Source organism: Sphaerodactylus townsendi, linkage group LG03, assembly GCF_021028975.2.
Source record: "Sphaerodactylus townsendi isolate TG3544 linkage group LG03, MPM_Stown_v2.3, whole genome shotgun sequence".
NCBI lineage: Eukaryota > Metazoa > Chordata > Lepidosauria > Squamata > Sphaerodactylidae > Sphaerodactylus > Sphaerodactylus townsendi.
Window position 1 is genome coordinate 80,592,197 of NC_059427.1, and position 144,179 is coordinate 80,736,375.

At 43.2% G+C, this 144,179-nt stretch overlaps 3 protein-coding genes across 10 annotated transcripts in view; 2 read left to right on the forward strand and 1 right to left on the reverse strand.

The window, feature by feature from the left end:
* Positions 1-15,482, forward strand: part of ANXA6 (annexin A6) — a 58,867-nt gene extending 43,385 nt beyond the window's left edge. The window contains exons 13-20 of the mRNA XM_048487367.1: positions 1,144-1,223; positions 2,951-3,004; positions 8,391-8,408; positions 9,890-9,983; positions 10,441-10,536; positions 13,828-13,886; positions 14,605-14,727; positions 15,100-15,482. Coding sequence (XP_048343324.1) covers positions 1,144-1,223; positions 2,951-3,004; positions 8,391-8,408; positions 9,890-9,983; positions 10,441-10,536; positions 13,828-13,886; positions 14,605-14,727; positions 15,100-15,159 — 584 coding nt within the window. The 3' untranslated portion in view covers positions 15,160-15,482. The remainder of the gene's footprint in view (positions 1-1,143; positions 1,224-2,950; positions 3,005-8,390; positions 8,409-9,889; positions 9,984-10,440; positions 10,537-13,827; positions 13,887-14,604; positions 14,728-15,099) is intronic.
* Positions 15,483-36,580: 21,098 nt separating this feature from the next.
* Positions 36,581-104,711, forward strand: TNIP1 (TNFAIP3 interacting protein 1). Of its 8 annotated transcripts, none has more exons than XM_048487817.1 (19): positions 47,906-47,950; positions 57,800-57,902; positions 69,591-69,758; positions 70,864-70,986; positions 76,641-76,729; positions 79,461-79,532; positions 85,803-86,009; positions 87,468-87,562; positions 92,384-92,474; positions 93,163-93,252; positions 93,722-93,787; positions 94,045-94,176; positions 94,805-94,930; positions 95,164-95,286; positions 97,822-97,947; positions 98,595-98,675; positions 100,336-100,533; positions 100,755-100,845; positions 102,216-104,711. In XM_048487817.1, the coding sequence occupies exons 3-19, from the start codon at positions 69,620-69,622 to the stop codon at positions 102,251-102,253; spliced, it is 1,887 nt and encodes a 628-aa protein (XP_048343774.1). In that variant the 5' UTR covers positions 47,906-47,950; positions 57,800-57,902; positions 69,591-69,619; the 3' UTR covers positions 102,254-104,711. The 8 variants fall into 8 exon arrangements, with proteins under 8 accessions (XP_048343778.1, XP_048343776.1, XP_048343775.1 ...); XM_048487823.1 differs by having other exon boundaries at positions 47,907-47,950; positions 85,803-85,994; XM_048487822.1 differs by having other exon boundaries at positions 47,907-47,950; positions 69,591-69,752.
* Positions 104,712-105,176: 465 nt separating this feature from the next.
* On the reverse strand, positions 105,177-117,539 carry GPX3 (glutathione peroxidase 3). Its single transcript, XM_048487825.1, has 5 exons — positions 117,338-117,539; positions 109,364-109,517; positions 108,504-108,621; positions 107,837-107,936; positions 105,177-106,403 (listed from the first exon to the last, which is right to left on the reverse strand). The coding sequence occupies exons 1-5, from the start codon at positions 117,425-117,427 to the stop codon at positions 106,188-106,190; spliced, it is 678 nt and encodes a 225-aa protein (XP_048343782.1). The 5' UTR covers positions 117,428-117,539; the 3' UTR covers positions 105,177-106,187.
* Positions 117,540-144,179: the final 26,640 nt, after the last annotated feature.

Consider the following 144,179-nt stretch of genomic DNA (forward strand, 5'->3'; position numbering starts at 1 on the left):
TTATATTTTTATCTCACCTTTGTTTTTCATCAGAATAATGGAAAGTGATTATACTTTGTTCCACTGAAAGATAAAAGTGTGGTTAATTCCAATTCAATTCAATTCCAAAACCTTTATTACGCATAAAATGGTTAATTATAGTGTGGCAGTAGAGAAAATAGTATGCTTCCACATTAGAAAATAGCCCTGAATACATGTAACAATTCTGATTCATTTTTAAGTGCTGCCTTTGTTAGAACCATTATTTTGTGCATTATTAAACATGGTACTTTGATACAAGAGCATTTACAGTGCATTAAACCACTATCACCAATAATTGCCTTCTGCAAAATGCGTCATACCTTTCCTTGACAAACTGACTGATGGAGCGGCAAAGACCACCAGGAGGACCTGGGAGGATGAGGACAGGAGGGAGGCAAAGAAGGTGAAGGCGCAGGCAGTGGGAGGCAAGGCAGGGAGGTAAAGGAGGAGGCGCAGGCAGTGGAGGAGACGTGGAAAATGAAGTAGAGTTTCAGGGTAGCCTGTCCTCTCCAGCTGCCTCCTGCTCGCCTGTGCGCTGGGTGCCACTGCCATGGGCCTCAAGTTCTTTTCATTGGGCTCCAAATTGATGGGGGAGCTTTTTTGCCTTGGCACCGCTGCTGACGCTTTCTACTATGGACTGCTTCTGGCCACTGGCCTCTCGCTGTTTGATTCTGTGCTCTTTTACTGCCAGACAAAATGGTGGCTAATGAAGATCACCAATGCAACACAGTCTCACTGGTGTAGAAGAAGTACTCTGAGGGCAGGCCAGAGCCGCCAGGTACCTTCATTCGAATGGAGTGGGAGAGCAGAACTAGGCAGGCACCATGACCCAAACGGAGCATTCTGCAACAAAAAAGGTCCAGCATGTGAAAGATGAGTAAACAACTCTACTGTTATCTTTCAGTGGAACAGAGTATAACAAAAGTTATATGTGATGCAAATTGGTCAAGCAGACCTCTGGAAAGGGCCATGCTGTCTCCTTTCCTTCCTTCACAATGTCTGACTACTGATTTTGTTGTAGGTTGGAAGCACTAAGAGTCATTTGGGCCATGTGGGTGAAAATAAGGACCTGTACTGAGATGTATATTTCTGGTGTTTCATTTATATCTCTTTTCATCTTAGCTTACCATAAGTCTTTGGAAGATGCACTGAGTTCTGATACTTCAGGACATTTCAAAAGGATCCTGATCTCTCTGGCTCTGGTAAGGACTCATTATCTGGTGTCCTTCTCCTCACCTAAAGACGAATGCAGATATTATAGTCACCTTGTTAAGATAGTACTACCTTCTTTCCTTCTGCAAAGTATTTGACAGTGGCATGTCAGGCAAAAATTTAGCAGCTGAACTGTTGAAAGACACAAAATTTGCCTAGCCTTAAAGAAGCAGCATTTGCCTAGCCTTACAGACACAAGGGATCTGATAGGAGAGAAAAAATCTGGCAGCCGTGCAGGGATTCTTAGGGCTGCTTTAAATTGCATTACCTCTGCCTGCATCACCACCTTTTGGAGGACTGTGTGAAATAGAGAAAATAACCCAGTCATTGTATCACATCCAAACTGCTTGCAACATGGTAGCAGTCATCATGGGGTTGGAATGGATACACCAGTCATTCGGTGGCCATAGTGTCTGCATCACTCCCCATAAAGAGAATCATATTGAAGAGGTAGGTGGAAAAAAGTAGTTGCTCCAGTAGAAAAATAGTAACATAATATGTCCTAATATTCCATTACATTAAAAGCCAGTGACCCAATTTCAGGATTGTAATCCTGAAGTCTTGCAGTGATAAGGCCTAATTACTGTATTTTTCCTGAGGATGTCCTCTGGTTGGCTAGAGATCTGTTCTGAAGCTCTTTGCTGCCCAAGGTGCATGCAGGCCCAATTTGGATCACAACTGTAGTGCATGAAGAGACTAGGATTAGACTTTCCCCTGCACTCTTTTTCAGATCCGAAATAGACTGGGGAGTGAGGGTTGCTGTTAGCTTAATTGGTGGTTGCACATGAGCTGCATATTATGTTTTCATGATGAGGCAAATAACATCCTTTTGGGGCTGTTTCAGGGCAGCAAAACAGCTTGGGTGTAGAAGTCTAAGCATCCTCTCTCCATGCATTGCAATTCTGTACAGAATCAGGCCTGCTTACATCTGGGAAGTATGAAACTTACAAACAAAAACATCCACCTGACCAGGGGCGTCCCTGGAGAAAATAGAACATTAGAATTCCCCTCAGTTCTTCTCTCTTTTTACTGCTTCCTTATTTGCTCTGATGTCCATCACATTTAATCTTCCTGTATTTGTGAAGACTCGTTTCTTTTCTCTCCTGCCTTTTGCTGGACTAGTCAGTTACCTTTGTGGGATTGAGCTTTTAGCATCTGGGCCCTTTTCGAATTGTGTTTATCTGCAGTATCTCCCCTAGCATTGTATTAGTAACATTTATAAACATACATATGGCAGACTCCCTAGTTGCTCCCTAGCTATTTTTGGAACAGTTGGGTGGTCAGTACACTTTTACAAAGCAGTATGGGGGGGGGGGGGGAATTGCTTGACACTTTATGATCACCGAGGCTAAAAATTCGCTGTGGAGAAACTGATTTCTGCAGATCGATGTGATGGCAGAGGAGGTGTGGACAGTCATCTCTTATGGACTGGTTAGAGTAATTAAAATTATTCCCCAGACAATGAGTACTGTTTACCTGTGGTGGATTTGAAGAAGTCTGTTCCCCACTTCTGTCTGCCTCAGCAGCCTAATGGAATAGCAACTGTTTGAGACTTGGTAAGGGAAGAGAGAAGTAATAGACTTGGGACATTATCCAGAAGCTATTCACATTACTGTCTGCCCTCTTAATTCCATGTGTTTTTGACCTTTGTACATATAGATCTGATGCTGATCTGTTTTGTATTTTTATTAACTGCTTTCAACCTTAAACCTTAAAGGGCAACCGTGATGAGGGAGGAGTGGACCTTGCAAAAGCTCATGAGGATGCCAAGGTGAGAAGGGAGTATTTACATGTGCCCTGAACATCCACAATAAAGCAAGGATCATGATCTCTTACTGCTTTTGCTTCAGTGGCTGAGAATGGAAAACTTGCCTGTCTTAAAACTTGATTTCCCACACTCCATTAAAAACTAACTTGCATGAATGTGAGTCACACATTTTATCATATTTATAATAAAACAAATAGGTTTCAGTGCCATATTTTCAGGGTAAATATTTGGTTTACAAAAGTTAATCACAATATTTCAAGCACTTGAATGAAGAGTTGTCAACCCTGAAACTTCTGAAAGAGTCCACTTTTCCGCATAGGCCCAAATATTCCCAGTTGCAGCAGTTTGGTGCTGCTGTCACTGTTATAGCACAGTGGCAGCTGTGTTGCTCGTGTCTACTCTGCTTAGCTGTCTGGATTATTAGCACTCTGAAAATGGATTTCAAGCAATCCCTTTGATCATCTGAAAATAGGGCCTTCACTTAGCAGGAATTTATGCAACCAAGATTATCTGTCATTCACTATTTCTCTTAGAGCCAAACTAGATGTCACATTTTTTAAAAAAATTGAGTCCCATTTCCCTGGACTCAGCAATCTCTACTGACACCTGCAGAACAACTGCACAGATTGTCTGTTTAAAAATAATGCTGAGCCCGAGTGATCTGGGAACTATATGGTGGAAGAAGGAGGCATTCTTGTCCTCCCCTCTGTGTCTTTTCCTGATCAAAAACAGCACTGGGAGAGTTATTTTTTTCTCTTTTAGGCTGCCCCAGAAGAGGGAAATAATGCTCTCGCTGGCCCTCTGTGGCTGCAGAATTAGAGACTGAAGTCCAGGAAACCTTTTAAAGAAGAAATGGAGCATCTAGTTTGGCTCTTAGGTGCTTTCCAAACAGGGAGGGCTTGTGTGGTTTCCCCATTGCTTGCATAGGTGCTGATAAAGTGCAGCAGTAACAGGGCTTTCCCATGGCAGGTTTTCTCTCAGTTTCTCTGCCCCAGTACCCCAGCAGCAGCCAACCCCTCTCCTGAGTCACCAAGGCTTTTGCACTTTTAAAAAATCAGCACTAGAATAATATACCAGCCTGTGTACCAGGTTCTCTGAATACCAAACTTTTTTAAAGCAAGATTCCCACTGTAGGAATATGCCTTTCTGCTTATATTTCTGAAATTGAAGAAGCTAGAGCCTTTCCTTTCTAATGAAAGCTAGGAATTCAGAGAAACTGATAGATGCAATATTGCATTGATATAATGACATTGTAGTGCTGGTTTTAACAAAATGACCCATTCCTGAGGCAGAGGGAGGACACTGCAGGGACAGGATTAGGAAAATGGCTGCCATAACAGCAAAGCAGGGAAATCCAAATTTTTCCTACACACAATAGCCATGTAGGCATTTTTTGGATCTTTCCCAAAACTGTGGAGCAAACAAGTTTGAGAATGATTGGAGAAAAAAGCTGGGGAAAACCCAGAAGGTGCATAAATGTACCCTGGTGCTGTGGAGAAGCGGGGGGTGGGGGGTGGGTGTCTGCTTCCCCAAAAGCATTGAATACAGGACAGATAACCAGTGTGGAAAGGATCTTAGAGTAGCCTAGAAAAAGATGGAGGAAATTACCTCAGGTTCATCTGTTCTGGTACATTTTACACCTGGTTATATTGAATACTTGGCCTTAGTTATAAGATAGGAATTGTTTTTGATGAGTACATTTTGCATATGTACCCACAGTGTTCTGAGTCAAGGGCCAAAGCAGTTTATGATCAAGTACTCTCTTAACAAGCAAGCAAATCTGTGTTTGCTTAACTGGGCTTTTGGCCAGTTAAGCAGAAGGAAATGGCAAGACTTTTCCCAACCTGCCCCACACCCAGCTAAAAGTGGGAGGTTGCATATTTGAGTGTTAGCCACTTAGCTGTTTCATGATCAGTTTCATCCCACCCTTTCTCTAAGGAGGTTAGGGCAGCATAGGTGGTTCTTCCCCAGCATTTAATCCTTATAACAATCTTGTGAGGTAGGATTGACTGAAGTCACTTAATGAGCTTCTGCACTCATAAGGATTTTGTACTTGGGACTTCCTGGTCACAGACCAACATGGTAACTTTATACCCCACTAGCTGTCAGTGCTTTGTCATTTCCTGCACAGAGATGAAAAATTTGTCAAAGAAAAGGATAGACTGAACATTTTCCTTAAATATCATTTATCTACTTGCAGGGATTCCCCCCCCCCCCCAAACAGACAAGGAAAGTTTTGAAACAGCAACATGAAAGCTTTGTAAACTGATTCTTTTGAATCTGTAAAGACACATGATGGACAAATATGTCCAAAAGAGCCCTGATAGCACTTTATAAAAATTAGGGCAGACTATGGAAGAAGGAATTTGATTGATGCTCAGTTGTCCCCATTATTTTCCGGCGTCATACACAAATATATCTATGAAGCTCTAGAAGGGAAGGCTAAAGTTCTTCTGAGGCAAATAGTGAAAAGAATGCACGTCTCCCTTTGCCACTTTTCTTCCCTAAATCCTTTATTTAGCCTAAATGCTGTTAACCACCAACATGGGAGAAGTGATGGCTGGTGATCCAATTTTGCCTCCTGCTTGGCTAAGTCTGAGAGCAGAAAGTTGCTGGGAGATCCTTTAACAGATTTTTGAAGCTCAATTATGGCTGTTAGAGCAGGATGTGATGGGGAAGTAAAGGGGATCTCACTTCTGCACAGTTCTGCAGATCAAAACCTGGCTCCCTGTGCTATGACAAGCCTTCAAGGAGAATGGGTGACAAAAGAGAACTGCATTTATTTATTTATTTCTCTCTCTCTCTTTCTCTCTCTCTCTCTCTTTCTTTCTTTCTTTCTTTCTCTCTCTCTCTCTCTCTCTCTCTTTCTTTCTTTCTCTCTCTCTTTCTTTCTTTCTAGGACTAGCAGCACAGGGGCCCTGGTTTAAACCACACAAGTGTAGAAAGATTACATTCCTGCTGCCCTCCACATGCAGCCTTGACTTCTGCTACAGGCTGATCATGGCTGTAATTTTTATTTGAAGGCCAACAGAGACCTTCTGTATTCATTGTGTCAAGGACTAAGTCAGATGAAATGATGTGATTCTTATTTGTGGAGCCCTCAGCATATTTTTTTCCTTTTAAATACCCAGTGTTCATGACCAGAACCCTGATCAGAGCCATGGTTTGTAAGGAGGCTGGATTAAGTTCCATCCTTTCCGCTGCGCTGTTTTTCTAACTTGAAGTTACACAGTAGGATTTTAGTTTGCCTCATTGGACAAATATGTGTCTTGACAAACAATATGCCCTATTTGGGCAGCTCGCTTCCCCCAAAATTCACTTCAGGTCAGGAAAATGGGGTAGGAGGAAAAGGGTTAAAATTCTCTTCCACTGTCCCAGTCCAAATTGGGTCTGACATGCCACCTATTTACAAGGTAAAAATTCTGGCAGCTCCCTGGGCAAAACTTCCAAGGTTTTGTGCAAGGGGAAGGGAAAACTTGTGGAATGGAAAGTGGGCTTGGTCAGTACCGATTGAAGGGAGGCTGCTCAGTATTCTGTTGCAATTGACTTGCCCTCAGTATTCTACAGGTACGAAAAGCCGTGGTGTTCTGTGACAGATTCCCCCCTAGTTTAGAACAGCTTTCCACAGTAGAGAATACTTGGTGGTTGGTATGACTGGACTACATGGCACCCTTTCTTATTTCACTTCAATGAAAATCGGTTGAAATCAGTTTTGCCCCAGCTGCTGTAAGGCTTGGATTCAGAAAGAACCTTTTTTCTCAGTTGTAACTTTCTTTCCATATCAATCTGGAAACTCAATATAGGGATTTAAACAAAATTGCATTAACCCCAACTGCATGATGCGTATTAAAGGTGTCTTAATGTGAACTAAATATACATTCTCAGAGAGTTACAGCCTTTGGCATAACTGAGAGAAAGTATTTTTGAAATCCAATAGAAGGAACGCTTTAAGAATACATGCAGGCTAAGTGATATGGTCTCGTGAGGAAAAACATAAATTTGTGTATAAATGTCCAGGTAAGATAACTCTGTCTGGAGATACAGTTAACATTATGTTGATATGGTGGGGGAAGTCAGAGTGCTTGTGCATGGTTATGCATGTGTTGAACAGGTTGTGCTTCATTGCTGCTTCATCTGCCTGGAGGCAGGGGGAGAGAGAGTGAGAGAAACAGAGTCTGGTGGCTCCCCTGCTGTATTGTAGACAGATGACTGTAGAACCCACATCTCCAGTTGTGGTAGTCAACAGAGAATTGCTCACCCTAGCTTCTTTTGCTAGCACAAAGGGAAGGGGTGATTTGGCTCAATCCCTTTTCTTCATTGCCACTTCTCAGTGGCGTACATTTTGTCTATGAAGGTCTCAGTGTATACATTTAGTCTATGAAGCTCAGCATCAGTTGGCTTTTGGGAGCTAGTTGCAGACAGTGGAGAAGATTCACCTCCACAGGTGCCTTATGCTCACATTTTATGTTATTCTGCATTCCCAGCTTCTCCACATATGGGCCAGTTATCAGAAGAATAATGCTTGGTTTTGTTTTGTCATGGTCACTTGAAGCTTGGAAATGATCCTGGACAAGAGGTCTTTCCATTCCCCCTCTGACTAACTAAATAGCTTCAGCAAATGTTTGCAGGCGCATCCCTTCCTGGAAGAGGGAGTGGCAATAATTCATTCTCCTTTAAGCCTCATCTGTTCAGGTGAGGTTAAAAGGAATGGGAAAGAGTTGCACTTTTTCTCCTAGCAGGAAATGGAGAAGATCTAAGTCCCTTGGGAGGATCTTAATTTCCTAGTGGAAGGAGAGAGATCAAAAGTATCTGGCCAGCAGCTGGTTCCCCATTGGGCTGTAAGCTGATGCCCCACTATGGTGACCTGTCACATTAGCTTAATTTCCTGCTTTAGTACTGAATGATATCTAAACTAAAAATTAAGGGTCTTTGTCTAAACAGTTTAATTAGATATATTTAAATATCCACTGAAAGACCATACAAAATTTTGGGACTTTGAATAAAAAATATGAGAGACACCCACTTCCCCCGCCACTGTTCAGTATCCTGTGCGAAGGTCAGTATCTAATTGGGATATCTCTTTGACCCAATTTGATTTACAACAGTTGTTCTCAACCTTCCTAATGCCGCGACCCTTTAATACAGTTCCTCGTGTTGTGGTGACCCCCAACCCTAATATTTATCCATTTTACAGATGGAGAACACTGATGCAGAGAGTCTTAGGCGACCCCTGTGAATGGGTCGTTCGACCCCCAAAGGGGTCCCGACCCCCAGGTTGAGAACTACTGATTTACAAAATGCCAGGACAGTTTTTGTGGCACCATCTCTGACCCTGTTGCCTTCCTCTCCCTCTCCCCCTCTCTCTCTCTCTCTTTCTCTCTGCTGTCAGGTTGTTGCTGAAACCCTGGTGAGTGCCTGTCATTTTTTTCTTTTGTACTTCTTCGTATATTTCAAAACAGATTTTTCAATGCAAAATAGAACCAAGCTATCTTATAGTTTTTTTTAAATACTTAAGATGTGGTTTCACCTCCACGTCGCACTTGATTACTTTGTACGGTCTTGTATATGGGTGTAGACATCAAGTCATTCCTATATAAGCCCTTTCCCCAGTTAAGAACAAGATGCCTGGAGGTGCTTGGATTAAACTCATGAAACTGTTTTAACCTAGTATGACCACTGGGTATTTCATCCCAGAGTGGAGGAACCTGAGATTGAACTAGATTAAGATCCTTCAGCACATCATTACCTGTTTTTTAGTGTACTTTAATAGTGCTCACTGCTAGTTAACTGACCAACCTACAATGGCTAACCCTCTTCTCTTGGTTCCTCTGCTGGTGGTATAAGAGGATGCCACCCTCCTCCAGTCCAGCCTGTTCTCTGCAACTAAGTTCTCCAGGTTTTCCCTTGTGTGGCTGCCATGGAGATGGCAGCGAATGTGTTGAAGGAGAAGATGACATCTTGGGGATACAGCCAGTATCCATTTCTGGGAGTTTGTAATTTGATGTGGGTGGATTGTGCTGAGGACATTTGGCATATTGTCTTGGTGTTAGCCAAGATACCAGATATTTCACTAGATCAGTATCTTCTGGTTTTAGAGGGTGATTTGGACTTGGGAAGGAGGCAAAGAGAGCTCTGCTGTGCTCTATCACCAGACTTCTTTCATGGTATAGTAATTGGAGTGTCTGGCTAGGACATGAGAGACCCGGGTTCACGTTACTTTTCAGCCATGAAGCTCACTGAGTGACCTTAGGTCATTCACTCTTGCTCAGACTAACCTACTTCAAATTATTGTTGTGAGGGCAAAAAAGGTCCTTGGGTGAAAGGTGGGATGAAACTGTGACATAAATGAAAAGCTCGGAGTGAACTTTTCACTATCTTAAATGCCATATAGGAAAAAAGAATGCACTTTTCAAACGTGGTGGATGTGGATAGGTCTACCTTAGCTTCTTAAACATATGAATAAATACAAGCGGTTTTCTGTCCATGGCTTCTCAAAGGATTGTACTTAATCCAGCAAGAAGCCACATTCTTAATCCTACAAGAAGCTGTATCAGCTAGCATGGTGTAGTGGTTAAGAGTGATGGACTCTAATCTGGAGAACCAGGTTTGATTTCCCATTCCTTCACATGAGTGGTGGACTCTTATCTAGTGAACTGGATTTGTTTCCCTGCTCCTAAACATGAAGCCTGCTGGGTGACCTTCTTGGGCTAATCATGGTTCTCTCAGAACTCTCTGCCCCACCGGCCTCACAAGGTGTCTTTTGTGGAGAGAAGAAGAGAAGGAGTTTGCAAGCTACTTTGAAACTCCTTAAGGTAGAGAAAAGCAAAGTATAAATCCAAACTCTTCTTCTTCTTCCATATCCACATAATTTTTTTTTTGGTTTTGTAGAAATTAGCTGATGTTTCCAGTGACGACTCAACATCCTTGGAGACACGCTTCCTGAGCATTTTGTGCACACAGAGCTACCCACAGCTCAGGAAGGGTAAGGAGAAGCGTGTTTATCAGTGGTGACAGAACCTTTGGCTGCTGACGAATTCATTGGCTAGATGTCTTGGCATCATCCCCCACGGGCCTTGAATAGAAGGAGCTACTGATGTAGCCTCCTTGCTACAAGAAAATGGAAACTCTCCTGTAGTTCACGATGTCCAGCTCACCCTATTGGAATTCAGGGTCAGGAAGTTCATTTTGTCAGCTGCACCTGACCTTGGAAATGTTAATGACCTATTTCTGTGGCATGTTCTGATCTCTGATGCTTCCCTTTGGTGTTTCTCGTTTCTTCCTTGAACATACTTCTCAGACAAGTTGGTTCATGGGTATTAATGCCAATTCTGAGGTTCAGTGGAAGCTACTATCATCCCAGGCTTACTGTTTAGGTTTAATTTTCCATGATGCATAGCTAGAAATTCTGATTTCTTATCCTGTGCTTTTGAACCCTCTAGTCTTCCAAGAGTTCATTAAGATGACCAATCACGACGTAGCGCATGCCATCAACAAGCGGATGTCTGGAGATGTGAGGGATGCCTTTTTAGCCATTGGTGAGCTGACAAGAAGCTTGTGGTTCCCTTATATATGGATTTCAGTACACTTTGTCACACTGAACTTGTTTCAGTAGTAAGGTTAGCAGTCAAACCAAATCAAATTTGTGGAAGCAGAATTATCTATATAAGTTTTATATCAGATTTGTGGTAGCAGAATTATAGTGGACCTAATTTCATTTCTTTTACAAAAGATATGGACTATTGTATGAAAGCTTTCACAGCCGGAATCAGTAGGATGTTGTGGGTGCAGTTTTCCCTTGTTCCACCCCTAGTTTCCAGGACTTGTTTTCAAAGTGTTCCATGTAAAAATTTGCTCTTACAGGGCTAAGGGGGCTGCCCATGGCTATCCCATCTCTCTGTTCATAGAACTCATTATCCCATTGGAAGTAGCTTGTAGTAAGGCAATGTTGAAACAGGGCTGTGATGTCCTTAGAGAAAATCTGGTTGATGAATGGGATGGTGTTTTGCTATGGGGACCTTGGTGAATAGAGAGACCACATCAAAGCTGATCTTAACACTGAAACACGGCCTTACAAATCAGAAAACCCACAACATCCTGGATATGGACTATTATTTTCACAGAATTTCACCATTTTGTGGCATGGAAATAACATGAGAGAGAATAGAGGAATACAAATAAACATGTCTTGAGCAAAGTCAGACCATTGGCTTATTGAGTTCAATTCTGTGTACTCTGGTTGGCAGTGGTTGTCTGGGCTTAAGGCAGAGGGAGGTCTTTCTAATGGCTCCCACCTCAGATCTTTTACTGGAAATACCAGGGATTGAATCTGGACTTTTTGTACGCAGACTGCCACAGAGTAGTGGTCCCTTCTCTGAATGCACAAGCTACAATGTCTTCTGCAGGTCCCAACATGCAAATGGGTAAAAGCAGGAAGGTTCCCTCTCTCCTGGCTTTCTGCGAACTGTACAAAAATGGAATTATTCAAGAGGACTTTTCTGCGCAAGCAATAGAATTACACTGTACTGAATGATTCACAGAGTTACCAGTACTTAGATTCACCATTCGGGACTGTGGTCTATACCATTGTGTGTTTAGCTTACTGAAACTTGGAACCTAGTATGTAATTTTTGCATCATTTAATATGTCATTTATTGTTTGTACTTTTATTCAGTTCTGTTTTTAGACTTCTGATTGGTCCTGCAACTTTAATTCTATTGTATTGTTCACTGAATACTCCATCGTGTTGATTAAATTGACTCACTTTGTATAATCCTCCTTGAGTGCAAGTTAGAAAGGCAGGCTATAAATAATGAAAATAAATAATAAATATGTACATGTTACTATGGGAAATAGTGGGAAATAAAGGGTGGTCTACAGGGTACAGGCAGTCCTGTTCATTTCTGCACAACCAAGAGAGCTAGCAAGTTACTCATTTTTAATGAAACTTGCAATATCCTCTTCATGCTGCCAGTTGCTTTGCTTGGTATCTGGGTTCCACGTTGCATAGCAGCTTGCCAGTCATATAGTTGGTAAATCTCTATTAAAGCTAAGGCAGAGTAAGTTGCTGGAGAGGATCTGAGTATCAGTGAGTTAGCTAAGATTTAGTTCACTTTGTAATGGACGTTTAGCCCTCGAATTCACCACTGACCTTTGTTCTTATTGGCTGGAGTGAGGGTGTTGCCTCTCTACAAGCTTCCCTGCCTGCCCTTTATCTTCACAATGCATTTTACAAAGGGAATTTCTCTAAGGCCAGCAGGAGGCAGCGGCAGCAGCCTCAACCCATTAGCGTTGCCCATTCCAGATTTGGATGTGGCTTCTTTATTTACTGCTTTTTAGTTATTCGCTGCAGTGAGCTCGTCTGTCTATTTTCCCAAAGCACCACAAATGTCCCAACCCAGAGCTGGCAGCCCTAGTGAGAGAAGTTGCACCTTCAAGACGTAGCTGTCTCAACCACCCCTATATTGTTCTGTTTTTCTATAGTCATTGTCGGAATTGTGCAGTTATTTGATAGTTTTTTTCCTTAGAGGAGGTGAAGCAATCAGACAATGCACAAGTAGCTTTCTTTTCTTGCATCTGGTCTGTGATTGCTTTTGTTCCTTAGAGAGTGGGTTAAAGTATAAATATATCAGCCTCATTCCATCCTGTTGTCTTCAAAGTTCTGAAGTTTGTAAGCAGTTTTCCTCCAGGGGTTTGTTTTATTAATTAATATTGCTTAGAATTTAGTGTTGTCTAATGGTGATTCTCACTCATACACAGAAACCATTTTGTTTCCATAAGTTTTCCATCCCTTTCTGCTATTCTTTGGAGGGAAATGGCCATTCTTCCCCATGCATCAACCTACCACTGATCAGAAAATCGTCTTGTGAGAACCCTTCAGCCAGCTGGGCGTGAACTCAACTATTCGTTACAAACACTTCCCTTTCCAATTGCTTTTCAGAGAGGCTGGAGTGATTAAATTATCCTTTGGATTTGCCTAACTTTGAACATTGGAGAAAAATCTTTTCTAAGATGCTAAGAAGCTCCATTTCTGAGTACAACTTCTAAAACTGGAGATTCTTTGGTCTCAAAGTGGCTATCAGAAGAAGTCAACAAAGCCAAGAATTGTCCTGCCAGGGAACTATTTTTTAAAAAATCAAGCCAATCCTATATCCCTGCACCATACATTCAGACTCAAAAGGGTGGGAGGACTTCTGTCCAATCAGCTTAATGTTAACATAGGCGTCAAACTCGCAGCTCTCCAGATGTTATGGACTACAGTTCCCATAATCCCCTGCCAGCATAATGCTGGCAGGGGATGATGGGAATTGTAGTCCATAACATCTGGAGGGGCGCGAGTTTGACACCTGTGAGCTAATACAAAGGGGGAAGAGGGCAGGTCTTGTAGCATCAGTCACTATATTGCTATAGCAAATGTGCAAAAAACTTTAAAGGGAGGGGAGGGTTTGTGCTGTGATGCCACCGAAGACAATAGCACTCTCACTGTGTATTTCTGATTATTTTGGAAAGTGTAGAACGAAGGAACGGACACCAGGACTGAAATAATTCTGAGGGTGGGCAGACATGTGCAATGACTTTACCCAACATGATTCCGAAGGGAATTAACTGCTAAGAAACCCCATGATAAGTTGAGCACATGGAAAAGCCCTTTGTCTTTCCCTTCTTACTTCCCTTCCTTTACTTCCTTGCACACGCTAACACGACCTGATATAATTTTGTTCTTTAAAAATGTTGTTAAGGGGGAGACTTGACCAGTCCAGCTTCCGCTCTTGACCTGCTCCTACTAACATTTGCATGTTGTGTTCTTTTGTCTCCCTCTCTATTGCCAGTGCGCAGTGTCAAGAACAAGCAGGCTTTCTTTGCGGACAAGCTGTATAAGTCCATGAAGGTAACCAGTGTTCTTTTTTTGCAGTTAGCACCCCAGGGAGGGAGGAAAAGTAGGCAGATTGTAGACTGAATTGATTGCTTTTCAGAGAGGTTGTAGTAGTAAATTTATCCTTTGGATTTACCTAAGAATGGGAAAGCATATACCTGCCAGCTAGCTCCAGTGAGATGCTATTTAAAAGGAATGATTTTGGTGAACTTGTCAAAAAGACAGGTATAGCAAGACTTATTTTATTTATACCTACCTTTCTGCCCAATGGAGATCCAAAGCAACTGATATAATTCTTTTCTCCATTTTATCTTCACAATGTCCCTATGAGGTAGGCTAGACTGAGCCTAAGCCCAAGGTCACCAAGCAAGCTTCCATGGCAGAGTTGGAATTTGAACCTGGGTCCCCAGATCTTATACCACGCCGAGTCTCTTGCATCTTTCTGCTGTCCCAGACAGAAAAGCTGACAGGGGGAGCAGCAGTGAACTGAAACATGTCTCTAGCACATCACTGGCAGGTCTCCAGCACTGACTCAGAAGGAAGATCTCTTTATAAAAATTGGCAGAGCTATTCCCATCCAGTCATCTCCCCAATGTCTCTGTGTAAAAAAAAGAACCCTAGTCTTGAGTGTCAGTGCTTGTCTCCAGCTCTTCAAAATATTTTGCTAATGGCAAGGCAAGGGGAAATCCCACCGTTTCCTGCTTTGTTTTAACTGTTTTCTTAACCACACAAGGGTGCTGGCACAGACGACAGAACCCTCATCAGGATCATTGTCTCGAGAAGCGAAATCGATCTTTTGAACATCCGACGTGAATTTTGGGACCTATTTGACAAATCCCTCTACCACATGATGGAGGTAATGAGGGTGGCAGCCTGCAAAAACACAAATAGCCTGTTTCTGCCTCCAAAACTAGGTTAACTTCTTGGTTTGGCTGAGGGTGTGCATGTTAGTGCATGGTGTGTTTGTGGCAGCCCATTCGCACAGGTTCTTCACCTAGCAGATGTTCAAATCCAGGCATGTCACACAATTTCTGTTTGCAAGGGTTCAGAAAGAGGTACAATGTGCAGTCGTGGTAGGGCTCAGATTCATCTGCCTGTTAAGATGAATGGGAAATACATCATATTTTGCTACGAACGCACTCCTTAAAGACTCTGCACTTTATCCTAAGGGCCGATCTCTGGCAGGAAACTCCTTTTTTCATATTGGCTGTTTGTTTTCCTCTTTCAGAAAGACACTTCAGGAGATTACCGCAAAGCTTTGCTGGCCATCTGTGGGGGAGAAGATTAAGCAGTCAGAGACTGCTATAGAAGCCTGTCCTTGTGTCTGAGCCATTGTCACTTTCACAGTCTAGATGTCACTGCGGGTTTTAGGAGCTTTAATGGATGTTTTAGAGCCACTGAGAAGATTCATTTTGTGCTAGAAAACAATGCGTCACAGAAGAGATTTACAGTGCAAGCAGTTAAGACCACAAGGGTTGGTTGCTCAGTCCTATGGATGGGGAAATATTGTCTGAACTGGTGCAAAACTGAGTAGTGTGCACATGTCCTACCAAGTTACACTGATATTGGGTACTTTAAACCAAAGAAATAAAATATCAATATTGCTGGCCATTTTGTAGTCTGTTTCTTTTCAGTGGGAACCCATGGAAATGCTTAAGTCTGATTGAAATGGTATGTTGGACATTAGCCATTCCAGTGTTATCTTAAGAATCTAGCAATATGGCTACTCATGTCAATCATCTGGCTGCTTGGCCCAGCAAAAAGCAGGAGATAAGCATGGGCTTATTTCTGACCTTGCACTGGGCTTTATTGGAACCAGGGGTGGAGCGAGGGGAAACTGCGCCTGGAGCACGCACGCCTCCTGCGTCCCTGCTGTGCCACCGCCCCACCTCCACCACTGCTCTGCCAGCGCGCCCCACTGCCCCACCCTATTGGCACTATGCCACTGATCGAAACTCAGAAAGTGTCATGGGTTCTGAATGCTTTTTCAGCTGAGCGTGACATCTTCTTTGTGAGGGAGGAGCAAGATTGGCAGTAATGTAAATAACAGTTTTTCAGCTTTGCATTGGCCCATACATGAGTAGGATTTGCCTACCAGTGGGCCTTTCCTTTGATCCCTCAGCACGAGCATGTAAATACTACAAGCGTGTATACAAATTGAGGCATTAGTTGAGAACCCTTTAAATGTGATGCCAGACCATGTGAAATATGACACAAGGAAGTACATTATGTGCACCTAGTATCTCATTTAAATTAAGCTTTTACTTGCAATTGTCTGCTCTTTCCAATTTTCCTTTGTATCATATTTACCTCACAGGAAGATGCCTCTGAATGTGAGATGATACCTCCCCCCCAAAAAAAAATCTGTGGTAGCAAGAGAGAAGAGATTGTGTCTGCCTTATAATTACTGGGGGATTCAGCCTTCAATCCCATCATTGTATTTTTCAGAGCCAAAATTACATCTTGAAACTTTCCACTTGTGATCCATTACTAAATCCTCTGTTTGACTGCTTTGTGTAGAGCCTCTTAAAAATTATGATCCATGCTGCCCCTTATGTGCTACTATGGCCCACTTGGATAATGCATTTAATTTGGACCTTAGATCGGAGTATTTCCCCATGGTATTTTACTGAGGTGATCTTGGGAAAGTCACTGCCTGTGTTTCCCTATGATTAAAATAAGAATAATAGTGACAGAACTCTTACTCACCACCCTAGGCCTGTTGCCATAAGGACTATATAGTTGTGAAAGACCTCTCTCTAAAATCCGGGAGAGCTGCAACCTGTCTGAGTAAACAGTACTGACCTTGAGATATTGATTCAGTATAAGGCAGCTTCATATGTTCAAAGTTGCTTGGGCATATTTGTGTGGAGGCTTCTGTGGCAGCATTATAAAATATACTGATAGGCATCTGCTTGCATAAGTGTAGCTCCCTCAAGCAAGTCACTGTTGAGGAATTAACTCCAACTGTGGCCACACCTCTGCACAGTTGTAGGATAATCATGATTTTCAGGTTACTTAATCAAAAGTAAATACATGGGAATTTCTGAAGCTAGGTGGAGCCAAGGCAAAGAGTTGTGAGCTATTTGCTGTGTGTTTATTTTGGCCATAAGCCAGTTAGGGAATCCCTCATATTGTCACCTTCCAGGAACTATAGGATATCACTGTCTTCATTCACTCACTCAAAATTTTCCCCTGAGAAAATCCTGGTTTGTTTCTGGTTTTATTGTTTGTCTTTTAATTTAGGCTTGGGTGTCAAGATATTTCAGACATGTTGCTAATGAAAATGCAAAGATACAAGGGGAAAGATTCTAATATTTGCAAAAGGTCTTTGGTGTGGGAAAAACCTTATAGTTCAATTAATTCCAGAATTATTCCGGTTTGAGCACAGTGAAGTCCAGGAACTGAGAGTCAAGTAACTCTACAAAGGACTTCACTGTAGATTTATTAGAGAGCCAGTGTGGTGTAATGGTTAGGGCAGGGGTAGGGAACCTGCGGCTCTCCAGATGTTCAGGAACTACAATTCCCATCAGCCTCTGTCAGCATGGCCAATTGGCTTGGGAAAACACAGATGCAAATCCCACACTGGTGCCATGGAAGCTTGCTGGGTGACTTTGTGCCAGTCACACACACTCAGCCCTGACCCTGGCTAGTCTTTAGATGGGAGACTTCCAAGGAAAATCAGGGTTGTGACACTGAGGCAGCCAATGGCATGGAGGCAGTGGGTACCTCTAAATGTCTCTTGCCTTAAAAACCTTACAGGGTTACCATAAGCCAGCTGTGTCATGACAAAAAACAAACCCTACACACACTTTGCCGTAAATTCCAAAGGTTTATAATAAAGCATTGTATGCTGTAGCGTTACTGGACAACCAGATGGAATCCCACCTTTTCACCTACTGAACAGTAGAAAATATTTATGCCCAGTAGGCAAGAGGGGAGAGGAAGTCATAGCAACTGTTGGAGTTACGGAGACATTACAGACAAGGTGTAGAAGTCATTTGAGCCCTGTGGGATTTAAATGTTAATAAATAAGGATGAAGGTTCTGAATTGTGATCTACAACCCTCACAGGAAAGGCTACACTGCAGAAAGCCAAATGTAAATTTGTGATTTCTAATCTGAAATTTTCATTGTGTTCTCTTACCCACTAGAAAAATAGCAGTATAGGTGGTAATTGGAAAGGGAACACTTGAACATCCCATTGCCCCTCAAGAACACATTCTTACTTAACTCAACCCTTAGCAACAGCAGGATTACCCCCACCACCACTACCACCACAACCATACTTGCAACATGGAAGAAGCCTTGAGCCCGTGAGAGGAAGGGCGGCATACAAATTAAATTATTATTAATAATTTGGTGATTCAGGTATGAATGTAGGGTTTTATATTTGGCATTCTTAACATTTGAATTTTAAGGGCACTGCAAGGTATTGGCATCTGATTGTCATGATTTCTGACAGGTGTTAAGCCTGAAATCTCACTTGCTGCCAGATGTTGGAGAGTAAATATAATTTCATGACAGCTGTCAAATACAGTCAAAACAGTATCAAAAGCCCCAAAAAGTGGACAAATAATTAAATATGCAAATAATATCTAGTGAATTTTTAAAATCAAAATTGGTGAACAATTGCGAATGAGCTTAGATCAATATTTGAACTGTAGAGTTAAACTTCCTCTTAACAATTCTGGTGAATAATGAACAACAAGGAACTTGGGGTGTATGAAAAGCATGAACTAGCTTTGATTTCTCTGAAATACTTCCAGGGAAAATGGTTCTGTAATTTCCCCAAGCAACTTCTTGTATTGCCCAACTATTATCACAATTAGTCTTTCAAACTCTTCCCTAATAAGCAATTGCTGTTTCTTGTTGTCCTGGTTGCAGTAACTTTGATTTAAGCATGTCCCCTTTCATATTCATTTCTAAGGTGAGGGCTGTCTTTTGTATACTATACAACATGATACATTCATACCCTGAGGCAGTTCTGGGTTTGAAAGGTGCTATTTAAAATTGACAAATGATGCTACATTTTGGGGGAAAAATAAACAGCTCTATTCTAACCATCTTCTCCCAGCCCAACCACTTGGTCTCACTTGAGGCATTACCAGGAATTGCCAGGAGAAATGCACTTGGGGATTTTAGGGAAATAAGATGGGGCACCTCTTGCTGTTGAAATCAGAAATGGCTTCCTTCCCATCCTGTTTTCTATGTGTTTGAGGCAGATCCATGCTTAAAGGTATGAATCTTCTGCCATTTTGTCTGCTGTGGCACTAAAAAAAAGTTCCACTAGAATTACAGTAATCTATTCCAAGACATTGATGAATCAGAGAGCAGCAACACCTGACTTTCATGCTCCAGGGCCAGGCAGCGCAGCAATAAGTTCTTCACGGTTATAGAGTGTGGATGCTCAAACATAATGTGTCACATCCAAAATACTTATGACTTAATCTGTCTGCCCAGAACAAAAGGTTTTGCTATGGTGATGTGTAATTTCTCTTTTGCTGCATGCCTTTCCTTAGTCCTTCCCCTCCTTCCTATTTCTGCGGGGGCGGGGGCAGGGGGAACCAAAGAATGGCAACAGGAAACAACTTTTTAAGGACAGCAGAAAAATTGAATGAAGGAAAAGTGCTGGGAAAATAATACCCTGAATGGTTTGTACAGGAAAGCCGCTCCATTCAAGCCTGGATGTTCATATCGGCCACACAACAACGATGTTGCATGACCCTTTCGTCAAGTGGGCAGCTTTAAGAAGTTTCCAGGAAAAGCAACATTGTGTTTCTCAAGTTGCAACATTTGGAAAAAGCAAGCAGCCCCAAACATGTTGCATCCAGATGGCTGAAGTATTACCTCCTGAGTCAGCTACTGCCAGTCTTGCTCATCTTTTTGGCGCTAGCAGCTTCTAGATGTCATGTTGTGCATCAGCTTTGGAGTCTTGGGCTTTGCTCGGAAAGTTTAGCTTGGCTTCTAGCATTCATCCCTCAAAAGCAATTTGTTTAAGGATGAAAGAAAAAGATTCTAAACGCTCAATATGGAGCACTTATTACAGCAAGGCGGGAGGAGAGGATCATCGTAAGATGAGGAAAGGCTATCTTACACCTACTCCTTCTTCCATCCAAGGAAACTTTCACCAAGACTTTTTCCACACATAGCACTTTCGGTTTTTCCCACAATGAAATCAAAAGCCACAGCTCCAACTTTGCTGCCCTCAATTAATGCAGAAGCCCTTTGCCCCGGAGAGCAACACGTATTGGGAATCAATGGCACCCGCTTATTGCATCGGCCACCCCAACAAATAAATTGATTTTTCCTTGGAAAGCAGGTTCACATCATCAATGGCTATTCTCTAGAGTGTGTCTCAGTCTGTTCTGACATCATAGCCCCTCCAGTGAATTGTGCTCTTTTTGCAGTTTCTCAGAGAAACCTTAAAACCACCCTACCCACCACAGGCCAGACAACAAATTTAAGAGCAATTTTATAACCTACATGCGGATTAAAAAAGGGAGATCTGTAGTGCTGGATACTGCTTGCTCTTGAAAGACAGGGATATGTTAAAGCACTGCCCCATTGGAAACAATGGAAGAGGATTGAAGGCCCATTGAAGGTAATGAGAGCTTGGAATGCCAAATTACTTCCATGGGCTCCACTGAAATACATTGCAGCATATGCACACACACAAGTTGCAATGAAAATGTAGAACCATGAGGTCTCAGCAAGATAGTTTGACCAGGCCTGCTACTTAAAAACATAGCAATCAAAATCCATAAACAAGGCAAAAATTTAAAAAAAAACCTCAGCACTACTATAAAAATCCCCATATGATCATTATGAAAAGGGTCTTTCTAGCTAAAACCCTTTCATAGCTCTTTCTGAAATCGGCCAGAGATGGGTGCATTCTGAACTTGAAATGGCAGTCTGATCCATAAAGTTAGAGTAGGCACAGAACAGGCTAGAAAACACAGAACAGACAACAAAATCAGGGGCTAAATGTTGTATACTTAGATGGATGTGTATTTGAAGACAGTCCTTCCCTCGCAAGGTTTTCCAGGCCTGAAGGGCTTTACAGGTGAAAATGAACTTTTTAAATTGAGCCCCGAAACAAACCCAGGCAGCCAGTACTGTGGAAATAGGTTGTCACATTTTGAACTGATGACTCTGAGCAGCTTTGAAGGGCAGCACATATACAGCAAGTTGCACTGCAGCTACAATCTTGAGGTTACAGAAGCAGCAGTAGCAGACCGAGAGGCACCTCTTTCAGCAACCCCAGAAACAATGTCATGCTCTCTAGGAATTGTCAGAAACCCTAAGGGTAAATCCATAGAATTTCCAGCAATTCCTAAAGGGGCATGATGTCAGTTTCAGGCTTTTCTTAAAAATGGCATCATGCTATAGGCCCAGTGACCTTCATTTATCTCTTGCTGCCATAGGAGACTGGGGTTGGAAGATCCATCTCTATCATGTAGAACCGTGAGGTCTCAGCCAGATAGTTTGACCAGGCCTGCTACTGGAAATACATAGGGGTTCCAGGCCTTGTGAGTGCAAGGGCTTCTTTCACTGGGCTCTAATCCCATGATCTCCTGGTGCTGATACAAATAGTTAGGCCAATGCAAATATTAACAGTTAACTCTTAGCTCTAAGTCAGGCAGACAGCAACCCTAATACAATTTGACACCATCTATAGTCAGTTCTAGTTTATTAATTTTCTTTAGATAGCATCAGTAAGGTTGATTCTACCAAAAAAACTAAATGGGGTGCCACAAACCCATGAGGGTACTGTCACATTCACCTTTCTCCCCTTTGGCAATGATGTGGGAAGAAGAAGAAGAGTTTGGATTTATATCCCCCCTTTCTCTCCTGCAGGTGACTCAAAGGGGCTTACAATCTCCTTGCCCTTCCCCCCTCACAACAAACACCCTGTGAGGTAGGTGGGGCTGAGAGAGCTCCGAGAAGCTGTGACTAGCCCAAGGTCACCCAGCTGGCGTGTGTGGGAGTGCACAGGCTAATCTGAATTCCCCAGATAAGCCTCCACAGCTCAGGCGGCAGAGCTGGGAATCAAACCCGGGAGGAGACAAAGGGCATGTTGTGTGCCCATCCACGCCTCCAGGCCTGAGTTTTCCAGTTCAAAGGGTGATAGCAGTGCCTCGCCCTACCTGTATGCCATGGGAGAGGGTGGGGTCTTGAGGTTTTTTTAAAAAACAGCCACTGGCATAGTGATATTGTGATTTATCTGTACGTATGACATAGGAAAAGCTGCAGCAACACTAGGGCGGCTTCCAAAGGGAAGTTTTACTTGTTTAAAAAAAGCATTTTCCCAAAGATTGGGGCATGTTTTAACAGTCTTGATTCATAATCCTTAATTCATAATCTCCCATTTCTCCTTTCCTATCTTGAACCTCTAGTCTTCTCTTTTCATATACCTCCCCCCTTCTTCTTGTTCCTGAGTCACTTTCTGTCCCCTGTTCCCCCAGTGTCTTCTGCTATTCTCAGGGTCTCTTCAGATGCACCAGGTTAATGTGAGTGCACAATTTGCATACACATCAGGGATCACAATGTTCTGGAAATCCCCTGCTCTGACCAAAACTTCCTCCCTGGGCTCAGAAGGCGTCATCATTTTGCTTCATTGGCTTTCTTTCACACCAGAACAACCAAACCGAGTCAGTCAAGGGATAAGAAAACAATAACAACACCCCACTTTTGATGTCAACAGTAGCTACACAAAGCCTTCGGCATTGTCTTTGCACCCACTTGTTTACACAGGTTTCTTTCTGATGCTTGGGTCATCCCCTCAAAAGCCTCTCATGCCATATAGAAGAAATCTCATTTTTTAAAATGAATTTTATAAAGAATAGTGGAGAGGGAGTCCTCTAGGAGCAGACCTGGAAATTTAAATGGCTCAGGAACAAGCCAACTGGAGTAACCTCTGCAGAGTTGTGTGTTATCTCTGCAGGGGTCATTCAGCTCAAACTAGGGTGGCCAGGTTACTTACCCCCAACCTCTGGGCTCCTGCTCAATGGAATAGTGGAAGTAAAATGGTGGTGATGGGGGGAACCTCAGCACCATGCAGTGCCATGACTTACTTCCGGCTTCATATCCGGAATTGATGTCATGTCAGAGAATATACTAAGAATTTCCCAAATTGATGGTAAAATCCATAGAGTTTGGGGAACTGCTAGAACACATATTCTCGAACTTTTTGAGTCACAGACCACTTTTCAGGGGAGAAATTCATTACGGAACACTATCTTTGTCTTTATGCCAAAGACATGTATGTGCATTCTTGGCTGTTTTTATCTAACTGTATTTTTCAAGTTGTTAGTTCTTTTTATCATATATATAGCAAAATCATGAATTATGTCTCAAATTCTAAATAGCTTAAATTTTGATCTAAACTTAATTTTTCCAATTGAAAGTCATTAAAAATTGGACCTTTAAATAACATTTTCTCAAAACAATCTGTCACATTTATTCCAGTTTCTTTGCGGAGCGCTTGGAGATGCTTCGCAGAGCACCAAGATCTCTGCCAAGCACTGTTTGAAAACAGCTGTGCTAGAATATTGAGAATGCCAATTTATGCGGTCCTCACCTCCCAATGATCCCCAGGGATGGCTAGGGATGGCAACCCTAACTCAGACCCAGTCAACAGTAGTGATAATGGGCATCAGTTCTCCCTTGATGAGCTGACAAGAATTACAGTTGCTTCTTCTGGAGGGCCTCAGCTCCTGCAGTGCTGGTGGAGCTCCTTTGCTTTGCTTCTGCCTGCCCCACTGCAACCCTCCACTGAGAACTTTCCAGTAATTCAATGGCCAGTCTCCTCTGGATGTCACTTATTCCATGGGGAGGGATGCTGGTGGTAGTAATTAATACCTAATTGGTGTGATCTTCTTTTGTGTGAAAGAACGTCAGTGTATTTTATACGTTAGAAAGGTGAGTAATAGGGCCAGTCAGGCTGTGGTTCAGATCACCTGCACAAACAATATTTCAAGATGAACTGAGAGAACTAGTACATTCTGGTTTCTATTAAATGAAGTGTACCAGTTTGAAGAAAAGCACATTCTGTTCACAAAGAGGGCGAGGTTGGACAACCGTTTGAATTGGAGACTCTCCATTGTGTCAAGATCCTGTTAAGATTTGAGTTCTTTCCTGGCTCTGGCTGTGGGGTCAGCTTGGAGAAGGTAGCAATGTGGGAGTTTGTAGCTTGTTGTGCTGGTAACCCTATGCTTGTATAGATATATTTTTAGGCATATAGTAACTTTTCTCACCCTTCAAGATCGCCAGCACCCGGGTCTTATCTTTGTTTTGGCCCTGGAGACTTTGTACAGCCTGGGAATGTTCCTAGCATTTCTCCCCTGGGATGCTGAGGGAGGGGGTAGCGTGGGATTGAAGAAGGGAATTCAGTTCCAGCAAATGCTTGCTAGTATCCCATTCACGGTATTCCTGTCAATAAAAAAAGTCTGAATCCAAGAGTCCAGTCATTGTGGGGAGGTCAACAGAGCTTGACACACTGCTGGTCAACTTGCCATATTCAACCTTGTTCTACCACTGGTGAGGAAAGTGAAATTGCCTGTTTTCTCCTTTATATTTGGCATAGTCCTGGCAGCTGCACTTTTGGCAGGATATTGAGAATGTAACAGAGGGACCTTGGGCTCATTCTCACATTTTACATGGGACTAGAATGTGAGTTGTGCTATGTATGGATAGCCTCAGTTATGGCACTGGCTTAAGGGTCTTCCCTCCTTCATTTAAACTCACAATAACAATCTCAAAATAGAGGTTTATACTGAGAAGGAGAATAGCTGGCCTAAGATTACCCTGTGAGCTTAATGACAAGTGAACGTGAATATCCCGAGGCACAGGCAAACACTCTAGCCAATGTACTGTCGAAGGCTTTCATGGCCGGAATCACTGGGGTGCTGTGTGGTTTCCAGGCTGTATGGCCGTGTTCTAGCAGCATTCTCTCCTGATGTTTTGCTTGCATCTGGGGCTGGCATCTTTGGAGGATCTTCAGAAGACTCTAGCTAATCTCTGAAGACACAACAGATTCGTATGCAATTTAACTATGAGAAAAATACGCAATGCCATTAGACAAGGAAGAAGTCTGAAACAAGACAGGGAATGTTTAGTGGAATGTATCTTCTGGTAGGTGTGAAATACTTTGGGGGTGGATCTTGGAAGACAATACCACATGAGAAGACGCAATTAAACAGGGAGCAAAAGAAGAAAGGTACTTGGGGCCGTTATGCATGGAACACTGACCTGAAACCTGTTTGCGCAATGGACTCTTAGGGGGCTCTTCGTGCATTTCTCTGTTTACATGCGAGGCGGCAGTCCACTGCCTTGCAGCTGCTTGCAAGTTTCAAAGGGGCCTCTGTTCTCTCCAGGTTCTCTTAATTCCGCCCATCAACAACCTTAAAGGCACAGAGCTGATTTTCTCTTCCCCTCCCTTCCCCTCTATACACACATGCAAACACATTCTCTCTCTATGTATCTCTGCCACCATTGCAAGAGGAGAGAAGAGAAGAGAGACGCTTGTTTTAAAACAGTTTTGCCAGAAATAAAGTTTTAAAAGCCCTCTCAGCCATCAGGGAGGGCAGAAGCAGAGTGGAGGTGGTGGGGCAGAGCCAAAAAGATGCTTGCTTGTACTGTTCCTTGCAAAAATCCCTCTTTGATGCTACTTTATATCAAAAGATCGATCTCTGGATCTCAATATGTGCATTTTAGAGAAGCAGGAAGGAGCCAGCAGCATGGAGAGGGGGGCGAGGAGGAAGGCTCCAGGGCACCTGGAAACTGAAAACTGAGCTGCGCTGAAGCTGTGCTGGTGGAGGAGAGACTGAACACAGACATTAGACAGAGATGAGGGAGAGTTCTCCCATCCCCCACCCCTACTATACATATGAGAGTTCGATCTCTCCATCTCTTGATCAGTGCACTTAGAGAAGCAGGAAGGAGTTGAAAGCATTGCGGGGGGGGGGGGTGGTTGAGGGGAAAGGCATGCAAAGTGGTGCGAGGAAGTGGGAAGGCTGGCCAGGGGTGGAGAGATGATGTCCAGGGCACAGCTGTGCTCACTGGCAAATCCCCCTGCTCTGGCAGCGAAGCAAAAATTAAAATCGTTCTAGAAGTGAACACAGCGCTAAAGGAAATACATCTATACAAGAAATCTTGCTGTGACCGACATTCACCCCTATCGTGCACCAAACACATGGTACATAAGTGGCATTGTTGTACTTTTGAGTGCCAAACACTGGGCAGATAAATACAAAGGAAGGACCTCCCTGATAACTTGACAGAAATGAGCTGTAAGGAGCACAGCAACCCCTGGGTGTGTTGTGTTTGTATATCTTATTGTTTTATTGAATTGCTTAAATATTTTATACATACCTTATTTTAAAAGCAGATTTAATTTTTTCAATGTTTTGACGTTTGCCACCAGGGGGACTCTATTTGGGAGGAAACACTGCGTAAATTAAAAAAAATTAATAAATAGAATAAACCCAAGCATGCATATATGCCATATTATTTAATACAGATGAACTACTCCTGCTTTAACTTGTATTAACCGCAATGAAGTAAGAGTTTAAAGGGGAATGCAAAGGTTTATTACCTTTGCTTGTACTAAAATAAACAAAGCTGACAAGAGGGTTCGAATTCATTTTGACTTATTTGGCACTACAGGTGGTGGTGGTTCTGATTTATATCACAAAATACAATGCTATAATCTTCTATGCAGTGCAGTGGAGGATGGCAGACACCTGGCAGAAGTTAACTTGAAGTGCACAAGTCACCACCCATTCTTCCTGACTGTAGCTCTGAGTATTTTTCCAGACACTTACCAGTACTTAAAAATAGTCCATAGGTCTATTTTTGAGTAAACATACAGAGAATTGGGTTGTACCTGTCTGAGACAGGGAAAGAAAATGAGCATACAGGAACTTCAAACAAAATAACCATTATTTATTAATTAAAATTCTTATGCTCTGTGTAACGGACTTGCCCCACCCTGAAGGGCTGGTGTGAAGCAGGCAGCAGGCCCTAATTTAAATAAAAACCAGGTGATTGGTCGATGGAAGGCACTGTTGCCCCTGGCAAAGGAAAGGGGGTGCTAAAATGCTGATAGATAAACAGAAAGGCAGAGAGAGCCTGTCAGTCAGTTCTTTGTTGGGAGTTCTGAAGAGAACAGCTGGTGTTCAGTTGAGAGCAGAGTCTGTGGAGTGAAGTCTCTCCGCTCTGTCTCTTGGTGTAAAGGAATTCTGGTCCAGCTCAGATAGCTGGCAGGATTCTAGTGACTCTCCTCAAGAGAAGGAAGCTTGTGAGAGGAAGGAAGGCACTGGCTTTTTGGTGCAGAGTGAAGCGCCAGCCAGAGGCTTGTCAGTAGACACTGACCAGACCTAGGAGTCTGTCCAGCCCCTGTACCATACCAGTTTGGGAAGCCCCCAAACCTCTAGGTAGAGAGGGTTTGGTGTGTGTGAGTGAGGGAGACTGTGTAATGCCTGAAACTCACAGGGCCAGGACTGAGGGTGTGTGAAACAGTAGGTAGTGGAAGAAATAAAGTCAAGGGTGTGTCTGTGAGGAAAAGTAAAGTATATTAAAGCCAAGTCATTTCTGAGAGACACTTGCATGTGTCTGAGTGTGTGTTAGGTCTGAGAAACCTAAGTTATATCTGAAGCTCTGTAACTTTTAAGTGAAAAGAACCTCTCTGAAACCATCAAGCATTAGTACCTCTCTGAGCCATTTAAGAAGCCTTTCTTTTGTTTTTAAAATAAATTTAATTCGTTGTGTTCAAGTTACTTTCGTGCCAGCCTGCGTTTGTGTGTGAGAGGTTGAGAAGTGCCTGTCTGTGAGACTAGAATCCCAACCAGGTTGAGTTCCCTCCATTTTTGTATATGGGACTCTGAAGGACATTCCCCTCAGACCAAGAGTGAATGTGAGGTGGGATCCTTTATTATATTTGGCAGCCAGAGGCCAGTTTTGAGACTCCTAGTTCCTACTCTTTTATGGTGGCAGCAGAGTAAAAAGAACATAAGAACATAAGAACATAAGAACATAAGAACATAAGAACAAGCCAGCTGGATCAGACCAAAGTCCATCTAGTCCAGCTCTCTGCTACTCGCAGTGGCCCACCAGGTGCCTTTGGGAGCTCACATGTAGGATGTGAACGCAATGGCCTTCTGCGGCTGTTGCTCCCGATCACCTGGTCTGTTAAGGCATTTGCAATCTCAGATCAAAGAGGATCAAGATTGGTAGCCATAAATCGACTTCTCCTCCATAAATCTGTCCAAGCCCCTTTTAAAGCTATCCAGGTTAGTGGCCATCACCACCTCCTGTGGCAGCATATTCCAAACACCAATCACACGTTGCGTGAAGAAGTGTTTCCTTTTATTAGTCCTAATTCTTCCCCCCAGCATTTTCAATGAATGCCCCCTGGTTCTAGTATTGTGAGAAAGAGAGAAAAATTTCTCTCTGTCAACATTTTCTACCCCATGCATAATTTTGTAGACTTCAATCATATCCCCCCTCAGCCGCCTCCTCTCCAAGATCCCTGAACACTAGCCTGGGATATTTTGGGTGGCAAAGGAAACCCCACTGGTCACTTTAGTGGGAACCTTGATTGCAGGCCACCCGTCCTGTTACAATTGATGGCTAGTGGTGGGATCATATCTCTCCCTCGCCCTTGAATATAAGTGTCCCCTTCTGACCAATCTGTAATCTGAGGCCCCTTCTGTACATGCAGAATAATGCACTTTCAATCCATTTTCTCAATTCTTTGCAAGTGGATTTTGCTATTCCGCACAGTAAAATCCAGCTGCAAAGTGCATTGAAAGTGCATTATTCTGCATGTGCAGAAGGGGCCTGGGAGTTCTCTATACTGTTTAGATTTCAGCAAGCACCTGTATGGACTGGCCAGGTCAAGAGGTGCAATTGAAGCATACACTGCCCTGCACTTCCCCTTACTCCCGTACACAGCCATTTTAATTCACCTCCGGTCAGCTCTTCAGAACAGCCAGAGGCGTACCTAGGCCAACTGGAGCCCTGGGCAAAAACCTGAGTTTGATGCCTTCCCATGGGTGGCCACCCTCCCCCACCAAGACCAAACAAGATTTTTTCCACCAGGGCATTTCAAAGTCACCATCACATTATAGAACATCCCCCAACTCACAAATCTGAACACAGCAATGGGCCATGCCACACAGCAGAAATAATTTTTGGAAAATATTTTCAAAATGCTTTCAAAATGTTTTATTATTGCTATGAAAACATTTTATGGTGTTGTATCCAGTCCCCTTAATTGGGGGAAAGTTCATATCACTTTTCAATGTTATTTAAACTGGGGACCCCAGACTCTCCCTTTAAGGTGGATTTAAAAGGAGAATCTGGGGTCCCTAGTTTAAACAAGTGATGCTGGAATCCACCCCCAAACAGCATCATTTTCAATGGTGTTTAAACTAGGGAACCCAGTTTAAACTAGGGAACCCCAGTTTAAACAACATTGAAAGTGATGCTATTTTGGGGTGGATTCTCCCCTACCCTGAAACAGCATCCCTTTCAATGTTAAAACTGGGGACCTCAGATTCTCCCTTTAAATCCATGCCGAAGGGGGTGGATTTAATGATGATGATGATGATGATGATGATGATGATGATGATGATGATGATGATGATGATGATGATGATGATGATGATGATGATGATGATGATGATGATGATGATGATGATGATGATGATGATGATGATGATAGAGAAAGTAATGGAAAATGAGAAGGTCAAGATCCTGTGGGACTTTTGAATCCAAACGGACAAAGTGTTGAAACACAATACACCAGACATCACCATGATCGAGGACAAGAAAGTGACCATCATCGACATAGCAGTCCCTGGTGACAGCAGGGTCATTGAAAAAGAGCACGAGAAGGTCACTAGATACCGCGATTTGAAAATCAAGCTTCAGCGTCTATGGCACAAACCAGCTGGGGTTGTCCCAGTGGTAATCGGCAACCAGCTAAGGATCTGGCAGCTGTGAAATCTACAACAACCAGAGGTGGGATCCAGCACGTTCTCACAGGTTCCCGAGAGTAGGCGCTACTTTCACTATTTGTGTGTGCTGAGAGGGGTTTACTAACTATGATTTTGCCATGTGATTTCGGCCTTTAGCTACGCCCCTCCTCCTCATCAGTAGCTGCAGAACTTGAAGCAGTCTAGGCAGGAGGTGCAACGGCGCGCTATGCAGGCCTGCACCCTGCGCAGGTATCTGCTTCCCTCCCAAGGACTAGCGCATGGCCAAGGCCCTTGCCACAGCCCTGCACCTACATCGCCCTAACTCCAGAATGTGCCTGGCTATGCTCCTCTCGACCGGCCTCTGCCTAGGCTCCTAATTGGTGCTACGGCCATAGCTTTGAATCCTACCCACCAATGGAACCTATTACACTAAAAATTCCTTTTGGATCCCACCACTGACGCATGATTTACTTAATTTACAACAACAACAATAACAATAAATAAATAAGCCTTTATTAGGCATTGAGAGAATAAAAGAAAGCAAAAAAACATGCTAATAAGTATGGAAGGGAGTGGATTTAAAAAGAGAATCTGGGGAAATTTAGGGGGTGCCTGTTGTCAGGGGTGCAATTATTAAGCTAGCAGCACCAAAATTTCAGAGTATCTTTGTGAGACCCTACTGAAGATACCACCCAGGTTTGGTGAAGTTTGGTTCAGGGGATCCAAAATTATGGACCCTCAAAGGTGTAGCCCCCATCTCCTATTAGCTCCCATTGGAAACAATGGGGGGTGGGGGCACTCCCTTTGAGAGTCCATAACTTTGGACTCCCTAAACCAAACCTCACCAAACCCAGGTCATATCATCAGGAGAGTCTCCCAAAAAAATCCCTGAAACGAACATGCAATTTTGTCACCCACCACAAGGTGGCGCCCTGGGCAGCTGCCCACTTTGCCTGATGGGAGGAACGCCTCTGAGAACAGCAATATAGCTTGGTGAAACAAGTGTGCTTTAACTGGCTTTGTAAAAGCTGCTCCAAAAAGAAGCTTAAAAAATTCCCAGGGGAGACTATACCTGCCACAGCCACTTAGAAGGCCCTGCAATGTGTTGCTATGTGACTAAAAGGTAATACACGAAACAGAGGTTCTTGTTAACTGATCTCATGGCCTCAATAGTTTCAACATCCAATAAAGCCCAATCCCTGATGGCCTCCTCTTTTTTATTTAAATCCTGAAGTAAGCAAATGTGGAGATAAGGCTGGCCAGGAAAAGAAGCTATCCAGCCGACCAAACATTCTGACTCATTTGCAATTTCCATTGGTGGTAGAAAGTTCCGTCAAGTCGCAACTGACTTAAGGTGACCCCACTGGGCTTTCAGGGCAAGAGACATTCAAAGATGCATAAGAACCTGTGCATAAGAACCCTGAACTTTCTTGGTGGTTGCCCATCTTGAGCACAAACCAGGGCCAATTCTGCAGCTGCCAAACTTCCAAGATCTGACAAGATTGTGCTAGCCTGAGACTTCCAGATCAAGATGCAATTTCCATTACAAAGCACCTAAAACAAGAACTGCTTAAAGCCTAAGGTTTGGTAAAGTGTTTTACTTTTCAGACAGCATGTGTAGCTGATACTGGGTACCCTATGCATAACGTAACAAGTAATTCTCTTCAGTCACTGCCAGAGACAGAACCAGAATGCTAAACAGTGCATAGAATCTTTGGGCTTTCAGCAGAGGGAGGCAAGGGTTCGAATTTCCAATTGGCTGAAGACATCTTTCATGGAACCGTTTCCTATCTTTTAAAATATAAATAATGGAAGGACTGTTAAGAGGAAAATGCATTTTATCAAAGCATATTAAAAGTGTTTTATAATTTAAAAACAAATGGCAAAGTAAACTGAAGACAATCTTAGACTTGAGTTTGCTAGTGCAGTTTCTAAAAGTGGAACAGCTCTTTGTGAACTCAGTAACTACACTACCCAACTCCGTGCTCTGAGTAACAGCCTTATCCAAAGGTCTCGGGTGGCTGGAGACAGTGGCACTGTTGTGTTGTTGGGCTGCTGATGTGCTGCCTCCTGAAGACTTCCAGGCACTGTGGTGAGGCAGAGAGGCTCCAGAAAACCTAGCCACCTCAAAAGCCCCTATAGTTAAAAGTGAAATTGTACTACTCTTTCATGTGCTGTACCCTTTCAGGTGGCATAACTTTGAAGGTCATTGTAGGTCATTGGTAGGTCATTGTTCCCAACTCAAAAGGCTGGGTGAAAGCCAATTATGGTTGGTTCTACCCCAGGAATGCCCCAGGAATGCCCCCAGTCCTGCCGATATCCTCCTGGATGCCAATGCAGCTCTAAAGGTCAGCCTGTCTTCCGAGTTGGGTACCACCGAGGTTTGCAGTGCCTTCCCAGTGGTAATCAGCTCCCAGTTTGCCCACCCCACTGGAATGTATTTTAAATGTATTGATGGGGTGGGCAAACGTGCTAAAGCAATGTACTGTTGAAGGCTTTCACAGCCGGATTCAACTGATTGTTGTAGGTTTTCCGGGCTGTGTGGCCGTGGTCTGGTGGATCTTGTTCCTAACATTTTGCCTGCATCTGTGGCTGGCATCTTCAGAATGTATCACGGAGGGAAGTCTGTTATACACTGTGTCCAGTCATGTCCAGTCTGGAGTGTCCTGTGTCCAGTCTGGAGTTATGGCAAGGAAGAACTGCTGAATTTTCTGGACCACTTTAACGGCATCCACCCAAACATCCAATTTACCGCAGAAGCTGAAAAACAAGGAAAACTGCCTTTTTTAGATGTCTTGGTCTTTCACAAACCCAACCATCAAGTGGGCCACACAGTATACAGAAAACCTACACACACAGACTGGTATCTACATAAAAACTCCAACCACCACCCACAACAAAAAAGGGGTATAATCAAAACTTTGACAGATAGTGCAAAATGAATTTGTGAACCTCACCTCCTCCCTGATGAAATCAATCATCTAGACTGGGCTCTGCAGGCTAATGGCTACTCCACAACAGAAATCAGAAGAGCTCTAAGACCAAGAGAAACCCAGAGGACTGAGAAGAAACAGCCCACCACAGGAAAAATATTTCTACCAAACCTCAAGGGAATCACAGATCAAATAGGGAAACTGATGAAAAAAAAACATAACCTACAAACAATCTTCAAACTTACCAGAAAAATAGAGCAGATGCTGCGCTCAGCAAAGGACAAGAGAGACCCCCTCACTTTCAGTTTAAAAAGAAAATGTCAGATGACAATCAATCGTCATGCAACATGTAGCTTGAACCGAAAAGGTTTGCACAAGTATGGAAAAAACTCACTAGTATACACAAAGAAGGGCTATAAATCAACAAATTTCTCCTGCTGATAACAAATGCCTCTCTAGAGCATAATATAAAGCACTACTACTGTGTTGTTCAGTAGGCTTTCTGTTGGTGAATTAATGGAATGTGAACAATTCTAGTTTGGCCAAATTGGTCCCCTCCCCCCCCCCCCCCGCCCGTCCCTGTTTTTATGCTATGTAATGTAACCTGACGTTAGCCATTAAAACGGCGTTCATTCCATACCCAGGAAAGCATCACTTGCTGATTTTTGCTGATTAACAGCCCCGGGGGGGCGGGGGTTGAGGGAGCAGCATAGCCTTGCACCTGCACGTTTGCCCTCCCCGGAAGCAGATGCACCAGCAGCTACCTGCCCCCCAGGCCTACGGCTTAAAAAGTTGAAAGTCTGGGCCATGGCAGTACTGGGCTGGCATCCTGATCGGAAACCAGAGTGGGGGGAGGGTGCAGCCAGGGCATACCTGGGGGCGGAGCCGATGTTAGTCGGTTCCCACCTTGGGTTTTGGACTGGGAGCATGGTGCCCCAGCCCTTGAACCTAGGCCACCCAAAGGAAGGGGTTTTCCACTCTGCTACTGGAAAGCCCTCTTGGAGGTGGCAGGGTGGTGCCACTGTGGTGCCTTGTCCTGCCGCCAAGGACTTTAGATAGGACTACCCACTGGTAAAAGCACAGGAGCAGTACTCTCTCTCTCTCTCACACACGCCTGCAGGCAGCCACATTGATCACATGGGTTGTTACTGGTAGGGGAACAAAATCTGCTCCCATAGCTTATCTGCAGACTGTATGATCATAGTTATGATACAGCAGCATGATGGGTAAGTTGAGGGAAAGTCCTGAAAGAAAAATAACAGAACCAAAACTGAAACTGAGGAATGATGATGAGACAATCACTTCTTATGTGAACACACACACAGCCTGTTATAAGGAAAAGGCTTGGGGACAAGTTCATTACTGGCTGTTGTGGTTTTTCTGGGCTGTGTGCAGAGGTGGGATCCAACCAGTTCTCACCACTTCTCTAGAAGTGGTTACTAATTTTTTCTGAGTGCCGAGAAGGGGTTACTAAAGCAACCTCCCTGCCCAATAGGGACTGGAGGTGCGTGTGTGCGGCGGCGCCACTGTTTGAATCCCACCACCATCGGAACCTGTTATTAAAATTTTTGGATCCCACCACTGGTTGTGTGGCCATGTTTTTGCTCCTAATGTTTTGCCTCCATCTATGGCTGGCATGTTCGGAGACAGATGTGTTTCACTGTGCCTCCTGAAGGCTTCCAGCATGATGTAGTCGATAACAGCGGCAGACTCTAGTCTGAAGACAGTGGCATACCTACATAAAATGGTACCTGGGGCGCCACTGAAATTGTATCCCCCCAACTCGTGGCAGGGGGCAGGAGCAAGAAGGAGGTGCAGAAGCAATTGCAGCAACAGACAGGCGAGCAGTGGGCCCTGCTTACTCCAGGCAAAAGCAATTGTGGCAAGCGGGGGGAGGGGGGCCAATGCACCTACATGTGACCCTTGAAAGTTGTCCCTGGGTGGGCCAAACTTCCTGTCCCCCCTAGATATGCCATTGTCCAGGTTCGATTTCCCAGTCCTCTCCATGAAGCCTGCTGGATGACCTTGGGCTTGTCACAGTTCTCTCAGAACTCTCTCAACCCACATGGAGGTAGGCAATGGCAAAGTACTGCCAAATGCCTCTTGCCTTGAAAGTCCTGTTTCCACCACCATCCAAATAAAATATCTCCCTATATCTCTGCATATAATGCCTTAGAATTCACTACCTGCTAGGTACGTACATTTTTAAATTGATGAGATAATATAAAAAGAAAACAAAATAGTCTTAGACTTTAAACTGAGGAATGTTCTAAGAACTATAGCCTATTTCACATAAAGAACTAAATAAAATAAAGAACTAAATAAAATTGTTCTACAAAAACAAAGTAAAAGTTTTTCCACATAGGCCCCTTCCGCACATGCAAGATAACATGTTTTCAAACCACCTTCACAACTGTTTGCAAGTGGATTTTGCTATTCCGCACAGCTTCAAAGAGCACTGAATGCAGTTTGAAAGTGCATTATTCTGTGTGTGCGGAATGAGCCATAGAGAACTAAGTAAAATTTAGTCCAGATCAGGCTGCAACAAGTGGGGGACATGGAGCACGGGGGCGGGGGGGGGGGAGGAGGAAATGAGGGATGAGGTTACAGTTTTACTATGTGTAACAAGGTATAGTGAGGTAACACCAGAAACAGATTTTATCAGATAAAAGAAATGTTGGTACAAATATGTATGTGTATACAAATATAAAATTACAAAGTGAGATACATGGATTGGGTCAGGGTAATTTGGGGTGGGACGTGAAATCTTTCTGTGGGGGACCCATGGGGATCCTGGCAATCCCAGAGGCACCTGTCAATATTAGAACTGTACTGGTACAACAGCTCTGAAACTCCAGCAAGAGTAGAAAAAAAACAGATATCTGAGGACTAAGGACTAAAACATGAATTGCCTACAGGGGGGCATAAGGTTGCTGAAATTAGAAAACTTGCTTCCAGCCTGCAGTTTTACCTACTTCCCCTCTGACCATCACCTGTCTTTTACCACCTGTTTAGCCAGTAGCTGCCTCAAGTCCTGAGTCTTCCTCAGATTTGAACCCCAAATTTCCTTGATTCAAATCAATTGGACCACAGTGGCACTTTTTCTAGGCAGCAGGGATTATTACCCCATATTCCTTTTAAAATATGAAGCTGCTTTAGGATCCTTCTCTATTTCCCTCTTTTTCTCTCCTTCCATCTTCTCTTCTCCCAGACTTCCTGACAGGAGACAAATCAGCACAATGAGAGTACTGTACCAAGGAACAATAGTATGCAATTATTCATAAACAGTTGGGAGAAGGGGTGTGTGAGGTGACAAAAAATCCTCAAGACATCCGGTCCAAGATGTCTGGCAAACGGGAGGTCTCAGTCTGTCATATGTCAGCCAACTGGCAACTGTAGGACCTCATTCTATTTGCAGTGCAATGGAAATGATTAAACTCATTTATTCCATAGAACATGTTTGGATTTGACTACATATGATAATAACCTTTCTATCCTCTAAAGGGATAATACAGAGCCTCATTATGATGCATGTTTTTCTTAGGAAAAAAACTCTTAGCCATTTAAGGAGTGGGGCAAGAATAACAGACCTTCCTTGGCATTAACTGTTCATGTCTTTCTGAGATTCCACAATTGAATCACCCTTTCCTCTAATGCATTGTTCACTAAACAGTGACGTACTTCAGCATACCCCTCTGGGCTAGAGGAGAGCCCTTTAAATTATTTTTGGATAGTCTTCAAAACACAGGCACACAAGCACACACACCAAAGGGCTGTCTAGGGCCTCCATTATGGGGAATTCCCCGTCTCCTGTCTAAAAGTAAGCTTGGGTGTGCCTTCCTCTCTTCAGTCGATTAAAACTCTCTGGAAGGCTCCTCTGGACTTTCTCTCTTACATTTCTGAGTGAGTAATAAAAGAGGGTATTTGCCCCTAATTTGGACATTGGTGGGTAGTCAGGTAGCAAACGCTGCTGCTTTTCTTCATCTGCTGACCCAAATTAGAACTGAATACTTTTGTTTCTTGAGCTATGCGATAATGTATATTTTCTGTCATTTTATACTCAGTTTGACCTCCAGGCTTACTGCTCCCTGCAGAACATTTGAACTAAACGTATTTATTTGAACAGCTTTGTAGATGATCTGAATATTTTGTTCATTCAGCCAATCAGAAATGTTCTTTATATAAGTTTATTATGACACATCAAGGAAATAAACAGAAAATTTGATAACAGTGGATTCTGGTGTTTATGAGTATTCTACTCCAGGTCTGGACAATAGCATGTTCCTAGAAGTGTGGAGAAAATGGAATGGAAATTTCAAGACAAAAGACTTCATAAATATCCTACTGTAGTATACTGTACTGCTGGCTATCAACTGTATTCAGCAGTACATCTTAGAAATATCAGTGTTCAGTTAACAAAATCGTTTCATTCACAAAAAGCTGAGGAAGAAACCCCAGAAATCTGAAGTCTCATTGAGTGTCGCAGCTGCAGAAGACGAGGAACTGTAGATGTTTTAAAGTAGCATTCCTCTTATTCTAGTGGCAAGTACCACGAATGAGCATAGTTTTACTAACCGCCACTCATTTTAAGAGATCACTGGCTCCTTTATTTTCAAGCATTTCCCCCTCTTTTTGTTTGCGAAATTTGTTCTTGAAGTGCTGATCTGTAAAGAAATACGCAATGTTTCTCTTCAGTTTTTGATGTTGTGGCCCTGTGGGCAATGGCTGCTTTTAGTTATGCTGGTCTCTCCCTTTTTTCTTTCCTGCCCTTCCTCCAGGGAGCTGAAGGCAGTGTACATGGTTGCCTCTCCCTTCCATTTTATTTTCACTGCTGTGATTGAAGTCAGGTTGCAGGAGTGTGACTGGCCCAAGGTCCTCCTGAGTCACAACTGAGTGCGGATCTGAATTTGGATCACCCAAGCCCCAATTCATCACATTAAACCAAGAACTGAGAACTCATGAAATGGATTTTCAAATGTCAACTCTGCTGCTTGCTTGGTGGTTGGCTGGAGTATATCTAAACACATTTTATTTTTGTGTCTGAAAGTGTTAATCAGTGCTATAAATAGATTAACCATTTGATCAGTTATAAAAGCTACATTTAAATAGCAGTGACTGTGGTGAAGGGTACTGTGGTTGGCATTATTGTAATTATAGTCCTTGAATAAAATTATGCTATTATTTACACTGATCATTCTACTATGACCTGCAAATAGACATTTAAAATAAGACACCATTACGAGTATCAGTGTATTTATAATTTGTATGAATTGTTCTTAATTAGAACATTTATTGTGGATGGATATCATCTACATATTGTCAAATTCTCATTACAAATATCCAAGGACACCTAGTTTTCATATAGATTGTAGCAAATGTGTTTGCCTTTTTAATTGAACTCTGTAATATAGTGATACAGGACAGTTTTAATCATCCCCATGTCATGGATACCTTATTGCCAGACCAGTAAATTTCCCTCTGCTTGAGAAACTCTCCACACAAATTTGTGTAAAGAGGGGAAAGGGACTTTTTCCTGAAACTTTTTCTGATTGTCAAATTATTCACTAGGTGTTGGTGGCAGACTTTCTGTTTCCCATTATGGTGTGGTAGTTAAGAGTGGTGGACTCTAATGTGGAGAACCAGGTTTGATTCCCCACTCCTTCACTTTAGCATGGACTCTTATCTGGTGAATTGGATTTGTTTCCCTGTTCCTACCCGTGAAGCCTACTGGGTGATGTTGGGCTAGTCACAGTTCTTTGCCTTACAAGGTGTCTGTTGTGGGACTGGGGAGAGGAAGGGAAAGAGTTTGTCAGCCACTTTGAGACTCCTTACAGGAGAGAAAGGTGGGGTACAAATCCAAAATGTTGTTGTTGTTGTTGAATAATTGTACTAATTTTCATCATGGGGTTAATTAAACATGACTGTATTTTGATTGCACTGAGCTTGATATCTCATCATTTTTTACTCACTTTGTACTCACGATGACTGGACTTTCCATAATTTTGGTGTTTAAAAATCACAACCTTCAGTACATGCACTAATAATCAATTATGTTGATCAGTTCAGTGGGGCTTATACCCCAGTTCTATTTTATGTCATATCAACATGCTTAATAAGATCGAGTTTATTAACTTAAGCATGTAGGTGTTCACATAACAAGTTTTAAGATCAGATTGTCAGTCTTTTTAAACCCTCTTGCTCTGTCTTTACATGTCTGTGGATAGTATTGCTCAGAATTTGTAATTTGTCACACTGCTTCTTTAGTTATATTTATAGCATTTGACAAGAACAAATGATCAAAGCAAGAAGTCTGGGATTCTTTTAAAGATAAAATATTGGCTGGAAATGCTAGGAAATAGAATCCTACAAGCAATAAAAAAGGGGGCTCTATTTCCATGCTAGAATGGAAATCCCCTCTCCAGGCATTCACATCCTTTGTTTTTCCATCCCGGGGCATGTTTATACAAAACACTGTTTACAGGTATATTTACAAGGGGCTTGTCTCATTCTACATGGCCTCAGACCAGGGTTGTGCTCCCATGTTCCTCCTTAGCCACAACTATGTATTGTTTTTCTTTTTACATAGTTTAGCCCCATTAGTCTCCACAATCGAGCCCTTAGGCTTCTGTGGTCCTACTTCCTTATCTTAATAATGTCCTCTCTTGGCAATAGGGCTCCCTTGAAGCCAGCCTGGCCCTTCCCATCTGATGAGTCCTTCGCCAGAATTTGGATTTATACCTCACTTTTCTCAACCATAAGGAGTCTCAAAGCTGCTTACAAACTCCTTTCCCTTCTTCTCCCCAAAGCAGACACCTTGTGGGGCAGGTTGGGTTGAGAGAGTTCTGAATAAACTGTGACTAACCAAGGTCACCCAGCAGACTTCATGTGGAGGAGTGGGGAATCAGAATCAGATCTGGTTCTCCAGATCAGAGTCCACCCGCTGTTAACCATACAGCATGCTGGCTCTCAAATCCCCTCTTGTTTCCACGCCCCCCCCCCCCCCCGCTTTCCCCATTGTCTGCTCCCAATGCCTCTAGACTCACTGGTTCTGAGCCCATGTAAACAGCTACTGCTGCCTCTGCCATCTTTGTGCCTCAGCTTTCCTTGCCTACCTCCTGTTTCACTGCCACTTCCTCCTCCCCCAAGCCTTCCCATTCCTCCTTTGTCCCTGCCCTTTTGCCAGCATGTCATTTTGTTCAATTCCAGTCCAGTCATGTTTACTTCCATATGGACTGCAAGAGGCTACTGCACACCAGGCAGACCTTACAGAGCTGAGCCGCTGGCTACAACCCCTCCTGATAAATCTAGTTTTGTCCACCCCTCCGGAATGTGGGGAGGAGCATTGTGAAAAAAAAGTGTGCAGTTAACTTAAGTCCCTTCCTGTGCATGTTTCACCTCAAATAAGTGTGGTCAGAGGACTGTATCTGCTTGTTGTGCTGTCCCCTTTCTCTCATCCAAAAGGAGGGCCACATGATGTTATTAGAACAAAAGGAGTGCACAATAGGTAATAACTCTGTGCTTCTTTTTTTAAAGCTGAATACCGGTAGGTTCATTTGCAAGTAAACTCCTTCTGGCTCAGGAATGTGATTGGGTGCTCCAAACTGCCCTGCTCCTGAGCCAACACAGCTGCAAGCCATACCCCTGAGGCTTTGGTGTACAGCTGAAAAGGCTTGGAAAACCAGTCCCCGCAGAACTGTTGATCTAGACAGGAATTGTGCTGGCCCTCTAACAGCCTCTTGACACTCATGTCCCCACAGCAATGGTTCTTTCTTCAGTAAATCCAATAAAGGAGCCATTTGAGTAGGGAAATGAGGTTAAATGCAATTGTAGTATCCTGCTAGCTCCAACAATTGTCTGATCTGTGTTTTAGTCCTGGGTACCAGCAATTGGACTGCCAGTGCAGTATAGTGGTTAAAGTGTTTGTCAGGGATCTGGGAAACCGAGGTTTAAATCCCCCCTCTGCCATAGAAACTTTCTGGGTGACCTTGGGCCAGTCACACAGTGTCAGCCTCAATCCTGGCAAGGATTTGAATGGTAGACTATGAAGAATCAAGTTTTCCCCACTCATCCACATAAGCGGCAGACTCTAATCTGGTGAATCAGGTTTGTTTCCCTGCTCCTACAACTGAAGCCTGCTGGGTGATCTTGGTCTAGTCACAGTTCTTGCAGAAATCTCTCAGCCCCACCTACCTCACAAGCTGTCTGTTGTGGGGAGAGGGAAGGAAAAGGAACTCCTTATGGTTTTGAAAAGCAATGTATAAATCCAAATTCTTCATCTTCTCTTCACCTCCGAACATCTCTTGCCTTGGAAACCTTATGAGGTCACTATAAGTCAGCCTCAGCTTGAAAGCAAACAGTCAAAAATGACAATTGCTGCAATGCTTCTGCTTTTGCCCACACATGTCACGCTTTTCCTCCTCCCACTACATGGCCTAGGTACTAAATTTAAGACCTGGCCAGTACACACTTGCTGGCATTTAGGTGGAGGCCAGCATCCCCTATTATTCTGAAGACCATTTTCAAGTACCCTAGTAAATATGTTCTGCCCACAATTAGCTGTAAACGACCACATCAGCAATGTATGCACAAGCATACCCTGGAAAGGGTTCTAATAAGCAATCCCCAGTTGCTGAAATGTTGCAGCAGTTCAGAAGAGGCCAAAGGACATGTTGACGAACTAGTATAGTTCCAAAGGGGTTGTTATCTTCTCCTGGTCCTGCTTCCTAAGGTATACTTGCCAATGCTCCTTAGTCATATCTAGAACAGTCATGTATTGATTTAATTACTCCAGTATCTGAGCTACTTTGAACATGGGATACATGTATATTTAGAGAGAGACTACTTTAAAATCCAAATACCCATATGGTTTGGTACTAAGGCCAGGCTCAATAGCGTCTAGGAATTCAGAGGACTCTTCTGAGGAGCAGCCATATGGTAGCACAGTATTCTACCCCCTGTCAGAAGCAGTGGAGCTGCAGGAGGAGGCGGCCCCTGGGGGAGGTCAGACCTAGGGTCACAGCTGGAAACCAACACAGAGGCTGTGGGAGAGGATCCTGCGCCATAGTCACTGCCAGTTCAGAAACTTCTCAGCTTCCTGGCACCAAGTTGGCAGCAGGGAGCCTTGCTTGCTCTGCTCCTGCTTCCCTTGAGCCCAGTGAGTGTCACAGGAGAAGGCTGTGTGGTGACCTATAGAACAGGAGGTATAGCTTGTGCTTGACAGCCCTGCACCACTCCAGCCTCAATAGCTAAGAGAAGTGTTTGCAGGTGCAAGACTGATGTGATGGCTGTATGCAGGCTATCTCCAGCTGCTTGGACAGCGCTCTGTTAAAAGGGGCTGGGAAACAGGAGGATATATGGAAGCAACAAGTCTGTCTGCCACTGCCCTGCCTGGGTTTGTGTATATTTCTACTTTGTTCTAATCTTGGCCTGGACTCCTGAATTTGTGTCAGGAGTCCCTGTTTGAAATTGATGCTCATGAGTATGGACTATCTGTGCTAACCTTGGACTGGACTTTGACTACTGAGTAGTGTCTCTGTGTGTGCACAACAGCCAAGGATTAGTGGAAGGTTCTGTTATCCCAGCTTTCAGCATGGCATCTACTACTGTTTGTACTGGCTCCCAGGCCTTTCTAGGCAAAAGGCACAGAGTTTTCTGGACTTCCTTTTCGGGCAATTTCCATATTCCCAGACTACCTTTCCAGGCAATTGCATATTCCAATATGCAATGGCCCCAGCAGAGAATAAAACACTTTCTGATATTGCTCCAGTACTTCCATCAGATCTTCTTTCTGTTGTAAAGATAAGGAGGCTGTTGGAATTTCCTGCAAATCTTCATTGCTTTGATTCCATTGAGGAATAGCTTGCTCTTCTGAGACATCGTCCACTACAGCAAACAAGGCTCCTTGGTCCTCCTGTTCCTTTAATAAGCTTATATGGAGCAACTTTATTTATATGGAGCAAAATTTATATGCCCGGCCTGGCCCTATTCACATTTGTGCCCTTGAGACCCACAACAAGGAAAAGGCCAACCCAAAGGCCTTTTCCCTTCTGCCCCAATACATGGACTCATTCCCCATCTGGGAATTTCTGGATTCTAGTCCTTTTATCTTACCAGGCCTTTTTTGCTTGTTGAGCTTCCAGCAGATGTTGCTGAGCCAGCATGGATGTCTTTTGCGACATATATTGAGTCTGATTTTCCTCATCAGCCAAGATTCCTGTCATTGAGCATGTGTCCCAGCATATGCTGCCACAGGAGGTGGTGATGACCACTAACCTGAATAGCTTTAAAAGGGGCTTGGACAGATTTATGGAGGAGAAGTCATCTATGGCTACCAATCTTGATCCTCCTTGATCTGAGATTGCAAATGCCTTAACAGACCAGGTGCTCGGGAGCAGCAGCAGCAGCAGGCCATTGCTCTCACATCCTGCATGTGAGCTCCCAAAGGCACCTGGTGGGCCACTGCGAGTAGCAGAGAGCTGGACTGGATGGACTCTGGTCTGATCCAGCAGGCTTGTTCTTATGTTCTTATGTCTCCTACTTTTCCCTCTTATGGAGAACATTTTTTCTATTGAATGTGATGTTAAGTGACGTAGGATTGTTAGTAATCTCATATTCCTTACCTGTTGAATTTTGCGAAATACTTATTACCTACTGCTGAAATGTACTGGGCTGTTGTTGTTTTTAAATAATTCTCACAGGTACAGAAAGATCCTAAGGCAAAGTTCAGTCACCTCTCTTGGAATTGTACTTATCTAATTATAGGCCTGCCAAGCAACCAAAACATGTGCCTACAATAAACCAAGCTCTAATTAGTCTTTATCAGCCACATGGACTTGTGGGAAAGGGTAGTACTTTCCCGTATGATACAATACTCATGTGTCCCCATTGAACATGGGAAAGGATAACCATACAGATTTATTGCACAGGTGTGAGGAGCAGAATCTTTTCTGTTGTGGCTCTATAAAAGTGAAATTTGCTCTCCTGGGAAACTATAAAAGTGGAATTTGATCTCCTGGGAAACCCACAAGATCCAGTGTCAATCATATGCTTAAGGATCAAATTACATGTTACATAAGAGATCTTTGACTGGATCTCTTCCCTGTGCCCCTTTTGTTACTTCAATGCAACTGCGGGTAGGGGTACATGTAGGGCCCTGAATTTAATAGGAGCTTGGGCTGAGGGAAAAGGTGTTTCATAATTTATCCCCTTCCCCTTTCAGAAAGTTTTACTTAAACTCATATGAGAGAAAAAGAATACAAATACTTACCTTTTTAACTATAAGGCAGTTGAAACTGGAACAAGTATATGTTTGTATAGATTTGTTAGCTGTGCATTTTGATACAGTTTCATTAATGTTGGTTAAGGGTTTCTTTTTATTTCTTTGTTTCCCAATGCTGCTGTTGTCCTAATTGTTTGTACTATTCTACACTTTGTGAATTATTTGTAAAAACTGTTTTACAACTTTTTTAAAAAATCATCTGTATCAGAGAGTTTATAGCACGCTTGAATTTTGGAGTGATGGGAGCAAAGTTCTCAAAAGGATGTGAATTAAACATGATCTGCAGCCAGGAACAGAATTAAAAATTCTAGATTCACTTTTTTTTTACTAGTTATTCTGAAAGACACCAGTTATTCTGGTGACATGGGGCCAAGTCTGACGGGGTGAGGGCTGATTTTCCACCCTTACCGGCACGCACACCCTGCCCCTTATAGCTACGTCTCTGCGTCCTGGGACATTCTTTCCTTGATCTTTGCTTTATGGCTTCACATGTTGAGTAGATAACTAGTCTTTCTCCTGACACTTTGGTCTCATGGGAAACAGGATTGTTTCCGTTATCCTGTGAGGGCAGGATGCCAGGTAGCTCTATCTCTTATCAACAACCTTGGAGCACCTTAGCTCCAAGCGAACTCTTTCTCACATTCTTTGGGAAAATGGGAGGGAGGATTAACATCAGAATAAAGGGGGTAGCAAAAGCCAGGTTCACCAGAACTGGCTTTGACAAGCTGGGTACTTCAATGCCTATCAATAAAGGCTGCTGGTCAACAATACAAAGTCCGTTTATTGTTTCAAGGTTCGAGACCTAACAGTCATCTATTATTGTTAGCTATATTTGCACACTTGTGTTTTGCCAATTCAATGCTTATAAAGGTAGTTGAGGCTAATGTCTCTTTAGTCCCACTCCATGTAAATTGCACTTCTTTCGTCATGTATTGCTTCAATTCAAAGCATAATATTTTGTTTCTGGGAAAATTAAGTAACTCACAATGACATTGTAACTGGGCTTGTTGCGTGGATTGTGGTAGAACAAGAATGAGGAAAACAGACTGATGTTTCTTGCATTGCAAGACAGCTCTCCTACTATTTTATGTATTTATTTAATAAAATTTATGTCCTCATAAGGGTCACCAAATTTTAAAAAATGCATCTTAAAAAGCACTAAAACCAACAAAAACTCATCTTTAAAACAATTAACACCATGGATTAAATACAAATAAAAGCATAAAACAACAAATAAATATTTGTCAGGATGGAGGGATCACTTGGAGGAATGCCAAACAAAATAAAACCTTCACCCACTAGCAGGAGGTAGCAACAAAAGGGAACAGAAGAGTTTCCTTCAGAACAGAGTTCCAAAGTTTTGGTGCCAGTGCAGAGAAAGCTCTCAATTGGCTTGCTGCCTGCATAATTTCAGGAAGTGGGGGCTACTAAAGCCTTGGAGGATAAACACAGTGGTCAAGTAGGTTCATAAGAGAGTAGGAAATCCTTCAGGTATGGTGGCCCCAAACCACATAGGACTTTAAAGCTTGGATTGTGCCTGGAAACAGACTGGGAGATTGTGTAGATGAGCCAGTACCACAGTGATATTGTCCCTATGTTCCTCTCAAGTTAATACCCTGGCTGCAGCATTTTGAGCCAACAGAAGTTTGTGAACACTTTTCAAATGTCAGTCCCACGTACAGTGCATTTTTTTCTAACTTCAAGTCACAGCTGACTTATGGCGACCTCGTGATGTTTTCAAGGCAAAATACTTCAGATGTGGCTTACCTTTGCCTGCCTCTGTGTAGTGAACCTGGTATTTCTTGAGGGATTCCCACCAGATACTGACCAAGCCTGACCTTGCTTAGTTTCCAAGATCTGATGAGACTGGGTTAGCCTGGGCTACCCAACTCAGGACACCATAATAGTGTAATCAATGTATGCACCACAGTGGCCAGCCTATTTCTACCCAGGAAAGGCTGAAGCTGGCTAATCAGTCAAAGCTGGCAAAAGGCACTCTTGGCCATAGCTGTCACCTAGCAGTAGGCCTGGTCTAAGAGCACCCCGGACTATGGGCTTGTTCTTTCAAGGGGAGCGCAACCCCATTAAAATGAGTGACATCTTAAATCCTGGGTCAGGCCTTCCACTCACCAGTAACACTTCTGTTAAGCTTCAGTTATTAGTCCTTCTCATCTGCTCTAAAACTGTCTCCAGGCTCCTGTTCAGGGTTCTACATTCTCCTTGGGATCAGCCAGATAGAGGCATGAGACAGAGCTGAATGTCATCCACATATTGGTGACCAAATCTCCAGATAACCTCACCCAGCAGTTTCATGGACATTAAACACCACTGGGGACAAAACAAAGCCATGCAGGACCACAGCAGCATCTTTTATGTTGCAAATACATAAAACAATCTTACATGAATTGGTGCTTCTGCAATTATATACATGTGATGCTGAACTTGAGGCTTTAAAGAAAATATTCCTTTAAAAATATTTTTATTACAAAAAAGCCTTTGCTCATCTGTCAACTTCTATTTTTACAAAACTAATTTATAACGAAATGTATACACAGGTTCTTTGATAGAGACTGGTGAGATAAAAGGTACGAAAGGCTGAGAATCAATGAATTGCAGTACCTGAAAGGGATTAACCCAGTTCAGGGAGTTACATTATTAGTCGCAATTGCTATATGGAACCTCCACGTTCAAAGGCAATATGCCTCTCGGGGAGGCGAGGGCGTGGAGATGGAAAAGCAGACCCAATTAGTAACCCCCTCTCGGCACACACAAATAATTAGTAACCCACTCTCAGGAACTGGTGAGAACCTGCTGGATCCCACCTCTGAATTCTTCAGAGGATATGTGCTCTACAGGTATCAAAATGCAGATGAATAGAGGAGAAGGCCTGTAATGTGGAAGAAAAACAACTTTGCCAGATACAACTTTTCTCATCTGTGCAGCAAAATCAGCAACGGTCCAAATTCTGTCTTCTACGCAGTACCCATAAAAAGAAATCCTCTTCTCTGTTGTACAGTCACCCCTGTACATTCCATCCTTCCCTACGCTGATGTGCACTTTAGCCAGATTATTTCAAAGGAAATGAAACAGCTTAGTTATGCAATTCCATATCACTCTTTGAAGATATATGCTTGAATAGGGGTTCTGTGGAATTCACATTTCTGGATACATTTTGAAAGACAGCCAAGTCAAAACTGTTAGCTCCTGTACTTTACCCTATAGAATCTCACTGCGATTTTTCTGCCGTACTATAACTCAAAACACACACCATGTCTTCATCCCCATATAGTCTGTAATACTGCAGCACCACAGCAACCGTTCACAACGGGATCTTCTTGTATGGCCCGGACAATAAATTGCAAATGACTGCTGCAGCACAAATATCCAGTGATGTCAAGATGCAACCTTTTCCAGGCGAAAAAGAAGCACTCTCCAAAGCCCGCCGCCTACTGAGCTTTGCTTACTGACAAGCAAGCCCAGCTGGGTTGATTGGGGCTTCCCCCTTCCGACAGCGAGGTTTGTGCCGCCAGCGGGGAAGGCGAGAGATATACCTCGATCACAACAGCAGAGGTAATCTTGACTTTTTTAATGCCTTAATAATACTGCACGGTTAAGCATTCAACCCCGTGTGGTCTGCGCCGGTGCCAATTATGCCACCCCGCGGGCTTCCCCTAGCCCCGCTCCTTTGTGTTTTGTGTTGTTTGCGCGAAAAGGGCGAATTTGCTGATTAGCTGTTCACCTTGTCAATCATTGGTCCGGGAAATTCCACAGAGTGGGCGGTTCTGACTCACGCTTCCTCCTGTGCAGTCAAAGAGGAAGTAGAAGCGCTGCGCCGATTGTGGAGCAAGGAGCTGAGTGCACCTCCATCCGTGCCCCTCCGCAGGTAGGACCGGATCTCTCCCGGGGAGAAATTAAAGTGGTTTTGCCTGCTGTACCCCGGAAGCAAGGATACAAGTTGAATGTAGAGCAGCCTTTGTTAACTATTAACGCTAGAAGCTAGAGATCAAATTTTGATGCTGTCTGCTAGTAGTGGGGATACTGGCTGGGAAAAGAGGTTCATCCTCAATTGCTCAGTTCTGAAATATGGCGTGATCTTTTATAATGAGAAGCGTCAAACTAAGCCTAGGTCTGCTCCATTGCTCCTTAATGTTGTAAAAAACTGGTATAATGTAGATGGACCAGTTCTCCAGTTTCTGATCACTGAGAAATCACTTATTGGCCCTGCCTTGGACATGTTGTTATGCTTGGCAGGTTATCTGGACCTTGACAGCAGAATATAAACGTGTGACCATGAATAACGAGCCCAGGAGACATGGCTCATACACGCAGTGCATTTCTCCTTGTTTGTGTTGAAAGTAATACGAAAGTATGGGATTGTGAGACAGAAGAGCTCAGTTCTCAGAGAGATTCATTCTTTCACTAAATGATTCTTTAAAAGGCCCTAGCAGTGACACCCATAATGCATGTCTCAAATCCTGTCCTCATTGTGCTGTCATCTCTTGCTGAAAGGAGTTTAGACCAGTGATGGCGAACCTTTTCGAGACCGAGTGCCCAAATTGCAACCGAGAACCCACTTATTTATCGCAAAGTGCCAACACAGCAATTTAACCTGAATACTGAGATTTTAGTTTAGAAAAAACAGTTGGCTCTGAGGCTTGTGTTACTCGGGAGTAAGCTTGGTGAAGCAAATGTGCAACACTTCGAATGGGTGAATAATGACCCTAGGAGGGTTTACTCAGAAGCAAGCCCCATTGCCAGCAACCGAACTTACTCCCAGGTAAAGGATCGTGCCCAGGCCAGCCTAGATGTGTGTGTGTCGGGTGTGTGATCCCCCCCCCCCACACACACACATGATGAACTCTGTGTACGCGTGCCCACAGAAAGGGCTCTGAGTGCCACCTCTGGCACCTGTGCCATAGGTTTGCTACCACTGGTTTAGACTAATGACACAGATGTGTTGAAAAAAGCATGGCTCACATTCTTGTTGCAGTTGATGGCAAGATAGAAAGCTTAATTTAAAGAATGCATTTCCCTAAACAAGTGGCCAGCTTTTCCGTCATCACATGAGTGCAAATATGGAATATTTGCTTCTCCAGGATAGTCCTGCAGAGATGTCTGTCTCCATTGAGAGAGGAGGGAGGGCAACTTCCAGGTTCAGGCAAAGAGAGGATCATCCCATTCAAGAAATGATACTTAAACACTCTAACAGTTGGAGACTTACTTTTAAAAAAAATGAAACTTGAAAATTCAGAGAACCTGCTTGATCTATCATAAAAAAGAAAATGTTTTCTTTGATTTCTTTATCTGCTCCTTCCCCCCGAACTAATTGACCTATCATTACAACAGTATATTGATATATTTATATTTTAGTATCTTAAAAAAATACAGCCATGATATCATTATAACAATCTAAGCATGTGCAAAAAAATTAATGGGTGAGTGTTGTGAATGCCACTGATTATAACAGATCCCTCCCTTTAAAATTGTGGATATTTAAGGCATTTGTGTAAGAAAATAAACTGACAGCACACCTGTGAAAATCCAGAGGGGGGTTAGATGTGTGGAAGAACTGATTCTGATGCTTGTAGATTGACTTCCAAGAAAATCTGGAGTAAGTTGAATGTGCAGGAAAGCCCAAAGTTCTCACACAGCATCTGTACTCTATTTTGCCATGGCTATGGAAAAGCATTACAACAAACTGAATGGATCTTTGGACTAATTTATGGGAATTAGCTGAAGTTACCTTCCAAAAAGGTGAAACATTCATCCAATAAGACAGAAAGTTCATTCTGTGAATGCTTTCATATCCATGTATGGGAAAGGGCTTTATGTGAATAATAGAGGGTCACTTTCTACTGTGCAAAGCTGACACATTATGCCAAAAGCAACAGCTGAGAGCCTAATGAGATGATATGCTGGGATATCTGTTAATGGAACCTTTTTTATTTTTTAAAAAAAGTGAACTGCAACTACAGAGACCCAATTCGAGTTGGCAGCTGCTTGCGGAATAATAGCCATGTCCCTTTCAAAGAAGCTTAACGGGACGCTATTTACCAGATGATATTATGGTACCAAGCCTCTGTTAAAGGGAAAGAACTTTTTTTTCAGGCCTGTTGGGTCAGGGATATAATCCTTTTGTTTGTTTCCTCCCCATACCGAACATTTCCCTTCCCTAACATTTAGCCCCAGAAAAGACAAGCACTCTTTCCTGGGATGATGATGACAGACTGGCAAACAGGGAAGGGAAACTGGTTTCAGTTCTTAAAATGATGTTAGATGGGAAAGGGTTAAACAAAATGGTCCTAACCTGATTTAGCCTCTTCCACCATTGCCCCTACCTGTGCCTGATAACTGCTTGCTTATAAACCAAAAACACTTTTCATCATGGAAGCTCGTCTTGTGAATATGCCTTGTTCTTGAGTGGCCCTGAAATATTCAGCCAGCTACTCCTTGCAGATATTCAGCAACTCAAGGAGTGGAATCTATATCCGTCATCCACCCCCTCTTACCTCTTAGAACCATATGGATGACCAAATTGTGCCAGTTGGAAAGGAAAACTAGTGGTGGAATTTTGATGTGTAAGCAATTCCACAAGTGGTGTTACTAGATTAAATCAGCAGTACTGGTCACATAATGGGGAATACGTCCTGTGGAACTCAGACTAACTTCCAAGTAAAATTAATGTTATTCATTTACTCAGCTACAATATTACCCAGCCCATCAGAACTGTTTGGCATTCTAGCCTATTCCAAGCAACCAAAAGACTGTGTACAGTGGAATTGGAGCAGATGGAACAGTGACTCTTGATGCTTTCCTGTAACCAAGACAGGAATCACTTTTAGTTTCTCCTTCTCAGAATGAAATTATCTCGGGAGGTTTCACATTCAACTGGCTTCTCAGTGGAGTTATCCTGGATTTCCAAGTTGTATGGTATTTCATATATCTGAAACTAGGTACTGATGTGAGTAAAAGACTAGAGGAGCCTTAGATCTTAGACATGGGTCCTTTGCTCTGAGTTTGATTCTGTTGAGGGTTTTTTCCCTCCATCCTACACCACTGCGTTGTATTTGTGCACCTCCTGGGATTTTCCTGGCTTTGCTCCAATGTTTGGGGATTGATCAGAACAAAGTCTGGATGGCTGCTGTATGGGTGGGGAAAGTTCGGATTTTCACCAGTCTATTTCCCCCTCATTTTAAAATCTGTGATTCAATAGTGTTATGTCCATATGTAGTTGTACAAATAAGTATTTCAGGTTCCCTGAATTCTCAGCTTTCATTTGTAAACAAATAAGCCTCAATTCCATTTAATTGTGGAGATATAAGGTTATAAAATGTAACTTCATGAACCACTTACAATGGGAGATCAGAGTTTATATTCCCACTCTGGATGTGAAGGGAAAGGGGCAGGTCAAGCAAATCACTTGAGTACTTATTGCAGCAAAACTGGCATTCTATGGGTGGCTTGGCATAATGGATGCATCATTGAGGCTTGTGTGGGCAAGAGGTATTCATATTCCCTTAAGGAATAGAATTAAGGTTCTTGTTATTCTGACAGATGAGTGAAATCTGTTGTCCAGGTTACCTTTTGTGACCTAGGAACGCTCAAATTAACCTGAGTAACTGGCGGAAAAGCTGCAGAATCTACATTGAAAACATATGTGAGTGGATAGAAGTGCCAAGAGAACGGTGTCTGCATTGTTCACATTGCATTGAGTGGGAGAGGCATCAGGACTATTTGTAAAATGTGACATGTGTGCATGTGCAAAGAGAGACGTTGAACAAACAACGCTGTCTTTCAGTGAAACAGACCAGTGGTCCATTTAGGTCATTTAGGTTATTTACTCTGATTGGCAGAGGCTTTCCGGGGCTTTTCAGAGAAAGCTCTTCCTAATGATTTGCAGTGGTTAAAGCAAATGGATGAAACATTCCTTTGCTAAGTGGACAGGCAGTGTGTATTACCCTCATAGCCATACCCTCATTCTCTGTGAAGACCAAATGACACAATAGGATTTCCAGGAGGCCTCCCACACAGGCTATAAACATTTATTTGTTTATTTATTTAAAACATTTATTAGCTACCTTTCTTCCTTACAGAGCTTAAGGTGACTTACAAACATAGATAAAATACTTTGGATAAAATACGTTAAAATGTAATACCGTTTTCAATATTGGTGAGAAAGCCAAGGCTATAAATAACATAAATAAATACATACTTAAAAAAACACAAAATTTAAAATCACAACTTAGGACTGCTTCTAAATTGAACCACATGCAGCTTTAAATAAAACTGTTGGGCAGCTCAATCTAAAGGGGGGGGCAGCAGAGTGGCAGGTAGGGATGACCCTGCGGCAGCCTCCAAAGGCGTTTCAGGTGGCACAGAAAGATGAAACAACAGAGAAATCCCAGGTCACCCAGAAAAAGCCCTAGGAAAGACCAATTTACGCCACACTTTTTGGTGGTGGAAGTTGGCTGCTGGCATAAAGAGTGTTCCTGGGCGGGCTGAAAGTCCATTGGAAGCCGACTAACATTGACTCCCCTCCAGGAACACCTCCAGAGCGCGCGCGCACACACACACACAATGCCAGCATGGAGCGGCCACCATCTGGGTTTAGGATGCACGGCAGCCCCATATTGAAGCCAGTGGCCGTACACCAGCAACCATACCAGTTTGCATGGTGCTGGTGGCAAAGGGTGCTGGCACAACCCTTCTGCCACTTCCAGTGCAACCTCAGCCCTTCTCTTGTTGGATTGCAAAGTTAAACTTCCTCCCAAAAATAAAAAATGAGGGGGTCAGGGACATGTCCCTGGGGAGGTTGTTTCTTAATTGGGTGCTGGCTCTGAAAAGACCCTCTTTCAGGTAACCACCAAATGAGCTTCTTTGATTGATGGGACATTCAGGAGGACCTCTCCCTGTGATCTTAATTCCCGGACAGAACTGGTAATGTTTTCTTCTTAAACCTGAGGGGTGGTTTGATGTCCCTTCTTCTACCTTGGCCAAGAATCCCTGGGAGAAGATAATCTGGGATAAACCAGTCTCAAGCTTGCAGGGCTTTAAAAGTCAAAACTGCACCTTGAATTGGGCTTGGGAGTGATTTGGTAGCCAGTGTAATTGCTGTAATATTAGGTCACATGTTCTCAATAGCTGGCCTCTCTGAATAGTTTAGTCTCAGCATTCTGTACTAGCTGCAGCTTCCAAACACTCTTCAACAATAGTCCCAAGCAGAGTTCACTGCTGTAGTCCAGCCTACATGTGACTAAGACCTGGTTCACTATGGCTAGGAGTGACTGACCCAGGAATGGACCCAGTTGATACACCAGCCGAAGCTGGGCAAAAATACTCTGAACCGCTGGTATTACCTGGTTTTTGAAAGTGACTTCTGTGTTGAATAGCTCTGTGAACCTGGCTTTTCAAAGGGAATATATCCCATCCAAGAAAGAAGAGCTCTCACGTCCCAGGTCTGTCTTTGTACTATCCCTGAGAACCTGTTTTATGTCAGGGTTCAGCTTGTTCACACTCATCCAACCTGTTACTGACTCCAGGCACTGGTTCAGATAATCAACAGCATCCTTGGAATTAGGTGAAAAAGAAAAGTAGACCTAGATCCAATGAGCTTCAGCATGATTCCTGTACTCTCTCTCTCTCTCTCTCTCTCTCTCTGTGTGTGTGTGTGTGTGTAAAATGCTGTCAAGTCCCAACTGTTTTATGGCAATCTAGTGGGATTTTCAAGGCAAGCGACTAACAGCCTTCCTATGCAGGCTGCTATTCCTTAGAGGTCTCCCCCTTACAAGTAGTCACCAAGGCTAATCTTGCTAAGTTTTTGAGATCTGGGGAGATCAGGCAATTCTGGGCCAGCCAAATCAGGGCCCTGGGTCTTCAAACTGTATAGAATCATAGAGTTGGAAGAGACCACAAGGGCCATAAAGTCCAACCCCCTGCCATGCATGAATATACAAGGAGCACTGACCATCCAGCCTCTGTTAAAAAACCTCCAAAGAAGGAGACTGCACCAATTCCGATTCTGTGTATTCCACTATCAAACTGCCCTTACTGTCAGGAAGTTTTTCCCATTGTTTAGGTGAAAACTCTTTTCCTGTACCTTGAATCCATTATGCCTTGTCCTAGTTTCTAGAGTTGCAGAAAACAAGCTTGCTCCCTCTTCAACGTGACATATCCTGAGTCTGTTCTAGTGTCGTGTCTTGTTTTTGCCATGGCAAAATGTGCTGATCTGATAGAATTCCTTGTACTATTTTGCCATAGCAAAAACAAACAGACTTGGTCCTGAGCAGCTGGCTTTCCAAAATACTAGGGGCATGAAGTTTCCATCCCCCACCCCCTTCAGCTCTGGGTTGCCAGTTTAAACAATATTCAAGGTTATGCAAGAAGGATTGATACAGACAACTTTAATAACAGCGGGTGTCAGTGAAAGCCATGTTGAAGCAGAGATCTAATGTAGGCCTGAGGCATAGAATGTTTGACCATCCAGTTAATAGAAAGAACAAGGATGGGATGCCAGAAAAATTCCAGCAAAGAGTGATAGATCCAAACCATAATTCGTTTTTTTCACTGCTGTAAATAGCAGTGTGTTCTTTTCACTAGGTTTTGTCAGTGTGTGGGCTTTTGGGCGCAAAGGTCAGTGTATCTATTTGCAGGTTGTGCAAGGGAGTACTTGTGGGTGGAAGGAAACATGGTGCCAGCAGCTACAGTTGTGCCTAGATCACCAGGTACTGGAGAGCAGCTTTTGCTGAGAGCAACACTGACTTCCCTTCTGTGGCTCAACCTCCTTTTCAGTGTTCTCCCCGCCTCCTTTTGTTGTTCTTTCTTTTTCAGTATGTTTGTGGATATTCCTTTCTGTGTCTAAGTGTTAGGATAGGAAAGGTGTTTGTCAAAACTGGAAGGCTCTTTAGTATTTGCCGAAATTAGTTTTTCTAGACTTGTTCAATCAGGTCACGTTTGGTACTGTGTTGGTATATGACATGTCATCCTAAACAGTTATACACTGCTGTGCCCATAGAATGGTGTATCTCTGCTGAGGATAGTATGTAGACTCACTTTCCTAGAAATTGTTTTATCAGATCTCTCTCATTAGCTATGTACAGTGTCCAGTCTGTTACTACTGCTACTACAGCTAATTAGTGTCTTTTCGCGATCTACATTTTTATAAATGTACTATCCGTTTTCTAACTATGGATGACAAGTAATTTATCATAATCTGGAATTGGATTGTCTTTAATGTTGTAATCATTTCTCGTTCTCTTGACGAGTGGGGGTGTCACAGTAGATTTATTTTTGTTTTAATCATGTGGCATTCAAATTTTCGGATTTTTTTCTGAAAGTGCTGATCTGATGGAATTCTATCAGTCTTGTAATGAATGTACTGTAGAAAGTTACTGTGTTTCATACTCTTTGGACAAAATACACCAAAAGGACTGCTACGATTACCCTCTATGAAGGCTGAACATTGTTCACAATGTTTTCTTTACCTTATTTTGGGCTTATATCCAGCCCTACACTCGACAGAGGACGGACTCAGAGTGGTTTGCATACAAACAGTATACAATATAGTAAAATTCAACCCAATATCAACTAAAACCCAACTTTTAACATACAGTTTTTAAACCTTTGGTGTCAGTAAGTTTCCAACGGGGGCAGGGGGAGATAGCAAAGAGGACTGCAGTAAGGAACCTAAATTTTTAAAAAAGCTGCGCCTCCCATCACCCAAGACCTGATTTATTCAGGAAAAGATGAAGCGGGAGGAAAGAAAAAAAGGGAAGGAGAAGAGGTGGAAGAACGGGAAGGGGGAGGCCTGTCAAGATGGTAGAGCCATAGCTGTCTCAACCATAGGCCTGGTGGAACATCTCCATCTTCCAGGCCCTGTGGAACTATGCCAGCTTAAGCAGCTGTCCAGAACCTCATCTCCTAGGTGTGAGTGCTCCCATTTGAAAATGCATTCTGCGTTCCAGCTTGCTTCTAAATTAGGTTGTATCTTGAGCTGCTGAATTTCTTTTTGAAAGTGCTTGTGTCAGAAATATGAATAACGAAATACCTGCTTATGCTTAGTGCTTGCTGATTTTTCGAACTTATAGGAAGTTTTTACACAAGAATCATGCATTCCTTTTTAAAATAATTGTCACTATTTACCAAGATTGTCTGTTTATGTACATGAAAAGAAAATGTCAACACCACCACCCAAATGACGAACTTGGTAATGTTTTCTTCTTAAAACCTGAGCGGTGGTTTGATGTCCCTTTTTCTTCACTGGAGAAGCAAGAGCAAAAATTAGCAACAACAAAATCACAAGGCAGGTTTTTTGTAAGGATCAGATAGCCATCGAGCTGGAATCGAGCATTAAAAAAAAAATTAAATGAGCTGATGTGAGACTGTAGAAGCAACTGGCTTATAAGGATATAAAATACTCTCTATACATATGCTGCAGTTGCTGTTGGAATTAGACTCCCACCAACTTGGGAAATAAGTTCCCAGCAGCTGACATGTGACTGTCAGTCTAATTGTACTGTTGGGGTAACACAGACCCAACCCCTGAAAAATTATAAAATCTAGTTTAGCTAGGCTTACCTGGTACTTACCAGAGGCAGGGGATGCTCTGCCTACAACTCCTTTTTCTTGTTGCTCAAATCAGTTGCCAGCAAGGGAAAGACAATGTAAAAAAAAAAGTCAGCAGTAGCGTGACATGGGAAAAACCTGGAAGTAATGTGGGTCATTTCTAGGAATTGTGGAAACTCTCTAGTTTTACTATAGAGTTTCTGATAATTCCTAAGGAGGCATGAAATCACTTCTGGGTATTCTCTGGAAGTGATGTCTCACCTTTGCTCGATGTCCCTGTTCCCTCAGCACTACTTCTGGTCATCAGGCCATGCCTGACAACCCTGTGTTTGGCCATATGTCATAAATACATATGTATTTCTCTTTGTACTCTGTAATAGTGCTGTTCCCATAGTGCTGGTCTTCTCCCTTATTTCCTGGATGTTCTTAAGTCTTCTTACAGCTGTCCCGTTGCGTCTTTCTTCTTGCAGTGAGTGGAGCACTGTTGCATAGGTTGGGTTATCCATCTCAGTAAGCACACTTTGAAGGAAGTAGGCTGTGAACTTTGACTGCGGGCTACCTTGTGGTTTCCTTGGCATTTCACACGTCTTCAGACACCATCTCATGACTGCAGTTTGAGGGGATTTTTTTCTTTCTGAGAGCACCAGAGTGCCTCTCATATAATAAAACTCTCTTCATTTTTTAAAAGCCAAGACTACACACCAGAGTAATCTGGATGATATCAGACACATTCAAATCAAGAGAATTTGAGAGAGGTGTGGGATCAAGGACGTGGGCTAGCTGGTGTTAATCATAACCAGTAATGGAATTCAACTAATTTAACAACCGGTTTCGGTGGCGGGATTCAAATAATTTAACAATTGGTTGTTTACAAGCACCGTTTTAACAAACCTGTTCTGCCGAAGTGGCACGAACCTGCTGAATCCCACCACTGCTTATAACCCTCCTCTCAATTGTATTCATATTTAAATCAACTAAGGGTTCTTTCATTGGGAAACTACTAGATTTTGATCAGGTCATGGGAGAAGCAGCATATATCTTTTATAAATAAGTAATAATTCTGTTTGACTTTTGCCCAGTTTCATCATACCACTCATGTTACACTGTAGTATCTAAGAACCCAGAATGTATCTGATGGCAAACTGCAATATAGGAATTAATCTCATTTTAGGATTGTCAACCTCCAAGTGGGACTGGGAGACCTTTCAGAATGACAGCTGATCCCCAGACTACAGAGATTCCGGTTCTCCTGGAGAAAAGGGCTGCTTCAGAGGGTATTGTTAAGTCACTGTTAAGTTCCTTTCCCAAACCTTGCTCTCTCCAAGCTCCACCCCGAAATCTTTAGGAATTTCCCCATATGGATTTGGCAGCCTTAATCCCTCTAGATTATAGTATTATCTGCTTCCACTCAGGACCAATTCTATTTTGCTGTCATTGCTGCTATGAATGCAGAGCCATTTGCAGTGACAGTGAAATTTCTGCACGTAACCCATGCTTCCCTTTGTGCCCATCATTCCTCACTCTCTCCTCCTTGTCTCTGATGGGCTTTTTCATGAATTTTTTAAAAAAACTGATAAAGGATAATGGGACTATTATACCCACTGCTTATATGACTATGAGTGCTGGGTGGAGGAAATGACAGATGCAAGGGGAAATGGTGCCATATGTAGGTAGGGAGGGTGGAAATCTGCACCTTCCTGCTATTTTTCCCAGGATGGTTGTACCAAAGAAGGTTTGGAGAAATGCACAGTGGAGCCTGGGGGAACTTAGAAAATAGGTGGATGCCTGCTTGGGGTGGGGGAACAAGATCTTCCCTTGAAGTAGTATTTGTTTTGTATAGAGCCCATTAGCAAAACTGGCCCTTCCCCTATCCCCGCTTATTGTTTCATAGGAATATTTACAAGCCCTGAGATTCTGAACATGTTGACTTCTTGATGGAAGATGGGATAAGGATGTTAACATCTGTCTTGCAGTGTGAATAAGCTGTTCTGATCTACAAAAGGCAGAAATTCCAGTCTCCTTGGATATCACCTCACTAACTGTTGACTGGCTCCCGATTATATAAAGGGATCACTTGTGGCTCTGGGAGGAGGCCTAACAAATTTAGCAACAGCAGAATGAAGAACAGATAAAAGAATGTTGGGTGGCAGAAAAAGATCTTGCTCCATAAATCCAGTTCAGGCTGTTGTGAGTGTGATCTGTATAATGTGCTCTGGCTGAGAGCATCTGGTTCTCTAGTATATGACTAATGCAACAAATGTAGTTTCTATGCGTCTGCAAGTTCAAGGTAGTTTTGCCCTCCTCTTCCAGGGTTCTAAAGAGTAATTGACTTCTGAGCTTTGGGTAGCAAAGGAAGAATTAAAATGATGCTGCTGCGCCAATTTGTGAGCCAACGTAGTATAGTGGTTGAAAGCAGGTAGATTGTAATCTGGAGAACTGGGGTTGATTCTCCCACTCCTCCACATGATTGGCGGACTCTTATCTGGTGAACTGGATTTGCTTCCCTATTCCTCCACAAGAAGCCTGCCGGGTAATCTTGGGCTAATCACAGTTCTCTCAGAACTCTCTCAGCCCCCTCTACCTCATGTGGTGTCTGCTATTGAGGAGAAGAAGGGAAGGAGTTTGTAAGCCACGTTGAGACTCCATATAGTTGAGAAAAGCAGGGTATTAACCCAAACTCCTGTTCTTTTTGATGCAGAATTTCAGTCACATGACTGTTTGCAGAGACAGGCTTCAGCAGTCCCCCTGCCCTCCCCCACTTTTCTAAATCTACATATATATAAAGCTAACAGTGTTTTTGTTGATGATAGTATAACTGAGTAACTGCTGGGCCAATTCCTCTGAAAATTCCCAACCACCATAGTCAGCCAGGTGAGAGTGTTTTTAGATGTTCACGTACCTGAAATTTCACACCTGGCCCAGGTAAAACACCTTTTTCCTGGCGCTCCATGGTGAAGGACATGCAGCACCTGTAGTGTAACCTCTGTCACCCTTAGAATGTTCGTGCTGCTTAGAATGTTCGCTCAGATGGCCAGATATGAGCAGTGAAAACAGTACATAGGCAGTAACTCGAGTGGAAGTGAAACACATACACACACATACACACGAGGGAGAGGGAAGGGAGGTAGAGGGAGGGGTGGCCTGCAAGGGAAGAGAGGGAGGGAGAGGAAAGGGACGGGGGGGGGGGCATGCAAGGGAAGAGAGGGTGAGAGAGGGGAGAGAGTGAGGGGTGGCATGCAAGGGAGGGGAGGCAGGGGCCCAGCATCTTGATATGACCCACCCACTCTGGTGGAGGAAAAGGGAAGGAGGGGGAGGGGTGGCATGCAAGGGAAGAGAAGTGAGGGAGGGAAGAGAGTGAGGGGCGACATGCAAGGGACGGGAGGGAGGGGCCAGGCACCCTAGATTCCCTGAATACTGTGGTTACAGTTAAGAAAACCAGGCACGCATTACTCAGGAGTAAGCTCGGTACAGCAGCCGTGACATACTTTGAATGGCTGCATCGTGCCCCTCAGAGGGTTTCCTCAGAAGTGACACCCATTGCCACCAACCAAACTTACTCCCAGGTAAAGGGTCATGACCAGCCAGCCTAGATGTGTGGGAGGGGTGCCTTTCCATTCCCCCCCTAAGGAATGCGGGCACACACATCAATGACATCGCACAGTATCAGGCTGCGTGTTTGCATGAGCATGTACTTCTGGCCTCTGCAGTTGATTTGCTGCTACTGTTCCTTTCCCATTTCACCACAATAAGCCACAGCAACGCTTGGCCGGGCCCTGCTAGTTACTTATGAATTCAGTGACCGAATCTGCTTTTAACCTGCTCATGTGTGGCTATCCTGTTTTGGACTAATTATTTTAACACTCTTCCTACATAAAACTGTAAGGTAGTTTGGCTGATTTAATTTTGCTGGTGTGGATGGAAAGATAGTCTTTGCTGTTAATTCCTTTGGTGGACTTATGTGAAGGCTAAGGTGCTCAAATTAACTGTATTTGAAGAAAGGAAAATTTCTGCAGGAAGATCCAAGGGCAGACAAAGACTACTTCCTATGGAAATTCTGTGTGTTCTGGATTGGGTTTGCAATGTGTTTTAAGATCAGTTCCTTATTTAAGTCAGAATACATTTCCTTTGGGGAAAAACAGTAATTTTAAGCAAATCTTTTGGGACCACAGAACCAGCACATCCACTCATCCCACTTAAGGGAGCTAGATTATATTGATAACCCATGATGATTAATTTGCACCCCCATTTAAATGTAATGGCTGAAGGTATATGCAGCCTGCTACTGCCTAATTAGATATCTGTTGATATTGAGGGTCTTTGCTGTGATACTCCCATGCACACCAAGAAAAATACAGGCCTTTCTTGATCAGTTTCCTGTCAGCTGCCAGCGTCTTCCAAAAAGAGATGCTTTACTCATGTGTCAGCTGGTAAGCTGGGGATTTGGTTTTGCTTCTATGATAAGAGTTCTGTTTCACTGTCACTTGGGTCTGAGTCCACTAGCTCTTTCTTGATCCAGTTTCACAATCAGAGCTGTGGAAAGCACAGTGCTAAAACAAATACCTCATATGCCAGACACAGAATGAGGCAATGAGAGATTGGTCCTGATGTCATTGGACAACATTGTGTCTTAAATCACACAAAGGCTTGTAAGCAAGAATCCCTGATGGAATGGACCAAAGCTTCATCTGGTCCAGTGCCCCCCCACCCCCCCCAGTGACTAGCTAAATGCCTCAAGGAAGCTAATGAGCAGGGCATGAAGATAACTGCCCTTCTCAACAGCTGGTATTTGGAGCTGTTCTGCCTCTTAACATGGAGGAGTCCCTTTACCTACCATGGCTAATTACAAAGGTCTCTAGAGGTGGTTCCAGACTAGCTGTTCATCATACAACATATTGATAATTGGGCAGTGTCATGGTACAGATTGTATCACATTGTGAGGTTGTCACTTCCTGTACTTGTATAGTGACCGACTTCAAATTTACCTCATCAAGAGGAACAGACTTCAGGTTTTAAAATGCTGAATACACTCATTTGTTAGGTGCCTTTCTGATAGCTCAGTGATTTATTTATTTACTTACTTCATTGACACCCTACCTCACTCCCCATGGGGACCCAAAATAACTCCACTTTAGCCTCACAACAATTCTGTGAAGTAGATTCAGCTGAGAAAGTGTGTCTGGTCCAAGGTCACCCAGCAAACTTCCATTGATAGATTAGGAGTTCAGGCCTGGTCTCTCAGATGCCAGTCCAGCATTTTAACCACTATACAATGCTGCCCTCAACTAACTACTTTGCAATCTCCTTTTCAAAGGTTATTTTCTTGCCACACTATAACTCATTCATTAGCCAAAGTGCACTGGTGTGTGTGTGTGTGTATAAAATGCCATCAAGTCGCAGTCGACTTATGGTTTCCCCGTAGGATTTTCAAGACAGGACTAACAGAAGTGTTTTGCCATTGCCTGCCTCTGCATAGCAACCTCAGACATTCTTGTTAGTCTCATCCAAGTACTATCCAGGGCTGACCTTGCGTAGCTTCTAAGATCTTATGAGATCAGGTGCTGGTTCAATTCAGTCAGATGAGAGTAAAATAACCCAACCCTCGTCACATCCATCAGCTTTTAAGTTCATAAATTAAGAACATTTTGCTCTGTAGTAGTAAAGAGCAATTGCCATATTTCTAGAATCATTAAACACTGGATATGGATACTATCAAGCACTTTGTCCCTTGCAAGACTGGCCTGCACAGCTTAAGAGCCGTCAAGTCAAATGCAACTCTCCAGTCACAAAGGGTGGCCTGCTGTGACCAGATAAATCTGCCATTTTGACTTCTCAGCTGGGGTATGAAAATGGAGGTGCTGCATACGAGGCATCTCAGGGTTGCAGTCCTAATCTAAAGAGATCTTTTGCTCTAAATCTGATATGCAGTAAGGATCTCCCTGGCTCATCTTCCTAATTTTGTTCAAAAGATTCCCTTAGAGACTCACCAAAATAGTTTTCCCCAAAGAGAAAACACCCTACATTAAATTATAGCAGCGAAGAAGTTTGAAAACCAGCAACACCAAAGCAGCCTGAATCCATTCATCCTCTCATGAGCTGCTTTAGCTCTGAACTCTTTTGATGAGCTCCTGGCTTTTACATCTATGTTGAATTTGTTTGTTTGTTTTTACTCTTTGGGTGGCAAGAAAAAAGAGAGCCACATACAAAGATCCAGTTCTCTGGTGAGGAGATGACATTTGCTTTAGGCTGTTGTGTACTTAATAAATGAGAGTGCTCCCTTCATGGGCATTTCAAAGCTTGCTTCAAGTCATGTCTTTTGATGGCCGGTGGCTACTAGCTACTGTCCCCCTCCCACTTGTCTAGGAGGTTGAGAGAAGCAGTTTTAACGTTGGAATGTATCCAGCAAAGTGGATTAAAGGGATTTTGCTCCTGGCTAGAAAAAAAGAAGCTGTGGGAAGGGGATGTCCAAGACCATGCTGTTGCATTTGAAGGAACTGAAGCTACTGTAAAAGGCTGTGCTATCCATGTGAGTATCTGCCCGCTCCTTTACATTTAGCTTTAATACCAATGTTAAGGAAACAATGAATTTTCAGTACATGACCCTGTGAAGGCTGAACATTCCTGCCACTTAGGAGAGTGAAGTAACAAAGAGGGGGGAAAGAAGGTAATTGAACAGTGCAAGTAGAGTATTTTAAGCATTACTGATCTCTGAATGGTCACTCCCAGAAGATTGCAACTGCGACTGTTCACTTGCAAGTTTCTTACGGTGCTTTGTTTACACGTGACACTAAAAACTGTTGAGAGGGATGGCACCTAGATTCATGTAACTGTTGTGAGTACGAAGGAAAAGAGCCTTTCCCCTTTCTAGATCACTTTGAATCCCATCAGGAAAAAAAAGACAAGCATGGTGAAGATCTTCTTTTGTCCACTGGGGCTTAAAGCAGTGGGGGCAGGGGAGGTGCATTTATTTTATTATTTATATTATTGGACATTAATATTCAACTTCTATTCCCAGTGGGCACCAAGAGCATTTGATAACATTGTTCTTTCATCCTCCATTTCACTCTTGCAATTACCACTCTGAGGTAGCGTCTTGCCCAGGATCACTTGGGGAGCTTCAATGGAAAGGGGAGCGGGATTTAAACATCCTGTCCAAGGGACATGGAAAGTTTCATGCTAAGAGTTATTAGGAAAGGGAATGAAAATAAAACAGCCAATATTGTAATTCCTTTTTTCATCACGCTATGGTGCAGTCTCATTTCAAATACTGTCAGCAGTTCTGGTCACTGTATCTCAAAAAGGATATTGCAGATCTAGAAAAAGTGCACAGGAGGGCAAACAACATTATTAGGATCATGCCCAGGGATAGTCTCAGCACCCCCATACTTACTAGAGGTGAAGAAGAGTGGGCCAGCTGGAGCAGCCTTCCTGGTGGTGGCCTCCATACAGAAGAATTTGGCCCCACCCCTATCTGGCAATACAGCAGGACAATCTGCTCTCCAGGTGATAGGCCGGTTGAACCCAGGCTTGCTCAGGAGGCCAGTGAAATTCCCAACTAAGCAAGGTCAAGTGTGGGAGGAACAGCTGCCACACAGGGTGGCCCCAGAGGCTTAATTTACCAACCACAGCTGGCTGTGAGGGAGGTGAGGCAGCCATTTTAAGGAAGAGTAGGGTGAAGCTGGAGGTCAGCCTGGCCTACTCACACTTGGCAATAACTTCTGCCAGTCAACCTGGGAGGGGCACCCTTAAGGAGGCAAAGGGTTGGGCATCTCAGGGAGTCTCAGGGGGTCTTTCTCATAAGGGCCCAGATGGGAGGACAGGTTGGTTTTCCTTGTAGCAAACCGGCTACAGGTAAAGGCTGTAGAAAGTGTGGACAATGGCTGCTGTTAACTGCTTCCCCTATCTAGCCTGTGACCTGTCAAGACCTCTGAGAGCAACTGGGGGGGGGGGGTCAGCTAGGCTTCTCAACTGCCCACTAATAGCAGGCAATTGCCCACCAATTTGCAGTGCTGCCACACTGAGATGAATATCACTTGGGGGAGTACTCTCCCAGGTAGTTTCTTTTAAATCTTACCCTGTGAGGTGAAAAAAAAAATCCCCTACTTTCCTAACTACTAGAAATCTAATTACTATTCTGGTTATGGATGGTGCCAGGTTTCAACTGTCATCTGGAAAATCCCCAGCATTCCTGACAGCTGTTGTGTAAATTGGGAAATGCCTTTGAAAAAGAGATCTTGGATGCATTCATAGTGTGACGGAGGTTGTCTACTCAGCCACCTTCCCAAAGCTGGAGCTGTCTGTGGCTTTCACTAGCTTGTTTGCTTGTTTGTGTGAAAATATTTACTGCACTTAGCTTGCCTCAGATATCTCTTAAGGGGCTGGAATCTTGGGGCTAAGAACTGAAAACTTCAGCATCAGACCCCATCAGTCCCCAACACTTCTCCCCAATAATGGCTAGATATTTCTGGAAGACTTACAAGCACAGCACGAAATCAACAAAGGTCACCTGCATTTTCTTTCTATTCCAGCCGCTGATACTTAGGGGCTGGTGATCTTGGGAGTTCCATTGAACTATTATGGCTAGTTAGCTGTCAGGGGCCAGCATCATGTAGTGGTTAAGATCAGTGGGACTCTATTCTGGAGAACTGGGTTTGCTTCCCCACTCTTCCACACGAAGCCTGCTGGATGACCTTGGGCTGGTCTCACTTCTCTTAGAACTGCCTCCATGTGGAGGCAGGCAATGGGAACCACAACTGAAAATCTCTTGCCTTGAAAAACGTATGGGGTTTCATAAGTCATCTGTGACTTGATGGCACTTTCCACCACCACCAAACTACTTGTAATATCTGTGTTCATGGATCTGGCTGCATTACTTATTCAGTATTCTATTTAGACAATATTCTAAATGCAAACCTACCAAGGTATTTATAGGATCATTAGTATGCTGTTTGTTTTTTCTTCAGTCCATTTCCTTACAGTCAGCAGTATAGACTGTGGGCACTTCTGCACATGCAGAATAACGCACTTTCAATCCACTTTCAGTGCACTTTGCAGCTGGATTTTACTGTGCAAAATAGCAAAATCCACTTGCAAATCATTGCTAAAGTGCATTGAAAATGGATTATTCTGCATGTGCAAAAGTGTCCTATGCTTCTCCCTACCCCCACTCCCCTGCCGGTGCACACTGAGCTGATACATGGATCTATCCACCCACATTCCTGGGATATTTCACAGCAAGGTCAAATTTCATTAAAAGTATATATGAAGTTGGGTGAAAAAACGAACACAAAACCAACTTCCATCACTTTATACTGAGACTGAATCTCATTTTCCATTTTATTGACATTCTCCTGATTTGGACAGATCCTTGTGGAACTCTGTGCTTGATGTGTTCTATCATCCTGAATAAGTTGGAGTCTTTTCTATTTTTTGCTGCTTCTGTGTTTACCCCAACTCAAGATCAGTTATGTATTATATAGTGCCTTGGTCCCTTGGTGGATCCCTCCTACGTTCCTTTTATTTATGTGAAATCCATTCATTTATTCCTGGCTTCTGCTTTCCGTTTTTTAATTTGTTAATGGTCCATAAGAGAATCTGGCCTCTTAGGGTGTAACTGCTGCTTACTTAGGAACTTTTTATGAGAAACTTTGGCTGTTGGGTAAATTTGGTAAGAGTTGTGTATTTGCATCACATCCTGATTTTAAATTGCACCTAACCCCCTCCCCACCGCCGCAGCAGGCAGTTTGTCTTATAGGGAAAAGCATCTAGGTATGTGGTATGTATGGAATTTCTGCCCCCAAAGGAGCAGCAGTTCTGGTGAGCACTTGTGACTGGGAAAGCGGCATGGGGGAAAGGTGAAAGAACCGTTGTGGGCCTGATCCACACACATCCCCCCATGCATCTGTGTCGTTGCTTCCATTTTTTAAAAACAGCCTAGGAGATCCTAGTCACAGATCTCCTGAATGTAAGTTGAATTTGGCCTTTAAATAATTTTAAAATATTAGAGAAGCAGAATATATCTTTAAAGACATTATGGTGTTTCTTCCATAATGAGGGTTACTCTTCAGCACGTGTGTGTGTTTCTCCACCAATTTACAGGAAACTAAAATTAGGTGAATAGGCAGTGTTACACTGGCTCAACAGTTCTCTTTCAGCTTCTTGTAATTCCCTTCACTTTGAGATTTCCACATTTGAAATTATATGAGATGCTGTTGGACTTTCGGGTGATCTTTCACATGCAGATATGTTGTATTTGATAGCCTCATAGTTACTAATTTATTATTCCCAAGTGGTTTGAGAATTTATATTCTATACCATGTCCTGAGTTTTACTGAAGCTTAAATTGAGTTCCTCAATTAATTGGAGGCTACTCAGATATAGATAGTCACTTTTGCCTAGAAATATGTTGGGCTGTCCATACCCATTTTCCCTGTCGGTGTTGGTTAAAATTGCCCAATGTTGTACTGTCTTATTTGGCTGTCTCCCTGGTTCTCTTTCTTTATCTCAAGATTACTATTACAGGAGAGGAATAGTATGTTCCAAGTAGTAAATTGCAGCATTGGCTCAATTTTTCTACCACTGTGATTGCGTGAAGAAACCCACAACATCCTTCTCTCCCTTCTCTTGTTCTCGTTGTTCTGCCAGAGTTTACAGTGTAGATAGAAGAGCTAGTTTTGCATGCAGCGGAATCTATTAAAGGCCTGGTTTAGTAAGTAGACTTGCATCTAGGAGAAGCAGCTGAGGGAAGTGGCCAAAATCCCATAAATGTGCATCCTTCTGAGGAAAGGAAAGGGGAGATCAGAGACTAGTAAATTTTTTCTTTGTAGCTAGCAATTTTGGGAGGGGCATTAGGTTGTTTTCTCTATTTGCTGTTCCTGACTTGATTATAATTTTTTACTAGGGACCGAAATTACAGAAAATGGTTTGGTGTTGCAATTTCTTGATGCTCTGCTTGTTTTTACAACTTCTAAGACATCGTATCATCAACAACCTGGCTTTTGCAAATCAATTCCATGGAATTTCCACAGTTCCAGAGTTGGCTTTTAAGTAACAAATCAATTTATGCAGTTGCAAATTCCAAAATGAGGGGGTGGGGGAATGTGGATCTGCTGGGAATGTTTTCTCAAAACTGATTTCTGTAGTTTACGAACAGATGTAGCACGCATTAATCAAATCCCCTTCCAGAGCAGTTCTTTCTCTTATGTGTATGAATAAGTTTTTCTGACTGCTCACAGGAACATTCTAACTCAGAAGATTTTGTTGTCCTTCAGTGTTTTTGACCGATCTTCTGCTATAAGAAAGGCAGAGGTGTAGCTAGGGAAAATGGAGCCCAGTGCAAAATCTTTGCACCCCTACCCATGGGTGGCCAAAAAATTTCTAAAAGCAATATACATTAAGATTGGGCTGCCATGTTCAAAATGAAAGTTCAACAAGGTGACTTACCTTATCCAACAAGTCATTGAATAAGTTTCAGTGATTGTTTTATGTCATTTTTAAAACAAGGAAGATTCCCAACAAATCTGGGGAGGGGCTGTGGCTCAGTGGTTGAGTATCTGCTTGGCACAGACGGTCCCAGGTTCAGCCCCTGGTATCTCTAGCTATAATGGTCTTAAGAACATAAGAATGAGCCTGCTGGATCAGACCAGAGTCCATCTAGTCCAGCACTCTGCTACTCGCAGTGGCCCACCAGGTGCCTTTGGGAGCTCACATGCAGGATGTGAAAGCAATGGCCGCCTTCTTTTTCTTCTCCCGAGCAGCTGGTCTGCTAAGGCATTTGCAATCTCAGATCAAGGAGGATCTTCTGTTAGGTGATGCCTGGAGAGCCACTGCCAGTCTGAGGAGACAATATTGACCTTGATGGACTAAGGGTCTGATTCAGTATAAGGCAGCTTCATGTTTCCATATGTTCAAATTATAGCATTTTGGATGGTGAGAACCAAAGAAGTACTGCTCCCCTCCTGTCCAGTGGACAGAGGCATAACCAGGAAAAACCCTGGAATGAACACATGCCAGGGAGTTCTGTCGATGTGTCTGATTTCTCCATTTGCAGCTGTTTTCATGTCTGCTAGGTGAGCATACAGAGAAGGAATCATGGCAACCCTGGCCACATCGCTCATCTGTTTACTAGGCAGATTTATCCCCAACAGATCTACCTCCAAGTTTTTGTGTCTTGTAAAGGGGTGGCAAACAGGCGGCATGGATTCAAATAGCACCAAGGAGTAGGTTGACAATATGGCAGAGTGAACTGTTTGGCCAGCAACAAGCCAATCAGCAAAGCAGGAAGATGCCACACTAGAATGCAGTGGAACCTCGGTTTTTGTCGGTAATCCGTTCAGCAGGAGCCGGCGAAAACCAAAACCGATGAAAACCGAGGCACCATAGGGCCACCTACCTTGCACTGGGTCACCCTCTAGTGACCCAGTGCACTAGAGGTCACCCTCTAGTGATGCGATTTTGATGGACAGCAGGCAACGGAAATCGGCAAAAACCGAGGCGATTGACGAAATCCAAGTCAACTTTTTCATCCAGTCAATCGACAAAAACCAAAACGAACGAAAACCGAGGGCGACGAAAACCAACGGTCCACTGTATATGCCTCTCACACTGGATCAATACTTTGGTTTAAGTATTTCTTTAGCCTCTGAGAACGTTAATAGCATATTGCTAAATTGCAGGTATGCTTAAGAGCCCTGGGAAGACTAGACAGTGTCACAACAAAGGGAGGAATTTAAGATCCCACACCTCAAGCTTGAACTTTACACTGCAGGTAAAAATTTGGGAGATCCTGTGTCTGCCTCAGACCAGACCAGTGAAAATAGTAATAGCTGCTAACCTGAATCTGGGAAAATATCAGAAGTCCCAGATGTTGATGAGCACTGTTATTGTCTTCTGTAATAAGTCTCCAGATATTCCAGCATTCTTAGATGTGTGTTCTAGAAATACTAACATTCTGATCTGTTTTTCAGGCATGGAAACCAAATAATTAAGCAGCAGGATGGAAGGCAAAGGACCTTATCGCATCTATGACCCCGGTGGGGGAACACATGAAAAAGCAGCTGCTGCCTTTGATCGATTGGTGGAGGAGAATTCTAGGCTGAGGGAAAAGATGCAAGGGATAAAGTCACTAGGTAACGGTGAGAATGGAAGCTGAGTGACTGCAAACGATTCCATTTTTTTAAGCTTTGGAATTCCAGCACTGCAGAAGCAAACCTTTATTGATATGGCGCAGTACTACCCCTTTCCCAAGCCTTCGTGGCAGTGTTGTAGAGATGTCGGAATAAGCAAAAGGGTTTTAAAAGATCCTATTTAAATAATTCTCATCTAAGTATTTGTTGGAGCATTAATGCCTTGGTTGAAAGGGTTCTTACCTTGTGAAAAGGGTCTTGCTTTGTGCATCAGCACAAACACCTACAGAGGTTGCACACTTCCAGAGTACCTCCCAGGTGACTACAGGTCCTGCTAATACCCAAAAGGTGCCTCGGATGAGAACATTTTAAACCCCAACATCATCCATACAGAAAAATAATTCCATTAAGGCTTTTGAAAAGTGCCGCACATTGGAGGCAGTGTCACATCCTGAATGGTGTTGCATCTCATAGTAGACAGTTTTCTCTTTGTAGTCAGAGAACCATCTATAATCATTTTCACATTAATACCATTAACCTGAAAGTGAGTTCTGTGTACCTCAGAAGGTTTCACCAATGGATATTAAAATTCAGTAGGTATGTAAAGTCTCTGATTGCATTTCATTTTGATATTTTTCATGAGTTGGAGCTTAATTCCTTTAAAAAAATAGGATCTGCATACATTTCTGTGTGAGTTCTCCAAGATAAAGTGCTTTAAATCTTAGCTGTCCCTGTTTGTGGCTGAAGTCTTGTCTGCAAGAAGTACAGAGTTTAAATTGTGGTATTACACTAGAATGGCTTCTTAAGTGATGATTTTCTTACATGGAGATAATCTCTGTGCATTCACTGACTTTGGCCATACACTTGCAACAGAGCAATTTTTCCACATCACTTCATGAGCAGTATTGTATGCATAGTTGCTTTTTTCCTGCAGCAGAAATGTGTCTCCATGAATAACAAAATATCCTGGTTGAAGTTGCATCAAAGTTCAGGGGATAACTGACCTTCAGTTCTAGGATAAACTATTGACCTGGGGATAACTGCATACTAGACACATTACTGGTCACTTATACATGCATGGGAGATTTAAATCACACCTTGGCTGTTTTGACAGGGGAACTACTGGAAGAGTCTCAGTTGGAAGCATCAAGACTACGACAGAAGGTGGAGTGTTTAGTGAACGACAATGAAATGCTGAGATCTGCTTCCTCTCTGGACAAACTTGCTGAAAGAGCAGGTATAAAGGAACCAACTAGTGACCATCAGCCTATATAAGTCCTTGAGGACAGCTGGACTTTTGTGTTGGGTGTATATATTGCATTCAGGAGGAGGGATGCCTTCAATGATGCTGTAGGCCAGGGATTCCTGACCTTTTTGAGCCTTTGGGTACTTTTGGAATTGACACAGGATAGTGTGCATAGCCAGAATATGACTGTCACATGAGGTGTAGCCAGCCACAAAATGACGGCAGTATGTTATCTTCAATCATTTAATGAGGAACCTTGTGATGTGGTGGCAGCTGTTGCCAAAGCAAAGTTTTAAAAAAATATGTAAAGCCAATTCAGTAGTCTGTCAGAAGCCTTGCTGGGCAAATCGCCACCCGACCTCACCCACTTTCCATAAACACTTGGCAGGCGTCAGGAAAAGTGTCTGCAAGTGCTATGGCACCTATGGGTGCCATGTTGGAGACTTTATTGAAGTCTTAATTCACTTGTCATTGGCTCCCTGGCTGGAGTTATCAGAAAAGTCCCAACAAGGAAACCCCCTTCCCCAAATATAATTTTTTTATACTTACAAACTGAATGGTACTAAGAAACACAACTTGTTACAATGAAATGGGATAATCTACAAAAAAAAGCAGTATATACAAATACAATCTATTTATAACCAAAAGCCATAATGTTAGCAAAAAATAATAAAATTTTAAAAATAAAGCATTTTTATTCCATGGGCATATTTACAGCACTCTAAACCAAACCATGTGAGGTTGAAATATTCTTACTACTGTTATCTAGACATTTTAAATGCATTGAGCAGGCCCTTGAGTGGCTTTATGTCTAAGAATAAGAGATTCCTGGGAGCTTAAGACCTAGACCAGGGGTAGGGAACCTGCGGCTCTCCAGATGTTCAGGAACTACAATTCCCATCAGCCCCTACCAGCATGGCCAATTGGCCATGCTGACAGAGGCTGATGGGAATTGTAGTTCCTGAACATCTGGAGAGCCTCAGGTTCCCTACCCCTGACCTAGACAGATGAATGGAGTTTTGATTCAGCCCTTTCTCAGAGGTGGGTTGCATGTGTGCATTCCAAATCTTTCTTTAACAAATTCGGACAACAAACCTGTGAGATAGTTTAAGCTGAATCATAGTAATTGGGCAAAAGTTGTTTACTGACTTCTTTTGACTTGTTTCCAAGGATTGGTCAGTCTCTGTCTTGCAAATGTAAGAGGCGTAGGGATGTAATTGTGGGCAGGGACAGGTAAAGTCTGACCTCTGGAAATAGCTGAACTCACAGCTCCCAAGTTAAGGAGGAGGACCATTCCTGGAAGTTTTTAGGCCATTCAATTTGCTAGGGCTTTTAATGAGGTGGCAACAGAAGGCATATGGCATGGAGAGGGGGTTACTGGGATTTTAATGTACTTGGTGTGGTGGAAAGTTCTGTCAAGTCACAGCTGACATATAGTGATCCCATAGGGCAGTGGTCTCAAAGCCCTCTCTGTGGGCACATGCAAACAGTTGCCTCCCCCCCCCCTTCATCTAGGCTGGCCTGGGCCGCCAAGCCTAGACTACCACCAAGCTTACTCCCGAGTAACGCACACCTCAGAGCCAACCGTTTTTCCTAAACTAAAACCTCAGTATTCAGGTTAAATTGCTGTGTTGGCACTTTGCGATAAATAAGTGGATTTTGGGTTGCAATCTGGGCACTCAGTCTCGAGAAGGTTCGCCATCACTGCCATAGGGTTTTCAAGGCAAGACACACTCAGAGGTGGTTTGCCGTTGCCTGCATCTGCGTGAACTGAGACATTTCTGAGAGAACTATGACTGGCCCAAGACACCCTGCAGGCTTCTTGTGGAGGAGTGGGGAATTGAACCCAGTCCTCCAGATTAGAGTCTGCTGCTCTTAACCAGTACACTATTCTGGCTGTCCCCCAAAAAACTTTTTTTGTGCAGTCAAGTCACAGTTGACTTATGGCAACCCCTTCTGGGGTTTTCAAGGCAAGAGACATTCAGGGGTGGTTTGCTGTTGCCTGCCTCTGACTCGCACCTCTGTCCCTGGAGGTCTCACATCAGATACCAACCAAGGCTAACCCTGCTTAGCTTCTGAAATCTGAGGAGATTAGCCTAGTCTGGGGCTATCTAGGTCATTTAAAAAACATAATTAATTTTATTTAAATAAGTCTGTTTAAATTGATTCATGAATACAAATGAGAAGTAACTAGAAGTGTTTTTTGTATGCAGCCAAGGGGACACAGCAGTTAGGATTTCATGAATGGATTTCCTGTGTGAATTTTTCAAAACTTCGAATAGCAAAATGTTTAGATCTAAGGGTGGAGGCTTGATGTTTATCGGGGTCATGGTGCAGGAAGATTTAACTTTTTCTCCCATGCCAGGTTCCTGAGCTCAGTGCAGCAGTGGCGTAGTGGTTAAGAGCAGGTGTACTCTAATCTGGAGGAACCGGGTTTGATTCTCCGCTCTGCCACTTGAGCTGTGTAGGCTCATCTGGGCAATTCCGATTAGCCTGTACACTCCCACACACGCCAGCTGGGTGACTTTGGGCTAGTCACAGTTCTTCTGAGCTCTCTTAGCCCTACCTACCTCACAGGGTGTTTGTTATGGGGGTGGGAGGGAAAGGAGTTTGTAAGCCCCTTTGAGTCTCCTTACAGGAGAGAAAAGGGGGATATAAATCCAAACTCTTCTTCTCAGTCACTCTCACAAACCTGCTCTTTTCCCATTATGGGGGAAGAAAACATAACGGTGCCCTTTGTGTTTCTTTGCAGTTGACTCCAAAAAGCCAGGTGATACTAGGAAAACAGAACAGGAAGCAAGAGCTAACCCCTTACACTGCAGTCCCGGTTTAAATCCCCCTCCTACCCATTTCACATAGATCAGTTACAACAGGAAAATCAGGCTCATTCCGAACAGTTCATGGTATCTTGATATCAGGTCTGATTTAGTCATAGGAGAGTTGCCTGTCTAACCAAACAAGGTGCAAAACCATGGCAGAAGTGCCTCATTCTCAACAGTGAAAAAGAGAGTAGCATTAAAAAAGAGTCTGCTGGAAGCTAAGCTAAGAACTTCACAAGTTCCAATGAATGCACATATAATGTCCATATAGTGTACGCTTGTTTGCTCTTTTTATGTGTATAGAATAACTCTCATGTTACAGTCAACTCATATGCAGCTGAACATGTGATTGGAGTCCTGCATGTAACCAGGTACTAGTCCCAGATTTCATCTGTAATGTGAATACACTTTGGCTGTTTTTTACAGACAGATAAGTGCATGTACTGACAGGATGTATGTGTGTTCACTGTAATGTGAATAGGGTTTATGAGTCATATGTGTGCCAGCCCAGCCACCTGAGACAGAGAAATCAGGGGTTTGATTCAATACCTGGGAAATACCTGTCCCTCATATCCATCTGTCCTACCTCACAAAAGCATAAATTCAGAGCAGGGCCCCTAAACAGGGATGTCAGCTGCTTGACAGACCTATCCCTGAAGTAGATCTGAACATGCAAGTCCTTTCTGTTAGCCAAGGCGAAATATTTAGGTCTTTAAAGGTCAAAACCAGCATGATGAACTAGGCTAGGAGCCAAGGTAGAAGGCATGAAATCGGTGTGATATGAAAAACCCTGATGCAGCCCTATTGTGGCTATTGCGTTTTGTATGAGTGAGTCATCTCAGCACACTTCAAACGCAGGCCCACACTGAGAGCACATGACTGGAAACTTTGATTCGGAGGATTGCATGGCCACGTTTGGTCAGACAATTATACGTTTTCAACCCTGTTGGGGGCAGGAATACGTTTGGGTAACTAGTATGCAAGTTAAATGGCTTGCTGCTCCCTCTACTGTGTCTGATTCTTAATAGCAGCCTATAAAGATTCAGCTCTCTTTTTGCTACCGAAACAGCCCAAGAGCTAGTTTGGGTGAAAGGAGCATAGCAGGCCTGAAGGCGTGATACGTCACAGTAACCCTGTTCATGAGTTACAGTGAATACACACACAGTCCATCTGATTTTTCTTTATATGTGCTTTCAGTAACTCTCATGCTTCCTTCAAAACATGTCTAGTGGAATATGTGTTTGAAACTCCATAATTACCCAGGTGTTGGTCTCCCAGCATAATTGGTAATGTGAATGTGATTGTGGATATTTGCTCTTTCTTGCAAACATATTATGTACATACATGCAGGGTGTACATGCATTCACAATAACAAGAGGAGGACCCTCTAGGGTTCATGGGGGATGGGAAATTCCATTAAAGCAAACAAACCTAACCTCTGGTGCCACTTGGCTACGGGTACTGGAAAAGCAGTTGGGCCCACTGGTTCTCTACTTCAGATCCTCTTTAGAGTACTAATTGAATACCCCAATTAAGTCCCCACCCCCACCATCACCTTTGTCTTCCCCTTCTTCTCCAGTATTTCCTCCCAGCTCTGTTCCCCTTCACACTTGAGAGTCTGGATATACTTGATGGATCTGGGGAAGACAGTATAAGAGAGCTGGCATAGTGTAGTGGTTAAGAGCAGGTGGGCTCTAATCTGGAGAACCAGGTTTGATTCCCTGCTCTGCCGCTTGAGCTGTGGAGGCTTATCTGGTGAACCAGATTAGCTTGTGCACGCCTACACATTCCTGCTGGGTGATCTTGGGCTAGACACAGTTCTTCTGAGCTCTCTCAGCCCCACCTACCTCAGAGGGTGTTTATAGTGAGGGGGAAGGGCAAGGAGATTGTAAGCCCCTTTGAGTTTCCTTACAGGAGAGGAAGGGGGGGATATAAATCCAACTCTTCTTCCTTTGGTGTTTGAGTCAAACTGCACTTTGTGGAGGACATCCATAATCAGATTCTTGTGTGGATTTTTAAAGGAGGAGAAAGAGATTCATGTTTGGGCAATGGTGGAGAAGCAGTCCCTACCCCTTCCTTGCTGGAGCTGCTGTTTCCCCTGTAGTGGGAACCATACCTGTGCATGGGGTACAAGTCACAGGTCTCCCACACTGTGTGTAGCTTGGCCTAGTCTTCAAAGCTCAGAAAATATTGTTGGCAGTTAATCTCCTTTGAGATCTAAATGGGCTGCAGATGGGAAAGCTTTGAAAGCAGAGTGACTTTCGTTGCTCAGAACTGCTGTGTGCTGATTCCAGGAGGAAAGGGGGAATTTCCAGCTGACACTGATCAAAAGCTATTCGTATACATTTGCATGGCATAGCAAACATTGCCTGAAACTTCTCTCCAGGGACTGTTGTCAATTACTACATGGACTTGTGCTACATTTGAGGTGTGAAGCTTTTCTGATCTGTCCCGGGGGATTTTTGGGTGCTGGCTAAGACAAGAAGGGAAAGGCTGTGCTATGACATGAGACTGAAGGATTTCCTTAATAGTTTGTAGCTATGGTGTATTTATTTTAGGCATTCTTGCTGGGGCCAGATAAGTTGCCACAAGGTTGAAGGCTTTATTTACTCCTTAAAGGAATCAGGATTTATTTGTGCTAATGCACGGGTGGGTAAGATCCTTTCGCTGTCCAACTATCTATGCATCTGTTTTGCTGTCTGTCTTTCTCTCTCCACCCCCACCCCCTTCCCTTTACACATCTGATGTTTTCATCAACAAGACTAGTCCTCTGACATCAGAAATGTTCATGTTTACTGTGCTCTTCAAATTTCTTTTCTTTTGCAGGAGGCAGCCCAGATATTTGCTCATCTCCAGTAGTTCTAGGAGAAGATCTGAAGGACCTGGCACAAGGCACGCAGAGACCACCTTCCAGTGTAAGAAATTTTACTTGAATAGGAAGAATCCAGATTCCACCTGTGGGAATAAGGTCCATTACAAATTCTGGTCCTTACGTCTGAGTAACCATGAATACCATTGGGTTGCAAGAATTAGCTGTACCTTTGTGGCGGGTGGGGGGAGGGACCTGTATCAGCAGAAATTTATTTGTTCAGTAAGCATTTAGGATTTCTGTGAAAATCTCTACAATGCATATAGAATTTTAATGGACTACCATGCTTTAAATGCTATTTTTACCCACACACTTTTATAAGGTGGGCCATTAGGACTATCATTTTAAAATGCAGCATTAGAGGGAATAGAAACAAATTGCTCATTTTCATGGAGCTTCTGCTCAGGGCTGCCTTCACGGAACAGAAAGCTTATTTGTGTTCTGTCACCTTAAGAGCACTCACTCTCCCTTCCTCAGTTCAGGCAGGAACTTGTGCGTACACTTAAACGTAACCTCTTAAAAGGGAGAGGGCAGAGTGTGTCCCTCAGTTCTTGTTTCGCTGCCATGGAGTTTAGATCACTTAATTGTAGCTCTGTCATCGTTGAGTTCTTGGCTTTCTACGGTGGCTGAACCAAAGAAGGACACTCCAGATGGCAAAGACGGACTTGCACAGGGAATGTCTCCTTTGCTTGGGTGAGACCCATATCCCATCTGCTTGTAAGGCCTTCCTGTCCCTCACTCTGTGGGCTAGACATGGTAGGGCCTCCCAGCTCTTTATAAGCTGGCTGTTCCACTGGAGGGAACCAACAAATCATCCCCTACTACTTTCTCGGTGCCAGCTGGCACCTCAGCCTCTGCCCCACTATCCCTCACTAGGACTGTTTCCGAGCCTTTGGCAAAAATGGAGAAGTGAGCAGACAAACATCAGGAGAAGAAAAGGCTACGATTGAGAGGTCTCCGGATCTGAAGGTGCTCCATTACCTCTCTCTATCCCGGTTTCTGCAGCCATTATTGGAACTGAGGGGCAGGAGCCCCACAAGGAGACAAATCTGTCCCAGTGCCACAGAATTGAGGCACTCAGCATCGCTGCAGCAGCAGCTGATTTGGGACATTCGGTTGCCACTGTCTCCTCAGAACTATTACACCTGAAAGAATCAGGTCTATCCACCTCCTTCATCAGGGTGTACCTTTCTGCTGTCTTGGTGTTCCACAGTGGATTTGGTTTTCAGTTTTTTCTCCTCAGAAAGATTCCTTCTGGTTCAATAATCTCTATCCCACTCCTATCCCACAATAGAGCTTGACTTTGGGCTTCTCTAGGCTCATGGGCAAGGCCATTGAACTATTAGCCTCATGCAGCCTGGATGCATTGTCTTGTAAGATGGCATTTCTAGTGGCCAAAACAACAGGAGTGGGGGTAATTAAAGGACTCCATGCTGGGACACCCTCTCCCTTCACCAAATTCCGTAGTGACAAGCATCGCCCCAAGGTGGTCACACTGTTCCACTTGGAATAAGACATTGTGCTGCCAGTGTTATGCCCTAATCCAGCAACACAGCCTGAGCAATCCCTTCATATGTTGGACCTGAGGAATGTTCTGCTGTTCTGCATCAACTGCACAAAGCCATTCCATTCCATAGAACCTCTTTGTCTGCTTTGTGGACAAGCACACAGGTTGCAAGGTGATAAGGCAGTCTGTCAAAGTGGGCCACCCAGGCCTATAATGCTGCCTGTATGGACTGCCCATTAGCGGTCTGTGCACACACTTCATCCACTTCCACTGCCTGGGCGTCCAATGTGACCATAGATGACATCTACCATGCAACCATGTGGCCGTCCGCTTTCACCTTCATAAGGCACTGTACCATAGATGTCAACTCCGGGAGAGAGGCAGCAGTCAGGATAGCTGTCCTGCAGATGATGTTTAAATGGCAGCCTTATGCCCTCCAACAAGGTAAGGAAGCTTGCTACGCTCCCAATGCGGAACTGCACAGAAGCTCCACAAAGATGAAGAGCGGCATTGCACTGACCTGTGTAATGATGGTTCATCACATGGACTTCTGTGCAGGCACACATACCCTCCCTTCTACTCCACAGCAACTCTCTGCATAAAGTATGTAGCTGTGGTGGCAGCAGGGTGTACTCTGCCCTCTCCCTTTTAACACACTAAGTTTAGGCATGAAAGTTCCCACAGGGAGGGGGGAGTGAGTGGTCTTAAAATGACAGAACAGAAATAAGCTTTCGTTTTTCTGAAGGCAGGGCTGTGTCCCTGCACAGAAGTCTACTCAGTGAATCACTGTTACACAGATAGGCACAACTCTCTTCATTTGTCTTCTGCTGCTAAATGATCCTCACGTGTGTTTTGTCTCCTTGACAAAGTACCCTTAGGGTTTCGATCACTTCTGACAGATTGTCCCTCAACTATCTCTAGACTTGCCACATGCCCAATATTATACAGGGGTGGTTTTTAAAAATAAATGTTTTCACCATTGGATAATTATGAATGCTGAATTTTGAGACCGTCTGTGCCATAGAAACCAGATTTTGTAATCAGTGCTATTTGACCTTATTCACTAAACTAAAGAAGTGTTAACATCTTGCGGTTCACCTTCACTAAGAGAAATGTGCTCCATGTTAAATAATCATTTAAAAATGTGAAGGGAGCTGGATAGGCTGCATTTTAAAAAACTCATGCTAGAGTAACGACCCACTCTTTTTTCCAGTATAGAAAGCCTGGTGGGATATACGATGTCTTGATTCTTTTTTCAACATCTCTGCAGGGGTCATCATCTGAATTTGAAATTGTTGGTGCTGAAGATAAGAAATCTTCCCATGAGAGCAGTAAGAAATCAGTAAGACCATGCCAATTTTACTTTTTAATAATATAAAGAATTTGCTGTTCAGAAGTTCTGTATGTGTACTATGTTTTGTTTTCATTTTTCCTTCTGCAATGTTGGTAGATTGCGGGGAGTGGGTATGAAGGGAAAGAAAACCATACAAGTGTGCAGGCTTTTTATTGTTATTATTTATTGTTCAATAAAGCATCTTACAAAACAACATGAACAAAAAAGCAGTATCAAAACCTTGCAGTCTAAAGTCTGACAATGTAGAAGGCAATGAAATGTAAAGGTTTCATTTCAGTTGGTTGGAAAATTGCAGATGATGGTCAATTTCTGAAATGTTTCCCCTGGTATTTGCTTTCCCAAACCACAGCTGTTGTCTGGACCTGAAGTTTTGAGATGGGAGCCATTTTCCCCTATAGGCTGCCCTTCCTATCAAAATTGTATCCTGCCATGCTTTTTTTCCCAACAGGGCAAAATGCTATGAAAAAAAAGGCCGTTCAAGCTAGTGGTTAGGAAATTTTAGCAAAAATCCCTGCCAAAATATCTCACAGGGTAAGCAAGAAATGCCCTCGTCTTTCCATGAACTTCTTATCCAGCTTATAGATTTCTGTGTTGGGCTCGTACCCATGCACGTGCCAGAGAGCTTGTAACCACATACGTGCCACACGATTTCTTTAGTTGGCCCCTTTCCCAGAACAAGCTGATGGGAAGTGTTCGATCAAGCAAGCTGAAAGTGCTGTTGTTGAGAGGGCTTTTTTTGGCTCATGTATGCAAAGCTATTTGTGTTGGCAGACTACTTCCTTGTCCTAAGCTAGCAGCACAGGCTTTCTCACAAGCCTGAGCAATCGGTTGTTGTGGTGGCAGAAAACATGCATCAGACAGGATGCTGAGACATCCCTGAGGAAAAGGGCTGGGCAGCCCTCTGAGTGGTGAAATGGCCCAAAGCAAGCTAGTGAAGCCTTCTACTTTCAAAAAGTAGAACAGGATCCTTTGGCCCTTGACAGAAATGTCACCTGTTTTTAAGAACATAAGAACATAAGAACAAGCCAGCTGGATCAGACCAAAGTCCATCTAGTCCAGCTCTCTGCTACTCGCAGTGGCCCACCAGGTGCCTTTGGGAGCTCACATGTAGGATGTGAACGCAATGGCCTTCTGCGGCTGTTGCTCTCGATCACCTGGTCTGTTAAGGCATTTGCAATCTCAGATCAAGGAGGATCAAGATTGGTAGCCATAAATTGACTTCTCCTCCATAAATCTGTCCAAGCCCCTTTTAAAGCTATCCAGGTTAGTGGCCATCACCCACACTCCACCAGCTGAGTAGCATATTCCAAACACTCAATCACATCGTTGCGTTGAAGAAGTGTTTTCCTTTCTTTATTAGTCCTAATTCTTCCCCCCAGCATTTTCAATGAATGCCCCCTGGTTCTAGTATTGTGAGAAAGAGAGAAAAATTTCTCTCTGTCAACATTTTCTACCCCATGCATAATTTTATAGACTTCAATCATATCCCCCCTCAGACGTCTCCTCTCCAAACTAAAGAGTCCCAAAGCTGGTCACAAGTACTGACTCCAGTGCTGTCTGAAAATTTCACAACCTTTAGGGCTCTGAATGAAGTGGAGAACTGCTGTTCTTTTCTACTTCTATGTGCAAGGAACTGAGGGTTGACAAGAATTGGGGATTCCTCCATAGTTTGTTTTCTGCTCATTTTCTTCAACATCTTGTTATTTATATTTACACATTTCATCCCCAAACTTATAAAAGTCAGCAACAAATCCAGATAATTAATTTCTCCTCCTGTTCCCCAAACCATTGATACTTCAAGCCAAATCACACTAAGGATTCACAGCAGTGGATTTTTTCTCCTCAGTAAGGGCTCTTCCGCAGTCCTCTAGCTTGAATTTGTCCGTCTGGACAATGGCAGAGCAAGAAATTAAATCCAAATTTTTTCCTAAATGCAGTTCCTGTGCTAACTAACCATAAGGGACAAAAAAATAGAGACTTTCTCCCTAAAGGAAAAAATTAATACATACATTTCACGGCAGAGGCCAAACCTTTACCTCTGAGCCAGTGTTTTTGTTCCCAGAGCCGTGTGGCACCTGCTTGGTAGGCCCATACAAGGGTGGAGGCAGGAGAAAGAGGCTAAAGGAAACAACTGTTACAATTAATAATAAAATACATTTGTTTTGAGATTTGGGGTATATGTGGAACACTTGAAGGAATAAGGTGAAGCAAAATATTGTATATATCAGACAGGCAGTATGGATAGTCTGTCAAAAGTTTAGCATGCTGTATTCCTTCCTGTTAGCTGAGGTTGAAGTAGATGAGGATTCTTTCCACACCTCCCCCAGCTAAATCAATTTTGTGTCAGTCATGGTAACTCCTTTCCTCAGGACATGACTTGGCTGTGCTTTGATGAGAAGAGTTGGTTTTCAGACCACAGGCAGCAACACTCATTGTTTCTGCTAACAATAGATCTGATTCTCCAAATCCCAAGGGTTTATTAATGACTTTGGGATTACATAAAATGTATATAGTAACTCAAAAGTTTCAGTGTCTGCCTTACTGCTATGAGTTTTAAAATTAGAAACTTAATCTCAGGGCCTTGGCAATTATTCTTCGCTGGTAGAAACTAATGGGCTTAATTTTTAACTTAGGAGAACCAGTGTGATGTAGTGGATAAGGTGTTGGGACTAGGATCTGGGAAACCCAGATTCAAATCCCCACTCTTCATGATCTTTCTGTGTGACCTTGGGCCAGTCACATACTCTCAGCCTTGACTCTGACAAATGTTTGGATGGGAGACCTCCAAGGAATATCAGGAATGTGATGCAGAGGCAGGCAATGGTAAACCACCTCTGAATGTCTCTTGCTCTGAAAATCCAATGGGGTCATCATAAGTCAGCTGTGACGATGACAAAAGAAGATAGTATTTGGCATACAGAAGTGAGGTATAGAAACTTGGGAGGAGTTGCACAAGAGGGCCATGGGGAACAGAGTCCAGATGCCAGCTGAGAGATAGAAAGAGAAACTGATTGACAAGCTGATTCTACTCGTAAGTGAGATTGCCCGAGCCTTTGGAAGTGTTCAGAATTACTAAAGATTGCTTCTTAAGGTACTTAGTGGATTCTAGTGTTTGTTCATGTTTGTTCAAAAACTGCTTTTTCTGTAGGAAGTTCATTTTCAAAATAACATGTCAAATTTATTGTCGTTAATACCTATGGGAATGCCAGGAATCATATTCCAGTTTCGACTATGGAACTCACGGAGAAGGCTTCAACATGTCATTTTCACACACTGAAATGGCCACTTGCAAATATCCGCTCCCCAGTGTTATTTCAGTTCATGTGAACAGCATAAGTGTGTGTGTGTGGGTGGGTGGGGGGGGTTGAAGCCCCCTCTCTACACATGCTGCAGTAATCATCAGAATATGGCCCCTGAATTCCTTAAAAGCACAGAACTCCCAGTGCATGCGAGATACGTGGTGGCCATGAGGGCTTTGTGTCATGTAACTCAACCCTGAAAAGCCATTCTGAGGGCTGCATTTGAAAAGCACTTATGCTGTAACAGCGTTTCTCCCTAGTAGCCTTGTTTCCTATACTGGTCTTCCTTGTATGGTTTCTTCTTCTGTCCCACATTGCCAACAGTAGGATTTCAGCTCTTGTTTTAGCATCCAATGAAAAAGTTAAGAAAACTGAGGACTAGCTAGAACCTGCCTGGAGTACAGTTGTCTTCCCTGGAATGACTTGCCTTGGAACTGAAAGTAGATGAGGTAATAAAGACAGCTCTTAATCTCTTGGGTTCCATAGATGAGTCAACAACACGAGCTGTGAGAGATGGACAAGGTCCCCTGCAAGACTGGGGATTTTTTTCTCTCTACCAAGTTCATTGAGGCAGATTGCAGATGAATCAGCTATTAAGTCTTGGGTGAAAGGTACTTCCCCACTTTTCCCCTTCAGAGATTCCATTGTAATAGGCTATATGTGAGGTGACTCTCTCACCTGGCATGCAGCCTACTCTGGACAAACTAGCTATGCCTAGTCAGAGTGATAACAGTTACAGGCTTGGAAATCTTACCTCAGTATGAATCTTACCTTGGCAACCAATCAACCCACCTTTGTCATCTGGGCTAGCTTGCTTCTCAAGAACCATGCTGAGAAACCAAACGGCATGCTAACATGCGCAAGTCAGAGGGTGTGGTGATTTGTGTTTGTATGCCAAGAATACAGGTGTGTCATGAACTGGGGTACTAGTTGGTTCTTTGTTATGAAATGAATACATTTCATCTGGAGAGTCTCTGTGAGCAAAAACCTGAACACCCCAATGCTTTGGGATGAAGATTGCAAATGCAGCTGCCAAGGTAAATATTGGAGTGGAAGAGGGGGAGTTGTATTGTAGAGGTCAGAAAAGGGTGTTCAGTTAAGAATGAGAGGCTGAAGAAAGGTTAGTTCCATGTTGTGGAAGCACCTTCTGTGGGCACTGTGTAAATGATTACCAAGGAGTAAATTCTGGGATGAGTAAATCTTCACATAGAAGATCATGCCAGAGTGCAAAATGCATTATTTTACGCTTAAGCTTTATGGATTACTTTATCAATGTGGTGGGGCATCCCTCTGAGATGGATTAAGAAGTGTAGTTTATTATACAAGTATTCCCGTGTCTTAATTTCCAGAGGAAGCAGGGCGTGGCCAGAATGACCATATTTCCGTGGAAATCCTGTTACCTAGTCATCAGCCTGTTGAATCAGGCTGCAATTACACAATGCCAAAAGATCAGAGCTGCATTGGAATGGAGGGACGGTGGTGGTGGTGGTGGTGGTGGTGGTGGTGGTGGTGGTGGTGGAAATCCTTCTATTATTTTGTCAGTGGTACTGAAAATATACTTTGGAACTGAGCCCAAAATATATGCAATAGGCTCTCCTAGGCACAGGGCAGTGGAGAATCAAAAGCTATAACTGGTCTTGCCTGAATGGATCCCTGACCATTCCACATTGAGTTCTTTTTCAGCATCTCCAAGTGAATGTCAGAAGCTTAATCCAAATCTGTTGTATGAGAATCTGTACAATAATAGAGCTTGAGGTGTTAGTAGAGACTTGACAACAATTTTAGAAGGTTTTTTTTAAAGGCTTTTAGTGACTTTTGACTTTTGAGTGATTAGAGTATATCACTTATTATGTTGTAACTTTGCAAGGTGAATCAGTATTATTATCTCCGTATTGCAGATATGACTGTGAGACTGAGTAAAATAGCAACTTGACTACATCCTCCTGGTAACTTTGTGGCAGAGTCAAAATTTAAACTAGGGATTTCCTGATTTGCAGCTCAGTCTCTCATCTGCTGTGTTAAACAAGATCCATGCTGACTTTAGCTATGGTAGAACTTGTATTCAACTAGAATAGTAAATGAAAATGGGATAAATCATAAAAGGGTGAAAGAGGCATTTGTGATATACTGAGGCATATTAGGATCAAATAACAGTTCTAACAAGGGAAGGAAAAAGGGGAGTAAATGCTGGGTTTCAGTATTGAAGCTCAAGTTAACTTCCATTTAAGGATCCAAGTTATACTTTGAATAGCAACTAAAATTTTTTTATATTTCAACTGGTTCCGAAAGGTTCCTGAATTTGGGCAGCCATTTTCAATGTTTCAGAAGGGTGCTTGCTACTGATACTATGACTGTTACCCTAATTAAAAACAGTTGTTCAAATGAGCATAATTTTGTGTATGAATAAATCCAACTAATCCAAGGAAAAATTATTTATTTGGTTTTAGATGATGCACACATGTGTTATAGAAGGAACTATCCTAGAGAAGCCATTTCCTCCTCTGTAGACACCTGCTCTCCATGAGTTATGTTGGAACTTTTTCTTTAAAAAAACGTAATCCAATTATTTAGAGGGCCCATCTTGATTGACTGGAAAATTAATTGATCTACAATCTATCAGAATAATCAACTAAATGTTGCAGCTCTGATATCTAAAATGTTTACCTGCCCTAAAGCAGGGAATATGGGATTAATGTAGCACTTGAAAAACACAGGAGCTCCATCTAGAAAATAATGGGGTATTTGTTAAGACAAATGGTGAACCACACTCTGTCCAGGTCTGCGGTGGTTGATCTGTAAAAATGGTAGCGGTGCCAGTTTGAAGAGAAGCAGGTAGATTCTAAAGAGATAAGAAACTGAGTCTGTTTGGAAGCAGAAATGAATGAAGTGGAAGCTGTCAGTCTGCTTTTCTAATGTTGCCTGTCTTCTGCTCTCCTTCTCTCCCTGCTGGTTTTTGCAGGACTTAGAGCCATTTCATAACGAGGACGCCAACCTCATTCTCCACCTTCAGCGTCTGGAGAACACTCTCAGCCTTTTTGCTGAGGAATCAGATAAAAACCAGCTCTTTGCTCACCTGGGTCGGATGGCCCTGGAATTCAACCGTCTGTCATCCAAGGTGCACAAGAATGAACAGAGGACATCCATTCTTCAGGTCCGAGGGCTTCTGGTATATGCGCACAGTTCACTTCCCTGTCTTCCTGAATGCGCGCCTTGTTTCTTCTTTCTTTTCTCTCACCCCCCTTTCCCGAACGCCTTACCGTCCCCCCTCCTTCCAGTGCGTTGCACAGGCCAGGGGACACGCCCCCCCTGCCCTGCGACTCCAGAGCTGTCGCACAGGGCAGCGGGGGCGTGTCCTCTGGCCTGTGGCAATCTTGAAGCCGGAGGGGATGGTAAGGCGTTCGGGGGACCGGGCAGCCTCTGCTCAGGCTGCGCCATCTTCCCCACCCCTACCAGGACCATCTGTGCGAACGGTCCCAGGGGGGTGCATTGGCGTCGTTTATGCCGACGCACCCCTGCAGCGTGGCCATGTGGAAGCGGCCAGAGAGTGTTCATTCTGGAAGAAGGAGATGGGGGGGGGGGGGCCTTGATTGTTCTTCTTAAGTTTTTGAAAGGGTGTCCCTTAGAGGAGGGCAGAGAGATGTTCCCATTGTCAGCAGAGAGTCAGACTCGCAATAATTGGTATAAATGTGTGGAAAGGCTGGACATTAGGAAAAAAACATTTACGGTGAGAGTAGATCAGCAATGGAATCAGCTCCTCATCTCTGGCAGTTTTCAAGCAGCAGCTGGACAAACACTTGTCAGAGATGCTCTTAGTGGCTTCTGCACTGAGCTGGGGGTTGGACTCAATGGCCTGCATGGCCCCTCCCAACTCTGTGTCTCTGTGATTCTTTGAACATCAGAAGCTCCTTTATTCCAAGTCAGATCCTTGGTCAGCCTAGCTAAGTATTGCCTGTTCTGACAGGCAGCAGTTCTCTCACTTGCCCATACTTGAGATGCCAAAGACTGGACTTTCTGTGCATACAGGTAGATTATCTAACCCCAGGTCATGGCCCCTCTGCAATCAGTACATTTTTCTCTGGTATCACCTTTCTGCTTCCAACAAGGATGCGAAACTTTCTGAGGGTCATGGCACGTTCCTTTAGTGAGGGAAATTTCTAAAGCATCAGAAATATTTTTTTTCCTTGAGGCCGCAAACTAGTTACTGAAATCTTTGGGTAAGGAGGAAGACTGTTCCTCAGGGCAGGCTGTTGTGTAATTACTTGTTTTAAGAGAAAATATATATTTTTGTCAGTTAACTGCAGAAGAGGAGTTGACAGACTGCTTGAAGCTTTTTTCCCTAATGGCGATACTTATTCCTTTTTCTTAGAAATATTTCTTTCTTTGTGGTTGATGAATTTAATAGATCAAGTCTAAACCCACCCTCATATTCCTGCCAGTTTTGCATATTAGAATGTGGTCAGAGTTAGTAGATTGTTGGGCTAAGAAATTCAAACTCTACTAATTCAAATATGGCTTCTAGTTAAAAGCAATAAATAATATATTGCTGTAAATTCAATGACAAATGTATGATCTCATTCTAACACTGATACAAGGTGTTCTTGTCTTTTTAAAAAAAAAATTATAGGCACTGTGTGAGCAGTTGCGAAATGAGAATGAAGAGTTGAGAGCAAAGCTGGAGAAGGAACTGGAGCAAAGAAACCAAGTTTCAGAGAAGTTGAGGTACATACATGTTAAATGGGAAAGAAGCAAGGTGGAAAGAGAGCTTGCAGAACAGAGCAGCCATTCAGGGAATTCAGTTTTGTTCCATTTTATTTCTATAGCTGTCTGCCTGCCCACTGAGGGGATCCAAAATGGTTCTCAATGGTGGATTCTGCACAGGGCAAATATAATGGGTGTAGGACACAATACAAATTGTTGGGGGCGGCGGGACTTCACACAGGTTCCGTTCCCAAAACAAGTCTGCCCTGTTTTAGTCCCCTCAACCCGGGATTTTCAAAAATTGCTAAACCAGCGATCCTGTTGCAAAATCCCAGGTTGGAGCCCCTCCCACATGAACAGCCAGGCAGAAAACGCCATGCCAATTACAGTCAGGGAGAACCTGCCTGCCGTTGCAGGGAGGCCCCTTTTTCTTCTGCATGTTACGCAGGCGAGCTGATCATATCGTGGGACAATCGGCATGGCTGCAGGGGTTCATTTCTGCATGCCTGCACAGCTATGCATGTATTGCAGATTTTTTTTTAAACGCGTCTCTGTGCAATGGTGCAAAATTGTTTCTATTGGCTTCAGTCTCTGCCTGCACAGCGTGCATGTGAATGGGAAAAAGGAAACCGGGTTTCTTTATAATGACTGCAACCCATTATACATTTGCTGTGCAGAATGAAAATGGGTAAAAACAGAAAAATACACATAGAGCCATCAATCTTCTAAAAGCAATAACATTTATCAAAAGAACCCGGTCAGTTAAAATGGGTCTCAGGGGGGATGAATCAAAGGAGTAGTAAAGGTGATCCTGTTCCCAGCAAAATTTGTGATTGCAACTACAAATGAACTCCACCTAGAACATGCAAGTGCACCGCACCCCCCTTCCACCTGTGAGATGTACAAAACGTATACCCTACCACACAATCACTCAATGAAAACTACTAGACTATGGCCACACAGGCTGGAAAACCCATAACAGCAAAAAGTTTCTCTCTCTTTCTCCAAGGAGAGCTGAGCTACTCTGTGGGAGGCATGTGGCCAGGAAATCACAGATCCTTGTGAAATTTAGTTACTCCCCCCCCCCCCCAATATCTTGGTCATGACCTTTGGGGTTTTAGGGCTTTATTGATTTACTCAGATAGGATAGTTCTCTGCCACCTCTTCAAAGTCCGGCTCAGGGTAGTTTATAATTAAAACCATATCACAAACACGCTATTGAATATAAACAGTATAAAAGTTATCCAGAAAACAGAAACAGGATGTCAACGCTGACAATGACAAACCACCTCCAAATTTTTCTTGCCTTAAAATCAGAGTCATTATATGTCAGCTATGACCTACAGGGTCATCATATGTCAACTGCAGCCATTTCTACACGAATCAATAAAATTTTGTTCCCCAAACCAGTCCCATTTACAACCACCTGTATCAGTTCCTGTCTGGTATTAAGAGTCAACTGTATTTAGAGAAGAGTTGTTATAGAATGCCAAAGATTCAATAAACAGATTGGTACAGAACTGCATGATTTGGAAACAGTCCCTGAGGCCGCAAACTAGGAAGAAAGGAAGGAAGAAAAGTGGTGGAATGTCCTTATGGTAATGGAAAGTTGCATTTGATGATGAAGGATGTGATGTAATGCAGAGCTTCGGCTTTAAAAGGGAAGACATGATGCAAATACAGGCTAGGTTTTGGAGAACATTTGCAGGAAGTTGCCCTTGGGCTTTTGAAATTTTTTTCCCCATGCGAAGAAAGTGCCACTGAGAAAAGTGCCAAATTCTCTGAATCTCAGAATATAGGCACCAAACCTTTGGTACAGCGAGCACTCCTGGTGTGCAATGAGAATTCCTAGGGAAAGATTCCCTCTTTTTCTAGTGCAGATTCTCCTCAAGAAGTAAGAATCAGAGCAATTGTTATCCTGGGATGCCTTATTGGAAAGTGTAAGAGTTGATCATCTACCTTCCTTTCTTGGAATATGGGTATGTGTTAAGTTCTTTGCCTGTTAGATCCATACATTATAGTGAAAAAGTTTCTTGGTTGCCAAGAAGATAATATGCACTGCCTAGAAAGGTAACCCCAGAAATCAAGATGTGTTGGTTGTCTCTTGCAAAGTATTTGAAGGTTCTTAAGGCCTTTGGTCAGTTAAGTTACAAACAGTAGTTTCTAGTAACAAAGTTGTCATTGTCCCTTTCCTTGGGGCTCTTCGCTTTGCAGAGCCATTGTGGGGTCTCCTCGGGTTTCTCTGTTTACATGTGAGAAGGCACTCCACTGCCTGCTGCGCATTTTGCCTGCCACTACTTCTGGGTCACTCCTGGTAGTTGCAATCAAAAGGCTGAAGTTCAGAAAACCTTGACCTTCCCCACCTGAAACCTGGGTACAATGGCTGATTATACGCTGCTGCTCTCCTGTACAGCAAGGGAAAATTTCCTTCACAGGAGAGATTTCTGATCAGACGTACTTACATTTATGAGGGAAAAGCTCCCGAAAACCCCATGGTTAATGAGAGTGGGGAAACCCTGATGTTTTCCCTCACTTTGGGGTTTCTGCTCTTCCGGTCTCCCCACCCCCTCCTTGCTCCCTGCTCTGTCGGGGAGGGACAGAGAGAACTGTCAGAGGGACAGAGGGAGAAAGGGCCTTTTGATTATGCCAGTCAAAACCTTACTTGGCAGCGTTTGCATTCATTTGTCCATGATGAATGCCAGAAGTCTCTTGTTTTCAGGTAATGGCTTCACCTTAGTAACATGCTACCTCCTAAAGGTGTTTGATTATGAATTTCTTGTGCTTAGAAAAGTTGCTTGTTGTTTCCATATTAGCTTCTAAGAATGAGGCAGTGCAAATATCTTGCATTGGAATGTCTCAATAAAATTATGCAGGCCTGAGAACTTGTTTTGCTGGGTGAACTGATTAATGCTCTTATAGATGATAAAGCCGGTAATCACGTTGGTCAATTAGTGCAAAATGTATATAGACAGTAAAATAATGCCCTTGTTAAGATCAACCAAAATCCAGTATGCAAGTTTTTATGCTAGACAAATGGATATTTTTAAAAGTGAGGAAAGGATTTTGTGGGAAAGGTTAACAATGTATAAAATAGCATGCTTCGCATCAGCCAGAACCTGCTCCATAGTTCACAATGGAGTGGGTTTCCTGAGAAGTTGAGGAGGGTACTATTTCTGGAAGTCTTCAGGAGATGCTGCAAGGCCATTTTATTTATTAGGGCTTTTAATGAAGAAATGGGAGGCATGTGGGATGGAGAAGTTGTTACTGGGATTTTAATGTATTTGGTGGTGGTGAAAAGTGCCATCAGGTCACAGCTGACTTACAGCAACCCTGTAGGGTTTTCAAGACAAGAGATGTTCAGAGGTGGTTTGCCATTGCCTGCTTCTGCATGGGCTGAGAGAGTTCTGAGAGTTCTATGACTGGTACAAGGTCACCCAGCACGCTTCATGTGAAGGAGCAGGGAATAAAACTTGGTTCTCCAGATTCTCTTAACCATTGTAGGACGCTGACTCTCAATATGTCTTAAATCCAAATCTGTAAGGTATTTTGAACCACAAATAAAAGGCAGGATTAATATACTTTAATTTTAAAAATTCCGTTTGCAGAGATTTTTTTTCTGCCCTAGGTAGTGAAGGAAGCCTTTGATGTAATTAGGTTAGAACTTGTGCAAGATATCTCAGAGAGAAGAAAATAAAGGATTTGTTTTGGAAATGACAGAAGACAAGAGTTGATCTAGTTGAAATTCCCAGGTAGAGAATGCAGAATTCAGTTCTTCAGTTATCTGACACTGAGGAAGTCTGTCTTCTGTCAACTTGATATCCTATTATCCCAAGACTTGAAATAAGCTAAACAATCCTTGCATTCCCATGACATCTGTATCCAGTGGTGGAATCCAAAAATTTTGATAACAGGTTCCGATGGTGGTGGGATTCAAACAGTGGCGCCGCCACTCACACGCACCTCCAGTCCCTATTGGGCAGGGAGGTTGCTTTAGTAACCCCTTCTCGACACTCAGAAAAAATTAGTGACCACTTCTAGAGAACTGGTGAGAACTGGTTGGATCCCACCTCTGTCTGTATCCATTTGAAGAAAAGAACAGTTGTCTTTAAAGAAAGAAAATACAACAAAGACATCTGTGAGAGGTAAACATTTTAGGTACCTAATACATCTACCTGACTTATAACACAAGCAGATTTACTCTTAAATTAATCCCTTGTATGCAGTGTGTATAGGATTGCACAATTGATTGTTGTGCTACTAACACAGGTTAGTGTGCATAAGACTGCCCTACTGATTGTTGCACGGGGTACACATTCTTCCTGTTTTGTGGTGTTACAGCTGGCTATGCCCTTTGCATTTCACTTCCTGCTAGTGGCAGCTGTCACAGGAGGAGCCAAATCCAGGGTTCTCCAGGATTCAATCAGGCATCTTCCTTACCATGGCCCCTTCCGCACATGCAGAATAATGCACTTTCAATCCACTTTAAATGCAGTTTGAAGCTGGATTTTACTGTGCGAAATAGCAAAATCCACTTTCAAACAATAGTGAAAGTGGATTGAATGTGCATTATTCTGCATGCGTGGAAGGGGCCCATGATTCTTAACTTTGAGCAATCTAGGTTGGCTGGCTTGAGCTTGCCAGTGGAACGGCAGAGTATAAATCATAAATGTGACTCTGCCCTTAGCACAGGTGCTTCTGGAGGAAAGAGGAAACGATTTTGTTCTTTTTAACTAGGATTTCATTTTTGTTGTTGTGTGTCCTGATTGACTGTTATACTTCCCCAGGGTGTTGCATATGCTTTCCATTTTTTCAGGGCTCATATGCTCTCTCTCCCCTATCCAGGTGTGAGAATCTGGAACTGAGAAAAATGGTGATGATGGACAGCAAAGAAGAAATGAAGGTGGAAGGCACAGAAAATGTAGTACAACAGCAGGTAGCAGTCCTTACCTATAAATGAGATAGTGTACTATTCTATTTCTGATAGCAGCAAGTGCCAGATTATATAGAACTGTTTGCACACTACTTGAGTGACATTTTCACTCATTTGCTGCTTTCTCCAGACCCTGTAAGATTTAAGGATTCCCCAAGAATGAAAGCAGTGGTTTGAATCCTACCACATACAGAATGCTTCCCTCAAAATAAAACTGCTCCACAGTGGAGTGGAATGGGCTGTTGGAAGAATAGCAACTTTATAGACTCCCCACCGCCACCGCCACACCCCCCCCTTTTGCATGAGTGCTCTGCCCATTCCCCTCACCCAGGAGGGTAGTGAGGTGATTTCAGCTGATTTTCCTCTCAAGTTGGACTCCCTTGAGTTGGAGACACAAGGGTCCCTTGAACCCCAGCTGCAGGTTGGGTAGAGAGGAATTGGAGGAGAGGTCTCCTAAATCTGTTTTGTTCAGAGTATGTAGGATCCAAATCATTCTCTCTCTTTTTTTTTTTTGTTAAATAGCTATAGGTGTTCTTTCCTTTTCAGTTGTATTATGTATAGGTTACGGGTGACATGAGTGGGCCCTATCATCTGTATTTGGGGAGGGAGAGGCATTGGTATGACTGCTGGCCTTTTTGCTGTGATCACCTTCAGTTGCTTAAAAAACCTTTTTCTGGTGTCTACATTTTAGAAAGAAATCGTTTCAGAGAAAGCAGGAGGAAAAATCCCTTTGGGGACCAGTGAGAAGAAAGTGAAGATACTCGAGCACCAGCGCAATGAGGTAAGCTGAATATTTGCCCTGTGTGCCAGAATCTGGAGGCCACATCCTCATGGGTTAGTTCATATGGACGTTAGTTACTGTTTTAATTGTTTCATTTTTTGATAGATGCCTTGGTTTTGTTTTATTATCTTAGTTGTAAGCCTCAAGCAGATACCTGGAGAGGCAGCACAAGACATTTAAAAAAAATAAATACATAAACATAGCCAATGCAGCACGTAGCACCTTCTTTCTGTAGAACCACCCAAATTGGAATTTAAAATCATTTGGCAAATTGAGCAGTTGTTTGCATGTGATGTTTGCTTGGCAACCTGTGTTCATAATAGACCCAAGACAAATAACATGATTGTTAATAACGTCTACTGAGCTTGAAGGATGCTGTCTAGGCCAGAAGGCAATGCGAAGGTGGTTTTGGGTCATGATCCAGTAAAGAATTCAGTTTATCCTGAGATAACTGTGCATTTCTTTCCAGCTGCTGGAAGTGAATAAGCAGTGGGACCAGCATTTCCGATTCATGAAGCAGCAGTATGAGCAGAAGGTAATTGCTGTTTTTAGTGGGCAAATTTGCCTTGCTGTTGTAATTGACTGGATTAAATGCTAATGGAAAAGTAAACTGGACTGATCTGTGTTTCTGGAGCTCTCTCTGTATGGTTTTAACCTTTCTAGGTCATTTTTGTGTTTACGTCTTCTCATTCACTTGTCTGCATCAAACCTAAGCATTTCTAATCAGTGGGTTGTACCATTTTTCACATTATGGTCATAAGCTCAAATTGCTCATCGTTTTCTTCCTGACAGATAACAGAGCTACGGGAAAAGCTTGCCGACTCCCAGAAAGCAGTAGTGGACTTAGAGGCCAAGAGGGAACAGAAACAGCGGGACTTTGATCGTAAGCTTCTCTTGGCAAAGTCCAAGATTGAAGAGGAGGAGGTGAGTCTTTCAAGATCTGTAGGTGGCTGCCCATGGTAGCCTTTGTAACTTCACCCGTTTAATCTGGGGTAGTACCTCTTGCAAAATCCCTGCTTTACCAAGTTTGAATTTAAAAGCCAAGCTGCATAAAATCCTCGATTAAAATCTCCCTGTTTGGGGTGTTTTTTGAAAGTGTAAAAGCAGTTCTATTTGGGTGGGAGGATTTAGATTGAAGCTACAGTGCTGGGAAGGTGGACTGAATCACCCTCCCCCCCAATACACACACTATTTTTCTAGTACAAATCATTCTCTTCTCCCTCCTTCCAACTGCTATTAGCTCTGCAGAGGAAAACAAAAAAGTACCTGAGGGACAGGGTCAGTTGAGATCAGAAAACTAGCAGAAAGGGGAGAGATTTAAAACCTTCCTTCCCCAGCAGTTCATGAGAATCTCCTTCTCCCTGCCAACCAGTTCCTTTAAATACATATAGGTCCTAATAATTTGGCTCTAAGTCAGTGTGACAGAAAAATAATTGTCATGGCTTTATTACCCATCTTTTATCTTACCTTTCCCTTACAGTGCTAGGGAAAGAGGGCCCTAGAACCAGGGCTGGTGTCAGTGATGTACAGCTGTAACTTTTGTCGTTCCCAGGTGGAAAAGGAGAGGTACAGTGCAGAAGTGAAAGACCTCAAGCTGCAGGTGAAGTTACTGCAGGATCAGCTGGTTCCAGTCACCAGGCAAAAGGAGTACCAAAAGGAGATTGTTCGGCTAAACAAGGTGAGCACTCCCTCCCAATCTTTTTTCCCTTCCTTCTCCACAGTAGTTCCTGAAGTCTTCCTTCGTCCTCCCTCACAGTTTCAGACTTTGCTGGACATTGGAATTGTCTTGTTGCCATTGCTGTCATTTGCAAATGTTACCTGTCCTGACACAAGGCTGTGGTCTGTCCAGAAACACAGCTATACAGGAAAAGGTTTTCTAACTGTTTCTGGTGTCTCCTGTTCATCCGTCAGGCTCTAGAAGAGGCTCTGAATGTCCAAGCGTCTGCACCTTCTGCCTCCAAGAATCCAGTTGAATTCAGTCTGGATATCCGACAGCAGGAAGTGATGACACAGAATGAGCTCCTGAAGCAGCAGGTATGGGGGGGGCACATGTTCACTCAAAGCAGGTCTTGGTTTGAGAGAAAGTAGCAAGAGATCTTCAGTGTGTTTTCAGGTTACTGTCCAGGGCATCATTCCCCTTCCAGCTTTTTCATAATCCATGTCCATGCATGATAACAGACTCAGGGGCATATCTATAGAAAATGGCGTCTGGGGCAAGGTCTCAAATCAGGGCCCCTCTCCAAACATGAATATTTATTTAGCCTCTTTTGCAGCTGAACTTGGTGATGTCTTAAGGAAGTATAGTGTTAGTTAAGTAAAAATCAGTCCACACAACTATCAAAAGGATAGTTGGACTGTAATATGTGGGACTTTTTTCCATCATAAAGATATTAGTGCCCAATTATGCCAACCCAAAGGGCCACACTCACCTCATAAATTTTTGGATCTGCATGGTAGGGCCACTCCTTGCTATTTATATTTGTGATGTGGGACTCTAGAATGAGGTCAGGAAGGAGGAGAAAAGACTGGTGCCCTTGGGGGCAGGATGGCAGGGGACAGTCTCAAGCCCTTCTGGCATGTGCATATGGCATTTGATGATCATCCTGTCTCTCTTCACTATATCAGATAATAAATCAGGTAGATTGTGTCAGTAGTGAAAGCCACAAAGCCGGGATACCCCATAATAATATGGGGTTCCAAATTAGACCCTAAGAGCTGGTTTCAGGGTTTTAATCTGGAATCTTAGCAAAGAGCTTTCAAGAAAGTTGCAGCAAGGCATTATTGAATGCAAATACTGCTACAGGGCACGATCAGAGGTTCGTGCATGATAATTGCAATGTGCATTCTCAAAGTAACAGAAGCTGAGGCACTTCCAGCATCACATTTAAAACACGGTAGATTGAACCAATATGTAATCTGGGGTATTAATGAGGCAAGTTTGGAGCTGATTATTGCCTGCTAAAATACCGTGCATGTTTTTTAAAAAAAAAAAAGCCTGGAGGGAGGATTTAAAAGGGTATGAAAGAGCACGAGAGTAGAAGTCGCCGTCTCCCACTGTCTCCTTCAGGGGCTTGCAGCTGGAATGATAATTGAGCAGCCAGAAGAAGAAATGTTGATTTAAAAAAAAAAGAAAAGAAAACGAGAGCAAACAACCATGGCTGCCTTTCAGCTTTCAGAGCTACCCAGATCAAAGGCTAAGCTGCGTCTGTCACTTCGCAGGACTCAAAATGCTGCTGGGGCATTTCCATAGTTTTTCATAAGGAGCAAATAGGCAGGAGCGGAGGGCTGCTTAGCCAGCAGTGGAGGTAGTGATGCTGGGCTCTGGCCTTGCTGCTTTTGCTCTCAGGCACCTACAGCCTGCTGCTCTTGTGCTGCGCCTGGAGCTGCCCTCCACCTGCTGCCTTGCAAAGAGGCAGCCCAGGCACCACCATTCATGTTGCACCCAGGGCACAAGTTCCACCCCACCCTAGCTACATGTCTGAACATATTACAGTAGTCCTTTAGAGCGGTGCTACTTTGAACTATGGTGTGATATGCCCCCTTGATTGTGCATCCCTGGGTAACTCTGAAATTTCAGAAGATACGAATTGTACATGTGGGTAACTATTTCCCTCTTTGCAGCATTACCTCTTGTGGCTTCCCATCATTCATAGCTTAGGATGGGAAAGTAAAAGGGCCTATACGTAATGTCTTCCTTTAATTTGTACGAGTATTCACTTGTGTGTCTTGGAAAACTATAGTGATGGTGCAAACCACATAGTGTAAGGAAATATATGTAGAGAAGAGTTGAGGGGTGTGATATCCCATGGTATAACAAGTCTAACAAAGTTTTAGGATAATGCTATATTGTATTCTGTATAAACAAGCACTAAGTGGTTATATTATAAGTTCCGATTCCTCTTGTGCTCTTAGTTTCCTGTGTGTTGTGAATTATATTTCACTTTTATACACAAAGTGGTTTGCAGTCTTTATTGTTCATCCTTATGAAAAATGTTGCGAGATTGACTCTTCATATTATCCCCATTTTATCCTGTGGCAGTTACTTGTATAAACCTGCATGATGAGTTTTTGGTAGAGAACATGGACTCCCAAATTTAACTCATGTGCTCTGCCCACTGGTACACGCAGTCACTCCCTCTTGGTTCCTGTGCTTTCAAAGCTTGTAGTGGCATAATCCTTCTGAGGCGGAAGAAATATGGTCTCTCCTTCCTGAGCCACGGTCTCAATATCTTTCCATTCTACAGGATCATGTGCTGCCTGTATTAATGGCAGCATATTTAGCCTAGGGAAATGGCTCTGAAACAAGACCTTGGCTAATATTAGTCAGTAGAATGTTTTGCTTTCTGGTACAGCTGGAAGTTGGGTTTCAGCAAATGTGGGGGGAAACCGTAAGCTTATTTGGAGACACACTTTTTCAGATAATTTTGTTCTTTTCAAAGCTATAGGACATGTTTTGAACTTACATGTGTACAAAATAACAACGTCTGGGCATGTTACTTTTTCTTGAAATCCGTATAGGCCCATTTTACGGTGCTCCCTGTGATTTCAATTCTCACTTGTTTCTGGCAGGTAAAGATCTTCGAGGAAGATTTCCAGCGGGAACGAAGTGACCGGGAGAGGATGAATGAGGAGAAAGAGGAGCTCAAGCAGCAGCTGGAGAAGCTTCAGAAGCAGTTAACACACACCAGCAACCAGGTAGGGAGCCGGACTTGGGAGCCTGCTCTTGGGGAACTCCCTTTGAGTAGCTACAAGGAGAAGACGATCTTGGGGAAGGAAAGCAGAACAGGCCGCTTCTGGTGCTCATTCTTGGCACACACATCCTAAGGCCTAAAGTAGAAAATATGTTTTTAAATATGCAAGTCTTAACTTTGGTGGTGTGACCTATTGGAGGGCCCCACCATCCTCCGTACCCTTTCTTCCTAATTTAAAGCACCTCAAAGTTGTCATTTTTGCCTGTGATTCCTGCATATTTTCTTCCTGTAGAGCAAACAACAGCTTCAGTGAGGGAGATTTGCATCAGGAAAACGGGAAAAGAGCAGGGTTTTTAAAATACTTTCTTCCCATGCTAGAACCCTGATACATCCCATTCTCTCCCCCCCGCCCCCACACGCACAGATGCTACTAGCAGTTTCTTAAAAGTACAGATGATCTGGTTGTGGCTCTCCCCCATCATGCCTAGTTTCATCCTAATGTTGGGTCACTCTCATTGCATTGATTTGTATTGGCTCTGTTTTGTTTGTCTGACCAGCCTGCATGCCGGCTAGGAACGGTGTTGTTGCCCTTCGGTCTAGACAATGCCTCTACTCCTTACTTATTGTGTCCTCTTGCTGTTTCCGTTTCAGTTGCAGATCTCTAAAGAGGAGTGCCAGAAAGAGAAGGAGGAGAAGGACAAGTTAAAGAAACTGCTCAAGCAGCACAAGCAGGTAGCGAACACTGTGCCCTTGAGTCCAGTCTCCTTTTCTGTGAGCAAAAGAAAAGTCAAGCCTTTGTGGCTTGATCCTTCGGTAGCCTGTGGCTTATGAAGCAGCAGTGAGAACTGGAAGCGGTGCTTAGAAACCAAAATCCAGCATCTCAGACTTCATTTGCCTACGTAACCTTTGGTAACTTGCTTTGGACCTGCTTTATGCTTCTAAAATTCCTTCATGAAAACACAAGTTTCATGGATAAAGCTGTGAACTGGACAGTGCCATTTTGGGGCTGGGAACATAGTTGATTGACTGTTCACCACATGTAAAGCTTCTTCCCTGCATAGCTGTGGATGTAATTCTAAGGGCCATTTCACATTGTTGACAGGCTTTCTTTGTAAAATGTAAATAGCACTGTCTTAATGGAAAGGAACAGTTTCAAAAGGAAACATCTTATTGAAAGTAGCAGGAATAGAGTAGCTTAATATACTCAACTAGCAGCAAAACCCATTGTGCAGGGAGATGCAATGGGCCTGGGGAAGAGGGGCGAGCAAGCCCACAGTGGGCTTTACCTGGGGTCCAGGGCCCCTCCCTCCTCCTGGTGTAACAGCTGCTTGAAGGTCGGTGGAGCAGCGTGTGCCAAGGCACCTCTGCTCAGCCAGCTGGGCTGAGCTTTTGGGTTGGGGGCAGGAACCAGGAGGGTGTTTGGAGGCTGGCAGAGTAGCGTGCACCAAGGTGCCTCTGCTCCGCTGGGCTGGGCTAATGGAATGTCACCCACCAATGGCTAATGAGATTTACCGATTGGTAGAGTGTTCGTTGTCAAGATGTTCCATCATTTAGCCATTTATTGATTAGGATATTAATAGCTATACACCACATATTAGAGCTGCTTCTATCAACATTACATAAGGAAGGGTATTTCAGCAATGGACCAATAACTTGGGCATTCCTCTAGAAGCAGACAGACAGCCACTCATGCAGGGATGCTTCAGCTTTGATTCTCTTGCACTGACTAAAGAGTTGCATTAAATCATTTGCCTGTGAAACCCCTTCCCACTTGAACTTTATGAATCTGAAGTACAGAGACGGATGATGACTTTCTGAAACTCCATAGCCATGTTTGAATGGAAATTATTCCAAGTCTCAGTCACAAGACTGCAATATCTCCCTGCTTTAACATTTTTCTGGGGTCTGAAATCTCTACGACATGTCTTGGCCTTAATATATGGAAAGCTTTCTGCACTTTGCACACTGTGTGGAAAAGCAGCTTTGATGGCTTTGTCCAAGAGGCTACGAATTGGAAGGAAGCACCACTCTTCAGGGGCTGCTTCATATTTCTCAAGAGATAAACCTGCGTTAGTGAAGGGTAAAATGAAGAGGGGAGGACCAGGCATCTCAACTGGAGCTCTTTGAGGGATGGTTAGGATAAAAAGGTGTTAAGATATTCAGTACTGGAAAGCTGCTCCTATTTCCTAATGTTGTCTTTTCCGGTAAAACTGAGACCATAGTGTTCTCTGGGTCATCCATAAACTGCATGACAGCAGAGGCAAGCCAAGCATAAAGCCAGGACTCAAAGTACCCAATGATCCAGTAGCAGGATCTGTAAATCATTAGTCTTTATGTCCTAGGGTAAACGTGTTTGCACCGTTTTGAATGTTCTTCTTTCTTTCTCTTGCAGCATTCTGGAGACAGATTGCAGCCAGAGCCACAGCCTGGACCAGTGGCCCCAGTCTACCCCATGTACCAGTACCCATGTATCCCTGCAGTCCCACCACATGTGTACCATGGTTACGAGGACTGGCAGCAGATCCGCTACCCACCATCAACAATAGCAAATGAACGCCCTCCTGTTCAGAATTTCCACCGTTTCCCTCCTGTGAGTTAACTGAATGACAACAGGACAAATGTTGAGATTCTCAGGGTTGTGCCAAATTCTCTGTAGAGCCCAGTGGGCAGGGGAATCTTCGGAATGAACAGCCTTGGTTTTACTCTTGCCCATTATTTTTCCTGTCTGCACGCTGGTGCTATTTAACACAAATGAAGATTACACATTAAGGCACCTGGTAATTCTCCATTTTGATTCCTTCCTCCCTTTAGCCGGAATATACATGGGGGCCACCATGCGTCATATCACAAAATCAGAATTCACCCACAGTGGACAGTGCAAAACATCTCATCAAGGAATCTGGTAAGACAGAGATTCACACTCTTGTATGAGTTGCGTGGGACTGCTGTTGTAGCATCTTTCATATTTAGGTAACATGGTAGCCCAGGGCTGTATCCAGAATAAATCTTCTGCCAATAGACGGGGTGATGTAATTTCCACCACATGCATCCTCTCTCAACAGAGCCCCTTTTTGCCCTCCTGTTCTTGAGGCTCTCTTGTCCCACAAAAGCAGCATTTCTGGGGTATCAGTGGGCTGCAAGGATTGGGTGTGTGTGTGTGTGAGGCAGAGAATCTCGTTCTACTGACAGAAATGCCTTGTATAAGCAGAACATTGAATCTGGATCCAACCCATAGTGTGATGTCTGTTAACATGCAAATTGGTCAGTTCGATTTTAGGGAACATGTCAATTTGCCACAAAGCCGGAATTACACTGTATGTTGTCTGCCTTGCAGAGACTGTTTCAGGCATCATGCACATGCCTGTTGTAACACACAAACTGGCCCTTTGCTAATCAGAAAGGCTGGGGGCGGTGTGTGGAATACCTGCAGATGCATATCTTTGTCATGCTCACAGCATATAGTAATACACAATGTCAAGCATCTAGTGGTACACAATCTGTAGGTATACATTAGGGCCGAACCAAGCTATTGAGCCGCCCCAAGTTTTCTCTTCTACTTCTGTCCTTCTGGAATCCCAAGGCAGGATGCAGAGGAAGCTGCTTAGCCCCCAAGTGGTAGAAATGTGGGCCACCCTGTAGTCATTGGGGCATTTTCCTCCTGACTTTGTACTCTATTCATGTGGTATACAAGCACCTTTTTCAGCGAAAAACAAGGCCAGCATAATTTTTATCCCTCAGGGAACCTTGCAGTGCAAGTGAGTGGTCTTGTTTGAGATCAGCTGAAGACTCTGTGCAGCATTGAAAGTTGACTTTGACCAACGTTAGTAGAATCCTGCTGGGCATTTCATTTTAAAACATGAAGCACACACCTTTTTCTGTATTTTTCTAAAAAATACGTTGGAAATGTTTTGTGTCTTCTCTAGAATCTGTGCTCACAAGGTGTTACTGAATATCATCAGTCATGACTTTTCCAGTGGGTATCTGGCACTGGATTCCATAGTGGGTGGATTTGGAATGGCAGATCCACTTCAGCCAAACCTGTATGGCTGTGGCTGAGTGGTAGAGCACCTGCGTGGCATGAAGAAGGTCCCAGGTTCAGCCCCAGCATCTCCAACTAAAAGGACCAGTAAACAATACTGACCTCGATAGGCTGATGGCCTGATGCAGTATAAGGCAGCTTCATGGGTTCATGTGGTCTGAATGCCTGTGGCATTTGACTCCACAAGATAAGGACTTGAGTATGGCTTTTGACATATGTCTGCATTCTTTCAGATCCCACAGGGCTGCCCAAAAACCAAAGGCCTACTTAACTCTCTGGCGATGGGAGGTAGCCTCAGAAGTGGACTTTGCAACGTGAATGTGAGCCTGCATACACAGATGGCCTCCTTATGCTTCTGGACACAGATCACTGTGTATCTGAAATATACACTCTTGGGACAACAGCCTCTTCAGCTGGATTGTCTGAAGACCTACAGCATGGGCTGCTAAAGAGTGGTCTGGCTCAGTGCTTTGAGGAAGTTGCTGGTCAAGAAGCCTACCTGCCCTGCTTTTCTCCAGTGTTTTGGAGCAAGAACTTGCCATGCATCAAGGATTGAATTGCAAAAGAGTGGCTAGCATACTCTAGCAGCAAATGGTGGGAGTACTCTGTATCAGCAGAGCCTAATTTTAGCTGATTCCCTTGCAGTGTGAGGGTTTCATATTTATGATGTGGCATTTGCATTTATTTACAGCAGAAATGTTCAGTGTGCAAAATGGCTTTTGCAGGAGAACTGTCCTTTATTGTAGCTAGAGATCCTGAATTTTATAAGGAAACAAAAAAATGAAATTAAATCCCTGTTTTGTGTTTCATTCATGTTTCTAATGTATAGGAATAAAAGTGAACGGTTTCTTTGACTAATTTCTTTCTGAGAGCTTATAGTGCAGTGGTTTTGCTGAGGTAAACATGGTTTGATTCTCCACTGAAGACTGCCGATTTAAATTAGTGATTGTTCATCTTCAGCGTCAAGCTGTTTGTACAGATGTTGCAAATGCCCTGCTTTTTCAGCATGGCAGCTCCCACTGTCTGCCTTACTGGAGGTTCTGTTCCAGTCTCCTGATTGCACAACATGGGCCACAATGAAGTAGCACAGGCGTTTCAAACCTCTGGCGTGCTGGAATAGGCTAGCAGGTCCCTACTCCTTAGCTTCTCTCTTGTATGGGGATGATCACTGTTGGAGACAGAGTTCAGGACTATGTCAGACATTAGCAAGGGGGATCCTGGTTTTTATTGATAAAGTAAGTGCAATAATGGAGGGAGCTGATCACTGGGCCCTGCAAACAGTTTCTCTGAAAATGAAGGTGAGCAAGGTGGAGACAGGTACTACCTAAAGGTCTTTGTAGACATTCAGCATGTAAAATCAGTGAGTAACCCATTTTGGCTGCAACTAGGTACACTAACAAATTCAGTCCTAGGACCCCTATCCTGGGAGTAAGCCCCACTAGTTAGACTGAGTAGGATTCTGCGTAGACCTGACCACTGGTTACAAGGGTCAAGATCAGAAGCTTTGACCGTAACAAAACAGCTTAGCTATGTTCATGGGAGAACTTCCCACTGGAATTCCACACACTAAGAATCCCTCTCCATCCTGCTCATCATCCAGGCTGGTTACTCCTGTAAACCAAAAGTGTGCTTGTGTGAGGTGGAAAGTTTAGGAACAAGGGAGGGGTTCCTTTACAATGCACCTGAGTGGAAGAGGAACAACAGGAAAGTGGCAGGTTGTCAAGAAAGAGGATTGAGTTATTAAGGGAGGTGAGACACAGCATGGGGAATAAAGAGGACATCATGGAATATATGAAAAGGCATACAGGAAATGGCTAGGTGGGAATAAGGTGGTTAAATCACAGACTGAAGAAACATCCCAAGTGGGCAGAGAGAGAGAAGACTCCAGGCTGTACTTGTAAAGAACTTGCTCAACCAGGTTTCTGGTGCTTCCATTTCCCAGTATTGTGGTCCATAATGGTATCTTTACTTCTATGAAACTTATAGTTACTAGTTTCCATGACCTCTCCAAGGGGTCACTGTCCCCAAATTAGTCAGTTAAACTGTTGTGAACTATCTTCAGTATGAATAATGATTGGGATGGTATAAAATGCCTAGTACACTTGACGATATTAGTGGGAATGGTCATAAATTGAAACCAGTTTTTCTTTGAAACTATTTTCTTTGAAACTATTTTCTTTGAAACTATTTATTCCCAAATAAACAGCCTGAAACTCTTCAGAGAAGCAGTCCCTTTTGGTAATAACCATGGAAGTAGTCCCCTTTCTCATTAGTTTCAAATATATAATGAAAAAAATAATTTCCTAAGACGAATGCATTCAGCACTGAAAATGTGTATTCAGTGACATTGTGTAAATATACTTGGACAATGAGCTCACGTTATCAGAAAGTATTTTACATAGTGGATTGTACCATAAAAACGGTGTGGGAAGGGAGAAAGAGTGTTGACTTTTCGTTGCCGGCATCTCTCTGAATTAAGACAACCTTTCCTATACATTTACAGTGAGTCTTGGTATGCATTGCAATCGTGTTCTGACATGGTAATATTTTTTTGTTAGCTAATCTTCCTATTTTGTGAAGTGTACAGCAGTACATAGACATGAGCACATAAGACTTCTACTTAGTACCTCCTTTTGTACATTTTAGGCATTTTGTTTGAGCAAAATGGTGTTAATTATAAATAATGGTTTGATTTTATCCTTTAATAAAGTATGTGTTTTTCCATACCATACCATGCCTGAAGTATCGTATCAGATGCATATTCCTATAAGAAATACATTTTGTGGACATCTTGAACTCTAAGGTGTCCATTAAGTTGCCATGAAAAGAAAAGGATGAATGGGAAGCCATCCTGACACTCGTTTCCCTTCTCCCTTCTGCTCAAAAGATCTTCCAGTGCCTGAAGAGAAAGTGCATCCAGGCAACATACTGCCTTCTCTTTGAATCAGACCTTGCTTAGCACACCAGCACAATATCAACAGAGATATTACATTATAAAGGAATCATGGTGCTGAACTTCTTTATAGGGTTTTGATAACGATGACTAGTAACCTATGTGAATTGCTCTGAACATTGCAAACATGCTGCATAGATTGTATTATAGTAGAATGGACTCTGACTTTCACATCAAAATGTTAGAACCAGCATGTTTTCTGTCTTGCTGCCAAACTGAAGGAGAGTCCCCACAAAGCAAGTTTCAGTGAATGCTTTTATTGGGCAAGTTTTATACAGAGAGCATGGGTTGAAGACAGGCAAGTTGAAGACCATGGGGATGAGAAGACGAGTGCATCTTTGCAAAGGGCGTTGCAGAACAGCTTGAATGCACAAGGAGCCATGCTGCTGCCTTGCAGGCTTAGGCTAAGTCTACTCTTCTGGAGCTTTCAGACTTAACCGTCATACTGATGCATCTTCCATGTCCCCAGAACCCTAGATCTTCTTGCCCATTCTCAGAGACAGAAAAGATTTTTGAGAATTTTCAATCCATAAACACTATTTAGGTGGGTCTGATTAGTATTTTGGAGGGTGGGGGAGGAGAGAATATATTTTATCCAGAGGTGCCAAAAATGTTGTCTCCACTCCTCACTGAGGCTTTGTTGGACCGAATCAGGAGTGACATCCTCCAGCTGTTATCACAGCTTTGCAAAGCAGTGTCAAGCAATAAACAGAAGGCATGAACAGGGGGTGGCTTAGTGTAATGCACTTGCTTCATAAATAAGTTAACAAGGGGAGGGGACATGTGATTTCCATGTTATTCCTATAACAACTGCTCTTCTTTGGAGCCCAACCACAGGAATCTTGGCCACTGCACTACACTCACCGTGCAATCCCAAATACACCCTTAGAAGTTCATTGTTTGGGATGGCACTGTCAGAGTCTCATACAATACAGTGGGAGTGACCAAGGAACGTCTCCAGTTAGTTATTGCAGGGATGGACCTTTGCCTGTGCGGAACCTGAAGTGGGAGAGACTGAATGGCTGGATTGACTCAAGGTCAAGTTCCCCCAAATGTATTGGGATATCTGTAAATTAAAAAATGGATGTTACACTCTGTCATGCGGTGGGGGGCAAATGTGCAAGTGATGCTGCTATTAAAAAGCATTCTGTTTAATACTTATGATGATCTACTCTTTGATTTATGACTTGGTTCTGGATAAAGTAGCATTCTTCCCTCCCCCTCAGCTCACTTCCCTGAGTCTGCATGGACTCTAGCCATACAGCATCCCCTGGCTCTTCATGTACTTTACGATGTCATTCTTCACAGTGGCAACATTAGTTTTGGGATGCCATCTCATCACAGGCTTCCCTTCTTTACTGACCAAAAACTTCTCAAAATTCCACCTGATATCATGGATCTTCACAGGATGCCAGAAAAGTCTCCCAGAAACATTACCAAAGCTTTCTGAAACAGGTGGGCAAGAGTTCTGGCAGGAAAAACAAAAAGAACTTTCATGTGAGCACTGAATTTTTAATCAGTAATCAAGAAATTAAAAAAAAACATTTAATTTAGTCAAAAGAAGGGCCTTCAAGGTCTGTTAAATGCTCAGAAACACAACCATGTGTTTTGCTTCCATTCAAAAGAAGGAAGCCAGAACTATGTTTCAGGCCAACCATATTTCAGTCTGTTAAGAGGCAAATTACCCTTTATACATACATGCCCATAGCAGAGGCTCAATGTGTAAAAACACTTTACTCGGGAGGTTGTAATTTTGGCCAGAGGATGAGCAGGAGGACATGACAGACTTAATGGTTTCACAGCTGTTTTCCTGCTCATTATTTCCACCTTCCTAAACTGCTTTCCCCTCTGTGTGTAATTGTCGGGGGGTGGGAGGGCTTCTGCTGCTGCACTGCCCTTGGCTTGCAAACCCACCACCAGTGAGGCCTGCAGATCTCCTGGAATTACAATTGATCTCCACACCACAGAGACCAGTTTTTCTGGGGGGAAGTGACTGCTTTGGCTCCTTATCCCAGACACTGCCCTCCTCAGATTACACCTCCAAATCTTCAGAAATTTCCCAATCCCGAGCTGGCAGCCCTATGTGACTAAGGGCCTCCTTATCACACTCCACAGAGCCCCTATGGCGTAGGAATTGAGAGAAGAGGGGTTTCACACAACACCCTAGTCCTCCTCCTACCCTCCAGCTCTCCTCCTTGCTGGGGCAGGAGCTAAGGAATGGCACATCCTCATAGACCTACCTCCTCCCTCTTATAAAAGATTCTCACCAGTCTACCCAGGTCTGGCAAGCTGCCTTGGCTCCTCATTTGGGGGGGGGGGGTTGGGGAATGGCTCAGCCCCTAGGAAGCTACCCCTGTTGATTCTGCTGGATCTGACTCCTGACTTCTCCTAATTCACATGGTGTGAGTGTCTGAAGATGGCTTGCCAACCAGCTGTATAACAAGTTTAAAGGGTCTGTGAATCAGGTTGTAGCCTTGAGCCACATATCCAACTCAGCCAATCATCCAGCTTCCAGGGACTGGTCCCTGGCCTACCTGGCTCTACCACAGATGGGGCCACCATTGGGTTGTCAAGCAGGCCGCCTCCGGGTGACTCCCAGAGGCTACTGCTGACCCAAAGTGACAGTTGGTGAGACCATCTCTGCCACTTTCTAACAGGTATTTAGACATCTGTTACCCACCCAGTCCGTATTGTACTAGGGCCAATTGGCCATGCTGGTAGGGGCTGATGGGAATTGTAGTTCCTGAACATCTGGAGAGCCGCAGGTTCCCTACCCCTGTACTAGGCAAAAAACTCCTATACTTAATATTTGCTTTGAATAAATAAAAACTAATTGTCTTTAACATCTTTAAATCACAAGCCTGCAAGGAAGACAGCAGAATCAAAACAGATTATACAAACCTTTAGAAAGGTATAGATCTTTTGTTCATTCTCCCCATTCACATCTCCTTTCTGAAAGAGCTGGAAATTTGGAACAAACCCTCCCCCTGGTCTTACATATCTAGGAAAAAAAGAGAACGTGTCACAGACAAGCTAAAATGAGAAACAAGAAGGGCCAGATTAAGACATGCTGAGGGCTTAAGCTATGTCAAGTTTAAGAAGCCACATAACTTTGCCAAAATATGTCTATTAGGACACAGGGAAAGAAGGCATTCTTTACTCCCCAGTCCAGGAATGACCAGACACATATCCTTTCAGTCACAATTCATACATGCCTTTTTCATCATTGTTGCAAAGGAAGTACAGGGAAGACCCCCACACCCCGGGGAGTAAGAGCCTGTCTGTTGCTTGCCTACTCCATGTCAGAGACAGACAGTAGATAGTTTTTAGAAATGTACATGCATAAGAACCCATATAAGTATTTAACGTGATGTGGCAACTTTTAATTTTTTGTCCCCTTCTTACTAAAGCAAGTCATAGAAGGAAAGAGCCAGGAAGATGACAGTTCAGGGAAGTTCATAGAGAGGGAGTTTGCTCATGAGCGCCATCATGTATGACGTATGGAAGCATTCGTGCAAGACAGTCTAGACTACTCAGCACCTGAGCAAGTAATTTAACTGGTACTCACTTCACTGTGTTAAGGATTTCATTGTTCTCGGAAGGTTCTTGTTTTCCAAACTGATTGGATGGAAAACCCAGGATGACTAGGCCATAACGCCCCAATGAAGTTTGTAGTGCATTCAGTTCTGCAAGACAAACACAAATTCAGTTATCCATAGGAGTCTTGCTTCTGGATCTACATACTTTAATACGGATCCAATCTTGAAGCCCGAAGAGCAAATATTGCCTTGCCTCACCAATGCCTCAAAAAAGTCTTCCAGAAATTCATTTCATTACTTTTCTTGGTTGAGGTAAATCCAAGTTATTTGCACTGAGATGCACTGCTCTTTTGTATTAGCTTAACATTACTGCAACTACACCAAAAAATACTAGGAAGTTTGGTGAAGAAATTGAGAATTCTCTGTGGGAAATATCTAGGGCTTCTCATAGTATTACAGTTCTCCCTATTTAAACAGCATTTTCATCACAGCTTAATGAATGAATTTAGCAGCCAGCATTGTGGAGATGACGTTTTTATATGCTGTGTGCATGTAAACATAGTATGAACTTACTGGATCAGAAAAGTAGTCTAATTACTCCAGCATCCTGTTTCCCACAGTAGCCAACAGGATGACTTTGAGAAACCTACCTGCAGGCCTCAATTCCTGTCCTGCTAGTTTTTCTGAGCACCTGGTGTTAGAGTATGAGAGGTGATAATAAAGACTAAAGCACCTCAAAATATGCCTGGAAAGCATTTTCAAACCAACAAAGTAATCTAAGCAAACTTCCATCAGGTTTCCTTATAATTTTCTAGATTAGCTTCTGTACCCCTAAGTATAACATTTAACTATAGTAGAGAGTTCCTGTTTTCCCAGCTGGCGACCTTACCAAGGTATTGCATCGTGAGTCCTCAGAAGGAGGCCACATTGACAAAGAGGATCAACTTCCCAGCATAGTGCCGGAAAGGAATATACTCATTACCATCTAAGGTAAGGGCTCCATAGTTATAGACTGTTCCATCTGTCGAGTCATAGCAGTTGACCTGGAAGACAGCAATATGTAAAGAATGAAGGGGAGATACACAAAATATATTACAGGCAAATCTGTACAAAGGATTTGAAAGGAATTGTCGACACTTCATAGATTTTCCCACATGCTCCAAGAAGTTTGTACCAAAGGAAAACATTAGACCAGTAGTAACACTGATGATCAAGCCTGTGTGATAAGTCGTCGCTGTCAAAGGGGGTGGAATCTTCTCTAATGGTCTCTTGATCTTTCAATCACCCTTTATAGGCAGTGTAGGAATTTCCAATAAAGACATATTCTTGGGGACTGTGGTACATGAGGGCATCACCAGTCAGACAAGGTTGAGTGCAAGACACAAGATTTGGATTTTGGACAAGATTTATGCTACCTTAGAGCACCGATCTAATTGGAGGAAGCAATCTGGAAAAGCAGGTACTGGAGTTCTCTTGCCCTCCAATAACCGTTCTATATTTGCAGTTTTATCTGCCCCTTGATTTAAAAGTTGATTTATTGCCATTTTTTGAGCTAGTAAGGACCAATTCTCACATTACGAAGTCCACATGCCAGACCTGCTGCGGGTGTTCCATGCTGACACATCTGGGCCCAATTTTCAGGCACATCTGGATTCAATTTGAATTAGAACCATGGCAAGCCAGGAGCAATTGCTTAAGCCCGTGGTGGCGAACCTTTGGCACTCCAGATGTTATGGACTGCAATTCCCATCAGCCCCTTCCCATGCTGGCAGGGGCTGATGGGAATTGCAGTCCATAACATCTGGAATGCCAAAGGTTCGCCACCACGGGCTTAAGCCCTTGCATCATTTTCTAACCCTGAAACAGCCTAAGGAGATGCTCTTTACCCCTTAGAAAAACTTACATATACTGAAGGCTATATATAAGTTTCCCCAACAGAGCAAAAAGCAACTCCCTGGTGCCATTTCTGGTTAGGAAAATGATAGGGAGCAGGCTTAAGCCCCGTTGCCCATGCATGCTGCAGTCCCAATCCAGTTCAGCCCCCTGCACCAATGCATTTCCAGCAATGAAGTCCCACAGCACATCTTGTCAAAAATTCATGTGTCTACCACACAAACTTTGTAATTAAAGTTTTTGCCCTGAGATGTTAATAGAAGACCACAAGAGAAAAAACTACTCCATCAGCCTCGCCCAATTTGGTCTATATATTATATTGACAATTTCTTGCATTCTTGTCACTGCTTCTGATCTATGATTAATTAGGCCAATCCCCAATAGATTTTTGTTTTGTAGGTTGACTGCCAGATCTGGGGATGGAAAGAAGTCCCCTTTCCCAGGATCAAAACCTCTACCAACTTTGGTCATTTCTGCATGGTCTAAATATCCTGGGTTGAGCAAGGGAAATATCCCACTTTGGTGAAGAAGTTCACATGGTTCCTGGTCCTCAAGCGGGTTTGTTCTGCAATATTTCCCTCATCCCACAATTTTCAAAAATCGCCAGTTTGGCGATTCTTTTCAAAAATCCCACATAGAACCTGCTACTGTGCAAACACCAAGGGGGGGAAGAAACCGTTTATTTTCCCCACCCAGCCGCCTCATCACCCTGCCCCGCCCACCCCCCTGATCTCTGCACCTGACAGCATGTCAGTTTTCAATTCTGCTGAGCTGCCAACCATTGCAGCCCAGCCTTCCTGAACATTCCCCCAAACAAGTTTTCTGCTCATGGTATCGACTGGGTGCCATTTCGCCTGGGTTAATCAGGAGCGGAGTCCCAAAAAGTCCATTTTTTTCTGTACATGTACTGTTGCTTGGAGCATATAGCTAGAGGGATGTGCACTTTGGGCCGAATGTTAGTAGGCCTATCACTGGGTGTGTGTGTGTGTCTTGTTTCCTGCAAAAATATGAGAATGTGAGTGGAAATGTGATGTGACGCTGTGCCCCATTGTTTTTTTGCTGCTGCTTGCTGTGTTGAGGCCTGCGCCGGGCCCTATACCCCCACTTCTGCCCCAAAACAACAGCCAATCAGAATGTGGGACACTGGGGATGTTCTCGCATGCGTGGATATGCTTGCAGCATAAATACAAAAGACCAGGGCTTGTGCAAAACAAACTGGAATATTTCCTCCCAGTCTTCACTCGATTCCTTCACAGAAACAGGCAGCCATGCAAAGGGAGAAACCAGGATAAAACAGACCCAGATTGTAAGATACTGATTGTAACCTAGTATAAGTGTGCCATGCAGAAGGCCTTTGGGGATATTTTTCTGTCCTGGTTCACAGAGAGAAAAGAATGTGTTTTCTCAATACACAATTTCTATCCTTTTCACGTTCTGTGTGCATTGACCGTCTTGTTAAGTTCTTTGAAGCTATTCACTCTGGAACTTTTTTTTCTGTAGCATGCCGGGTTTTTTCTTGTGTGCTGTGATCTGAATTACGGCCGCAAATTTGCTGGCTGAGGGATCTGAACCCAGTTCTCCTAGATCCAGCATATTCCATATGTCTCAGGGTGGATTTGTAATTATCCTCTCTACCATTCATTCTAGAGCAGGGGAAATCCACCTTTACTGTAACAGGATGCTTAGAGGAGATAAAGAATAACTTAAGAAAGTTGTTGGTTATTCAAGCTTAAAAACAGCTGCTATTCTTCATTTTATACATTTCTGATGGTGACATTTCATAGACACTAAAATATACAGAAACACTCAGACTTGGCAACAGGATCATAGAAATCCCTGTTTGAGTTAATCACTGACTTTCTCCTCATTTCTTTTAAATAATTGAAAATATGGCTGCCCTCTCCTCCTGCCCTCACCATCACCCATGAGGAAGTCTGGTGATGACCCTGGGGGACTGACTCCAGAAGAAGGTGTTAGAGCCAGTTGACCCCATCCCTTGCCTCTTTTAGAAAATTGACCAAAATGTTGGTCTGGGAGGCTTTTGAGAAAGAGGATCTGGTTTAGTGGGGGTTAATCCTGTTCGATCAGTTCCTATAATTTTAACCAGTGATAGTATCAACCTATAAAACCACTTTGACAATTTACACTGACAGGTAGATATCAGGGAGAGCATTAGCAGTCTTGGCATCTTTCATCTTAACAGGGAAGAGGTGGTAGAAGCCCTTCTGTATGGCTTGCAAGAGCGTTCTCCAAGGTGATGTGTTAGCAAACCTATGGCAGAAACCAATGCAGCTATTTTAGTATGCTCACATGTGTCTATTGGGAATCAAAAATATATTCTATCGTATATCAAAAATATATCTATCATATTCTATCTATAATCCAAACCAGTTTCTAAGCGGCATTCCCCATCTTCTGGCTCTTGATGATCACCTGGAAACATACAGCTGTTCCTGTAATGTGGTGGATACATTAAATCATGCATTGTGCCTCTCTTCTGCAATGAGTCAGACTGTCAACTCGTTTGCGTCAGAAGCAGATGCTGGGTCACTAATCCATTTGTAAATCCATTTTGTTTTCTCTTTGAAGGGACAGCTCCAGAGTGACAAGAATGGGTGCCCTTTGCCCTTGACATTTATTCTTTCTGGTAGATATTTAATCAGGAAGATAAACAAAATTATGGAGATCGGGCATTGGACTAATGGGACATGACAGCAGCCCATAAAAAGAACTGAGAGTAAAACCAGAAGCTTTCAACTCAAAGTTAACCTTTTGAGAATAGACACAAGTCTCAGATGCAATCTTCATTTTTGTTTCAAAAAAGGGTGATTGTGAGCATAAAGAACTCTTTCCAAGGCAGACCTACTCTGAGTTTGATCCCACTGTGAATTTCTCTCTGAAGCATTTATCTCAGAAATAATTTACAATCTCTGGCATTACAAAGAGTACAAAGGTGGGATGAGAGTGTACGGATTTTATTTTTATGGCTTCCTGCTTGAAATACACCGAAGGGTATACACACTCACACAAATAAGAAGATATCCATTCAAAACCTACAACAAGGACAACCATTTTCCAACCAGTTACAAGCAGCAGTAGAGGGTGAATAATTTACAGTTTCTCAGGAGTGGGCTAAAAATAACCCTGGCTGGTTAAAAGATAACCTCAAGCATTTGAACTGTTAAAAACAGTTTAATAGAGTTAGCTGCCAACGAAGGCCTGTCACAAGACATGTAGCTAGGGTTTGTAGTAGTTTTGTGGAATGCGTGAGTGGGATAGCATTCATGTGCTTTATTCATCCAGCCAACAACTGAGCTCCTTCCATTGCATTCATCCTTCATTGCTGTAGCAAGGATGGAGATAGGCTTTTAAGCAGCCCCAGCTCCTGACCTATGCCTTTCAAAATACTGGCGCCTGCGGGCGTTGGCAGGGAAGATAACTGTCATATCTATGTGCATGAAAATCTTCATCTGCCAAGTTAGGCAGCTCAACCAGCTGATAAAGACACAAGAGTAGGCCTGCCTGGCAAAGCAAAGTCCATAAATATGTACCGAGATGAGCAGCAGACTGTTTCCCTGAAGCACGTTATCAACGTCACAAAGAAGTTGTTAGCAGGAAATATGCAAGGGGCAGGGCAGTCCTGATGTTTTTATGGAGCCTTTTTTTGCCTTAAGCAACGTGTTAATGGCTATTGCAACTGCCTTCCCAAGAACTGAGCACAAGTTAATGGGTGGGAGAATGCCTGAAAGACTCACAATTGCAGATTGAATGGCCTTAGTCTGACAAACACTGTGATGCCACAGGGGTGCTGCTTTTTTCTAGCCTTTAAAGCCTGCATTATAGAAAGTCCAAAGTTCAACAGGTAAAGCTTTCTTGATCACTATACCTCATTACAGGCACAAAAGCACCTCCAGGAAAACATCTAACCCTATCCCAGAAGTGTGTGTAATGATAATACCTCCTCTAATGCATTGAAATGTAAGGGTATTCACAAACGTTATTTGGGATATTTTAGGTATTCAGCCCAGCTAAGCCAATTCACCCTGCTTTCCTCACTTTCCATTTGTCATAATCTTTGGGTGGCACCAAATTGTGACAGGCACTGTTTATCTAACAACATGTGGCTACACAAGACAACCATAACAAAGTCACAGATCACTTTCCAATGTTTGGATGTAAATGAGATAAAGACAGACCTAATGGCTCTAACCACTTTCTGATGGGGCTTCTAGGAACTACTGAGCCATCCAATGCCCCAAAGGAGCTTATAGGTTATCAGCAGTGGCATACGGGGAGTGGGGGTGGGGGTGGGGGTGGGGGTGGGGGTGGGGGTGGTGCCTGGGGCAAAATGGTGGCAAAGAGCAGCTGACTGAAAAAGCAGCCTGTCTGGGGCTGCCAGGCTCCTCTGGGCTTCTTTTCTGCCCCCACGTGACTTCAATGGAGCACGCCTGGGGCGGGGCGGGGCGGGGCGGGGCGGGGCGGGGTGCCCCCCCATTGGAGCTATGCAACTGGTTAACAGAAACAGACATTGACTTTAGTTGGATGTTGAGTTAATGCTGCACAGTGCAGTAATTTTGCCCTTCAAGAAGAGGAACTTTTAAGTTGTGTTTTCATTCCTTCATGTTGAAAGAGACAATTAATTTCAGTGGAAGTCTGATTCATAGCCAAGGTGGAGAGTCAATATAATAATAAAAACATAATTCGCCTAAGTTGACACTGTATTTCCCCAAGTGAAGCAATGGGAAACTTCCAAAACAATTTGAATAGTTTTTTAATTTTATTTTTAAAAATGATGGATGTGTTTTAAGAATAGTTGCTATATGGAAGATCTTCCTTAGTTAAGGTTGGGCTAAAAAGACCACAACAGTAGCTTGTTTCTCTTATATTATTCACCTTTTTTGAAATACCAACCTCCAGGTGAGTTCTGGAGTTCTTTCAGAATTACAACTGTTCTCCAGATAATCCCAATTGGGTCATTGCCTTAGGTCCCACTCACCCCACAGAGGGACTAGTGAGGAGAAATATGGGTGAGAAGTATAGATGCAGTGGTGCTTGATAGTGCCCTATAGTGCACCAGCAATGCCCATATTTTTCCTTCCCAACAAAGTGGAGTACAGATAATGCTATGCTCCTCCTTGCTGGCCCCACTACATCTAGACGCACAAGCTGGGCACTGCTCCACCTATGTTCCTGGGCATGGTGGGGAGGCGGAGCATGGGCACAGCTTCACCCTGCTGGTATAGGTGTGGTGCTGTCAGCAAGGAAGAGTATAGGATTATCCATACTACTCTTTGTTGACTCCATCATGCCCAGCCTGGTGAGAAAAAACACAGGCACAGAAATGCCAATTTCTGACTCTTTGGCCCTCCATGAATGTCTAGGTGTGGAAGCACCACCCCAATCGTACCTGGACCAGTGGAGGCTTCTCAGCAGGAGCAGTAGGCCCTGCCTGTAGCTCAGCATCTATGGTGAGTCCCAAGGAAAGCCCTGCCCAACAGCAGGTGAGGAAGGTCAGTGGACGAACACATTACAAGGAGGGGATGAGAGGCCACATCTGCAGGCCATTCCATAGATGAGGGATCCTAGCATCCCACTTCTCTCAGGCCAGCAGAATGAGTGAAAATGAATGAAAATGCCCCACTCTCTCCTGGTGAATTGGGGGTGGCTTAGATGAGACATGGTAGCAGGAAAGGGAGAGGTGCAGGAAAGTAAGGCTGGTGTTGGAACCCCAACCACCTGTGTTATTTGCTTCCAGAAGAACCATATACCCTTTCCTCAGGCTTTAAATGAGCCTGGGCCTGCCTTGCCCTGGGGAAATACTTTAAAATGCAGGAAGCTTCAGTCTTGCTGAGCACCTTGCCCACCCCAAACTATGCCCTCCCCAGATACTGCCCACAAATCTGCAGGAATTTCTGAATTGCAGTTGACAATCTGAGCACTGTCAGTTACAACTGTGTGCATTCCCACTACCAGTAGATTTTTCAGTAGATGTTTGCTTTCTGCAGAGATTCTAGTCCTTGTCAGTAGTTTTATGTAATAGATTATTTATGTCTGTCATTTAAAAAAGTATATATACCTTTGCAGGCCAATACTAAATGTGTTTATTCAGTCCAGCATCCAAGATTGTAGCCACTGATTTAAATTCTGTTGTCTTTTAAAAAAATTACTTGCAACATTTGTAAATACATGTTTGTACATGTATTTTTTTTTAATTCTCATTCATTTGTATAACAATTCAGTACAGATAGATGTTACATATGACAAACTTAGAAACAGATCTGCCTAAGGCTTACCTGTTGACTGCACAATCAGATTCCTTGTTGAATTGCAAGATCCTGTTAACTCTACTGAGGTCGCAAATGGTTTTTTAGTTAGCAAGGCAGACGGTATGCCATTTAAAATATCAGGAATGGCTGGAACATAGTGGCAGACTGATAAAAAAGGTAATCTAACTCTTTTGTCAGGGCGGTGTTTATTATGTGCAAACTGTGAGAAGCAGCTAGCATATCATTTGGCACAGCAAGAATACTATATAAATCCACATTCACATCCTCCTGAGCTACATAAATATTTTAAAAGGCATGGCAGTTTGTTTTGTGCATATATGTGTGTGTGAGAGAGACAGAGAGACAGAGTGAAAGACTGAGCTTGTAACTAAATCTGTTCTGTCATTAGTCGTTCCATTTTTAATATTGTGCCTTTTAGAAGGATTTTAATTCCTACTCAGATCTGTTTTGTTGCTACAGATTCACAAGTGTTATTGGCTATTTCAGTCCAGTATCTGAATATTATGGCGCATGTGCACACACACACACATACACAAACTCAATAGGTGTTGCTAATTCTCATCAGATTCTGCTGCCCAATATTGTATGTTGTGGAATTACAATATAGCTGCTGTCAGACACAATATTCTCCTAAGATACTACTTGGGCACACACTCCCACTGAATAACACTGTAATTTCTTACCTTCTGTGACTGTTCCTGTCCCAGAGTTGGCTGAATGAAGCCAGCTAAGAACAAGGGGAAAATCCATGATTCCAAAAATCTGCCCCTCATGATAGGGTCAGCTGTGGGAGAAAGGGTGCAAGCACCCTCTCCTTGTCACCACAGAGAGCTGCTGTGTCTCTGCTGCTCACACCCACGACCACCTTCCAGCACAAAAGCTGGGAGAAATAAAAGGACGAAGCTGACAGCATGTATCCAATCATAAAGCAGCAAAGATTCTAGGGCTGTTCCTATCAATATTAACCATGTAGGCACTAGGCTCAAGCATACTTCACAAATTGGGTGCCTAGGTGTATTAGGTGTGTGTTTGTGTAAAATCCATCTCAGAGGAAAGATTCTAGAATCTAGCATGTCCCAAATAGAATGTAACACAAGCTGTAGTAAAAATAACATGATGGAAATGTGACAATGCAACAAAAAAGCTAAGCATTAAGTATGGGATCTAAGCATTAAGCATTAAATATGGTATCTCAATGTATTTTCTTCATGTCCTCACCAAAGAAAGCAATAATAAATAAAACTCTGTGCTACATAATATAATATTTCATTTGGTGGGTATGGGAGTACATCTAGGTTGGGTTCTGGCACTAACATCTAAGCCAAAAGTTCAAGAGGTAGTCTTAGTCTTTTCATATGTCCCCATATGTCCCAGTTCACCCCTGAGTTCTGTAGAGGCAAATTTATTGGTGGTCCCTGGCCCCACAATGATGCAGCTGGCCTCTACCCGGGCCAGGGCTTTCTCAGCCCTGTCCCCTGCCTGGTGGAATGCTCTTCCTCCAGCTGTTGGGGCCCTGTGGGACCTTGGTGAGTTCCGCAGGGCCTGCAAAACTGAACTGTTCCACCGGGCCTTTGGGGAGGCTAGGCACGGATTGTCCTCCCCCTCCTGATGTCCCATGTACCATCTGGTTACCATCTGTGGTGATCTGCCAATCTCCTTCCATGGGGGCAGGAGGTAGAGAGTTTGGGGTTCGGACGCCATCCCCAATATGGTTCATCTGAGTTATGATGCTGCTACTGTTTTAATGGATTTTAATGCACTTTTGATTTATATTGTTGTATTATGTTTTATCACTACCAGTTGTTGGTTTTATTGTATACCACCCTGAGCCCTTCAGGGGTAGGGCAGTCTACTAAATTTTAACAACAACAACAGACCTAGCAGTCCCTGCCCTGAGTTCATGAATCTTAAGTTCAGAAATCCCTGTCATGACCCACAGACTGTTCTGAGTTATCCGTTGGACTCACTTCCCATTCTCTAAAACCTTCTGGATGGTTTTAACACATAGACAAGAGAGATTGTGGCAACCTACCTTCATTCTACTAAACACTTACAACTTCTACTTTCATTCTCTGGAGTAGCTGTTAATAATCATGTGATGGTTGATGCCGTTCCACTTGCTCCCATTAGAAGTCACTTCCCAACATATCTTTTGCTTTCTCCAGTTAGTACATCAAACTGCAGCTTCAGGTTAATGTATCTATTACAGGAATCTTAACAGAATAGCGTTCTAACCACTGTCCTGGTTACTTTTTGATCATAAATTGTAAAAAGTAAGGAGCTAGTGTGTGCACTGGTTTTTTGTATATATATTTTTAACCTGTTTGCAGCTGACATCGTGCAGATTATGCGAAATGTTTCTGATTGATCCAGCTGTGCAGCAGTAATCAAACTAAATTTTATTCTCTTGCCAAGAGATGTCCATGACATCTTAATTGAGAATTGAAACCCTTCATGAAACAGGCGCAATCAAAAGTGGAGAGGTGGTAGTAGATCTCAAAGGATAGAAACTAGCAAGCTCTAAAATCAGTAGACAATTTCCCCCAAAGGGTTGGCGGAATCATAATGAGACGCAGCTGCAGCTGAATAGCTTGGACCATATGCACTATTCCAGAATGTTCTGTCCTCTCATAGTGCTTATCACTGGTGTGGAAAACATCTGTGTGGAATGCTGGGTGAAGAACTCTGCTGGGTGAAGACATTGATGGTGGGTGAAGACATTGATGCTGGGTGAAGACATTGATGGGTGAAGAACTCTGTGATCTATGGGCACTTGAGTGCATTTAAAGAAGCCAATAAAATTTACTCGTGACCTGAGGAAAATCTTAGCCTAGCATCTGAAATTGGAAAGATCGGCTGCCAAGTAATCAGCAATGAATTGGGTAGGAGGCAGTTGGGTATCCACCACAGGAAAAAAACCCTCTAGGAGCAGAAGCGGCATAGTGGTTAAGAGCAGGTGTACTCTAATCTGGAGGAACCAGGTTTGATTCCCTGCTCTGCCGCTTGAGCTGTGGAGGCTTATCTGGGGAATTCAGGTTAGCCTGGGCACTCCAACACATGCCAGCTGGGTGACCCTGGGCTAGTCACAGTTCTTCTGAGCTCTCTCAGCCCTACCTACCTCACAGGGTGTTTGTTGTGAGGGCGGGAAGGGAAAGGAGATTGCCAGCCCCTTTGAGTCTCCTTACAGGAGAGAAGGGGGGGGGGATATAAATCCAACTCTTCTTCTCTTACAGATGGCTACCCAGTGGTGGGATTCAAATTATTTAACTACTGGTTGTTTACAAGCACCATTTTAACAACTGGTTCTGTTGAAGTGGTGCAAACCTGCTGAATCCCACCACTGTGGCTACCCCGTGTTATTCTGATGGTAGCACTGAAACAAGGCTTCCATTGGTCATCTCAATTCTCGTGCAGGTTTCATGGGGAAGAAAGGGAAATAAGAGGGAAAGCTCCACATCTTTTCCCTGTTCTCAGTTCTGAGGCAGTAGACTCCTTTCTCACTAATTTGAGCAAGGGAACAATTGTTCCTTCTATCCTGAGAATTGGACCTCCTAGTTAAAATAACAAGATGATGAGATTGTGTCCTATTTTGTTTCAACATTTCACTCTTGCCCTTTGCTTTCAAACCGAAGGATAAGCAGGAAAAGCATGATGAAGTTTAGGGTGTATTTACAAGAATAGAACCAAACAGTTGTACATTTTCCATTGTCAAAATCACATTACTGCACATAAGTTTAACACTGGAGCCAGTAATGGCTTGTGCCTTCCAACGATTGTTTTGGTCTCATGTGAACGAGCCAAAAGTACAAACTCCTGATTTATTCCATGCATTTATACGTCACTAGGCTGACCAGCCGTCACACCTTTAGATAATTTGTCCCACATCCTGCGGGTTCTACAAATTGTCCCGATTTTTGGGAGGCTGTTGCACTGCCTTCTGGGGCGCAAGGCAGTGCGGCAGCCTCCCGTGCGCCCGGCCGCAGGAGCGCATGGCCTTCTGGGGCTTGCTGTTTGCCGCTCTGTCACAGGGCGGCAAACGGCAAGCCCCAGAAGCCCGTGCGCTTCTGCGGCCACTTCCCCATCCCGGATCACAAAGGTGACCATCTGGTCACCTTATACATCACTGAAGCATTTCCCTCAATAGTAAGTACATTTTTTGGTAAAATATGAGTGGCTTCCAGTTCCCTACCTCCATTCAGCTGTGTGCCCTTGAACCTGGAGGCCAAAGCTGTAGGGGAGGAGGGGGTATTTGGCAGCAATGTCCCATGTGTAAACAGCCCCTCACTGGGTAAAGGGGTTAAAAAAACACTAGAAAATTCAGTTTAATCAGGCAGGGGTATTTCATATCACTTACCCCTTGATTTTATAAATTGCAGATCCTAGGAATTAAATGTGGGAAACTGACGTTCTACCACTGAGCCCAATGCCTCCATATGTCTTATGGTCTCAGCAGAGGCTGCTGGAGGCTTGATGGTTGGCAGAAGTTAGGTCCAGGTGTGGCCAGCCTTCATGAAGAAAAACATAGAGATCTGTCTGTAATTGTCTGTGCATATGTGCACAGGATGAATACAAACATAAAGTTGAAAGGTACCCCAAGAGTCATTTAGCGTCCTCTCACCCCACTTCCCCAGTGACATCTGCTCTATGCAGACCATAAGACAAATGTTCAGCTCTATGCAGATGTAGGCACTGGTCCTTAGTCTTCTCTACTAGATAAGAAGGACCTGAAACGTATACTGGCACATGAGGAAAGGTAATAATAAAGGAGCCTCTTTAACTCATTTACTCTGGTGTAGTTAATGAATAAGGTTAATGTCCCATTTTACATAACATGCTGCTAATCAGGTTGTTCTAAGAGTTTCATGCCCCATTTCGTCAGCGATTAGTATTGAACACATTGGAGAAATTCATTCTCCTTACATCACCTGTTATCAGTCAGTGAGTGAGACTCATCCTTCCAAGCCGCTTTCCATCCAAATTTAAAGAAGTTCTTGGTAAACCTTTCCCTCTACTGTGGGTACTAAGTTCAGTGAAATATCACACAGAGAACCCCAGTCAGGTTCTGCTGTCTCTGGGCCCTGCCTCATCTCCCCTTCCCTGAAAAATGGAAAAGTTAGGGTAGTTTTGCCCTGCGACTGTCTTGGGAAGAAAAACCTTATCTAACTATTTTTAAATGTATAGGTAGAGTGATCAAATGCAAAGTAGGCCAGCTGTTCTGAATCTTTAAGAACAAGAGAGTTCAACAGGTTCAGTTTGTTCTGCCAAGCTGAGAAAAATTACTTGGCCATAGCCAATAGTTTATTGTGCAGCAAGAAGTGTGAGGTACAGCATGGGATTTTGATCTGACTTGGAACACTGGGCAGCCTCAGGGATGCCTCCCGGGCAAGCCATTCTTCTCGCTGCCCCCTGGTGGCTGAATAGATGCCCTTGCCACTGCTGTGAAGCTCCAGTGGGCGATCGGCCTTTTACTGGAGCTTTGCTGTGATGCTCAGCTGGGTGGTTGGCCTCTTGCTATAGCATTTCATACCCAAAAAGGGGGTACGGGGGTGGGGGTAGCTCCTTAGCTTTCTTCCCCTGGCCCATAGATCAATTCCCATGCACCAAGCTGCTGACTGGTTATGACAAAGAAGTATGCATTAACAAATTGCTAAAGCTTAAAGGGAGAGGTGGGCGGACAAGTCGCTGGCCCGTCTAAGCACATGGCCGGCACAATGCCTTTTGTAGGCTCTGGCTGGCCTCCACTCAAGTGACTTTGCCTGCCCTTAAGGGGCATGGCTGGGAGGCCCCCCATCTGCCCTTACTAGGGTGGATGCCAGGGTCTTCCTCCTGCCCTTCCCTTCCTTCCCTTCCGCAGCAACAGTGGCTGTGGTGATTCACTGCTGCTCTTTTTTGCAAAGTGAATAATCAAAGGTATTCAGTAGACTCTGTGCTGCTGCAGTAAACAAAATGGTGGGTGCAACTGTATAAAAATGAAAGTGTTGCTGATAGCCGTCCAGAACCATTTAAATGCTCTTTTATCAAAGTGCTATGTTTTAACATTGCAGAGGTTAATGGTTTTGACAAAAATGACAGTTCAATACAATTTTTTAATTGTAAAAGAATCGGAAAGGGTGGAAGGAAGGCACTAAGACACCGGCAGAGCATTCCTCTGCAAAAAAGATCCATGAAGATGTGGGGTATTAATTCACATATTTCCTGTCATCTTTTTGTGGGAAAAGGTATAGTGAAAAAGACAGTTGAGAGCTGAATTGTGATTATGCTCACAAAGAGGCTTATCAGCAAGACATTTTAACTGTGCATGTTTATAGTTCAAAATTGTATATGTTTGTATGAATTTACAGATGTGCATAACAAATATGAAAGGTGGATAATATATGCAGAAATGGTCAATATTTATACCTGTGGAAGAACTCAAATGGTATCTGTATGACTTCCTCATGGGGCAAAACTAGTACCTTGAGGAAGAGCAGCTTGTATCACAAAACCAACAAAAGGGGGAACTAAAAAAAATCCTCCCCAGCTCCTCATCATATTTGACCCACAGAAAGTTAAAACAGCTATCTGCTAAATTCACTAGATTCAGCAATCAAGAATATAGATTTTATACATGTATTCTATACCTACAACCATGGCCTATTTAAAAGCCTTATTTATGAATCATGGATTTTATGCCAAAATATTTAGACGAGTGCCCTATTGTTACCTCTTCTGTTTGTAAGCTGCCCTCTATGGTAATCAGAAAATGCACTCCATGTTAACCACCAGATATAAAAGGGAGACAGTATACTGACTGTTATGTGATGTGCACTGAACCAGGTTCTAAGTGGCTTTGCGAGATAATCGGTCACGAGAACAAAAGCAAGCTGTCATCGTAGAATGTATAATCTTCCAAAGCAGAGTTCGATCTATTGAAAAGCACTAAGTAAAGCACTCTAGTTACATTTTTGGAAGGGAAGCTTTCCTTTCTGGCAGTGTAACACAGCTCTTTTTGCATCAAGTCTGGCTCAAGTAATCCTCCCTCCTAAACAGCTCTTGTGTCTGCTGTGCTGGCAAGATGTAAAGGAAGAAGTTTTATTGACTGGAACCAACGGAGCTGACCGAACTCTCAGAATTATGTTCATACTTGCTTCAAGCGTGGCATTAAGAAGGTTCCTTTTCACTATCTCCAGAATTATCACACAGAAAAATATCCATATAATCAAAATGGATTATTATCCATGTGCAACCTTGCAGACATTTTTTTAAAAACTTAATCACCTGTTGAATGGAATGCTCAGTTGACAAAACAACCAGTTCAGGATATTTTTCCTACCTTTTTTTTTTTTAGACTGATAACGTGACAGTGTTGGGCATTCATAAATGATCAGCCATTCAGAGTTATTTTCTTGCCTGAAAGACAACATTTTCCCCCTATTTTTCATTTTTGTCATAGATGAAAATATAATTCTATTTTCAACAAAAGTTATCCTTTTTTAAAAAAAGATTATTTTGCACATCATTTGCATCTACAATTGTGTATTTGTATTTTTTATGTAATAGCACATAAAGTATAAGCAGAAAAAGCATGTCCTAATTTTCTTTGGGAAGGAATCATGGCTGGGTAGTACAGCATCTTCTTGTTAAACAGAAAATCCCATGTTCAGTCTCCCATGTTTGTTTTCACCTGGGCTTTTAACCGAGGGGTTCTTTTGTATGTTAGGAATCCCACTTATAGATTATTCTGTTCTCCAAAGGGAGTATGAACAGAAAGATTTTCACTAGTGGCCCCTGATCAGTACACAGGTTATATTCTGTTCTAGTAATGCTCTCGGTACACACCATTTTTGTTCAGCAACATAAGCCAGTAGCACTTAAGGATATTTGTATGATTCATTACCAAATAGTATTCAGTGATGACACAGATTGCTTATATTTCATATCCTTTCATTACCATGGCAAGTGCTCCAATCTTTATTTTACAGCATGAAACCGAACGCCTCATGAAAGAGGAGCTAATTAACCATCTCAGAATTGCCTGCTGCTTATGATTAGGCAAAGTTCTTGCATTGTGGTCAATAAAGTGAATATTTTCATCATTGTCATAGTCTTGTTCCCTTTGAAAAACAAAACAAAAGCAAAGCTTGATTAGTACATATCCATTCATTTCCTCTTTATTAGAGGCAAAAAATAATTAACCTGACATCCATTCTTTTACTGAAAAACATCTTATTCATTGATTTGCAAACACATTTTGATGGAAAGAATAGGGTTTTTTCTGACTTTGAGCAACCTTACCAATTTTGACATTCCCTGAAAATGCTCAACATTCTTTCCCCTTTTTTGAACATTTTGTAATTTAATGAAAATAATGTGTGGAGGAAACAATGAATTATATACACTAACCCATTCTGCACAACACAAATAAAACATCTTGCAGGTATTTTAAAAAGAACTGTTTTAGCTTTTTTTGTCTGCATAGCGAAGAAAGAAGTGTTCCGGGGAAAATGGTTCCTTTGTCTGCTCCCTTCACCCAGCTCTTACTTTCAGTTTGTGAGCAGCTCATGTCCACCATTTTCTGACACTTTAGACTTCTCTGTGCAACCCACCATTTGCAGAAGGTTCCCAGGGTCATTTGTTCTGCTTGCAGCTCACCTGCCCGCCATTTCAATGTGTAAAGTCCATTTAAAAGGTTAGTTTTGACTGCCAATTCTGTGCACGTGTCTTTCCCCCCTTTTTTTCCCAATAAAAAAGCTTCGAAGCTACTCTGGCCCTTTCCGCACAGCAGAAAGGGCGCTCCTCCACCGGCAGGAATTATGCCGGTGGAGGGGAGGGGACCATTCGCACAGGAGCGTGCGAGCGGCCCCCACAGAGGTCAGCACAGAAGAGGCGGCTCCACACGTGAGTGAGCGTCCCCCCCCCCTCACCTCGTCCTCCAGCGTCGGACTGGAGGACTGCAGAGACCCGCCCATGCTGCCCTCTGACCTCCAGGGGTCAGAGGGCAGCGTGGGGCGAGCTCCTTTCCCTCCAGACTGGCCAGGCTGGAGGAATGAGGTGAGAGTGGGGGGGATGGGAAGAGCGGTTGCCTTACGGTAGCCCAGTTGCAGTTAAGCACCGTGCCAATGGGAAGGCGCCGCTTTCAAAAAACCTCCCTTGGGAACGGCTGCCCAGGGACTGGTGTTTTTCTGTCCCTGGGCTGCTGTTTTTGGCCCTGTGCAGAAAGGGCCAAAGACATGATATGAGAATTGGCTGCAACTCTCATATTGAGTCTTCATAGCTTTGAAAACACCTCATTTAAAAAAAAGGAAAAATGACACATGCTCAGAATTGGCAGTCAAAATTAACTTTATTCATGTATTTTACACATGGATATGGTGGGTGGATGAGCTACAAGCAGAGCAAACATCCACAGGACCCTTTGGCAAATAGCAGGCGGATTGGAGAAGCCTCAAGTGGCAGAAAGTTGTGGGCGTGAGCTGCTCACAAACTGAAAGTGAGAGTTGTAACAAGTTGGGCAGGAAAAATAAAATGTTTCCTGCTCTCTGCACAGCAAGTAGGAAACATTTTCAAAGTGACTTCAGGAAAAAAAAAGTCACTAGTTTAGTGTTTTCAGAAAAGTCCATTTTCAGCAAAAATTAAACATTTTCCGAACATTTTGGGGAGGAAACTGTGGAATTCCACCCCCAAATGCTTTTTTTTAATGTCCTGAAGATGTTTTATTTCTGTTGTGTGAAATTGGCCACTGTTACTTAAAAAAAAATAAAGGATGGGCTTTCTCAGGTTGAAGGTGGGCATCAGTAATAGGATGCTACATATTTCTCCTCCCTTCACTCCACAACAACCTAATTGGCGTAGTTAGGAACATCCTAGTGCTATATCTAACACTTCTCTTGGAAATCTGATATGGAAAAGATAAAATGTTATATTTAGGATTTTCATTGTGATACATGCTCTGGCTGGTTGCTGTGACCTCTTTTGTGGTCTGTAATTTCATCAAGAAGCCAAACATAAGACTGCAACTCCTTCTTCCCTCAACCCCAGACATTTATGTAGTAATTGGGATGAGACGGATCCCTGAGGCTGATACACAAGGGAAGACCACAGAAACTCACTGGGGAGGGAAAATACCACTTTACCTCATAAGGACTGATTATGCAAGGAACCACTTGTTTGCCACACTAGGAAGTGCTGGAATTCAGTTAGCTTGGACAATTCCACTTTGGTTCACCTCATGCTAATAGCTGGTTATCTGTTCACTATGTACCTTCTGTGTAGCCTCCTTGTCGTGACACTTGACACAAGCAGGATGGTATTCATCAATACCAAGTATTAGCAGTTTGGGAACTGGCACTTCCAAGTCCTGAAGGTGAGAATTGTTAGGAATCAGAGCAACCTTATGTATGAATACTAGCAGTTGTTCTTTTTTTATTAAAGGCAGAGAGAGCACTGGACATAAGATGTAAAAAAGAGATGAAAAGTCAGATACTTCTGTTCACTCTAGTCTCTAGCATAGAAGGGAAATCTGACCATGGAAGGGACTACACCAATTTTGCAAAGCAGTATGTGAAATTATCCCAATAAACAAGTACGTGCCTTGTAAATTTGTGTTCAGTGTGAGAGATCAATGGTAGAAAATGAATTAAATTATCTATTTTAAATACTGTTGAACAGAGGCCCATTCTGCACAGAACTCACAAACGGGTTAAATGAACCTTTGTTGCCTGTGTCGCCATTGGCACAGCAGGTGCAGGGGCCACGTGGGATCACTAGGATCCTGGCATCAGGATGTGGCATGGTTTGCACAGGAAATGCTGTCTTTCCCTGTGAACTGCTCATCCAAGAATCCCCTCACCTGAGAATCCGCCCCCCCAGGCATAAAATGGCAGCCGCCTAGAGAATGCATCATACTGGAGGATGGAAGGGGGGAAATAGAATGCTTCCTGCTTGCCGTAGTTTGTACAGGCAAGCAGGAAGTGTCGGAAACTTGGGCTAAAGGGGGAAAGTAGCTAATTAAGCAACTTTCATTTAACCTGGGTTCAGCCAAATATAATGGGTTAGAAGCATTTGGGTGGTAAGTTCTGTGGGAACTTCTTCATACTTTTTTCACACCCCTGAACCTGTTATATTTGGCCTGTGCATAATCATCCACAGAAATGCAGATAATTGCACAAGTAATACATAACATCAGAAGGGATTTTATTCCAAAACTATGGAACCATCATTATAAACCAACCAAAACCACTGTAAGTCAGAAATAACTAGTTAATTGCCATTGTACATGAAAGAAGAGTACTGTCTGAACTTCAGGACTGAAGAAATAAAATGCACAATTGTTTGCATTCCAAGCTGCTCTCAGGTTTCATTCACACCTTATTGGATATTTCACTACCATTACACAGTAGCAGTCATTTTTAACAGATCAAGTGTTTTGTCCACAAAGGAATGTCCAGTTGTGGATTACTGTTAAAGTAAAATTCAGGAGCAGAGGAACTGCACCTGGGACACGCGGCGCTACCCGCTCCTGGCCCAGAACGCCCCTCCCTGCCACTGCTGCGGTGCGTGTCCATCTCACCCCGTTGGCACTACACCACTGGTGCAATATCCCAGATGGGGTTGATACTTCTCTTTCTTTACACACAGGATATCTCTTGCTGAAGAGACTTCAAAAATTGCTGTCTTTCCTTTATATTTGAGCTTCCCTTGATCAAGCAAGAAATGTAAACCCTGTCATCACCTTCTCTGCATCACTGAAAAAATTCCACCAATCCCCAGGAATGCCTTTTGAGTGCTTTCCTCCAGTAGCATCAAGCAATCCTCTTAGCAATTCTGAATGCAACTGGAAAATTTAAAGGAATGAAATATAAAAGAGTAAGACTAGAATACCTAACACCATATAAGCTTACTTTTGTCCATCAAAGCTAAAACAAGCTCTTGCCATCCTAATGAATCTCCATGGAAAGCCTTGTGAAAATAAAGGTTTTGACTGACACCTAGCAAAAAAGTACTTATAATGAAGATCTTTAAAAAACCCAACCTATGATAGTAATATGACACTTTGGGACTTTATTTCAGCATCTGTGAATAAATCTTCCAGACTCAGCTTTTTCTTTATTTCTAATTAATCTCTCTTATTTTTCTTCTCTTTGAGCCATGCTGGAGCATTCCCTTTCTCACTTCTCCTTGGCAACACTGGCTGATTCTCTTAATGATATTCACCCCAGGTCACTTCAGCCTCATATATATAACCTTGTATATATCTAGGTAACTTCAATAGTCTGAGTCACACAGTGTGGTTTTCTGCCGCCATCTGCAGGATATGAAGTTTATGAATAAGATTAAAAGTGACAGGATAAATACAGTTGTTCGTCTGTAAAATACCACAGGATTCCTGTTTTGTTATTTTGCAACTGACTAATGTGCGGCTGGCCTCCACGCGGGCCAGGGCCTTTACGGCTCTGGCCAGCCTGTGGGCCACCCTTCCTCCAGACATTCGGGCCTCTTGGAGACCTCAATGAGTTCCATGGGGCCTGTAAAAGCGAGTTGTTCCTTGAGCCTTTGGAGGGGCCAACCCGCTGAAATGTAATTGGCCTTTCATCTTAGCCATTATCAAATGTGACTCCTCACCCTCCTCCCCTTTTTTGGGAATTTTAAAAAAATAGAAGGTTAATTAGGACGCCTCTATTATTACTTTTACTGCTATTGTTATCGCTGTTTTAAAGATTTTATAATTTGTCTATTTATATTTTTTTGTTGTACACCGCCCAGAGCCCTCCGGGGATGGGGCGGTATAGAAGCTGTAACAATAAATAAATAAATAAATAAATAATGTAGCTCCCCTCCCCTCTGGAATAAGTTAAGAGTGGCTTGACTATATCCATACCAGTGCAATGGGTGTAAAGGATGGGGACTGAAAAATAGTGCCAGAGAAGAGGGGAAGGAACTTCTGAAAAGACACATTACATGAAGCATAAAGGGAGCCAGAGCTTCCAAAAGGAGTCAGTAATGGTAGCACTGCTGGAAGCTCTATATTCTTCAGGCTTTTATGCAGGGGTCCCCCACTTTTTAAAACCTGTGAGCACATTTGGAATTCTGACATGACATGGTGCACACAGCAACAAAATGACTGCCACAAAATGGCTGCCAAAGGAGGTGGAGACAGCTGCAAAACAATTGCTTAACAGTTTAACTTAACTAACGTCCATAACACATTGCTGATCTTTGTCATGTGGTGGCTATTTGTGCCCAGGCAACATTTTTTAAAAAATCTGCATAGCCAATCATATTGCCAGTACTCAATTAAAAGCCTTAGTCAGCAAAATCCCTAGCTGTTCCCACCCACTTTCTAAAAAACAGAAGAGGTGTTGGCAGGTGCCATGGTGCTCATGGGCATTACGTTGGGGACCCCTGCCAGTTGTCATAAGATTTGCAACAAGTGATGAGAATCTTTCCTCTGTGTCAACATTTCACTAAAAGCCAAACTAGATGAGACAATGGAAGTTCTATGAGTGGAGTTTTAAAAATGTCATTTGCCAAGCAAGTGGGCTCTAATTCTGATGGGCAGGGAGCATTTAACCTTTCCGGACACCATTTTTCTGAGCTGAAACAGCATTGAGGCGTCACTGTTTGCCTTACTGGGAGAACATATGGGTACAGGTGCTGGTAAGGAGGAGGCTTAAAGTCCCCTTCTCATTGTACTGAGGCTTTTCATGCCTGATTTTTTTGTTTAAATGCAGCACTTTATTTTGCTTGCCCTCCTGTGCTCTTTGCTGATGCTGTGCTAAAGCTATGACTCACGTGGTTTCCCTGATGTTTGAAAATCATATATTTTATGTTTATATATTATACAAAATTAGACATTACTTTCCTGGGAACTACTGAGAAGAGATCTGAGACACAGTAACTGTGCTGATTGAATCGCTTCCCACTTTGTTTAGCTCAGTTTGCAAAAAGTTTTTAAATATTTGCAGCATTAATGTCAACTTCCAAATCAACAATTAACTGGGGAAAAGCTTGGAAAATTGCCATGGGAAAGATAAAAACGTTATAAATATGACCATGCAATGAGGGAAGCTGGTTCAGAAATGTTTCAGTCAAAAGAACTGTTGCAAAAAATGTTTAAAAAATGGAGGAAAAGCTGCTTGGAAACGTTTTCTGAACCAAAGTGTGGGGGGGCCGGGGGGGGTGACAATGTGGAATTCCGTGAAGGAAGCATTTTATTTCCTGCCTGAAAACATTGTACATTTCTTCTGCGGAAAAGGCCATTGTGTATGTACATGCAGCTGACTTATGGGTTTTCAAGGCAGCCGACCCATAGTGTCTTCAAAACAAAAGATGTTAGGGGTGGTTTGCCATTGCCTGCCTGTATGTAATGACCCTAGTATTCCTTGGTGGTCTCCCACCCCGATGGTAACCACACCCAATCCTACTTAGTTTCCAAGATCTGATGAGACTGGGCTAGTATGAATGTTACAAAACTAAAAAATACAGAAGAGTGGGAAGCACAGACCAGGAAACTGCCACTGGCATGAGACTGAACCCTTGCTTTACATATGCAACAGTCATGATCTAAATTGGGCACCACACTTAAGGGAAGGGAGGAGAACCCACATCTCACATCTGACATATGCACTCCATAATGTACAAACGGCCATTTGTTTTTAAGCTGTGGTCCAGAGAGAAAGTGATCCAATTCATTTACCTTTTTGGTTGCTTTTTCCTGCACTTTTCTGGCACTACAATATCCTTTTTGAACATGGTGAGACAAACAAGACTTATAAAATCATGCACTGCCTATATAGAAAGCAGATAGAATTTTTTTCTCCTCTTCCCAGAATATTAGAACTTGAGGGCTTCCAATGTAGTAGATTCAGGGCTGTTGAAAACAACCATTTCTTTAATCAATGAATAATGAGTTTGCTTTGCATCACAGGGCTTGTCTAATTATCAAACAGAACCTTGAACTTTGAAGGTTAGTACTTTGTCTGAGAAAAGAAATGTAAAGTATTTTATTTGAGGGAACGACGTGTACAACTGCCTGCACATAGTTTGTGATTCATTTAATTCCACCTCTGATCTTCTGTTCTAGTTCCATAATTAGAGACACAAGACCAATAGCTATGACAGCCTATGGCTCACCACCTTCTTCTCCTTCCTTATATCTAGTAATGGTAAATATAATTCATTAACTACACAGATAATTTGTTTCTTAATTGTTTCATTTTTTTCTGCTGAAATTAGAGACACGGACTAGAGACTGGGGTTCTGTTCAAGTTTCGCAAAAGCTATTTGCAAATATTCTATTTTTCAAGTGTGCCACCATTTAAGTGAGAGGGCAAACTTTTTATTAACGTCATTTATAATCTGACATTCACACCAAGATTCAAGGCTTATTATACATTATAAGTGAAACAGAATCAACAGGATTGGATATCCAATAAACAAAGCAATATTGTTTGGATTTCAAAAATCAAAAAAACAAGGAGAAATCTGAAAATGGAATGAGGTGGTGACACCCAGCCTATGCGAAACCCACCTAGCCCAGGAAGCTATGGCGTATCTAGAAGAGCCAAAGGGTGCAGATAACCCAGGCTCCACACTTCTGAGTCACATGGGGTGCCCCCTTCCTCCCCCTCAGGCCCAAGCACAGTTCGGAAGCAAAGGGAGTGCCCCGAGCAGCCAAGCCTCTTTTCCTGCCTGTGGGCAATTGGCTGGGACTCTGCAACAGCCTCCCAGCCAAACTGCCCCAGTGGGATTCATCGTGGCTGGGAGGGAACAGATGGGGCAAGAATTAGAGGGCCAGGGAAATCAGAAGCCACCCAGTGCCATTGCTGAAGCCATTGCCTCCACCCTTCGCTCAATCCACCACCTCACAATCTGGTCAAGGTCTGGGAGAAAGTGAAGTTCTAGCACAGCTGAGTGAGCCTCCCCCCCAGTAGACAAAAGGTGGGCTGCTTCCCACAGTGACAGACCCTCCACTGCCCCACAAAGCTGTACTCTCCCCTTCCCTCCTAACCAGTGAAGCCAGGGCACATGGAGCATCTGCCGCCCAGCCCACCTCTCCCAGTAGCCCACCTATGACCAGTTGGTGGTGTCCTCCCTCTCCACTCACCACCAGCCTCTCACTTAGGGGAGCATGGCACCTGGTGGCGGTGCTGACTCACTGCCACTGGTGAGTATTCCTTTGGAACTAGTGTGATTCCCCATATTTATTCACCATAGTGGTTGGAATCTTTTCACACAGAATTATGTCTCTTGATGGATATGATGGATATAATTGAAAAGTGTTTTTCCCTTTCTCGTTACACTGACTTTTGTCTGTTTTGCACTACTTTTTTTTGGCTTCTTTTTAGTTGTGACACCATAGCCCTGATTGTGTCTCAACAAACAAACAAAAAACTTCCTTGGCAAGTATTTCCTATGAGACAATAAGATGTTATGGAACTGTTGGAAGTATTTTGTCTGGACCCTCCTGCATTATTGGAAATTTAAGCCTACTCCTTTTTAGATACTATTTTCTCTTTTCTGGAGAAGAAAGAATTAAAAGGAAAAAACCAGTGCTTGTTGCATACAGAGAATTTTTTCAGTTTTATTTCAGTGCCTTATACTTTGAAAACACTGATATCCAACCCCAAAGAATGTTCCTGGAAAGCAGCCCTGCAGCTCATTGACAATAACTAGTGGGCGTTTAGTCAGTGTGAGGAAAATCAAAAACTTGCTCGCTGCTTTTTGATATTTGGGGTGGGGGGAGGACCAATGAAAGTGTTATGCTACTGCTATATTGGACCTCTGTGAGCAATGACAGTTTTATTTGTTGCTACATTCCTCAAAGCTGGAAGTTCTGAGTCAGGAGCTTCATTACGCAACACTAAAAGCTTGTGGAGGAGGGTAGGGACATGCTCAATATTTTCATGATGAAAAGAGGAATTCTTGTAGATGACCTAAACTCATATTCTTCTCTCACTAAGAAGAATAATTGCCTGAGCCTTTCCTTAACCCAGTTCCAAATTATCAGTTCCAAATCATGCTTTTCTCAGCCTGCTCAAGTGTTTCTGACTCTGAGTTTGAAAATTCCTGGAGACTTGAAGGTGGCACTTGGGGAGGCCAGGTTTTGGGGACAGCAGGGTATAATTAAGAACATAAGAACAAGCCTGCTGGATCAGACCAGAGTCCATCTAGTCCAGCTCTCTGCTACTTGCAGTGGCCCACCAGGTGCCTTTGGGAGCTCACCTGCAGGATGTGAAAGCAATGGCCTTCTATGGCTGTTGCTCCCGAGCACCTGGACTGTTAAGGCATTTGCAATCTCAGATCAAAGAGGATCAAGATTGGTAGCCATAAATCGACTTCTCCTCCATAAATCTGTCCAAGCCCCTTTTAAAGTTATCCAGGTTAGTGGCCATCACCACCTCCTATGGCAGCATATTCCAAACACCAATCACATGTATTGCATTGAAAGAAGTGTTTCCCTTTTATTAGTCCCTAATTCTTCACTCCCAAGCATTTTTTCAATGTGTATGCCCCCCCCTGGTTCCTAGTATTGTGAGAAAGAGAGAAAAATTTCTCCCTGTCAACATTTTTCTACCCCATGCATAATTTTATAGACTTCAATCATTATCCCCCCCCTCAGCCGTCTCCTCTCAAACTAAAGAGGTCCCAAAGCGGCTGCAGCCTCTCTCCCTCATAAAGGAAGGCTCTAGTCCCTCAATCATCCTCATTGCCCTTCTCTGCACTTTTTTCTATCTCTTGATATCCTTTTTTGAGATGTGGCGACCAGAACTGAACACAGCACTCCAAGTGCGGTACTACCACGGCTTTATATAAGGGCATGACAATCTTTGCAGTTTTATTCTCAATTCCTTTTCTAATTATCCCCAGCATAGAGTTTGCCTTTTTCACAGCTACCATGCACTGAGTTGACATTCCCATGGAACTATCAACTAAGACGCCCAAATCCCTTTCCTGGTCTGTGACTGATAGCACTGACCCTTGTAGCGTGTATGTGAAGTTTGGATTTTTTGCCCCTATGTGCATCACTTTACATTTTGCTACATTGAACTGCATTTGCTATTTCCTAGTCCACTCACCTAATTTATCAAGGTCCGCTTGGAGCTTTTCGCAATCTTTTGTGGTTCTCACCACCCTACATAATTTGGTATCTACAGCAGTCGTTTCCTTCAGGGGAACTGATCCCTGTTGTCTGGAGATTAGTTGTGATTCTGGGAGATCTCTAGGCCCTATCTGGAAATTGGCAACCCTAGCCTTTTCCAAGTCTCTGAACTGTATTAATCTGCACTGCAATAACCTGTCCAATTTTTTTTTAAGTAAGCTATGGGAAAATACTATTCAGAACATGTAACTTTCTAAAAATGTTCGATTATTTAACAGAATGTTAAACAATTTTTAAGTTAACCTTCACAGCAGATCTGACTGTACTTATAGCTGTGCTATAGCTATGCAAGTCAAATGTTTACCTGCTGGAAATTGGTGGGGTGGCAAGAAAAGCAGGAAAGCAGAATGCTGGTGTTCTGTATCCATGTGTGTGTATGTACGTAAAAACTATAGTGAGATAGATTCTCCCCAACCTGGATGGACCAGGCTAGCCTGATCTTGTCAGATCTGAGAAACTAAGCAGGGTCGACCCAGTTAGTACTTGGATGGGGAGACCTCTAAGGAATAGTAGGGTCGTTATGCAGGGGAAAGCAATGGCAAACCGACCTCTGTTAGTTTCGTATCTTAAAAACCCTTTCTGGGTTTCCATTAAGTCAGCTGTAACTTATTGGCGCGCTACACACACACACACACACACACACACACACACACACACACACACACACACACGATACATCCTTCTGCACCATCCACCATCCCACTCAGAGGTTTAATTTCTAGAGATCCAGAAGAACTATATTACATTTATAGGTATGTAGTGACATTTTTTTTAAAAAAAAATCATCATTCAACAAATTTTAGGGTTGATCAATACTAAAAAAATTTGGTAAAATTCGGATTTGGGTATTTTGGGGCATAAAATGATTTGTATGCCCGAATCCGAATCATAGCCGATTCAGATATGCCCGAAAATTTGGGTAAATCCGAAAAATTCGGGTCCGTTTTATTATTTTTTTTAACTTTTTGGTGTTTTTACACGTATTGGCCTGCAGGGGGCGCAATTTTAAAGCTAGCGGCACTAAACTTTCAGGATATCATCTGGAGACTGCCCTGATGATTCTCCCCAAGTTTAATGAAGTTTGGTTCGGGGGGGCAAAGTTATTGACCCTCAAAAGGGGTGCCCCATCCCCCATTGTTTCCAATGGAAGCTAACAGGAGATGGGGGCTACACTTTTGAAGGTCCATAACTTTGGACCCCCTGAACCAAACTTCACCAAACTTGGGGAGTATCATAAGGACAGTACTTGTATGATACCCTGAAATTTTGGTGACAGTAACTCTAAAACTGCTCCCCTCACAGTCACCCACAGAAATTTCCCCAGATTCTGTGCTCTGTAGTGGCTGGCTGGCTCCATTGCAGCCAATGGGAAATTTCTGTGGGAGGGCTGTGGAATGCACATTTCTCATGGTAAACCCACAAAAATTTCAGGGTGTCTTCAGGAGAGTCTCTTCATGACACCATCCACGTTTGGTGACCGTTGCTTCAAGGGGTTCAATGTTATGGGTAGGGTCCATCTCCCACTGCCCCCATAAGCAAAGTTCCTCAAACCTGGATGGCGTCATCCATAGACTCTCCTGAAGATACCCTGAATGTTTTGTGACTGTACCTTGATAAATGTGCACCCCACAGCCCTCCACCAGAAATTCCCCATTGACAGCAATGCAGAAGTCACTGCAGAAAAAAGAATCTTGGGCAAATTTTTGGGGGTGCCTGCAGGGGCACATTTTTAGACATATCAGCATTAAAATATCAGGGTATCATCAGGAGACTGTCCTGATGACACCCCCCAAGTTTGGTGCAGTTTGGTTTAGGGGGGCCAAAGTTATGGACCCACAAAATGGTAGCCACCATCTCCTTAGCTCCCATTGGAAACAATGGGGGATAGGGGGCCCCCTTTGAGGGTCCATAACTTTGGCCCCCCTGAACCAAACTGCACTAAACTTGGGGGGTGTTATCAGGACAGTCTCCTGATGATACCCTGAAATTTGGTGCCACTAGCTTTAAAAATTCCGGTTTGCATGTTTCACCGCTCCTGCACATGAAGCCTGCTGGGGTGAGTGAGCAGTGAAACACGCAAACCAGCATTTTTAAAGCTAGTGACACTAAACTTTCAGGGTGTCATCAGGAGACTGTCCTGATGATACCCCCAAAGTTTTGTGCAGTTTGGTTCAGGGGAGCCAAAGTTATGGACTCTCAAAGGTGTAGCCCCCATCCCCTATCAGCTCCTATTGGAAACAATGGGGGATAGTTGCACCCCTTTTGAGGGTCCATACCTGAACCAAACTGCACCAAACTTGGTGGGCATCATCAGGACAGTCACCTGATGATACCCTGATAATTTGGTGCTGATACATCTCAAAATGCGTCCCCTGCAGGCACCCCCAGAAATTTGCCCAAGATTCTTTGTTCTGCAGTGACTTAGCTGTATTGCTGTCAATGGGGAATTTCTGGTAGAGGCCTGTGAGGTGCAAATTTCTGAAGGTATGGTCACAAAGAAACTTTTCCCAGGGGTACTGCTCTTCAAGGAGGAGTCTCTGGATGATACCATCATCCAGGTTTGGGGAATTTTGCCCTTCCAGGGGTTTAATTCTATGGGACCCAAAAGGGTAGGGTCCATCTCCCACTGCCCTGAAGCAAAGTTCCCAAAACCTGAATGGTGTCATCCAGAGTCTCCCTGAATACCCTATGAAAAGTTTAATGAGTTCCCTACATGAAAAATGTGCACTCCACAGCCCTCTATCAGAAATTCCCTAATTGACAACAATGCAAGCTAAGTCACTGCAGAACAAAAGGAATCTTGTGCCAGTAAATTTCTGAGGGGGGGTGCCTGCAGGGGGGGAGTGCATTTTGTAAGATGTATCCAGTACGCAATATTTCAGGAATTATCATCCAGGAGACTGTCCTGATGATACCCTCAACAAGTTAATTGCAGTTTGGTTCAGGGGCCAAAGTTATGGACCCTCAAAGGGTAGCTCTCTCATCTCCTTAGTTCCCATTGGAAAAGAATGGGGGGATAGGGGTGCACCCTTTTGGGGGGTCCATGGCTTTGGCCCCCAAATAAAGCCAAACTGCACCAAACCCTGGGGGGGGTATCATCAGGACAGTCTCCTGATGATACCCTGAAAATTTGGTGCCGATATGTTTAAAAATGCACCCCCTGCAGGCCAAAACGTGAAAAAACACCAAAAAATAAAAACGCAATTCGGCTGGTGATCCGAATCCATTCGGATCTGATAGGATTCGGACAGCTCAGATTCGGATCCTGCTCGTCCGAATACGTCCAAATCAGTGCAGATTTGGTAAAAATCCAGATTCGGACTGTCCGAATCTCCAACATGTCCCCAAAAAGGAAAAGCAGAGAACATGTCCCCCAAGCAGAGAACTTTTCAGAGGTTTCCCGTTGGTGGCTTTCTCTGTACTTTCTTTGTTTCATCTTCCCAGGTAGCATCACCACCCCATGCTTCCCAGGTGGGGTTTTTTCCCCAGTTTTTTTAATTTGGTAATTGGCATACCAATAAACAATTACATCGATATGCCCATTTCTAATAGGGGGGAAATGAAAAATTCACACCCCAGTATCATAGGCTGCCCACTGCAGGGGGCTGGGACAAGAGAAGTGACGTCAGTGTAGATGGGACTGAAAACAGTTGGAATTTCCTGTCCACATAGGTGTCATGCTGCTTTGCAAAGCAGATTCAAGGAAGACTACTAAAAAAAAAGCTAGGGAAGCCCCAGGAAGTGCACAAATACCATCATGCTGGGGGAATGTGAACAAAATATCCACCTCCCCAGCAGCCTCCAAGCCAGAGCAAACAATTCATGCCTAAGATCCCAATGGCTTATCAGTAACGTGTACCAGAAAGGTAGGACTGTCCCTGGTTAATAGGCACAGTTGGAGCGGATGACATAATCGGCTGACTTTAATATGCTCTTATTGATTGGCACTACTGTTCCATACTTGATTTATTTCTGGATCCAGTTCCATATACAAAATGAAAACTAGTGCATTGGGAAGACAGGTTTCATCTCAGCCCTTTGACTGTTGCACTTATTTTCTACTTGAAGAAAAGATTTGAGAGAGATGAGTATTTTGTCTCTCAATCTTCAGTCCATTTATCACCACTGCATATTCAACCAGGAAAAATCTCCATTAAAAACCTACTCCGCCCCACATAAATTATTTAATGACAGTGGTGTGAAAGCTAAAAATAAATGCACAGAGATTTTATCAAATGGAAAGCCCTGCTATAACAGACCCATGGCCTGGGAAGAAAAAATGTCATGGGACTAGCAAAAAGAACTTGAGAGGGGTTTGTTTTTTAAAAAAGCCTTCTATTCCCTTTGCAATCAAGACTTTAATTAAACCCTGGGCTTGACAAATTTTGGCAGCACTATTTTCCTAATTAATAACATGTGAGATGACCAGGCCCAAACAGCAGAAACAAACTATAAACAAATTAGCCTAAGTCACCCACCTCACAGAGTGTTTGTTGGAGAACATAAGAACATAAGAACAAGCCAGCTGGATCAGACCAAAGTCCATCTAGTCCAGCTCTCTGCTACTCGCAGTGGCCCACCAGGTGCCTTTGGGAGCTCACCTGCAGGATGTGAAAGCAATGGCCTTCTGCGGCTGTTGCTCCCGATCACCTGGTCTGTTAAGGCATTTGCAATCTCAGATCAAAGAGGATCAAGATTGGTAGCCATAAATCGACTTCTCCTCCATAAATCTGTCCAAGCCCCTTTTAAAGCTATAAAGGTTTGTGGCCATCACCACCTCCTATGGCAGCATATTCCAAACACCAATCACACGTTGCGTGAAGAAGTGTTTCCTTTTATTAGTCCTAATTCTTCCTCCCAGCATTTTCAATGAATGCCCCCTGGTTCTAGTATTGTGAGAAAGAGAGAAAAATGTCTCTCTGTCAACATTTTCTACCCCATGCATAATTTTGTAGACTTCAATCCCTTATCCCCCCCCTCAGCCGCCTCCTCTCCAAACTAAAAGGAGTCCCAAGCGGCTGCAGCCTCTCCTCATGAGGAAGGTGCTCCAGTCCCTCAATCATCCCTTGTTGCCCTTCTCTGCACTTTTTTTCTATCCTCCACTCAATATCCTTTTTTTTGAGATGCAGCGACCAGAACTGGACACAGTACTCCAAGTCTTGATTTAGCACCACTGCGCTGCTTTATATAAGGGCATGATGACAATCTTTTGCAGTTTTATTATCGAATTCCTTTTCCTAATGATCCCCAGCATAGAGTTTGCCTTTTTCACAGCTGCCCATGCATTGAGTTGACATTCCCATGGAACTATCAACTAAAAGGCAGCCCTAAATCGTCCTTTCCTGGGTCTGTGACTGATAGCACTGACCCCTGTGGCCGTGTTAATGTGAAGTTTGGATTTTTTGCCCCTATGTGCATCACTTTACATTTTGCTACGTTTGAACTGCATTTGCCATTTCTGAGCCCCACTCATCCTAATTTATCAAGGTCCAGCTTGGAGCTCTTACGCCAATCCTTGTGTGGTTCTCACCACCCTACCCTAATTTGGTATCATCTGCCAAACTTGGCCACTGCACGCTACCCACCCCTACTTCCAGGTCATTTTATGAATAGGGTTAAAAGAGCACTGGTCCCAAAGGCGGATCCTTGGGGGGACACCACTCCCTACATCTCTCCATTGGCTGAGGAACTTCCCATTTTACACCCACTCTTTGTTTTCCTGTTTCTCCAACCAGTTTTTAATCCATGGGAGGGACTTCCCCTCTTATTCCCTTCATTGCTGAGTTTTCTCAACAGTCTCTGGTGAGGAACTTTGTCAAAAGCAACTTTTGGAAATCCAGTGAACGTAGACAATGTCCACGGTTTCACCCCTGACTCCACATGCCTGTTTACACCCTCAAAGAACTCTAGTAAGTTTGTAAGACAGGATTTGCCTCTGCAAAAGCCATGCTGACTGCTTTCTCAGCAGAGTCTTGCTTTTCTACATGTTTTATAATTTTATCTTTAATGACAGATTCCTACTAAATTTACCAGGAACAGATGTCAAACTGACTGGCCTGTAATTTCCGGGTCCCCCCTAGATCCTTTCTTAAAGATTGAAGGTGTGACATTGGCCATCTTCCAGTCTTCAGGGATGGAGCCTGATTTCCAAGGGATAAGTTGCATATTAAAGAAGTGGGAAGATCCAGCCAATTTCATGCTTGAGCTCTTTAAGAACTCTTGGGTGAATGCAATCTGGGCCAGGGGATTTGGTAACATTTAGTTTATCAATGGCTGCCAGAACTTCTTCCTTGTCTACCACTATCTTCGCTAGTTCCTCGGATTCGCCTCCTAAGAAGCTTGGTTCAGGTGCAGGAATGTTCCTCACCTCCTCTTGGGTGAAGACAGATGCAAAGAATTCATTCAGCTTCTCTGCAATCTCCCTGCCATCTTTTAGCACACCCTTTGTTCCTTTGTCATCTAACGGGCCTACCGCTTCTCTTGCTGGCTTCCTGCTTTTGATGTACTTGAAGAACTGGAGGGACGCGGGAGGAAAGGGAAAGGGGATTGAAAGCCCCTTTGAGTCTCCTTACAGGAGAGAAAGGGGGGATATAAATCTAAACTCCTCTTCTTTCAAAATGGAAACAGCTTTCAGTAGATCCTTAATTCAGGAACTATGAGTATTCAGTGAAGTGAACAAACTAAGAATCTAAATCAAAGACAAAAGAAATCCTATATCTCATAGTCTGTAGTTTTTGTTCAGACAGTTCTATAAATGTGCTAAACCACTGTTTTAAGAACCTAGGTCCAAACAGCACTATTTACTACAACCTGACAGGGGGAAGAGTAGATATGCAGAGCAGGAGTAGATGCTGTGTTTAGTTCTGTGACCTAATTAAAATGACTTTTTTTCCTTTTCCAAATGCAACTGCCAGGACTGCTTTTTCAAAGGATGGAGGCTGGCACTGATGGTGAAAAGGAATATATAGTTTTCTTTGTCTGCTAAAGAAAGACAACCCCAAATTGCCTATGCACTGGTCTGTTCCTTTTCTGGGAGGTTTCTCATGCTGCAAAGAATCCCTTCAGAGGTGGCATTGCAGTTCTGCAGTGGTGTTGTCCCTGCCTGCCAGAGAGTTCTGAATTGGGCTGTTACAGTTGCAAAATGGCAAACTTAGGCCCCTTCCGCATGGACCAATAAACCCGGGATGGGGAAAAACCAGTAGGAGGGGAGGGGAGGGGGGGACAGGACTTCGCACAGCTCCTGCCCCTAAAGTGAGGCTGCCCCACATCCCCCCTTTCAGATATTGTATGAATTGTTCCTGAAAGCATTTTATGGGTTCACACCAGTCAAGAATAGCTTTTTTATTAGTATGACAGGGTTCTGGACTGCAAGCATTTGTTGGATCTATGGACTGAAAACATTCTGAAACAATGATCTGAAAGCCTACCTGGCACAGGAAGAGACCTAGTAATATAACTATATCTACAGAGAGGATAATAAAACAAACTAGATGTCAGGCATTTATAAAGGATTGTTTTCTGTTGTATAAATATAGTGTTATAAGGCAGACATTGTTCATTGCTGGGCTGCAGTGCAATCCAAGGCAGAATTACAGTTTTCTAAATGCATGGAAGTATAACCCCATTTAGGATGGCTTCTTAGCCTTCTTCTCTATGGTTTGTGCTTTTATAATACGTTTATAGATCTTGAGTGCAAGGCACTCTCTACCCGGTCAAGGCTGCTGAGAAAGGAATTCCTGCATGGTAAGGACAGCAGAAGGAGCTGGGCACAAAAAGCTGCTGCATCTGGACAAGCACAAGTCAACCACAGTCTTATTAGTTTTACAGATGTGCCAGTGTATGGGGTCTTGACAAAGTACATATTCAGGTTAGTACAGAAAAACCCAGGATATCTTGTTTGATATTGTTGGCGTAAGAACAAACAAAATTTTATAATGGCATTTTATCAAATAAGGGTTGAGTTTCTCCTGGAGAGAGAGATTGTGTAAGAGCAAAGTTCCTATATTTTCTGGTTTGATTTGAACTTCTACCAGTGCCAGCCCAGTAGGACTGCTAAATCACCATTCTATAAGTCAACAATGTCCTGCAACTTTATTGCCTGTTCTATGGACTGCTATGAACTATACTTTTTTGAAATAAAACCATTGTGTGATTCTGAAATATGAGCTTCTCCAGAGTGGCAATGGTCTGAAATTAGGCTATGCTTCTACACACATTTACTTTGAAGTAGGTTCCTCTGAAATCAACAAGACTTCCTTCCAATTTAAGATTGAAGGGGTCACCTCTGCACAGCCCAGTACATGACATCCAGCAATCCTATGCTACTTAAGAGAGATTTCAAGGAATAAATAACTGGGCAAAGTAGTTAAGATAACTGTGCCCTGTTATAGAAGCATGATATTAAGTTCAGTAAATAAATATTTCAAGAAGTACATTGGAAAAAATATTCAAGTAGATTCAGTTCACATTCAGACTGCAGTCAAAACCAGAGAAAGAAGCTTAATCTAAAGAGTACTTTCACTATCTGTTGTAAATCTTTGGTGTGATTATTACATAACCCTTAACTTTAAATGCAGAGTTGCGCAAATAAAGAGACAGAGGCAGTTGCTTACTGAAGAATGAAGTTTACTAGCTATAAAAGAAGGGGAGGGTAAACTTGGTTACAAAACAAGTAAATATCTTTCTAACTGGCTAGCTCATTAGCTAGCACCTGCTTGCTATCCCATGGCTAATAATCTACTAAAGAGCATGTGCAGAGAGAGAACAAAGGATGTATACCTATTGCCTACGTGCAGACCTGCATATAGACCTGCTTGACCAATGGGGGTCAATTACCTGGTCACTGACTTCTGACCTCACTAATTAGCATGCACAACATTATCTGCTTCATTACTGGATTGTGTGACTGGCACGTGCCAAATACCAACACTATCATAAGTGGCCAGCTGATCTGGCATCACATGTATGGAATTATGAGGCACTCCTTCTACAGGAGAGACTTGTAGAAACATGTGACTCCATGAAAAGATATGTGGAGAATAGGAAGCATGAAGCACACAGAGAGGGAGGAGGGGTCAGAGGACAGCTACCAGGTTATGCCAAAGTGGGACACATTCCATTCAAGGAAATAACACTTACTTGGAGTCAGAGGTGGGATCCAACCAGTTCTCACCACTTCTCTAGAAGTGGTTACTAATTTTTTCTGAGTGCCGAGAAGGGGTTACTAAAGCAACCTCCCTGCCCAATAGGGACTGGAGGTGCGTGTGTGCAGTGGTGCCACTGTTTGAATCCCACCACCATTGGAACCTGTTATTAAAATTTTTGGATCCCACCACTGCTTGGAGTGATGTAGAGTGCTCCTTCCCGCCCCCAGTATCCAGGCATGC

Bases quoted from the DNA above. Each gene is read 5' to 3' on its own strand.
- TNIP1 (XM_048487821.1), top strand. From the start codon at position 69,620: ATGGAAGGCAAAGGACCTTATCGCATCTATGACCCCGGTGGGGGAACA. The intron at 97,948-98,594 runs GTAGGGAGCCGG...TTTCCGTTTCAG, and splicing joins TAACACACACCAGCAACCAG to TTGCAGATCTCTAAAGAGGA. The intron at 98,676-100,335 runs GTAGCGAACACT...TTTCTCTTGCAG, and splicing joins TGCTCAAGCAGCACAAGCAG to CATTCTGGAGACAGATTGCA.